The sequence below is a fragment of the Pristiophorus japonicus genome, chromosome 8 (genome assembly GCF_044704955.1).
Source record: "Pristiophorus japonicus isolate sPriJap1 chromosome 8, sPriJap1.hap1, whole genome shotgun sequence".
Lineage (NCBI taxonomy): Eukaryota > Metazoa > Chordata > Chondrichthyes > Pristiophoridae > Pristiophorus > Pristiophorus japonicus.
In genome coordinates this window covers 14,546,268-14,690,446 of record NC_091984.1, presented here as the reverse complement: position 1 = coordinate 14,690,446, position 144,179 = coordinate 14,546,268, and positions in this window count along the sequence as shown.

The window sequence follows — 144,179 nt, the reverse complement described above, 5'->3', positions numbered from 1 at the left end:
CTTTCTTTCATTTGTTTTCAAAAGAGTACAGTATTAGTAGTTGTAACAATATCTGATGTCTGGCAGGTGATGGGCATATTAGAGACCAGATTTCTTAATCTATACTAGCAGATCTGCCATGGTGTTGCTCATGGTGAGTTGAAGGATATGCTTTTCATAATAATGGTGTTATCAGCAGAGGGTGATAGGCAAAATGCTATAGAAACATAGAAACATAGAAAATAGATGCAGGAGCAGGACATTCGGCCCTTCGAGCCTGCACCGCCATTCAATATGATCATGGCTGATCATGCAACTTCAGTACCCCACTCCTGCCTTCTCTCCATACCCCCTGATCCCTTTAGGCGTAAGGGCCACATCTAATTCCCTTTTGAATAAATCCAACGAACTGGACTCAACAACTTTCTGTGGTAGAGAATTCCATAGGTTCACAATTCTCTGGGTGAAAAAGTTTCTCCTCATCTCGGTCCTATATGGCTTACCCCTTATCCTTAGACTGTGACCCCTGGTTCTGGACTTACCTAACATCGGGAACATTCTTCCTGCATCTAACCTGTCCAATCCCATCAGAATTTTATATGCTTCTATGATATCCCCGCTCATCCTTCTAAATTTTAGTGAATATAAGCCTAGTCGATCCAGTCTTTCTTCATATGTCCGTCCTGCCATCCCGGGAATCAGTCTGGTGAACCTTCACTGCACAACCTCAATAGCAAGAATGTCCTTCTTCAGTTTAGGAGACCAAAACTGCACACAATACACAAGGTGTGGTCTCACCAAGGCCCTGTACAACTACAGTAAGACTTCCCTGCTCCTATACTCAAATCCCTCTCGCTATGAAGGCCAACATGCCATTTGCTTTCTTAACTGCCTGCTGTACTTGCATGGCTACTATCAATGACTGATGTACCATAACACCCAGGTCTCTTTGCACCTCCCCTTTTACTAATCTGTCATCATTCAGATAATAATCTGCCTTCCTGTTTTTGCCACCAAAGTGGATAACCTCACACTTATCCACATTATACTGCATCTGCCCACTCACCTAACCTGTCCAAGTCACCTGAACCCTCTTAGCATCCTCCTCACAGCTCACAGTGCCACTCAACTTAGTGTCATCTGCAAACTTGAAGATATTACATTCAATTCCTTCGTCTAAATCATTAATATATATTGTAAAGAGCTGGGGCCCCAGCACTGAACCTTGCGGTACCCCACTAGTCACTGCCTGCCATTCTGAAAAAGACCCGTTTATTCCCACTCTTTGCTTCCTGTCTGCCAACCAGTTCTCAATCCATGTCAATACATTACCCCCAATCCCATGTGCCTTAATTTTGCACACTAATCTCTTGTGTGGGACCTTGTCAAAAGCCTTTTGAATGTCCAAATACACTATATCCACTGGTTCTCCCTTATCCACTCTACTAGTTACATCCTCAAAAAATTCTAGAAGATTTGTCAAGCATGATTTCCCTTTCATAAATCCATGCTGACTTGGACCGATCCTGTCACTGCTTTCCAAATGCGCTGCTATTACATCTTTAATAATTGATTCGAGCATTTTCCCCACTACCGATGTCAGGCTAACCGGTCTATAATTCCCTGTTTTCTCTCTCTCTCCTTTTTTAAAAGGTGGGGTTACATTAGCTACCCTCCAATCCATAGGAACTAATCCAGAGTCCATGGAATGTTGGAAAATGACCACCAATGCACCTACTATTTCTAGGGCCACTTCCTTAAGTACTCTGGGATGCAGACTATCAGCCCCTGGGAATTTATCGGCCTTCAATCCCATCAATTTCCCTAACTCCATTGCCTGACAAATAAGGATTTCCCTCAGTTCCTCTTTTTCGCTAGACCCTCAGTCCCCTAGTATTTTCAGGAGGTTATTTGTGTCTTCCTTAGTGAAGACAGAACCAAGGTATTTGTTTAATTTGTCTGCCATTTCCTTGTTCCCCATTATGAATTCACCTGATTCTGACTGCAAAGGACTTACATTAGTCTTCACTAATCTTTTTCTTCACATATCTACAGAAGCTTTTGCAGTCAGTTTTTATGTTACCTGCAAGCTTACACTCATACTCTATTTTCCCCTTCCTCTGTAAACCCTTAGTGCTCCTCTGCTGAATTCTAAATTTCTCCCAGTCCTTAGGTTTGCTGCTTTTGAAGATATGGCAGTTTGGCCAGAGATGCCCTGCACGTTATCGGTGAAGCCACTCTCACAGCAGAACAAATGTGCAGTGTACCTGCCCTATTAGCGTTCTGCCCCAGTAACACAACTAACTTACACTGGCTTCTTTTATCCAAACGTGCTCAATCCTAAATATACTCAGAGTAGGAGATTATATCGCTAGAGCGACATGCACAAAAGAATTGAAGTGGCCAAGTGTGAAAGCTCCTGACTATCTGTCTATTGGGAGGAATTTTAATCTAAACCTCAAGTCGACAAACTTACAAGATGGGGTGCAACTATGTTTTTACATCCCTGCCCGTTTTTATTCTCTTTTGAAGTCAATGCGGAGTAATGTTGGGCGGGGTCTAAAACCAGTGCAGTTCCTGCTCCCGTGGGTTTCCCACCTGGCCAGTTAGATTAAAATAACCCATATTACATTATGCATACAATTCCTTGATATGACAATCCCTGGATCTCAGTAGCTCTCCCTGGATCTCAGTAGCTCAGGGTCAATCATGTTCCACGCAGTGTTTGATCACTTCTATTTGGATCTACCTTTGATGTACTTGGTATTGTTCCTCACCACATATTTCTCCATTTAAAAAAAAATTGACACCACATTAATTCTGAGCACAAGATAGGTTTGGATGAAGAAGGCCCTTTCAACAATTCAACATCGTCCTTCCAGAATATCAACCCAACTGCCTTCCCATACAGCATTTAATTCTTTCTTCATTGAGTCCAGTATTTGGGTTCAGTCTTGCTTGATTTCAGCTGTTTAGTGCATGTGTAAAGACATTCTTTGAGGCCTCTGCCAAAACCTACCCTTTACAACATTGCTTTAGTGCAGAGTCCAATCCACATACCTGCTACGCCAAACTAGGAAAATTAACCAGTGCACAGAAACTCACGGGCAATCAACCCACAGATTTCCAAGATACACTATTGGGGAGGGCTTCCGACCACAAGCACCTCATCAGCAAATTACCCCTATTTCTCCTCTTCTCTCGAATGAAAACAAGTTCAGTAAATTCTGGAATCATCCTCGTCACTATTCGCTGAATACTCTCCAATGTATCAGATGGAGGGAGCACAGAGAACATTTGGTCGAAAATTCCGATCTCGCCGGGTCTGTACGAAGTGCACACGGACGCGGTGTGACTTGGCAAAATCGGTTTTCGGGACGTGATGCGCATACACCAAAAAACAGCTTTTCCGATCTGCCAAGAGACCCTCCACATCCCCGGGAGAAGGACATTCATGCAGGAGATATTGGGCTCTTTGCCCAACTCATGCCCAGCGAATGTCCTTCAAACTCTTACGCCTGGTAAAAGCAGGCGCATAGGTTACCTTTACCAGCGTAACACTTTTAAAGCATATCAAAATTAAATTTAAACACTCATTTTTATATTAAAAACCCTGTCCATTAAGGTAAGTTTTTAACACTATTAAAACATTTAAAAAAATTTTTTTAAACATTTAATTACATTTAATTTCAATTAATTTTAAATATGTGAGGTGTTTTATTTATTTATTATGCTGTGTTTCAGTGTTTTAGGGAGTTTTCTCATTGATTGTAATGGAAGTCTGTACAAATAGAGCTCCCATTTTTATCAATGAAAATACTGCATAGTGATTGGTGCTCTCGGCCCATTTGACTCCAACTTATATGTACGTACCTACGTACCTACGTATGTACCTAAAAGGCATCATTCCATACACTGCGCAGCAAATCTAGGCCTCCGACCGGAATCTCTATGTTCCTCCGGGATCACCAGGTACTCTCGTAGATTTTTTTCGGGCCGGAGGCATTCGTACGAAGGAAGCCTCCAACCACAATTTTCCCACCATTATCAATGTCCTTTTAAAGTGTAAGGGTAGCCAAACTTTCACACGCCTCTCCAAATGTGACTTTGTTAATGATGCTTAAAATAACTCGTGAAGTGTCCTTGAGCTGCATTGCAGTACATGAGTAGCCTTGCTGATAGTGCTTCTATGTGGATATTGGGATTTTCAGCAGGCAGTAATCCCATCCAAGGTCTTTTTGGTTTCCGCCTTTCATCTCTTCATTGTGTTTGTGTTGCTACGGAGCTGGCTATGGTCACAGGTTCCACCGAGTTAACTAAATTTGATCTGCTCATCATGTAAAGTGTTTCATTGTGTATAACTTTATATCTATCTACATTATAATCCATCTTCCACTCCAGAATCCATCTGCTTAACTGGTCCAGATTTCTTTTGAAGTCCCTTTTAGACTTGTCAGTTGTCCATTTAGTTTGGCGCCATCAACAAACCTGTCCATCCCACTAAAGCCTTTTACATTGTACATAATCTTACCTGTTATATCACTAAAGCAACAACAACAACAACCTGTATTTATATAGCATGTTTAATGTAGTGAAACGTCACAAGGCGCTTCATAGAAGTATTATCAGATTAAAAATTTGACACCGAGCCACATAAGGAGAAATTAGGACAGGTAACCAAAAGCTTGGTCAAAGAGGTAGGTTTTGAGGAGCGACTTAAAGAAGGAAAGAGAGGTAGAGAGGCGGAGGGGCTTAGGGAGGGAATTCCAGAGCTTGGGGCCTAGACAGCTGAAGACATGGTCACCAATGGTTGAGCGATTATAATCAGGGATGCTCAAGAGGGCAGAATTAGAGGAGCGCAGACTTCTCGGTGTTTTGGGGCTGGAGGAGATTACAGAGATAGGGAGTGGTGAGACGATGGAGATATTTGAAAATAAGGATAAGGATTTTGAAATCGAGGCATTGCTTAACCAGGAGCCACTGTAGATCAGCGAGCACAGGGGTGATGGGCGAGTGGGACTTGGTGCGAGTTAGGGCATGGGCAGTTGAGTTTTGGATCACCTCTAGGTTAAGTAGGGTAGAATGTGGGAGGCCAGCCAGGAGTGCATTGGAATAATCAAGTCTAGAGGTAACAGAGGCATGGATGAGGGCTTCAGCAGTGGAGGAGCTGAAGGGCGGAGACGGGCGATGTTGTGCAGCTGGAAATAGATGGTCTTAGTTATGCTGTGGCTATGTGGTTGAAAGCTTATTTCAGGATCAAATATGACATCAAGTTTGGGAACAGTATGGTTCAGCCTCACAGAAGTTGGGGAGAGGGATGGAGTCAGTGGCAAGAGAACAGAGTTTGTGGCGGGGACCGAAAACAATGGCTTCGGTCTTCCCAATATTTAATTACAGATAATTTCTGCTCATCCGGAACTGGATGTCGGACAAGCAGTCTGACAATTTAGAGACTGTGGAGGGATCGAGAGAAGTGGTGGTAAGGTTGAGCTGGGTGTCATCAGTGTATATGTGCAAACTGATGCTGTGTTTTCAGATGATGTCGCCAAGGGGCAACATGTAGATGAGAAATAGGAGGGGGCCAAGGATAGATCCTTGGGGGACACCAGAGGTAACGATGCGGGGACAGGAAGAAAAGCCGTTGCAGGTGATCTCTGGCTACGATTAGATAGATAAGAATGAAACCAGGCGAGTGCAGTTCCACCCAGCTGGACAACAATGGAGAGGCGTTGGAGAAGGACAGAGTGGTCAACCATGTCAAAGGCTGCGGACAAGTCAAGAAGGATGAGGAGGGATAGTTTTCCTTCGCCATGGTCACCAAGGGTCACATTTGTGACTTTGAGAGCTGTTTCCTTACAATAATAAAGAGAGAGAAGATAGATTATGAAAGCAAACTAGCACGAAATATAAAAACAGGTAGTAAGAATATCTACATGTACATAACAAGGAAAAGATTAACTAATGTAAATGTTGGTCCCTGAGAGGATGAGACTGGGGAATTAATAATGGGGAACACAGAAATGGCAGAGACTTTGAACAAATAATTTGTATCAGTCTTCATGGTGGAAGACACTAAAAACATCCCAATAATGGATAATCAAGGGAAAGAGGAACTTAAAACAATCACTATCACTGAAGAAGTAGTACTCGGTAAAATAATGGGACTAAAGGTCGACAAGTCCCCTGGACTTGATGGCTTGCATCTTAGCATCTTAAAAGAAATGGCTGCAGGTATAGTGGATGCATTGGTTGTAATCGACTAAAATTCCCTGGACTCTGGGGAGGTCCCAGCGGACGGGAAAACCGCAAATGTAACGCCCTTATTTAAAAAAGGAGGCAGACAGAAAGCAGGAAACTATAGACCAGTTAGCCTAACATCTATGATTGGGAAAATGCTGGAGTCCATTATTAAGGAAGCAGTAGTAGGACATTTGGAAAAGCATGAATTAAGCAAGCAGAGTCAACATGGTTTTATGAAAGGGAAATCATGTTTGACAAATTAGCATGGATAGAGGATTGGCTAACTAACAGAAAACAGAGAGTCGGGATAAATGGGTAATTTTCCAATTGGCAAACAGTGACTAGTGGGGTGCCGCAGGGATCGGTGCTGGGTCCTCAACTATTTACAATGGCTTGGATGAAGGGACCGAGTATAAAGTAGCCAAGTTTGCTGATGATACAAAGATGGGTGGGAGAGCAAATTATGAGGAGGACACAAGAAATCTGTAAAGGGATGTAGTGAGTGGACAAAAATTTGTCAGATGGAGTATAATGTGGGTAATGTGAGGTTATTCTCTTTGGCAGAAAAAATAGAAAAGCAAATTATAATTTAAATGGAGAAAAGTTGTAAAGTGCTGTAGTACTGAGGGACCTGGGGGTTCTTGTGCATGAAACACAAAAAGTTAGTAAACAGGTATAGCAAGTAATCAGGAAGGCAAATGGAATGTTGGCCTTTATTACAAGGGGGAGAGAGTATAAAAGCAGAGAAGTCCTGCTACAACTATACAGGGTATTGGTGAGGCCACACCTAGAGTACTGCATACAGTTTTGGTCTCCATATTTAAGGAAGGATATACTTGCATTGGACGCTGTTCAGAGAAGGTTCACTGGGTTGATTCCGGAGATGAGGGGGTTGACTTATGAAAATAGGTTGAGTAGGTTGGGCCTATACTCATTGGAGTTCAGAAGAATGAGAGGTGATCTTATCGAAACATATAAGATAATGAGTGGGCTCGAAAAGGTGGATGCAGAGAGGATATTTCCACTCATAGGGGAAACTAAAACTAGGGGACATAGTCTCTGAATAAGGGGCTGCCCATTTAAAACTGAGATGAGGAGGAATTTCTTCTCTCAGAGGATTATAAATCAATGGAATTCTCTGCCCCAGAGATCTGTGGAGGCTGGCTGGGTCATTGAATATATTTAAGACAGAGATAGACACATAGAGGGTTATAAGGAGTGGGCAGGGAAGTGGAGCTGAATCCATAATCAGATCAGCCATGATCTTATTAAATGGCGGAGCAGGTTCAAGGGACCAAATGGCCTACTCCTGTTCCTATTTCTTATGTTCTTATGTTCTTATGTTTCGGTGGTGTGGCAGACCCGGAAACTGGATTGGAGAAATTCAAACATGGAATTGCTGGAAAGATGGGCACGGATTTGGGAGGCTACAACACATTCAAGGACATTGGAGAGGAAAGGGAGGTTGGAGATGGGGCGCTGGTTGGCAAGGACGGATCGGTCGAGGGTTGGTATCTTGAGGAGAGAGAACCGTTAAGAATGCCAGCTAACATGGGAGCCAGAAAAGGAAGTTGGGTGGTCAGCAGTTTGGTGGGAATAGGGTCAAGGGAGCAGGAAGTGGATGTCATGGACAGGTTGAGCTCAGACATGTCATGAGGGGTGATCGGAGAGAAACTGGAGAAAGATGTGAGGTCAGGGCTAAGGCAGGGGGGGATCCTTAGAGTTTGGCCCAATTGGTTAGGAGAAGGAAGGGAAGAGACAGAGGTAGCCAAATGGATGGTCTCAATTTTAGAGACAATGAACCCCATGAGATCCTCACACTTATTGTTGGAGGTGAGGGTGGAGACCGGGGAGAGGAGCTTAAAAAAATGGTTAGCAGTGGAGAATAGAAGCCGGGGTTTATCTTTGCATTCCAGAATGATTCTGGAAGAGTAAGCGATTTTAGTAGACGAGTGCAGGACCTGATAATGCTTTATGTGGACCAGTCAGATCTGGCGTTGAATGGCTGAACCAGTTGTCCACCATATCCATTTAAATCTGCATCCCTTGGACTTGAGGGAGCGATAATTAGGGCTGGACCAGGGCAAATGGCCAGGGTGTGAGAGAGTAATTGTTTTAACAGGGATTAAGGCATCAAAGGTGTGATGAAGGTGTGATTGAGCAGATCCAGAGCTGCAGAAATATCATGGTGAATGGAGGGCCAAAGACTGGACAGTTGGGAATTCATCAGTGCAGTTGTAAGAGAGTTGGGAGAGTGTTTTTTTCCAGGGGCGGACACAGCAGGAGGTAGGGTTGCGGATTGAGGCGGAGGGGGGAGGGAGTGCGGGGGCGGCGAGGTGAAGGGGGATGTGGGTGGAGAACAATACGAGGAAGTGGTCAGAGATGGCCTTAGCTGCAATTGACACAATGGGAGTAGCGAGGCCATGAGAGGTGGCAAGGTCGAGGGGGTGGCTGTGAATATGGGTTGGTGAGTTCACATGAGGGAGAGATTAAGGGAGGACAGGAGGCTAGTGAACTCAGAGGAGAAAGAGCATGATGAATTGAGGTGGAGGTTATAATCACCGAGGATGAGAAGTTGTTTGGTGCAGAAGTAGTGGGAGCAAAATGGTGAAGAAATATCGGTAATAACAATTTTATGGTACATGGGTGGGTGGTAGAGAAGGAGAATTTTAAATGAGAGGTGAGAGGGGTGGAATAAGGTGAGATGTTCAAAAGAGGAGAAGGTGGCGGAGGAATAGGGGGACAGACCAAGGTGTGATTTGGTGATGAGAGCCACACCACCACCACGGAGGTCTGAGCGGAGCAAGTGGTGGCAGGTATAGCCAGACAATGAGGCTCCATTTAAGGGTAAGGTGTCATCACCCCTCAGCCAGGTTTCCATCAGGGTCATGATGTCGATGCCATCATCCACAATAAGCTCATGGATGGGAAGGGCCTTGTTCGCAAGCGAACGGACGTTCTGGAGGGAGATGCGGAGAGGGTCGGTGATGGCTGCCCCACTGCCAGCGTCCACAGGGTCAATGCTGGTGGAGGGGAGGGGGGGGGTGAGTAAACTAGTTTTTAATCCAGTTAGCTAATTTTCTGCTCATTCCACAATATTTAGATTTGCTATAAGGCATAAATATATATACATAGAGAGAGAGAGACTTGTATAGGACTTCTTCATGTGGCTTTTGCAAATCCAGCACAATTATACCACATAAATTGTCCTTGACAACCAAATTTGTTACCTGTTTGAAGAGTTCTAGTAGATTTGTGAGGCATTGCTTCTCAATCCATTCTCTGTCATATCCCTCCTTTTACTTGTTAAATCATCGTTGATAGCATTCCCCTATTTACTAATGCAATCCATATGATTTATTAATAGTAATGAGTTAAATGGCAGATACTTGACTGTGTTTTATCCCAGTTCCATGGTGTTATCCTTAAATAATACATTTCAGGGTTAATGGAGACAGATGGATTCTACTTGTGTCCGAATTAATGGCAGCATCCATTATTCACCAGAATTGCTCACCTTTGAGTTCAGTATGTGGTCGTTCACTGCCTGAAAGTTAGAAATGCATCCTGTGGACTAACAATATGTCACTTGCATTCGTAACAAATGACTACTTAAACACTAAACCTCTTAATATATACGTTTAAGTGCTGTCACTATTGAGAAATTGTATTAACTATAACCTGAAATGAAAGCATTATTACTAACATCTCTGTGCATTAGACAGACACTAATGTTCACCAATATTGTCTTGGACCTCGTCCAGACCAGATGCATTTTTGATGGTACCCCATTATAAAAGATTTGTTTCATTTCCAGTATATGTTCAGCTTATCTCCTGTGTTGCGAAATGGAAATGTTGTTGAGCTGTTTAACATCCATAGACCTTCCTTCCTGGTATATTTTATTCTGACCTCATATTAGGCAAGAAAATAAAATACGTTGTATGGTATGAATATCAAATGCGTTGAGTGAATTAAATAAAATTATTCTGGCAGGTGTTTCAATAAAGGCATTAATCCAGTGATTAACGGTCACCCCTCTTTAAAAGAACTCACACACAGGCATCTTCCGCTCCGTTAACATAAAGTTCGGGACCTGGAATGTCAGGACATCTCCAACAGCGACTGACCGGAACGCCGCACCGCCATAGTTGCCCGGGAACTTAGAGGCTTTGACATCGACATCACCGCCCTAAGCAAGACCCGGTGGGCAGGGGAAGGCCAGCTCAAGGAACAAGATGGAGATTACATTTTTTTCTGGAAAGGGAAACCAGAGGAAGAACGCCACCTTCACGGAGTCAGCTTCGCCATCAAAAATGAGCTGGTCGGCCACCTCAAAGACTCCCTCTGCTGGGTTAACAAATGCCTCATGACTCTTCGACTCACCCTATCCCGGAACCATGTGCCATAGGCATCAGTGCGTACGCCCCAACACTCAATGCAACGGATGAGACCAAAGATGGTTTTTATTCCAACCTCAAAATCCCTGTCCCGCGTCCCTGCGGGCAACAAACTGATCCTCCTAGGTGACTTCAACGCACGGGTCGGCAAGAACACAGCCCTCTGGGGAGGTGTGATTGGCAGAGAGGGGGTAGGGAAAGCCAACTCCATTGGTATCCTACTCCTGACAAAATGTCTAGAACATGAACTTCTCATCACCAACACCTTGTTCCACCAGAGAGACAAATGCAAGGCATCGTGGCAATACCCTCGCTCCAAACACTGGCACCTGCTCGACTATGTCATCATCTGAGCCAGGGATCGCAAGGATGTGCGCATCACCCACACCATGACTGGAGCTGATGACTGCTGGACGGACCACCGCCTAATCCGATCCATCATTGACATTAACATAGCCCCAAAGTGGAGGGGGCAGCAGAAGCAGTGCTGCCAAAAAGTCAATGCCGGGACACTTAAAGACCCAGCTAAGAGAACCCTATACAGCCAGCATCTCACAGCTAACCTGGCGTGCCTTGATGACCCTGAGACGCAGAATGTCCACAGCGCTTGGTCTGCCCTCCAGGCCTCCATAACCAGTGCTTGCGAAGAGACACTTGGTCACTCAACCAGAAAACACCGGGACTGGTTTGATGAGAATGATCAGGAGATCCAAGAACTAATAGATCGCAAGCGCAGAGCATTTCTGAGCCTCAAGCAACAACCCAACTCAAGAGCTGCAAAGCAGCATTACAGGCGGCTCAAGGCTGAGGTCCAACAAAAAACCCTGGACCTAAAGAACAGATGGTGGATGGAGAAAGCACAGGAGATACAACAACTGGCTGACAAACATGATGAGCGAGGATTCTTCATCGCAATCAAGGCCACCTACGGTCCAAACTCCCAAGGCCCCTCCCACTGCTGGCCAAGAACGGGGAAACACTCATCAAGTCACGTGGGCAGTCAGGGCCCACTGGAAGGAGCACTTTGAAGATCTCCTCAATCGAGACTCTGCCTTTGACTTGAGTGTTCTCAACTCCATCCCGCAGCATGCAACCCGCCACCACCTCAGTGAAACCCCAACGTTGCACAAGGTAGGAAAAGCCATAAAACAGCTCAAGAACAACAAGGCTACGGGTGTGGATGGAATCCCTGATGAGGCACTAAAGTATGGTGGAGAGGCACTGTTGGCGCGGATACATGATCTCATCTCTGTCATCTGGAGGGAGGAGAACATGCCGGGAGATCTCAGAGATGCAGTGATCGTGACCACCTTTTAAAAAAAGGGGACAAGTCCGACTGCGGCAATGACAGAGAAATCTCCCTGCTATCAGCCACTGGGAAAGTTGTCGCTCGAGTCTTCCTCAACCATCTTCTCCCTGTGGCCAAGGAGCTCCGCCCGGAGTCACAGTGCGGATGTCATTCCCTACAGGGCACAACAGACATGATCTTTGCAGCGCGACAGCTGCAGGAAAAATACATGGCCTTCTTCGACCTTACAAAGGCCTTTGACCCTATCAACCGCGAGGGTCCATGGAGCGTCCTCCTCCGTTTCGGATGTCCCCAAAAATTCAGCAACATCCTTCGCCTTCTCCACGATAACATGAAGGCCATGATCCTTACCAACGGATCCATTACAGACCCAATCCACGACTGGACCGTGGTCAAACAGGGCTGAATCATCGCTCCAACGCTCTTCTCGATCTTCCTCGCTGCCATGTTCCACCTCACACGCAACAAGCTTCCTGCTGGAGTGGAGCTAAACTACAAAACCAGTGGGAAGCTGTTCAACCTTCGCCGCCTCCAGCCCAGGTCCAAGAGCACCCCAACCTCTGTCGTCGAGCTACAGTATGCGGACGACGCCTGCGTCTGTGCACACTGAATCTGAACTCCAGGATATAATCGACGTATTTACTGAGGCGTACAAAAGCATGGGCCTTACGCTAAAGATCCGTAAGACAAAGGTCCTCCACCAACCTGTCCTCGCCGCACAGCACTGCTCCCCAGTCATCAAGATCCACGGTGCGACCCTGGACAACGTGGACCATTTCCCATACCTCAGAGCCTCCTTTCAGCAACAGCAGACTTTAACAATGAGATACAACACCGCCTCTAGTGCGCCAGTGCAGCCTTCGGCCGCCTGAGGAAAAGAGTGTTTGAAGACCAGGCCCTCAAAACTGCCACCGAGCTCATGGTCTACAGGGCTGTAGTAATACCCACCCTCCTGTATGGCTCAGAGGCATGGACCTTGTACAGTAGACACCTCAAGTCGCTGGAGAAATAACATCAACGATGCCTCCGCAAGATCCTACAAATCGTCTGGGAGGACAGACGCACCAACACTAGCGTCCTCGACCAGGCCAACATCCCCAGCATTGAAGCACTGACCACACTTGATCAGCTCCGCTGGGCAGTCCACATTGTCCGCATGCCAGACACAAGACTCCCAAAGCAAGCGCTCTACTCAGAACTCCTCCATGGCAAACGAGCCAAGGGTGGACAGAGGAAATGGTACAAGGACACCCTCAAAGCCTCCATGATAAAGTGCGGCATCCCCATCGACACCTGGGAATCCCTGGCCAAAGACCGCCCTGAGTGGAGGAAGTGCATCCGGGAGGGCATTGAGCGCCTTGAGTATCATCGCCGGATGCATGCAAAAGACAAGCGCAGGCAGCGGAAAGAGCATGCGGCAAACCAGTCCCACCCACCCTTACCCTCAACAACTGTCTGTCCCACCTGTAACAGAGACTGTGGCTCTCGTATTGGACTGTTCAGCCACCTAAGGATTCATTCTAAGACTGGAAGCAAGTCTTCATCGATTCTGAGGGACTGCCTATGATGATGATAATCCAGTGAAAATAAACATTTTCGAATCTTGGTTAACGGCATCATCTCAACCACTGGAGCATTGAAATTCAGATTAAAAGTTAGAATCAGAGCTAGGCCGTCCAGGGTGATGTCAAGAAGCACTACCTCATGCAAAGGATAGTAGAAAAAAGGAACACACTCCCTCAAACTTGTTAAGGCCAGGGGTAAATTGGAAATTTCAAAACGGAGATCGATAGATTTTTGTGAGCTATGAGTATTAAGGGATTATGGAACCAAGGAGGGTGAATGGAGTTAAGATACAGGTCAGACATGATCTAATTGAATGGCAGAACAGGCTCGAGGGTCTGAATGCCCTACTCCTGTTCCTAGCAATGTAAATTAAAGCCTAAGCTGATAGGCCAGTGTGGCACTCCAATATTGAAGACCCCCATCCCTCAGGCCATGTCTGTATTTTCCAATTGTTCAGGTAGACATTAAAAGATATGCAAAGAACAGCAAGGAGTTCTCCTAATATCTTGTCAAGCATTGCTCCCTCAACCAATACCATCGACAATCAGATGAAGTGGTCAGTCATCTCTTTTTGTGGTTTTGTGGGATCTCGCTGTGTGAAAAATGGTTATTGCATTTGCTCATAAAAACAACAGTCACTGCAATGTGTGTGAAGTACTTCGGGAAACTTTTGGGATGTGAGAAGGTGTTAATGGAAATGTAATATACCAGTATAATAAAATAACATACAGGAAAAGAGCTGTCCCATACAGTTGTGTTGCCTTATGCGTTATGATAGAGACACATTCTACCCAGCCGGAGCCATACTGTAATCTGGGAGAGGTGAAAAAACAAATAAAAACCCAAGCCTACTAGACTCTGGATCAGTTCCTATGGATTGGAGGGTAGCCAATGTAACCCCACTTTTTAAACAAGGAGGGAGAGAGAAAACAGGGAATTATAGACCGGTCAGCCTGACATCGGTAGTGGGTAAAATGATGGAATCAATTATTAAGGATGCCATAGCAGTGCATTTGGAAAGAGATGACATGATAGGTTCAAGTCAGCACGGATTTGTGAAAGGGAAATCATGCTTGACAAATCTTCTGGAATTTTTTGAAAATGTTTCCAGTAGAGTGGACAAGGGAGAACCAGTTGATGTGGTGTATTTGGACTTTTAGAAGGCTTTCGACAAGGTCCCACATAAGAGATTAATGTGCAAAGCTAAAGCACATGGGATTGGGGGTAATGTATTGACGTGGATTGAGAACTGGTTGGCAGACAGGAAGCAAAGAGTAGGAGTAAATGGGTACATTTCAGAATGACAGGCAGTGACTAGTGGGGTACCACAAGGTTCTGTGCTGGAGCCCCAGCTGTTTACATTGTACATTAATGATTTAGACGAGGGGATTAAATGTAGTATCTCCAAATTTGTGGATGACACTAAGTTGGGTGGCAGTGTGAGCTGCGAGGAGGATGCTATGAGGCTGCAGAGTGACTTGGATAGGTTAGGTGAGTGGACAAATGCATGGCAGATGAAGTATAATGTGGATAAATGTGAGGTTATCCACTTCGGTGGTAAAAACAGAGAGACAGACTATTATCTGAATGGTGACAGATTAGGAAAAGGGAAGGTGCAACGAGACCTGGGTGTCATGGTACATCAGTCATTGAAGGTTGGCATGCAGGTACAGCAGGCGGTTAAGAAAGCAAATGGCATGTTGGCCTTCATAGCGAGGGGATTTGAGTACAGGGGCAGGGAGGTGTTACTACAGTTGTACAGGGCCTTGGTGAGGCCACACCTGGAGTATTGTGTGTAGTTTTGGTCTCCTAACTTGAGGAAGGACATTCTTGCTATTGAGGGAGTGCAGCGAAGGTTCACCAGACTGATTCCCGGGATGGCGGGACTGACATATCAAGAAAGACTGGATCAACTGGACTTGTATTCACTGGAGTTCAGAAGAATGAGAGGGGATCTCATAGAAACGTTTAAAATTCTGACGGGTTCAGACAGGTTCGATGCAGGAAGAATGTTCCCAATGTTGGGGAAGTCCAGAACCAGGGGTCACAGTCTAAGGATAAGGGGTAAGCCATTTAGGACCGAGATGAGGAGAAACTTCTTCACCCAGAGTGGTGAACCTGTGGAATTCTCTACCACAGAAAGTTGTTGAGGCCAATTCACTAAATATATTCAAAAAGGAGTTAGATGTCGTCCTTACTACTAGGGGGATCAAGGGGTATGGTGAGAAAGCAGGAATGGGGTACTAAAGTTGCATGTTCAGCCATGAACTCATTGAATGGCGATTCAGGCTCGAACGGCCGAATGGCCTACTCCTGCACCTATTTTTCTATGTTTTCTATATTTTCTAAAAGAAATATCTGGAAAATTCCTCTCAGTCCACTTTAGGCAATTGAAATTGCGTCCTCTAATAGGTTGGTTTCCTTCTTCCTAGAATCTACTGTCTTTTCAATTCCAAACTCGATGTCACCTAATGACTGCTATTTGATTTAGCGCTCCCTCCTTCTTGCTGTTATATTTCACATCCCTCCAACCAGGTTGCTGAAAACACCAAAAAACCTGTTGCTCAGAGATTCACAATGCAGCCTGGTTTTTCTTTCTGCATGAATCCCATTCTTGAATCAACACCGCGATTGATACAAGAATCAGATCTCTTGTAGAAGTTTAAAAGAAAAGAAACAAGTAACATTTATATTTTATGCCCTTGGAATGTCTCAAAGCGCTCCATCCATTGAATTATATTCTTAGAATCATAGAAATTTACAGCACAGAAGGAGGCCATTCGACCCATTGTGCCCACGCCGGCCAACAAATAGCTATCAAGCCTTATCCCGCTTTCCAGCTCTTGATCTGTAGTCTCGTAGGTTTCGGCACTTCAAGTGCACATCCAATTACTTTTTCAATGTTATGAAGGTTTCTGCCTCAACCACCATTTCCGGCAGTGAGTTCCAGACTCCCACTACACTCTGGATGAAAAATATTCTCCTCAAATCCCATCTAAACCTCACACCACTTACTTTAAATCCATGCCCCTTGGTTATTCACCCCTCTTCTAAGGGGAATCGGTCCTTCCTATTCACTCTATCTAGGCCCCTCATAATTTTATACACCTTAATTAAGTCTCCCTTCAGCCTTCTCTGTTCCAAAGAAAACAAACCCAGCCTATCCAATCCTTCCTCAAAACTAAATTGTCCAGGCCAGCCAACATTCTCGGAAATCTGCTCTGTACCCTCTCTAGTGCAATCACATCTTTCCTGTAATGTGGTGGCCAGAACAGCATGCAGTACTCTAGCTGCGGCCTACCTTGTGTTTTATACAGTTAAAGCATAACCTCCCTGCTCTTATATTCTATGCCTTGGCGAATAAAGGCAAGTATCCCGTATGCCTTCTTAACCAACTTATCTACCTGTCCTGCTACCTTCAGGGATCTGTGGACATGCACTCCAAGCTCCCTCTGTTCCTCTACACTTTTCAGTGTCCTACCATTTATTGTGTATTTGTTTCCTTTGTTAGGTCTTCCCAAATGCATTACCTAACACTTCTCCAGATTGAATTCGATTTGGCACTGTTCTGCCAACCTGACCAGTGCATTGATATCTTCCTGCAGTCTGCAGCTTTCTTCTTCATTATCAACCACATGGACCATTTTTGTATCATCTGCAAACTTCTTAATCATGCCCCCTACATTCAAGTCTAAATCATTGATATATACCACAAAAAGCAAGGGACCTAGTACTGAGCCCTGCAGAACCCGACTTGTAACAGGCTTCCAGTCGCAAAAACACTCATCAACCATTACCCTTTGCTTCCTGCTTCTCAGCCAATTTTGGCTCCAACTTACCACTTTGTCCTGGATCCCATGGGCTTTTATTTTCATGACCAGTCTGCCATGTGGGACCTTATCAGAAGCCTTGCTAAAATCCATATGGACTACATCAAATGCAATAACCAAATCGACCCTCCTTGTTATCTCTTCAAAAAATTGAATCACGTTAGTCAGACACGATCCGTTAATAAATCCATGCTGAATGCTGACTCTCCTTGATTAATCTGTGCCTTTCTAAATGAAGATTTATTCTGCCCCTCAGAATTGTTTCCAATCATTTTCCCACCACCGAGTTTAGGCTGACTGGCCTATAATTACTCGGTCTATCCCTTCCTACCTTTTTAAACAATGGCACAACAGTAGCAGTCCTGCAGTCCTCCGGCACCACATTTGTAGCCAGAGAGGTTTGGAAAATGATGGTCAAAGCCACATAGCTATTTCACACTCCTCCTCCCTGATTGCAATGCCTGCAAAGTTCCTCTCTTTTGTGAAAACAGACGCAAAGTATTCATGAAGAACCATACCAATGTCTTCCGCCTCTACATATAGGTTACCTTTATGGTCTCGAATAGGCCCTACTCTTTCTTTAGTTATCCTCTTGCTCTTAATGTATTTTGGGTTTTTTCTTGATTTTAATTGCCAATACTTTTTCATGCTTTGCTTTCCTAATTTTTGTTTAAATTTCACCCCTGCACTTTCGATACTCTTCTAGGGTTTCTGCAGTATTGAGCCCTTGGTATCAGTCATAACCTTCCCTTTTTTTTCTTTAGCCTATCCTCTCCTTCATCTATATTCTGAGTACAGTCTCACATATCATCCTCTTCCTTTGGGCTAATTAAGAGCATAAGAACATAAGAAATAGGAGCTGGAGCAGGCCAAATGGCCATTCGAGCCTGCTCTGCCATTCAACGTGTTCATGGCTGATCTTCTACCTCAACTCCACCTTCCCGCACTATCGCCATATCCCTTAATTCCCATAGTTCCCCAAAATTTATCGAACACTGTCCTGAATATACTCAACGACTGAGCATCCACAGCCCTCTGGAATAGAGAATTCCAAAGATTCACCACCCTCTGCGTGAAGTAATTTCTCCTCATCTCAGTCCTAAATGGGCAACCCCTTATTCTGTGACCCAGTGTGCTAGATTCCCACGCCAGGGGAAACATTTTCCCAGCACTATCCCTATTAAGCCCCTTAAGAATGTTAGATGTTTCAATTAGATCACCTTACATTATTTTAAACTCTAGGGAATATAGGCCCAGTCTACTCAATCTCTCCTGATAGGGCAATCCCCTCATCACAGGAAGCTGTCTAGTGAACCTTCATTGCAGTCCCGCTAAGGCAAATAGGTCTTTCCTTAGGTAAGAAGATCAGAACTGTACATAATACTCCAAGTGCAGTCTCACCCATGCCCTGTGTACCTGCGCCCTGACTGGGGGACGGTAACCTGCGGGGGCCGAGACTTCCTGTGCCCGATGCAGAAGTCCCATCGCGGCTGCTAAAGTGGGCTTACCACCCCCAAAGAAAGTGGAGCGCAGTCTCGCGCACTCCACATCCTTTTGGGGCAGGATCAGTGGTGCTAACAGGGCGAGTAATGCAGCGCTATGCGGATGGCTCGCGTGGCGCTGACATGGTTCAACCTCCCCCCTCCACTTCGCTTAAAGGGAGGTGGGGGCACTGCCTACGCTGCAAAGCCTCTGATGGCCTCCACTAGACACCAGGGCAGCGTTGTACTGGGACTGCAGCCTGGCACCCAAAACAGAGTGCTGGTCTGCGCGCTGGCAGCTTGGAACAGGTGAAAATACAGGCTAGTGAGCCGGCCCGAGAGTCGGCAAAAAAAAAGTAAGATGGCGGCGCAGGCCGCTGGTGACCTTCCTTTTAACTTCCGCCCTGCGAGCGGATTTCCCCTGCAGGGCGGTAAAGGGACAGTGCGCGGTGCTGAGGGATCACCGTGTATGACGGTGACGTCATCGCCGGTTGTGTGGCTGCCCGGAGCGTTACCCTCGGCCATGGCACTGGCGTGGCATTGCCACCGCAAGCTCCTGGGCAATTTCCCGGGATCCGGTAGTGCCCTCTAGTGGTGAACACTTTATTGCACCTGTTACCGCCCCCCAGAGGCACTAAAAGGCCTCTGAAAAGGGGGCAATTTCGGACCCCTTTACTCCTATAATCTAATCCCTTTGTAACAAAAGCTAGCATACCATTTGCTTTCCTAATTGCTTGCTGTACCTGCATGTTAACTTTCTCTGATACATGTATAAGGACACCCAGTTCCTTCTTAATGCTACATTTCCCACTCTCTCCACATTCAAAAAATATTCTTGTTTTTCCGACCAAAGTGGATAACTTCACTCTTCCCCACATTGTATTCCATTTGCCATGTTCTTGCCCACTCAGGCAACCTGTCTATAACTCTCTGCAACCTCTTTTTTTAAAAATTTGTTCATGGGATATGGGCGTCACTGACAAGGCCGGCATTTATTGCGCATCTTTAATATGTCTTCGAGAAGGTGGTGGTGAGCCGCCTTCTTGAACCGCTGCAGTCCGTGTGGTAAAGATACTCCCACAGGGAGTTCCTGTATTTTGACCCAGTGACGATGAAGGAACAGCGATATACTTCCAAGTCAGGATGATGTCTGGAGGGGAACGTGGAGGTGGTGGTGTTCCCATGCAGCTGCTGCACTTGTCCTTCTACGTGGTAGAGGTCGAGGGTTTGGGAGGTGCTGCCGAAGAAGCCGTGGTGAGCTGCTGCAGTGCATCTTGTAGATGATACACACTGCAGCCACGGTACGCAGGTGGTGGAGGGAATAAATGTTGAAGGTGGTGGATGGTGTGCCAATCAAGTGGGCTGCTTTGTCCTGGATGGTGTCGAGCTTCTTGAGTGTTGTTGGAGCTGCACTCATCAGACAAGTGGAGAGTATTCCTTCACACTCCTGATTTGTGCCTTGCAGATGGTAGAAAGGCTTTGGGGAGTTAGGAGGTGAGACACTTGGTGCAGAATACCCAGCCTCTGACCCGCACTTGGAGCCACAGTATTTATGTGGCTGGTGCAGTTAAGTTTCTGGTCAATGGTGACCCCCTAGGATGTTGATGGTGGGGGATTCGGTGATGATATTGCCGTTGAATGTCGAGGGGCAGTGATTAGATTCTTGCTTGTTGGAGAAGGTTATTGCCTGGCACTTGTGTGGCACAAATGTTACTTGCCACTTATCAGCCCAAGCCTGAATATCGTCCAGGTCTTGCTGCATGCGGGCATGGACTGCTCCATTATCTGAGGAGTTACAAATGGCACTGAACACTGTGTAGTCACCAGTGAACATCCCCACTTCTGACCTTATGATGGAGGGAAGGTCATTGATGAAGCAGAAGGTTGGACCTAGGACACTGCCCTGAGGAACTCCTGCAGTGATGTCCTGGGACTGGGATGAATGACCTCCAACCACCACAACCATCTTCCTTTGTGCTAGTGGAGAGTTTTCCCCCTGATTCCCATTGACTTCAATTTTACTACAGCTCCATGATGCCACACTCAGTCAAATAATGCCTTGTTGTCAAGAACAGTCACTCTCACCTCATCTCTGGAATTCAGTTCTTTTGTCCATGCTTGAACCAAAGCTGTAATGAGGTCTGGAGCTGAGTGGTCCTGGCGGAACCCAAACTGGGCATCAGTGAGCGGGATATTGGTGAGTAAGTGCCGCTTGATAGCACTGTCAACGACACATTCCATCAATTTGCTGATGATTGAGAGTAGGCTGATGGGGCATTAATTGGCATGATTGGATTTGTTCTGCTTTTGAGAACAGGACATACCTGGGCAGTTTTCCACATTGTCAGATAGATGCATTCTCGGCCCTTGCTACTCTCAGTGCTTCTTCCAATACTCCTCCAAATATGGAGGAGTACTGATTCATCAGCTAAGGATGGGCAGTAGATTGTAATCCGCAGGAGGTTTATTTGTCCATGCTTGACCTGAAGGCATGAGACTTCATGGGGTCTGGAGTCAATGATGAGACCCAGGGCCACTCCTTCCCGACTGTGTACCACTGTGCCATCACCCCTGATGGGTCTGTCCTGCCGGTGGGACACCAGAGATGGCGATGGAGGAGTTTGGGACATTTGCGCCCTCCTCACAGTTTACTTTCCCACCTAATTTTGTATTATCAGCAATCTTGTATATGTTACACTCAGTCACTTCATCTAAGTCATTAATATAGATTGTGAATAACTGAGGCCCAAGCACTGATCCTTGCAGTACCCCACTAGTTACAGCCTGCCAACCCGAAAAGGTCCCGGTTATTCCTATACTTAGTTTTCTGTCCATTACCCACTCCTTAATCCATGCTAATATATTACCCCCAATCCCATGAATCCTAATTTTGTGTAATAACCTCTTGTGTGGCACCTTATCAAATGCTTTTTGAAAATCCCAAATACTCTACATTCACTGGTTCCTCTTTATCCATCCTGCCAGTAACATCTCCAAAAAACTCTAATGGGTTTGTCAAACACGATTTCCATTTCATAAAACCATGTTGACTCTGTCTAATCATGTTACGATTATCTAAGTGCCCTGTTACCACATCCCTAATAATAGATTCTAGCATTTTGCCTACTACTGATGTCAGGCGAACTGGCCTATAGTTCTCCGTTTTTCTCTTCCTCCTTTCTTAAATAGCGGGGTTATGTTTGCTACCTTCCAATCCTTGGGGACTGTTCTAGAATCTGGGGAATTCTGGAAGATTAAAACCAGAGCATCCATTGTCATTGCAGCTACTTCTTTTGAAACCCTAAGAGGCAGGTCATCAGGTCTAGGGAACTTGTTGCCACTTAGTCCCGTTAATTTCTCTCGGACTACGTCTTTACTTATACTGATTTCTTTCAGTTCTTCATTCTCTCTAGACCGTTGGTTCCCCATTATTTCTGGAATGTTTTTTGTGTCTTCTACCATGAAGACAGATACAAAGTATTTGTTTAATGTCTTTGACACTTCCTTATTGCCCATTATAATTTCTCCTGTCTCTGCCTCTAATAGGCCCACGTTTACTTTCACTAATCTCTTCCTAATTATGTACCTATACAATCTATTTTTATGTATTTTGCTAATTGACTTTCATATTCTTTTTTCTCTTTCCTTATCAATGTCTTAGTCCTCCTTTGCTGAATTCTAAAATCCTCCCAATCCTCAGGCTTACTACTCGTTTTAGCAACATTATAAGCCTCTTCCTTTGACTTAATACTATCTTTAATTTCTCTTGTTAGCCACAGTTGTCACTTTTCCTGTGGGTTCTTTGTGCCTTAAAGGAATGTATGTTTGTTGTAAATTATGTATTAATTCTTTAAATGCTAGCCATTGCTTCTCTACTGTCATACATTTTAATGTAGTTTCCCAATCAACTCGCATCTCATATCCACATAGTTTGCTTTGTTTAGATTTAAGACCCTAGTTTCGGACTTGACTAAATCATTTTCAAACTCAATATAAAATTCTCTCATATTATGGTCACTCGTCCCTGAAGGCTCCTTTATTACAAGATTATTAATTAACCCTTTTCTCATTGCACGATACTAGATCTAAAATAACCTGTTCCCTAATTGATTCCTCAACCTACTGACCAAGAAATCTATCTTGCACACATTCCATGAACTCATCCACCACTGCAAATTTGGTTTGCCCAGTCTATATGTAGATTAAAGTCCCCCTTGATTACAGTTTTAACTTTGTTACATGTGCCTCTAATTTCCTGATTTATACTCTGTCCGACATTACATCTACTGTTTGGGGCCGAAAAGCAGCTCCCACCAATGTTTTCTGCCCCTTGCTGTTTCTTAGCTCCAACCAAACTGACTCTACTTCTTGACTTTCTGAGCTAAGATCCTTTCTCTCTTCTGTCTTTATTCCATCCTTTATTATCAGGGCTACCACTCTTCCTTTTCCATTTTGCCTATCTCTTCTAAAAGTTAAGTATCCTGGAATATTTAGTTCCCAACCTTGGTCACTTTGCAACCACATCTCCGTAATGGCTATTGGATCAAAACTATTAATTTCTATCTGCGCTATTAATTCATCTATTTCATTGCAAATGTTTTGTGCATTTTTCACTGATGTCACCTTAGTCATTGGTGCCTTATTACCTTTGTTACTCTCTCTCTCTCTCTCCCTTCCTGACCCACTTTCTTATTTTTACCCAAAAGTTTGCTCTGCTCTAGAGCCTTGACATTTCCCTTGCTGCTTTTAAATTTACTCTTTCCTGAATCCTCCCACCCGCCCCCTTCATTAGTTTAAAGCCTTGTCTACTGTCCTAGTTATTCGATTCGCCAGGACACCAGTTCTAGCCCAGTTCAAGTGGAGCCTGTCCCAATGGAACAGCTCCCTCTTTCCCCAGTACTGGTGTCATTGCCCCATGAAGCAAAAACCCTGCCTCCCACACCACTCTTTGAGCCATGCATTCAACCTTCTAATCTGCTTGTCCCTACACCAATTGGCATGTGGTTCAGGTAACAATACAGAGATTATTACTTTTGAGGTTCTGCTTTATAATTTGGACCTCAACTCCTCAAATTCTCTCAGCATCACCTCATTCCTGGTTCCACCTATGTCGCTGGTTCCTCTGTGGGCCACGGCAACTGGATCCTCCCCTTCCCAGCTGCGAGGAGATGTCCTTAACCCTGGCAACAGGCAGGCAACACAGCCTTTGAAGTCCCGGTCATGGCTGCAGAGAACAGTATCTATCCCTCTGACTATAATAATATAATAACTTTTATTTATATAGCACCTTTAACATAATAAAACGTCCCAAGACGCTTCACAACAATTTTACAACGTGTTTGATATTGACCATTGAAGGAAAGAGAAAAAAAGCGTGAGAAGGCTCGGGTTTATATCTATATATATGTCAGCTTGCTTATCCATTCTGCAGCCTTTTACCTAACCAACATAAGCAAAGAGAACCTCATACCTGTTGGTTAAGAACAAATACCAAGGCTCTTCCAGAACTGCACCAGGGGTCAATTACCTGCCTGAGTTGCTGTCACACCCTCATGTCCCTGACCACTAACCACAACTGCAGCACTACCTAACCAAAGGGTGTGACTACATTCTGGATCAAAGTGGCCAGGTAACCCTCCCCCTCCCTGATGCCCCGCAAAGTCTGCAGCTCGGACTCCAGCTCAACAACTTTGAGCTGAAGTTCCTCAAGACCCAGGCACTTACTGCAAACGTTGTTGTCGGGGATCACAATTCTCTCCATAAACTCCCACATGCTGCAGTTGAGGCAAAGCACCTGCATGTCATCACTATATGACCTTGTTCTATTTAATTAAATTTGTATTTAACTAAATTAGTTTACAGTTTAGTTTCTTGACTACTTACTTGATCTAGATTAAGCTAAGGGGAATGAAATTAATTATCTATCTGTAACAAAAAGCTCTACAAGTAGTTTAGGCAAAAAGCAACAACTCCTTCCCCGCTTCTCCGTGTTGCCATTCTTTCCAAATTCCCAAATAAAACACTCGGTTTAAGTGCACTCCATTTAATCCTGCTCTGTGCAGACTATTCATCATCATCAAAATCGAGGAAGACTTGCTTCCACTTTAAAAGTGAGTTCTCAGATGACTGTACAGTCCGATAAGGGAATTATAGTGTCTGTCACAGGTGGGACAGACAGTCGTTGAAGGAAAGGGTAGGTGGGGAGTCTGGTTTGCCGCATGCTCCTTTTGCTGTCTGCGCTTGGTTTCTATATGCTCTCAGCGGTGAGACTCGAGGTGCTCAGCGCCCCCCCCAGATGCTCTTACTCCACTTAGGGTGGTCCTTGGGCCAGGGATTCCCAGGTGTCGGTGAGGATGATGCACTTTATCAAGGAGGCTTTGAGGGTGTCCTTGAAACGTTCCCTCGACCCACCTGGGGCTCGCTTGCCGTGTAGGAACGTTCCAAGTAGAGCTCTTGCTTTGGGAGTCTCGTGTCGGGCATGCTGACGATGTGGCCCGCCCAACGGAGCTGGTCGTTACAACTCTGGCCACTCCCTTTCCCCATAATGACCTCAATTTTGCTAAGACTCCTTGGTGGATGAGATCCTGCTCTTTGAGGGGCGGGGGGTGAGGGGAGGGGAGGGTGACAGGGCAGTGAGGAGGGGAGGGGGAGAGGTGGAATGGTGTTGGAGGAATTATTTTGCCAGCAGCCTCTACCAAACGTTCATCAGGGTTCTGTGAATATAGGTTTCCCATTTTCCTTCTTATCACAAAGGTGAATGAATGCTGCATTATTTAAATTCATGCCATCGGGATCTTGGTAGATATGAGATTGGGAACACAATTGAAAGATCACAGTTTGCAATTTTAATACAATGATATTAAAATGACCAAGTCAAATATGCTTATATGAACGATTAATTCAGGATGCCAAGCCCCAATAGCAAAAATTAAGTGTCATGTAAAACCATCATTTACAACTATAGTTTTCTTCTTCAATGTCTTCTCTAATAAAGAACTGTCTCTTGCTTATCTTAACCCTGCTGTGTTTAAAACCTGTAAGTCTGCCTATGTTTTTCATGGTTGAACTTAAGTATTCACGCAGAACTGTTTGACAAAGATTCCACAGTGCCGGAAAGATGCTAGACTTCTCTCTATCTCATTAGCAAGGATAAATACATAGCACGATAGATAGATAGAGCTTCCTTTTAACTCAGCATGACTTGAATGATCAGTGATTTTACTCAAAGCTGTTTCATTTAGTTTCCCTAACATCCTACTTATTTTTTCACCCACTTCAAACATTAATGGATTGGAATCCTACTGTGTGGCATTAGTAACAAACGCATTAACATGAATATCTGATTTACGTGGGGATTAGTTTAAAAAAAACTAGAGATCTTGGGTGAGTAAGAAGAAGTCTTATTGGGGATTAAGAAGATTCTATAGAGTTCTTTGGCGGATCCATGTTTGAGGAAGTCTGTGGAAGGAGTGGGCTTGATAGACCAAATGGCAATTTTGTGATATCAAACTTCCCAGTGTCCTTCTGGTAGCCCTTTTGCCCACTCTTTTAATAAAGGGATAGATCCCATTTATATTAGTGGACTGAGGAATTGTATATGTGTTGTTGCACAGCTAGATTTTAACCCTTAAGTGACACCAACATCTTAAATATTTATGGGGGCAGATTTTGTCTTTTTACTGCCCTGTGTGCAATCATAAAAAGTGGGTTTGCAGGTTGAAAATAAAACATCTGTACCCCTTGTCCACGAACCATTGCTTTTCCAGCTGGCCTGATTTTCGAGGGAGACGTTAATTCCGATGGCCAAACCTCCCGCCTCATGAATGAATTCAAAGTGTGGTCAACTGATGTAATTATGACACTGATACCATGTTCCAATCTTGTCAGCTGACTAACACCACTTCTTGCTTTCACCATGGGCGGTACAAGTCCTGAAGCAACCATTTTGACCGCTTATAGTGTCAGCCTTAGCTCAGTGGGTAGCACTCTTGTCTCTGAGTCATAAGGTCATGGGTTCAAGTCCCACTCCAGAGACTTGCGTACATAATTCAGGCTGACACTCAAGTGCAGTACTGATGAAGTGCTGCACTGTCAGGGGTAGCATCTTTCGCATGAGATATTAAACCAAGGTCCCGTCTGCCCTCTCCGGTAGATGTAAAAGAGTTCTCCCTCATGTCCTAGCCAATATCTATCCCTCAACTAACATCACTAAAACATATGATCTGGTCATTATCACATTAATGTTTGTGGGATCTTGCTTGTACAAGTTGGCTGCTGGGTTTCTTTACGTCACAACAGTGACTACACTCCAAAAGTACTTCATTGGCTGTAACGTGATTTGGGATGTCCTGAGGTTGTGAAAGGCGCTATAGAAATGCAAGTCTTTCTTTTTCATATATAATCTATAATTTTATTTTAAATATATTTTTAGAAATAAGTAGAACTACAAGATATTGTGCATATATAATTTGATGCTTCTGCTGATTATCTGTGCGGTGCAGCTATCAAAATTAGAACGTGGATAAGACCTCAATTGGGAGACAAGTTAAGGATTACCTTGGGCACTAATTTCAGTGTCCTTAAATCAGCCGAAGACAAGAGAGAAGTGATAAGAATAATTAGGATGAGAATAATGGCCAATTGGAAACACATTATTGAAGGGCCACATTCATAGTTATTGTGAAATCTGAATACATATTAAGACACATGCAAAGAAGAACATAATGGGCCAGATTTTCTGGTGCATATGACCGCGTATGAGGCCGTAGGTGCCTGGCAAGTTCCAGGTTTACTCATGGGCTGCCCTTGCGGGAAAACCCAGAATTTGCGAACTGTCCAGAATCATCTGGACAGATCCTCTGCCTTCCCGGGAAATGGACACGCGCTGGCGGAGAGTTGGGCTATTTGCCTGATGATTGCCCAGCGAATGCTCATGAAACTCTTACCCTTGGTTAAAAACTGGCATAAGGACGTTTTATTTATTACCAGAGTCGGGGTGAAAATGAATATTAAACTAAAATTTAAAAAAAATCATTTTAACATTCAAAAACCTGGAAAATTAGTTTGAAACTTTTTGTCCCCTTAAAAAATGTTTACATTTCTTTTTCAAAAAATTAAATTTTTGTTTTAAATGTTTAATGAAATGGTATTTTAATTAATTTTAAATATGTAGGGGGAGAATGGCCCTCACCCCGATTGGGGACGGTAACCTTCCGGGGCCAGGACTATTACCCGGCACGGAAGTCCCGCTCCCGATGGGGAATTGGGCCTGCGCGCCCCTCAAAGGAAGCTTCCTTGGCGGGGCGGTCCCAGGGCAGGAGCGTAGCGCCAAGCACTACAATGCTTCTCCCCTTCCATTGAAGGGGAGGGCCGCTGCACACTAAGCAGGACCTTTAGTGACCAGCCACTGGGCCATCAGGGACGTGATTGACCGAGCCAGCTGCCCGTCAGCCAAAACGGCGTGGCGGGCTGCATGATGGCATCCCGGTTGATGCGAGGGCCGCCATTGTCGGGCGGACGCAAGATTCGGCTGACAAAATAAAATGGCGGCCCGGGGTGCTACAGGCCTCCCCTTTAAGGGGCGCCGCGGCGGCAGATGTCTACCAGCTTTCGCGGCCCTTGAAGCTGCAGTGGACATCGACACACACCAGCCTCGCAGGCCACGGGACAATTTCTATCGCGGAGTGCGAAGGGGTTGGCGTGGGGCGATAAGGAGCCAGCGCGCATGGCGATGACATCATCGTCGGGCAAGCGCCAGGCCGGGGCATTAATTTCGTTGCGTGGCGTTACGGGGACAGCGTCCCTCCCCAAACCTCCGGGGGCGTTAATGCGGCTATAAAAAAGGACAATTTCAGCCCCGTAATTTTTTTATTTCAGTGTAGTGTTCATGTATTTTTTGGGTGACTTCTATTATGTTTATAATAGAAGCATAAGCATAACGGGTATTCCCTTGCTGATTGATTGGGCCGGCCCACGTGATCCCAGGGGCATTTGCGAATCACCTGCCCCCTGCGATATGTGGGGCTCTCTGCAAGTCTACTCGAAGAGCCCCAGGAGCACGAGCCGGGTGCGTGCATTTGTAACATCGTTCTTGTTGCCACTGTAATCCAAGTGACTGCACTTTGAAAAAATCCATTGAATGTGGAGCACATTAGGACATCATGAGTATATGAAGGGCGCTACATAGATTCAAGGGGGGGGTGGTGGGGCAAAATTACCCTGCACCCTGTTTGGAGGCAGTAACCTTCCGGGGCCGGGACACTTATCGGCCGATCCTGACGTTCCTCCCACGGTGCGGAAATCGGCCCTTCCGCCCCTCAACAGAGGCGGAGCGCTATTGGAGGAAGCAGAACGCACCTCCCCTTCAATTAAAGGGGAAGGCCGATGCACGCCACTGGCCCACCAGGGACGCCCCCGACCGGGCCAACAGCACGGCACCCAAAACGGAGTGCCGGGTTGCAGAATGGTGGCCCAGTCGAGGCGAGGGCCGCCATTGTCAGGCCGACAGAAGAGTCAGGCCGACAGAAAAATATGGTGACCCATGGCGTATACGGACTTCCCCTTTAAGGGATGCCCCTGCGGGTGGATGTCCGGCAGGCGAAGCTGGTGGTGATGTAGGCTGTCGCCGCCCGCGGGGCGCAAAGGGGGTTGGCGTGGGGCCGGCACGCACGCCGATGATGTTATCACCTTGCGTGCACCAGCCCAGAGCGCAAATCGCGGCGCGCTCTGCTAACGGCACAACGCCCCTAAGCCTCCGGGGTAATTTCCCTGGAGACGCTATCGAAGCCTCCTCCCTCCCCCCCCCCGCAATCGATAACCTGGTTGCACTCCGTTAGCGCCCCCAAAGGCACTAATGGGGCTATAAAAAAGTTAAATTTCCCCCCCCACCAATTTCTTTCCTTTCTATTGTGTTAAAATGAGATGAGAAGCAGTAAGGATCCTTTGGCTGATCAAGTTCATTCTATCCACTGGCAGTAAAGATTCACTGCTCAATTATAACAATCGCTGGAAAATGTGACCTAAATGTCATTAGCATTATGGGCCTAATATTCTTCAAGAGAAAACTATGTTTTTTTTCTCTCCAAAATGAACAAACTGCTAGTGAAATTGCCGTTTTCAAATGGGCGATTTGCAAGAATGTAATTTTGCAAGCGCCAATCAAAAAATTAACAATGAGTCAGAATCTATCTACATAACAATTTGTTAGTGCTTCTCAAGCTGCTAATGAGCCGCTTAAATAGTGAAACTGTCGAAAATTTCAATAGTCCAGCTGTGGAGTGTACAATTATTGGGGGGAAATGCCTGAATACCAACAGAGATGGCAATTTAGCAACAATGCCCTACCAGTGATGGTAAGCACAATAATGGAGCATCTGAAAAGACATTTCTGGAGGGGCGGGACAGCTCCCTTACAGGAAAGACGGCAGGAAGGATAACAATATGTCGCAGTCTGGGTCAACACTGTCTCCATCATTCACAGGACCTGGCAGGAGATTCCCAGAGGAAGGAGCACGACTTAGAGAGTACAAAAGATTAAGTCATGCAAATTACTGTAAAGCAGCAATATGGACAGAGAGCAAAGTCGGAGATATAGGGGGTAAATAAAATGATTACTAACACAGAACAGAAGCAAATATAGCTGCATTTTTCAAATGACAACTGAAGCAGAAAGTTTGTCCACACCAAGGACCACAAGTAAATGAATAACCAGAGAAAACATTTTTGGTGATGCTGATTGAGGGAGGAATTTTGATTAAGACATTAAGAGAATTCCTGATGCTTAAAGGGGATGCATGAACAGAGAGACCTCGGGATGCTTGTGCACAAACCATTGAACAGGTTAACAAAACATTTAATAAAGCATATGGGACCCTGGGCTTTAAAAATAGAGGCATCGAGTACTAAAGCCAGGAAGGTAAGCTAAACGTTTATAAACCACAAGGTCGTCCCCAGCTGGATTACTGTGTCCAATTCTGGGCACCACACTTTAGGAAGGACATGAAGGCTTTGGAGAGGGTGCAGAGAAATTTACTAGAATGGTTCCAAAGGGAATAGTTTTGTGGATAGACTGGAGAAGCTGGGGGTTGCTCTCCTTAGAGCAGGGAAGGTTAAAAGGAGATTTGATGTAGGTGTTTAAAATCATGAAGGGTTTACATAGGGTAAATAAAAAGAAACTGGGTCCGAAATTGCCCGTTTTTATAGCCCCATAAGCACCTCTGGGGGACGCTAATGGGGCTCAATGAGGTATCGCCCGGGGGAAGTAATCGATAGCGCCTCCGTGGAAATTGCCCCGGAGGTTTGGGGGGCATCGTGACGTTAGCACCACACCCTGCGATATGCGCCCCAGGCAGGCAAGGATGTGCGCCGACCCCTCACCGCCCGCTCCGACCCCTTTGCGCCCGCGGGGAAAGTTGCCCAGCGGGTCGCGAAACTGGCAGATATCAGTCACCGGGGCTCCCCTTAAAGGGGAGGCCATTTGCGTCATGGGCCGCAATATTTTTCTGTCAGGCTGACAATGGTGGCCCTCGCCTCGACTGGGCCACCAACCTGCAGCCCGGCACTCCGTATTTGGTGCCAGGCAGCTGACCTGGTCGAGGGTGTCCCTGGTGGCCTCTAAAGGGACTGCAGAGCATGTAGTGGCCCTCCCCTTTAATTGCGTCATGCTGAATCACCGCCCCGGACATTTTTCAGAGTTAAAGACATGCATTCCAGTAACTTACCTCTACTTTGCGGCAAGCGATAAATTTTCATATCATTCGAATGATGGACCCCAAATGGGGCGAGGGGCAATTTTGCCCCCACCGTTTCCAATGGCTGATGGGTTGATAACCAGAAGGTACAGATTCAAGGAGATTGGCAAAGAGAACTAGATGGGACATGAGGAAAACTCTTTTTATGCAATGAGTGGTTAGGATTTGGAATGCACTGCTTCATAGAGTAGTGGATACAGAGTCAATAGTAGGGATTAGGATAAATACTTCAAGGAGAAAAAATTGCAGGGATGTGGAACTAACTGCACTGCTCTTTGAAGGAGCCGTCACAGACGCAATGGGCTTACTGGCTTCCTTCTGTACTGTATCATTCTAAGATTCTATGATTCTTCAACGCTATTGGACAAAAGAGCAGGGACATTTTCCCAGTGCCCTGAAGGCAACATTTATCCTTCATCCAACACCAACAAAAATAGCTTATCTGGTCCTTCATCTCATTGTTCTTTTTGGAACGTGCTGTGCGCAAGTTGGCTGCCATCTTTGTCTACTTTACAACAGTGAGTTTAGTGCAAAAGTACTTCATTGGCTGTGAAACACTTTGGGACGTCCCCAGGCTCCAAACGCTATTGGAATAGTGCGATGAGACTTTTTGTATTGAGTTGGCAGATGGGGCCTCAGTTTAATGCCTCATCAGAAATATCAAACTTGTAACAATGTAGCACTCCTGTAGTTTATTATTACTGGTCTGAACTGTCGGCCTAGATTATGCATATACACAGCCTATGTATTAATCACATATTCTGTGATTCATACTAAATATAATAACGTATTCATAGATACTGTGCATAAATGATCCAGAATGCACTGTCGGAAAGGCCAGTTGAAGCAAATTCTATATTAACTTTCAAAAGAGAATTAGATTCATAAGAGGAAAAAAAATCAGGGCCATGGAGAAAGAGCAAGGCAGTGGAACTAATTGTAAGCTCACTCAAAGAGCAGGCACAGGTGCAATGGCCTGAATGGCCTCCTCTGTTGTATGATTCTATGATTAGTGCATGTGATTATCATATATTGAAAGGATGAATGTGCTTTTGAGTCCCAAAGTCTTCATAATCCAACCCTCACAGGCCAAGCAATCATTCCTGAGACCTCTTATGTGTCTTTATTTAACGATTTATCCAGTGTGAATTTTATGAGCCTGGAGCGGGAATTACTGCCTCTTTGGGGAAGAAATCCTAAGGTGAAGTACATGGAAATGAATGGAAACAACAATTTAAACTTTATTTGTGGCTACAAGGCTCCCTCGGTCCATCAAGGCAAAGCCTCTTGACAGCGGTCCACTTCTTCAACCAGTGCAGCTCTCTTGACAGAGCGTGGACAATCCTGTCGAATATCCGCCACACCTTGTTTTTATTATTTTCTCAGCACGTGGGCAAAACCTGGCCTGGCCACATTTGCTGTCCATCCCTAGTTGTTCTGAGAAGGTGGAGGTGGGCCATCTCCTTGACCCGCTGCGGTCTTTGTGGTGATGGTGTTCCCACAATGGTGTTAGGGATTCCAGGATATTGCCCAGTGATGATGAAAGGGACAGTGACAACAAAAGAGAGACTGTGACAGTAACCCCCCCATCCCCTCCACACTGCCTTGGAAGCAACTGAACCCACAGTGACGACAAGTAGTGAAGATGGCTGACAATGGTGATAAACCCTCAAGATTCACTGGAGGTTCGAGTAGAGAATCTTCTGTAGCCCTTGCTGCTCTACAGTTGGCTAAGCAGTCCTCAGTGCCACTCCTTCAACTAATCGAGCATTTAGTAGCATGGCATGGTGCTGGGGGTGAGGATTGCTTCACTATTAAGTGCTCCAGAGATTGCCGATGCCTTCTTCCAGGGTTGCTGCATTGCAATTGTGGCAGCCACGTACATTTGCACAACTTAATAACTATCGTGAAAGGCTGAACAGGCTAGGGCTAGTTTCTCTGGAAATGAGAAGGCTGAGGGGTGACCTGATCAAGGTTGTTAAAATCATGAAGGGGTTTGATAGGGTAGGTGTAGAGCAGGGGTTTCAGTTATTGAGGAGTGACAAAATAGAGGCCAAAAACATAAGATAGTGACTAATAAATCCAATATGAAATTCAGGAGGAAGTTCTTTAACCAGAGAGTGGTAAGAATGTGGAACTCGCTACCACAAGGAGCAGTTGAGGCGAATAACACAGATGCATTTAAGGGCAAGCTAGATAAGTACATGAGGGAGAAAGGAATAGACGAATATGTTGATAGAGTGAGATGAAGAGAGGTGGGAGGAGGCTCATATGGAGCATAAACACCGATGTGGACCTGTTTCTATGCTGAATATTCTGTATAATTCCATGTAATAAATTCACTTTAATATATCTTGAAACTTGTCATTGTGCATAAACTAAAATGTCGGTTGTCCATAAACAAATCCAGAGTGACCTGCTCCTGTGATGGCCTCCTTTGATTCTTGGGAAACGCTGGTGACTTAAAAGTTGAGGGAATCGATGATGGGGCGACTTTCCACTGATGATCGCCGAGCTATGACGCAAATAGGCAGGCTGTCGCCCATTTTAGCTTAAAAGTGAAAAGTTGGGCTGGAACATCGCCCACTGATCATCGGCCCAACTTTCGGCACACATGAATCTGCTATTGCCAAGATGATCGCCCACCGCAACTTTCGTCACATCGCCCACACGTCGCCGGGCTGATCGCTCGCCGAGAAGATTGCTGGAGAAAAGTTGCTTCCGACTGGCACTACTCGGCAGAACTCGACACTACGGACGCCATTGTGAATGTCGGAGAAACTGAAAGAGGCTGCTTCAACTTGGAGAATTAATTTGTGAGTGATTTTAGCAACCTTATTGACTCTTGGCAATCATCTAGTTACATTTAAGTGTTGAAGACAAATTTAGGGCAGTAAGATCCATTTATAGTGATGCGGTCTGTAATTTCTCTACCAGTATTGGTCACTAATCACATGCTGCAGACTGAAGATGGGAGAAGGTACATTGAAGAGCATGATGTGCCCAATAAAAGAGATGGCAGACTGCTGCTGCGGAGGAGGAGACCTTGCACCTGTCGCACTTACAGGGAAAAGCAATCATACCTGAACTTATCCGATAACATGTGCCTTAGGAGGCTGCGCTTCGGAAAGGAGTTCATCGCTGAGATATGCCAGCTCATCAAGAGAGATCTGCAGCCTACCAGCACCATCAGGACCACACTGCCCGTTGAGGTAAAGGTTACTGCAGCACTTCCCTTCTATGCATCGAGCTCCTTTCAGGCCTCGGCTGGCGACATTTGCGGTATCCCTCAGCATGCCATTTCACAGGTGACTGAAGCCCTTTACACTAGCAGGATGGACTTTATAAACTTCCCTATGGCCAGGGGAGGCACAGACCGAGAGCGCTTTGGGTTTCTCGAGAATAGCAAACTTCCCCAAGGTGCAGGGAGCAATAGACTGTAAGCACATCATCCTGAAAGCACCTTTACAGGATGCGGAGGTGTTTCGTAACCGAAAGGGATTCCACTCCCTGAATGTGCAGCTCATTGTCGACCACAACCAAATAATCATGGCAGTAAATGCTAATTTTCCACATTTTGTGTGAGAACACTGTCTCTGACCTGTTTAACAGTCAGCCACAAGGTCACAGTTGGATGCTGGGGGATAAAGGATATAGCCTTGCTAGCAGGCTCATGAACCCCCTGCGTAATCCCCAAATGGAAGTTGAGAAGCACTACAATGAAAGCAATATAGCTACATGCAATATTGTCGGAAGACAATTGGAGTGCTTGAAGCAGCGTTTCAGATGCCCCGACCACTCAGGAGGCAACTTACAATACCACCTTGACCAGGTTGCTGAGTTTATTGTGATGTGGTGCATGTTGCATAACCTAGCTATAAGGAGAGGACAACAATTGCCAGATGGGACTGCTGGTCCACCTCAGGAGAGAGGGGAAGAGGAGGAGGATGATAACCTCGGGGAGGACAATCAGCCTGGCGATGAACCCATGACCCCATGCCCCCCCCCGCCCCCCCGCCCCCCCACCCCTGCAAGACTGGAAAAGCCCCGTGGGAATTACGCAGCCAGGAAAACTCTTGCATCAGCAGCTCATAAATGAACGCTGTGGGTGAACTTACATTGATAGTTACAGTTACAGTTATGGAAAGACAACAGTTGCAGTTGCGTTATGTTTCATGCTTGCCTGGCCTGGCCATTGTTTTCCAACAATCTTTACCTTACCTTACGTTATTAGAAGACACTGCACAACAATTGTAAAATTCAATAAAATATTTTAATAATTTAATAATTTAACAATTTATTTACTAAAAAAATAACAACCCCCCCCCCACTCCCAACAGTCGCTCAACAATAAATATAAAATACAAAAACACCCTCCCACCACCTCCAACAGTCAATAAATTTTTATTAACAACACCACCAATAACAACAATAACACCTTTCCCTACCTGCTGCCCCTCCAGATCCTTTAAACACGCCCCCCCCACCCCCTGACCATGTCCTAGCCCCCCGTTGCAATCCCTGAGTAAAGGGACCAGGACTTGAAGCAGGGGACCTCAAGGCCTGATGCTGTGGAGGGAGGGGGGAGGGGCGGATGATGGTGGCAGCATCCTCTCAGGGGGTGGAGGAGAAGAGGACGTTTCAGAAGCAACGACTTCCGAGCCAGAAGGAAGTTCTTCCTCCTGACTTGCATCTGTGCTGGCGGTTGGTGGGACGACACCTTGGGGTGCCGTGCCGTCTCCCGACAGTATCGCGTGCCGCAAAGGCATGGACGGCGGCGGTCGGGTGGCCCATTGCCACAATCATGCGCTCCGTATCCGCCGATACGCGAGCGGACACTGTGGCAATGTTCCCGCTCAACCCGCCAAACGCCTGGAGGAGCTCCCGACTGAGGTCGACACTCTCCCTGCATAGCGCAACCATGTCCTCGTTTGGACTTGCCCAGCACAGCGCCTGCCGACCTCGCTGTGTCAATGTCCGTGAGGTCGGTGTGGACACTACTCGATGCCTTGGAGCACCTGCTGCAAGACGCTTGGGCCAGCTACTTCTGTCAAAGATGACAAAATGGCCGCAGGTACAACACTCACCGGGATCCACATCCTTGGTGTGCATTTCCATTATCTCCTCCTCCTCTGATTTGGTGTGGTCTCCTCCACCCGTGGTTGTTATCACCTGTAAAGCGACAGGTGCGGCCTCCCTGTGCGCCTGTTGAGTTGGGCGACCTGCAAAACACAATTGAGCTTACTGAGTTTATTAGAACAGAAGGGCACACGCGATTCTTGCGCTGGGCTGGCATATGCAGGAGGAGCAGCATTACTACAATAAATGTGACCGAGAGACATTACATATTAATACATCATATGGTAGTGCATAAGGTATCTATGTGGAATTCACTGCCCCAGAGAGCTGCGAGAGGCTGGGTCAGTGACTATATTTGAGGCGGAGATAGACAGATTTCTGAATGGTAAGGGAGTGAAGGTTTACGGTGAGCGGGCAGGGAAGTGGAGCTGAGCCCGACATCAGATCAGCCATGATCTTATTAAATGGCGGAGCAAGCTCGAGGGGTCAGATGGCCTGCTCCTGCTCCTATTTCTTACGTTCTTATGTTGTTAACCTGAGAGTAGCACAGAAGCTGCATGCATAACATGACATCATTCATATATTATAATGAAATGCCCTTACATTACTTTGAATTTACACATTACTCACGTGATGCAAGGGAGGGAGCTGTACCACCACGGTTGGCCAAGCGACTGTGGGTTCCCACCAGTGCCACAACACATTCCTCCAAGTCCGTTAGAGTTATGAGCTGAGCAGGGCCTCCTCCAGTGCGCCTCTGCTCGGATTGATTCTTAGATATCTTCCTCTGCAAACGTGACAAGAACATGGCATAAGCTAATTGACTCGGTCCTATCATGGAAAGACAATAATTTCCTACATTATATACTAATATGGTTTGTATCCACAATTGATGCATGGTTATAACTAAGATTGTGTTTAGGATCTAATACTTGACACAAATATCTCGACTACAATCTCCATGAGGGCGCTGGGGGGGGGGGGGGGGGGGGGGGCGGGGGGTAATCAGGACCGCTGGTGAGCTCGGCAATGACAGGAGCTGATGTCCAAAAGTGTCTCAGTGCAGACAGTGAGCCAGGGCAGCTCTCCCCCAGTCCAGGCTGGCTCACTGTGTGAGTGACAACAGCCGGAGAGACTCTCACAGTCTGGGTAAAGGTGACCGGATCCCTCAGTGCTCAGTCGTGCCCCATCCATCAACGTAACCCAAAAGGAGACGGTGCCCAAATTAGACTTAAAAAGGGCGCCAGTTCCAAGCCCTGTCCAGATCTTAGCAGGGAATCTATGCAAGAATAACCAGCTTAATTTCAATCCAGGAGATTTACATATTCTGTGGATCATTACATTTAACATCTATTTAATACTTCCTCTTGCAGAAGCAACCAGGCTGTTCCAGCGCTTGCGGCACTGGTCCGACTCCCTCGCCTCGTGGCACGCCAATGAGACCACATCAGCGATCTCACCCCAAATCTTCCGGTAGGCCCGGGGTGGAGGTTTCCCACACGCACCCCATTTTAATTGGGCCCACCGCGAGTGCACCTCCTGAACGAGGGCCTCGTTGGCCTTGCCGGAGAAGGGTTTGGCTCTCCTCCTCCCCTCCACATCCTGGCCACTCTCTGTGGACTCCTCGTGCTGATACATTTTTGTACTTTTGTTTTTTTTTATCTCTCTGTAACTGATTTTGATTTGACTGCTTTCTCTCTCTCTCTCGCTCTCTCTTCCCCTCCCTTTGCCTTCTGCACATGCCCAGATGATCCCTGACCTCCCGAATCACGGGAAACCTTCTTTGCAAAAAAAAAATAAGCGCATGAGCAAAATGGTCGTTGCTAGGGACGCCTTGCCTACCACATCGCTGAGACCCATTTCGCATCGCTGAGCTATCTCCCCCCCCCCCACCCCCCAACACCCCTCAAAAAAGCCGAAAGTAGCGATCAGAAAAATGGGCGATCTTCCAGCCATCCTGAAAGCTGAAACATCGCTAAAGCTGGAACATCACCCATTTTTGGGGGCGATAGCCACCTAAGTGGAAAGTCTAGCCCGTTATCTTCAGTGCCAGAAAACTCCTCTAAATGATTCATTTCTTTAGCTGTTGTGGTGATACTTGAGAAATTTATTCTTTGTTAAATAGCCCCAGGTCTGACCTGGAGCAAAATACTAACTGGTAATAAAAATCTGCAGGCATGTAATGCTGTATGAGTTGTTCATTAGTAGATTTTTATCAAGTTAAATTGATCTTTATTTTCACCTTTTCTTAAGCGGTAGGAACATTTTTAGTGGAGCTAAAGTTAGCTAAGCTTTCGATCGATGCTTTTTCCTAATGTCTATCTTTTCACTGAGATCATGCACATCTCAGGAGTATGTCACTCTGGTTTACTGGATAACTGACACTTTGTTTTATGCACAATGACAAGTATCAAGATATATTAACGTGAATTTATTATGCAGAATTATATAGAATTTACAACACAAAAACAGGACCATTCTGGTGTTTATGCTCAGCTCAAGCCTCCTCACACCCTTCTTCATCTAACCCTATCAACATGAGATTACTGAAGCCAGAAATGTAAGGCCTCAATCTGTTATCTTCTGAATGATTGTCGGTATAAAATTGACCAATACTTGGGAAGTGTCACCCAGTTATTAGCCTAAATCTTTCTGATCTGCATAATCTAGCGCCAGTAATTTTAAAATGTTGCATTGTTATTGCAGCATTTAAAATAATGCCAAATGGAACATTTAAATCCGAACTCTGTGATGCTCCTTTATTTAACTAGATATGATAATTCGACTCCCTCGCAGTTTCAGATTAATTAATGCTCCCAAGGTACTGAGAAGCAGAGAGGTCTCCCTGGGTCCTGAACAGTATTCCACCCCCAACCAATGCCAGTAAAAATAAAGCAATCAGTGATGCAACTCATTGATGTTTTGGGGATCTTGCCGTACACAAAATGGCTGCCGCATTCGCCTACAAAGCAACATTGGCTGCACTTCAAAAGTAATTCACTGTATGTCACGATGCATTTTCAGGACTTACCCTCTTCCTCGCGTGCGGGCCCAGCTTGTGCTGTACTGATTGCTTTTCTCCATGTACGACTCATCACAGCAGCTACCCTCTGTTCCAAGGGTGTCAGTGGATGCAGATTGGGCGTGCCTCCTCCTGTTCGAGTTGCTTCCCTTTTGTTGTGGGCCAATTTCTTCTGCAAAGAGTAAAATATAACTTTTTACAGAGTGCGTCTTTCTTCAGGGTGGGACATACAGATAGTCACGTTACAATTACGATGACATTAAAAAATGAAAACTTTACTTGCACAAACTACTTGACCAAGGTCGTGCCATTTCTTTTTACACTAGCTTCCAGATCTCCTGGTATGCAGCACTGCGCAGTAATCTTCTGCAACTTGGTTCCAGTGTTTCTTCAATTCTTTAGGTGGCACTTTTATGCGACCTCTGTTGCTGGTATCTAGCTCCTGCCATCTCTGCTCAATGACGTTGACTAATATCTCCACTTCCTTATGCAAGAAATTCTTTGTTCTTGGTTGTTCCATTGCAGTATTGAATTGACACTCTTATTTTTCAAAACACACAGTCCTTATTTTGCATGCACCTATGCAGCACTTGTTCTGGAAGTTTAGCAACGAAAAGCAGCACTCACTGATTTCAGCAGGTGATTTCTTCAACAGTGCTACTAAAAGCACTCCTTCAGACACGAAAAAAACAAAAAAATTCAATCCCAAGCCTTTCCAGAGGTCCACGAGACAAATCAGCACTTTTCTTTAAGTTCCTTTAAAAATGGCCGAGTGCCAATGTTTATGGGCTACTGCGCATGCGCGTGCGCTCCAATGTGCACGCGCAGGGCTGCCGGCACGACGTTCTCTCATTTGACTTAGCCCCGCCCCCCCCTGGACTTGCAGAGTCGCCGCGACTCTGTGGCTCTGCCCCCCCGCTGCTGTCTGCGCGCCGCGCCCAGAGACCAGCAAGGAGTCCGAGAATTACGAGGTACATTTTTGGCGCGCTTTTAGGCACGAAAAATGGGCGTCCATGTCAGGGCTGCACCATTCTAGCTGCGGCCCAAAACTTGACCCCTTTATGTGGATAATGCATCTTTGGCTTTGGCCTGGCAGATTTGCCTCAGATCTCTAAACCGAGAATGGTGAAAGTGAATCTGGCCCAATAGTTCCGAAGACATCAAAATGAAAGATGTCTCCTCTTATTTAACTTATAAATGACAGCAAATGCAAATAATGGTAAAGTATAAGCTGCAACGGCACCACTGAAGAATTAAGCACTGAATGTGATTAATTGTTCACTGCATAACCACTTACTCAACTGAAAAGAACTGCTCATTATTGAACACGCAGTTCAGGAAGAGGGTATTGCACAGTAATTTTTTTTTTATGTTCGTTCATGGGATGTGGGCATTACTGGCAAGGCCAGCATTTATTGCCCATTGCCATCGAAGGCGATGGTGAGCTGCCGCCTTGAAACGCAGAGGGCAGTTAAAATTCAACCATATTGCTGTGAGTCTGGAGTCACATATAGTCCAGATCAGGTAAGGACGGCAGATTTCTCTCCCTAAAGGACATGAGCGAAGCAACAATCCGGTAGTTTCATGGGTCACCATTTCTGATATTAGCTTTTTAGTCCAGATTTATTAACTGAATTTTAAGTTCCCTTGATTTGAACTCACGTCTCTGGATCATTCGTGCAGGCCTCTGGATTACTAGTCCAGCAACATAACCACTACGCTGCTGTACCCCATAAATGTAACAAGGTGACAAAGAATGAACGGTGGACAACTGATGTCTCCCCTGCTCACCTTCAGGGTGAAGGATCACCAACGTATGCTCGCCCATTTAGAGTGTCAGCCATGAATCAGTGGGTAGTACTCTCGCCTCTGAGTCAGAAGGTTGTGGGCTGAAGTCAAACTCCAGAGACTTAAAGCACAAAATCTAGTCTGCCCTGAGGGAATGACGCACTGTTGGGGGTGAATCTTTTGGTGAGATGTTAAACCGAGGCCCTATCTGCTCTCTCAAGTAGACGTAAAAGAGCCCATGGCACTATTTCGAAGAGAAGCAGGGGCGTTAACCCCAGTGTCCTAGCCAATAGTTATCCCTCAACCAACCCCTAAAAAAAATCATATTGCTGTTTGTGAGAGCCTGCTGTGTGCAAATTGCCTGCCAGGTTCCCCAGATAACAACAGTGGGACTACAGTGCAAAAGTACTTCATTGAGTGTAAAGTGCTTTGGGGCGTCCTGAGGTCACGAAAAGGTGCTATATAAATGCAAGTCTGTCTTTTCTTTTTATTGTCCGGGTGCCCCTCAGTGTATCGTGCAGAATACTGGCCTTTCACCTCAGCCAGAAAAGGAACAAGGAGCTTAATATCAAAACAAGAACTAATGCAAATAGATTGCCGGGCAGAGCACAAACTTGCCCGCTAATAACCAAACTCCCTTCCACGTGCAATCAACGTGGACAAAACTGGAAGGTCAGATGCAGAACAAAATAGAGGAACGTCAGTATTAAAAAAAAATCCCGACTGTGCAGCCGAGGGATTGCACTGGGCAAAGAGAAAGAGTGAACGTCTCCAAAGAGACCTCCTTACCCGAGAATTCAGGCTCCTGTGCGTGAAGGTGGAGATCCCCTAGGCTGTGAGACCATCCGTTACTTCAAGTCCCACGCCCCAAGGGTGTGCATCCCACAGGACCCGGACTGCCTGAAACTGCATCCCTTCTGGATTTGGTTTTCTTAAAATAGACACTGCAGTGTGTTCTCTGCAACCCTAAACTCAGTCACTGTACTGCAGCTCCTTGCTGTAGACCATATCCCTGGATCTGAGCAAGCCACGCTAATCAATTGCAGGAGCTGATTCAGTCGAAGGCTGCTTGAGACTACACCTCAGTTGCTGCAGCGAGAGCGAACACCCTCCATTCATCAGCACCTTAAGAGATTACACCTTGCAACAGCTCTGAATGAATCACTCGAAGTGGAAGTTCAACAAAATAACAGCAAGCCCTGGAACATGAACACGGATCTGCACCATTAGCACATCAAATAATTGGTCAGCTCAATTAATCAATGGCGCCAAGAAGATAGCAGATAAAAAGGGAAACTGTTTTGAGTGCTACAAATCAGATATAAGAAAAGAAAGATTTGCATTGATATAGCGCCCGTCATGACCTCAGGACGTCCTAAAGTGCTTTCAAGTCAATTAAGTACTCGCATCGCTAACCTTTTCCATTTCTGATGAAAGGTCGTCGACCTGAAACATTAACTCTGTTTTTCTCTCCACAGATGCTGCCTGACCTGCTGAGTATTTCCAGTATTTTTTTTTCCCAATTAAGTGCTTTTTTTGGTGCAAATTGGATGCTGTGGTTCTTATATTATAATAGTGACTGCACTTCAAAAGTACTTCATTGGCTGTAAAGCGCTTTGGGACATCTTCGGTTGTGAAAGTCGCTATATAAATGCATGTTCTTTGTATCTTTTTGTACAGAAAAATGGAAATTTACATTACAGGAAAATTACTGAACGCTCACTTTGAGCATCTGCCATTATTTCATTCACCACAGAATTGTAACTTCCTGATAGCGTAGCATCTTATTTTATTCGGTGCATTATCCTCGAAGAGATTATTGGCACATTCCTTTTGAGTCTTACGCGCTCAGAACTAATTTTCTGGTAATATAGAAAGTGTACTTGGAATTAATTTGCTGTCAGATCAGTGGTGTTCGAGTGCATATTTTATGATTGTGCATTAGCTGTATTTGTCTAAAGTTGTGACATGATTGAGTTATTCTCCGAGGGAAGCATATTAATAATTAAACTCTGTCCAATGCACTGCATTAAGAATGACAGCATAATTGTGCATTTTCATGGGCTGTTTCAGAAGGCAGAAGATGAGAATGCCCTGCCACCATTTAAATGTCAATTTCAACTTTCCTCCTGAAATTAAAACACTGCTGTCGAATAAGTGTTTATATCAAATTTCAATATCATCTCATTGCTTGTCTGCTTTGAACATGGATTAAATTCAAATGGCTTGTTCCATTTTTTCCTAGCGCAGAATTAACTGTCATCTTGGACTTTGCCATGGCTACATCATACCACCAACAGTCTCCGAACGTCTGCTATTTAAATGATAACATGTACCTTCTTCACCTCCTGACTTCATTTAACCAATCCTCGACACATCAACTTCCTGAGCTCTATGTTACTTTAAATCCATGTTGACCTGTCCTGCACCACATTCACCCCACGTCTTCATCGACCTCCCGACCCCAGTGCATCAAGCTTATATTTTTCGTTCTCATATCCAATATGTCCTTGATCCCATTTGGCCCCTGTTTTTTTGGCCCTATATCCCAGCATGCACACTACGCTTCCAACCCTGGTCAACTGTGTGTTCCGCTCGCTCTCCCAATTGCTTCTCCCAACTTTGGTCAATTTAGTGCCCCCCTCCCTCCCCATCTGCTCTCCCTCGTATGGTCAATCAGATATCTTATCCATACCACCCCACCCCCCCACCCCCACCCCATCTGCTCTCCCTATTATGGTCAATTAGGAGTCCTTCTCCCCCTCCCCATATCTTTTCTTCCCCCCCCCCCCACCTTATTGACCATATTAGGAAGAGCAGATGGGATGGGGGCGGGAGGGATGGCGGGGTGAAGGGGGGGGGTGGTGGTGGAGGGAAGGGGGGTGGTGGAGGGAAGGGGGGGTGGTGGAGGGAGGGTGGTGGGGTGGGGTATAGTGAGGGAGGGAGGGAGGGGGTGGGGAGTGGTGGAGGGAGGGAGGGGGTGGGGGGGTGGAGGGAGGGAGGGAGGGGGTGGAGGGAGGGAGGGGGTGGGGGGGTTGTGGAGGGAGGAGGGGGTGGTGGAGGGAAGGTGGTTGGGGGTGGTGGTGGAGGGGGGTGGGGGGTGGAGGGAGGAGGGGGTGGTGGAGGGAAGGTGGTTGGGGGTGGTGGTGGAGGGGGGTGGGGGGTGGAGGGGGGGTGGGGGGGTGGTGGAGAGAGGGGGGTGGGGGGGTGGTGGATGGAGGGAGGGTGGTGGAGGGAGGGGTGTGCGGGGGAGGGGAGGCTGGCGGGAAGGTGCGGGGGAGTGGGGGTTGCGTGGGAGAAAGACACCTCGTTGACCATACTAGGGAGAGCAGTTATGGGGGAGGGGGTTGCAGGGGGAAGTCACCTAATTGCACATACTATGGAGAACAGATGGGGGGGGATCTGCTCCCCATAGAATGGTCAATGAGGTGCATTATTTTAGGAGTAATTACTTAAAGAGACCATCTGACTCCTAATAAGATATTGATTCCAGTTTTGTTGGTTTATGTTTCAGGTTATAACTGTTCAAGAAAAGCAGCAGGTAAGAGATCTACGATGTATTTGTGAACAGAAAACCAGGGCCTGACCTCAAACACTTCTGCACAATTAACTTGATTACATCACATAGCAACAGTGACCCAAAATATGCTCAGGGATTGAGGCTAACTGACGACATTGGTGATGTTATTGAGGAAGATGTTGAGGGTGTGGGGGAGGGTGCAAGAAATGATGGCATGACCTGGTTACATTGGGACCCCTATCCCATTTGTGCTGCACTGGGGTTTCTTGGGAGAGGCAGGGATGAGGCGGGCCTTCTTTCGACCTCGTTCTACCTGACGTCATGGGGGGACAAGTCCCGTCTCTGATACCCGCAACAGGCTGTATGCCTGCAGGAAGCGGGAGTGGGGCACAGCAGTTCCTGAAAGGCCGAGTAGTCAGTGGCAAAGCAAATGGCTGCTGGAAGGAACGTGGACTTCCTGCAGTTGCCGAGCGAAAAGCAGCTGCTCAAACGCTCAAAATGTTGAGAATTTGTTTCCCTGAGTCGGACTTGAGAAAATGGGGAGAGATGTAAAACGGGCCGCTGATGCACGATCGCCTGTTTTACACTGTGTCAAAGTGGCCCCCTATGTAACAAGGGTAATACAGTAATAGTAATCATGGTGGACTTTATTCTACATAGGGGGCTCAATTTTCCCCAAAGCATTTTTTTGGCGTACTTGAAGACTTACGGCCAATTTTTGGGGGCCCAAGTACGCCAAAAAAAAGTATTCTAAGTTTCCCTGTTGGATTTCTTCATTTTGGTGTGTCCTAACCTGACCTTTAGTTTTGGGGGTGGAGCCTTGATCTGCGCCAAAAAGATCAGGCTGCCATGATAACTAGGGACACAATGTGAGCTAAGGCTGCAAAGTGAAGCATACAGCCAGCTCCAAACACTTTAAAAGAATTGAGAAACATCCCTAAATGGCCAGAAGTGGTTTAAGGTGGCTGGTTACGCCCCTTTAGGTGAAAAAAAACAGACTTAAAAAAATTGTAACTAACCGAGTTACACTGGTGCAAATTGATTGGGGAAACTTGGTTTTTCAACTTAGGCCAAAAAGAGCAGCCTGCTCAAAAAAAACAGCGCAAATCACTGGGGAAAATTGAGCCCATAGACTGGGCAAACCAAATTTGCAGTAATAGTGTAGAGTTCAAATTCATGGAATGTACACAAGATGGTTTTCTAGATCAGTAGGTTGAGGAACCAACTAGGGAACAGGCTATTTTAGATCTAGTATTGTGCAATGAGAAAAGGGTTAATTAATAACCTTGCAGTAAAGGGGCCTTTAGGGAAGAGTGACCATAATATGATAGAATTTTATATTGAGTTTGAACCTGATTTAGTTAAATCCTAAACTAAGGTCTTAAATCTGAACAAAGCAAACTATGTAGGTGTTGGGGCGAGTTGGCTAAGGTAGATTGGGAAGCTACATTAAAAGGTATGATGATAGACAAGCAATGGATAGCATTTAAAGAAGTAATACATAATTTACAACAAACGTTCATTCCTTTAAAGCACAAAATCCCCAGAGAAAAAGTGGTCCAACCGTTGCTAACAAGAGAAGTTAAAGATAGTATTAGATCAAAGGAAGAGGCTTATAATGTTTCCAAAAAGAACAGTAAGCCTGAGGAATAGGAGGATTTTAGAATTCAGTAAAGAAGGACCAAGAAATTGATAAAGAAAGGAAAAATAGAATAGGAGAGTAAACTAGTGAGAGACATAAAACAGACAGTAAAAATTTCTATAGATATGTAAAAAGGAAAAGATTAGCAATAAATTTGGGTCCCTTACAGGCTGAGACACGAGAAACTATAATGGGGAATATCGAAATGACAGAGAAATTAAACAAATACTTTGTGTCTGTCTTCACGGAAGAATACGCAACAGACCTCCCGGGCAGAGTGGAGAACCAAGGCTCTAGCGAGAATGAGGAACTGAAAGAAATTAGTATAGGTAAAAAAAATAGTACTGGAGAAATTAATGGGACTGAAAGCCGATTAATCCGTTGGATTGATGGCCTACAATCTAAGGTTTTGAAAGAGGTGGCTATATAGATAGTGGATGCATTGGTTGCCATCTTTCAAAATTCCATAGTATCTAAAACAGTTCCCACAGATTGGAAGGCAGCTAATGTAACCGCACTATTTAAGAAAGGAGGGAGAGAGAAAACGGGGAACTACAGACCAGTTAGCCTGACATCAGTAGTAGGGAAAATGCTAGAATCTATTATTAAGGACATGGTAAGAGGGCGCTTAGAAAATAATAATAGGATTGGGCAAAGTCAATATGGATTTACGAAAGGGAAATCATGTTTGAAAACTTGTTAGAGATTTTTGTGGTTGTAAATAGCAGAATCGATAAGGGGGAACCAATGGATGTGGTGGATTTGGATATTCAGAAAGCATTCAATAAGGTTGAACAAAATTAGGGCTCATGGGATTGGGGGTAATATACTAGCATGGATTGGTTAATGGACAGAAAACAGAGAGCAGGAATAAACAAGTCATTTTCAGTTGGCAGGCTGTAACTAGTGGGGTGCCGCAAGGATCGGTGCTTGGGCCTCAGCTATTCATAATCTATATCAATAATTTGGAGGAGGAGACCAAATGTAATATATCCAAGTTTGCTCATGTTACAAAGCTAGGGGGGAATGTACGTTGTGAGGAGGTTGCAAAGAAGCTTCAAGGGGAAATAGACAGGTTAAGTGAGTGGGCAAGAACAGGGCAAATGGAATATAACATGGAGAAATGTGAAGTTATCCACTTTAGTAGGAAAAATAGAAAAGCAGAGTAATTTTTAAACTGTGAGAGATTGGTTTTTGAGTGTGTCCTTGTACACGAATCACTGAAAGTTAACATGCGGGTACAGCAAGCAATTAAGAAAGCAAATGGTATGTTTGCCTTTATTACAAGAGGATTTGAGTATAAGAGTAAAGACATCTTACTGCAATCATATAGGGTCCTGGTGAGACCGCGCCTGAAGTATTATGTAGTTTTGGTCTCCTTACCTGAGGAAGGATATACTTGCCATAGAGGCAGTGCAACGAAGGTTCACCAAACTGATTCCTGGGATGGGGGAATTGTCCTATGATGAGAGATTGAGTAGACTAGGCCTATGTTCCTTAGAGTTTAGAAGAATGAGAGGTGTTCTCATTGAAATATACAAAATTCCTACAGGTTTTGACAGGGTAGATGCAGGGAGGATGTTTCCTCTGGCTGGGCAGCCGATAACCAGGGATCACAGTCTTAGACTGAGATGAGGAGAAACTTCTTCACTCAAGAGGGTGGTGAATCTCTACCCAGATGGCTGTGGACGCTCAGTCTTTGAGTATATTCACGACAGAGATTGATAGATTTTTAGATATTAAGGGAATCAAGGGATATGGGGACAATTCAGGGAAGTGGAGTTGAGGTAGAAGATCAGCCATGATCTTATTGAATGGCGGAGCAGGCATGAGGGGCCGAATGGCAAAATCCTGCTCTTAATTCTTATGTTCTTCTGTCTCTTAATGTCCCAGACATTTTAAGTTTGTACAGCCAGTGGAAGAAGGGGTGAGAGGCCATGTGTGGGTGTGGGAGAGGCCATGTGTGGGTGGGGGTGTGGGAGAGGCCATGTGTGGGTGTGGGTGTGGGTGTGGGAGAGGCCATGTGTGGGTGTGGGAGAGGCCATGTGTGGGTGGGGGTGTGGGAGAGGCCATGTGTGGGTGTGGGAGAGGCCATGTGTGGGTGGGGGTGTGGGAGAGGCCAGGTGTGGGTGTGGGAGAGGCCATGTGTGGGTGAGGGTGTAGGAGAGGCCAGGTGTGGGTGTGGGAGAGGCCATGTGTGGGTGGGGGTGTGGGAGAGGCCATGTGTGGGTGTGGGAGAGGCCATGTGTGGGTGTGGGAGAGGCCATGTGTGGGTGGGGGTGTGGGAGAGGCCAGGTGTGGGTGGGGGTGTGGGAGAGGCCAGGTATGGGTGTGGGAGAGGCCATGTGTGGGTGAGGGTGTGGGAGAGGCCAGCTTTGGGTGTGGGAGAGGCCATGTGTGGGTGTGGGAGAGGCCATGTGTGGGTGGGGGTGTAGGAGAGACCATGTGTGGGTGAGGTTGTAGGAGAGACCATGTGTGGGTGAGGGTGTGGGAGAGGCCAGGTGTGCGTGTGGGAGAGGCCATGTGTGGGTGTGGGTGTGGGAGAGGCCAAGTGTGGGAGTGGGTGTGGGAGAGGCCACGTGTGGATGTGGGTGTGGGAGAGGCCATGTGTGGGTGTGGGTGTGGGAGAGGCCATGTGTGGGTGAGGGTGTGGGAGTGGGTGTGGAAGAGGCCATGTGTGGGAGTGGGTGTGGGAGAGGCCATTTGTGGGTGGAGGTGTGGGAGAGGCCATGTGTGGGAGTGGTTGTGGGAGAGGCCATGTGTGGGAGTGGGTGTGGGAGAGGCTATGTGTGGGTGTGGGAGAGGCCATGTGTGGGTGTGGGAGAGGCCATGTGTGGGTGGGGGTGTAGGAGAGACCATGTGTGGGTGAGGGTGTGGGAGAGGCCATGTGTTGGTATGGGTGTGGGAGAGGCCATGTATGGGAGTGGGAGAGGCCATGTGTGGGTGGGGGTGTGGGAGAGGCCATGTGTGGGAGTGGGTGTGGGAGAGGCCATTTGTGGGTGGAGGTGTGGGAGAGACCATGTGTGGGTGGGGATGTGGGAGAGGCCATGTGTGGGTGGGGGTGTAGGAGAGACCATGTGTGGGTGGGGGTGTGGGAGAGGCCAAGTGTAGGTGAGGGTGTGGGTGAGGGTGTGGGAGAGGCCATGTGTGGGTGTGGGTGTGGGAGAGGCCATGTGTGGGAGTGGTTGTGGGAGAGGCCATGTGTGGGAGTGGGTGTGGGAGAGGCCATGTGTGGGTGTGGGAGAGGCCATGTGTGGGTGGGGGTGTAGGAGAGACCATGTGTGGGTGAGGGTGTGGGAGAGGCCATATGTTGGTGTGGGTGTGGGAGAGGCCATGTGTGGGAGTGGGAGAGGCCATGTGTGGGTGAGGGTGTGGGAGAGGCCATGTGTGGGAGTGGGTGTGGGAGAGGCCATTTGTGGGTGGAGGTGTGGGAGAGACCATGTGTGGGTGGGGATGTGGGAGAGGCCATGTGTGGGTGGGGGTGTAGGAGAGACCATGTGTGGGTGGGGGTGTGGGAGAGGCCAAGTGTAGGTGAGGGTGTGGGTGAGGGTGTGGGAGAGGCCATGTGTGGGTGTGGGTGTGGGAGAGGCCAGGTGTGGGGGGAAGCGATGGGGACCGTCATTGACAAAGACATGTCAAGGAGCTCTTATCTCTGTTTATTACTGGTGAGTTTTATCAAGGTACACTTTGCTGACTTTATCCCTGGGAGATGGTAAGTTTTATTAAATATAGTCCTTCAGAAGATGGCATTAATCATGCGGCCTCGGCGTCTAATTTATAAGGGTGTAAAAGAGAAAAACATTAATATACAATATTCTCTCACACTTGTCAAGATGCCAGTTGTGAGTATGTTTCCTCCTTGCATCAATTGGCAATTCCAGAGACAAATTAAATGTGGAGACATCCTTCTCCTTAGCACTACATGCAAAGACATACCGTTCTACTCACTCCAACAATATGATTCAACCCACTGCCTCTGAATAACACACCTTATTGCACCATTATGTCATTTCCAATTCCCAGCCCATCTATCCTTATGGCCTATCTTAGCAAGATCAGCCAATTAGCGCTGAATTATAGGCAGTTCTGTGCTGTGGATCGGGTCTACTGGGAAGTGAATCGAGTTTGTTGCAACTAATTTCACTTAGGGCCTTTAACTGCAATTGGAGGCACAAAATCTTTTTTATACCTCCTTAGATTCCAGTCGTGACATGAAGGTGTCCTCATTTCTCCAGCCACCTACTCTACTCCAAGAGTAAAATATGGTTTTATCTGAGGGGAAAGTTTTGCAAGGCTCTGCTAGCTTTGATGCCGTCAATTGTTGCCATTTTATCCAAGGGAGAAAAATAGATCCTTCTTCTTACTACAAGTGACCTAAACCAATTACAGTGTGCAAATTAAGAAACAGGGGTCGTGGAGAAAACACAGCACGTTCATCCACTGTGCAATTCCTCAGGGTTAAACATTCAAATGGTGCAGAGCTTTGTATGGTGGAAGTAAATATGAGAGTTTACACACAGTTTGTGACATGCATAATTTTCCAACTATTAAATTCAGTGGACTGAAAATCATGCCCGCTAACTGCTGCGCCCGAGTTTCCAATATATGTGAGCTATCGTGCGAAGCCCTGCGTGCTCATTGATCTCATAGTGTTTCAGTACGATGCAGCATTTATCCACGCATATCTTTCCAATCTGTCCTCTACTGAGCGGCAAAGAGGTTCCAAGGCCCCGATGAAGACACTCGCTGCTCATTCATCGAAGAGCAGCTTAACAATGGCCTGGAATGTGGCATCAGTCGATGCTTAGAGCGAGGCCATTCAGGAGTGAAAATCAGTAAGCACAAAGGACAGTGCAAATCTGGGACTCTCTCTTCCAAAAAAAATGTGGCTGACATTGATAGATTTTTGCTAGGTAAGGATATCAAGGGATATGGAGCAAAGGCAGATAAATGGAGTTGAGGTACAGATCAGTCATGATCTCATTGAATGGCAATTGATGCTAGATCAATTGTTAATTTTATATCAGAGATTGATAGCTTTTTCTTAACCAAAGGTATTAGGGATATGGGCCAAAGGCGGGTATATGGAGTTAGATCGCAGATCAGCCATGATGTAATTGAATGGTGGAACAGGCTCGAGAGGTTGAATGGCCTACGCCTGTTCCTATGTAGCAATCTCCAAGAGCTGAATCACTTCCTCCAAACTCACTAATGTTCCTATATCCTCCCAACCCCATTTTCTTTTGAAAGATTCCAGATCAGGGCCTCCCCCGATGGCTTCAGCAAGTTTATCTGGTGAGTAGCTGAGCTATCCAGTACACAAAGTCCCAGGTTCAATCCCTGCTCTGTGCTGGGCAGCGATTGGAGGAGACGATTTGATGCCGATGATTGCCTGCAGTTGACACCGGCTGTATTCCGAATGTTAGAAAGGCGGCCAAAAATAGGCAGTCAGAAATCTGTGAGGCAGATATTGCGGTCTCCGTGAGGACCTCCTCCATCGTAATCCATCAGAAAGGCCCAACAACTTCCGAGTTTCAGCATGTGCTTTCGCATGCCCTAAACCCCGGAACTTGCGATGTGTCAAGGTACACCTTAACAGACCATATGAATCGACTGTAAAATCATTATCACTGGCCAGCAATTGCCCCAAAACTCTTATGGCTGGTAAAAGCAGGCGTGGTGCCTGCTTTCATCAGTGTATGGGTATATAAGCCTTAAATTAAACAATTAAAAATAAAAAAAATGGTACACATAAACTCATTTAAAGTGTCATTTAAAGTGTATGAAAATACTGGCCCCGGATTAAGACAATTAAAATTATTTATCAAAAAAGTATTTGGTGCAATGAAGGGACTCATGACTAAAATTGGAAATCAGTACATTTAGATTTATTAGAATTGTGTGAATTGCTTAATTATTTGGGGATTCCATTGCATGTAATTAGGGGATTCCCTTCAAAAATGGCTGCAATGGAATCCTCCTTTGATGATTGGCGGACTGGGCCCACATGATCCCAGGGATGCTTTCGAACCGCCTGCGTCCCTGGGACCCATGGGCCCAAGAACACAACTCTTAACAGCCTGCAGGCCTGACGGTAAATTCGTAAATGTTTTACGGGTCAGAGGCGTACTCCGGAGGTACTCCGCCCACCGCAATCCCTAGCTCATTATCTTGTTTATAATATAGAAACATAGAAACATAGAAACATAGAAAATAGGTGCAGGAGTAGGCCATTCAGCCCTTCTAGCCTGCACCACCATTCAATGAGTTCATGGCTGAACATGCAACTTCAGTACCCCATTCCTGCTTTCTCGCATACCCCTTGATCCCCCTAGTAGTAAGGATTTCATCTAACTCCCTTTTGAATATATTTAGTGAATTGGCCTCAACTGCTTTCTGCAGTAGAGAATTCCACAGGTTCACCACTCTCTGGGTGAAGAAGTTTCTCCTCATCTCCGTCCTACATGGCTTATCCCTTATCCTTAGACTGTGACCCCTGGTTCTGGACTTCCCCAACATTGGGAACATTCTTCCTGCATCTAACCTGTCTAAACCCGTCAGAATTTTAAACGTTTCGATGAGGTCCCCTCTCATTCTTCTGAACCCCAGTGAATACAAGCCCAGTTGATCCAGTCTTTCTCGATAGGTCAGTCCCACCATCCCGGGAATCAGTCTGGTGAATCTTCGCTGCAATCCCTCAATAGCAAGAATGTCCTTCCTCAAGTTAGGAGACCAAAACTGTACACAATACTCCAGGTGTGGCCTCACCAAGGCCCTGTACAATCTTGCGTAGCATGTGTACTTCCAATCCACAAATCTTACTTCCCATTGTCACGACTGTCGGGCGCATATTGGTGTCATTCCCATTCAGTTTTGTGATTGTCAGCTGTCACATTGTCGTTGCAGGCTCTGCCCACCAGGTGACACTGTGGAGTGAGTTTCTGAAGACTGTCTCCCATATCTATTGCCATCTTGATGACATTCATCAACCGGCTGTGTGAGCAAGATCAAGGGTGATTTACTAGTGTTTAAAAAATAACTCCAGAGATACAGAATGAATTGAATTCCCATCATCGCCAAATAGACCCAAAAAAGCAAAGTTTAAAGTGCTTCAACAGAGCAATTCTGCAACCCCCACCCGTGCTCCCAACAAGGCAATCGCTCTCTGTGAGTGACAGTCGGAGATGGGGCTATGTTATTGTAGCTTGGACTCTCTGACCTGTGTCCCTGTGAGCGCAGCTTCCCACTCGGGGTGCAGAATGTATCTCGATCCTTCCAAGTGCGTGAATGTGACCTGAGAAATCAGAGTTCTGCTCCAGCGTCTATCTTACAGAACATGTGGGACATAGAAACACCACAATATAGTACCCGGGTCAGTCGAAGCGCTCCAAAGTGCAGAGTAAAGATCGCAGCTGCACTCTTCTGAGCATACTGCCGCACTCTGAAACACTTTAAAGTGGCAGTTTGATTATTACATAATCTGATCAATCAGTGCGCATCAACTATTTGACTGGACATCTCAAATCCAACAGGTTATTGTGCTTCAGTGCTTTCTTCCATTCTGCACAATGTCACCCCTCTGCTGTTTTTTTTACCATGACGAGGCATGTTGGTGCATGAGCACTGGAATCCTTTACATTTTGGACAACCAGGAATGAACTTTGACCTCTCCCATCCGCCCGCCCACCTCCCTGCCAGAAACCGAGCGGGTGGGCCAGTTAAAATGCCCCTTGTGACTTACCCGCTCCGATCTCTATATTAACCTGTTCTTTTTAAAAGGCAAGAGGGGGCGCCTGTAGGAGGGCAGCACGGTCCGTCTTTAAATCTGTAGATCGGGCTCCAACGATGTCATCAGGGCCCGACCGCAACCTTAACCTAAGGCCCGCATGGGCGAAGCAGCCCTGGCTTCCTCGCTAGGCCAAGCCTGTCGGGAACAGACACCTGAGCCAGAAGTGGCTCAGAAAGGAAAATTCATCTTAATTTCATTTAGTTTCCCTGTGGGCCACCAGGGCAGGAGTGTTCTACTGAGCCCCAGAAGGAGGCGCTGGGGCCTTCCTCTTCCCCGGGGCTTTCACCCCATCTCCTGACCATGATACCTAATAAGGCCCCTTGCTCAACCACTTACTTTAGTGCTGAGGACCGTTCCTTTGTGTCGCCATGTCCTGAAATCACGCTCCCACCCCCCAGGTTCGGGCATGGGACTGACGCCAATCATAAAGGTGAGACCAGAGAGTTAAAATCTTCCAGGCCTCCTACTGTAAAGGGGCCTGTCGATTTCTTGTCTAACCTGGCCACACGAATCCCAATCTCCATTAGAATCGCGCCTAACCCCCTCCCAATTGTTAGCATCAAGTACAGCCAGGCCAGCTACTACCCAGGTTAGGTGCAGAGTCAAGCTCCCTCTACTCCGACCCAAACAGGTACCTCAACACCTAAAAACAACAACTTGTTTTTATATCACACTCTTAAGGTAGTACAAACATCCCAAAATGCTTCACATGAGTGTCATTAAACAAAATTAGACACCGAACCACAGCAAGAGATATTAGGACAGGTGACCAAAAGGTAGGTCAAAGAGGTAGGTTTTAAAGGAGGAGAGAGCGGTAGAGAGACAGCGAAGTTTAGGGAGAGAATTCCAGAGTTTAGAGCCTTGGCAGCTGAAGGCATGGTTGCCAATGGTGGAGCGATTAAAATCAGGAATGTGCAAGAGGCCAGAATTAGAGGAGCACGGAGACCTTGGAGGATCGTAGAGAGCTAAGGAGGGGGGAGGCCATGGTGGGATTTCAAAACAAGGACGAGAATTTTAAAATTGAGGTGTTGTTGGAGTAGGAGTCAATGTAGGTCAGAGAGCATAGGGGTGAAGGGTGAACGGGATTTGTTGCAACTAAGCTTATGGGTAGCTGGATTTTGGATGAGCTCAAGTTTGTGGTGGGTGCAAGGTTGGAAGTTGGCCAGGAGAGCATTGGATTATAGGAGTCTAGAGGTAACAAAGACAAGGTTGAAGGTTGCAGCAGCAGATGAGCTGAATCAGGCGACGTTCCGGAGATGCAAGAAGGCGGTTCTGGTGATGGAGAAGATATGGGGTCATAAGCTCATCTCAGGGTCAAATAGGACGCCATGGTTGCAAACTGTCTGATTCCGCCTCAGACAGCGGCTTACTATAAGGATGGAGTCCGAAGTTTACCTCAGAAGGTTAGCCCCCCTGTTGCACCAGCGTGGTATGTTTCCATTTCCCACATCAGCCGTCCTGTGGCCTTTCGAAGTGCGCTATTTTAGTGGTGATCGGTGTCAAATTAGAGCCCTATGGGCCTGCGGGAATCGAACCGAGATGGCCCAAACTCATTTGAATCACTTTGGACCCTTAAAGCCCACAGATCCTATTGGTCTGGGCTGGATCCAAGCCCAGAGGTGAAAGGTCAGCATATAACTCACTAAACCACCCAGACCCTCTGACCTAGTCCCTATTATATTACTATGCAAAGGAAGCCTCATCTGCCAATTGCCATCCCATGGGCTCCTTTGACGTTAAGTAAAACGTTGAGACGATAAATCCATTTATCAATTTGAGCATCAGGGAGTGCGAGTGAAAGCAGTAATTGGCTTCACAACCTGATCCATAATGTCCCCGGGTTAATAGATATCACAGACAAGTGATGCAGCAATTGGAGACCAGTTCTATTTCTCTAATAAAGAAGCGGATGAAATTATTAGTTTAAAAGGCTCGTCAAGACTGTAGTAATGTGAGAAAAAGTATGTTTCTTGCCATAGGGTGACAGTTTTATGCATAAAAACTTTACAGAACATTGCCCTCCTGCTGAGAAGATAAATTAGCCCTGATTTATTCCGATGCCTATTATCAGCCCCACTATTAGTCTTTGTGCCTCTTTTTAATTTGTGAATTGTAGTCCTCTTGCTATCCCTCTAGCCAGCCTGTTACTTGGTTACGATGCCATTTAACAAGGTTGTAACTGTTCAGCATAAAACAAGTATCCCTTTTAAAAGACTAGCTATAAATGGATCTATAAAGTGATTATGGATGTGATTATAGTATTACATTACTGGGCATTTTGGTTTCAGGTTAGATGAAAGGCATTCTTAAACGTTAACTCTGCTCTTCCCCTTGATCTTAGATTAGAAGCTCAAAGGCAAGATTCTTCTCTTGATGACGCACCTTGCCATTTGTTTCAGCGCCTAACAAACGTTTTTGGAAGTTATTTATTGCTTCTTGGCAGCGAGCGTGCTTTTTGATTCAGCTTCGTTTTTACAATCGGGGAGAGCTAAAAAGGCAAACTACAATTGCCAAGAGTGCTGAGCGGGTCTGAAAAGAGTAGAAGACCGATTGGATGTTCTCTGTGTGGTCCATTTAGCAGGGTTGTAATTACAGGATCTTCGTACAAAACACAGACCTATTGCTTTCTGACACTAATGCTTTGAGCAGACACCCTTCATTAGAACTCTGATGAAGGGTTTATACCTGAGATGTTAATCTGTCTTTTCTCTTCTCCGATGCTGACGTAGCCTGCTGTGTATTTCCAGCAGGTTTCCGTCTTTATTTCACTCATCAGACATAGTTACTTCATGAGTGATGGTTCCTAATGAGGGCTGAGGTAATTGCTCTCTACAAACAAGAATATAGGCAGGAAGGAGGGAAGACTCCAACAGGTTGCCAAGGCGCAAAGTCATGCAAAACAGAACAGAAGGAAGCAATGAATGAGACACGTGGCTGAACATGGTGGGGCCAGGTTTTACTGCAGCAGGTCATCTTGCGCCCAGCCCCATTAGTTAGAGTAGTTCGTGTACGTTTAGGTTTTCAAACATTTTAGCTACGAAGTTGCTGGAAGCGTGAGCTGGTAACGACATAGCAAGGGCAAGAGGTCATCTAGGACCTTGGTGAACAACAGGACAAACAATGGCTCTCCTGAACCAATTAGACTTAAGGAAGAATTGGATAGATACTTGTGGGAGTGGGCAATGGGGGTGGGGGCGCTATTGGGCAGAACACTGCAGCGAGGACGTAAAATGGCGATAACCGCTCAGCCGCCTGCACACACAGCGCTCAATTTTCCTTTCCATATAAAGTTCCAGCGAAGGCAACCAGATAGGCTGCAATCTTTTCTGTTGTATCTATATTCTATATATCCGATGTAAGGTTTCTCCTTTGAGTGAGACACACAGGTCAAGGCTAATGACCAAAAGCAAAATACTGCGGGTGCTGGAACCTGGAATAAGAACAGAAAATGCTGGAAATCTCAGCAGGTCAGGCAGCATCTGTGGAGAGGAAGTAGAGTTAATGTTTCAGATTGATGACCCTTCATCAGAACTGACAGGACTCACCAAGGTTGGAAAGTGTAAGCGAGAAGGAAAGGATGAATTAGGAAGAAGTGATCAGATAATGATAAGTTTGGAATTTAAAAGCCTGGCAACTACAAAGGGTGCAGAGGAGCTTTGCTAGAATAGTACCACGGATGAGGGCCTTAAATCATGTGGAGAGACTAGAGAAGCTGGGATTGGTTCTGCTTAGACTTTCAACATTAGTCCCACACCTTACCTTCCCTCCGTTACTGACCATCACAGCATCCTCTTGGCCATGATGATGAAATAAAAGCCACCACAAAGCTAACTTTCCAAACCAACTTTATCCATATATGCATCCAATATTACATCAAAAAATCAACTAATCCCCCTTGTGCATTCACTTAGAGAGTGTCTTGCCTCTGCCTTTGGCTATCCTAGTGACGTCACGCAGTGCTACCCCAGGGGCTGCAGCATGGCTGGTGGAAGGCTGCTGACTTTCAGTGGGGGACACGACAAATGGCCTTGCAGGATGCCTCGAGGAGCAGGTGTTTAGGAGTGTGAAACAGAGTGACGGTGTGTCTTCTTCAGTCTCCTCTCCCTCTTCTTGGTCAACCACTGGCTGGGCAGGCTAGATTTCAAGGGTGTCTGAGTTGAGGAAGGCACAAGGGTTAGTATTGTGGTGAGGGGAGGGGGAAGGCAAGATGTGCATGCTTATACCATGTGCAGCTTGTAACTCAAAGCATATTGTGAGATGAGGCGGAAGTGGGATGTGAGAAGGTGGCTAACATATGAGGATACTGGCAGCTTGTACTCTTTCAGCCCCGCCGCTAGCCAAGTGCGCAGCCATGTCCCTGCCAACAATGGCCGGCACCATCGCCTCCAAGGGGTTGAGGTGAAGTTAGGAATGAGAGATATACCTCGTGTTTGGCAGTGATTGTTGGTAGGTGAGTGATTGGGGGAGTGGGGTCGTACAATGAGCAGTGTGTGAGGCTAGTGGTGCAGTTGGTAGGAGACAACTTTTGAAGATAATTTCACTGACCTTGACCACTGGTCTGAGATCATGAAACTTTTTTGGGCACTGGAGCCAGGTCTTGGGGCGACACTGCTGGCCTCGGTGATCTGGTCCCATATCCTTTTTTCTGGAAGGTCTCTCTTCCATTGTGGACCCCCTGCACAAAGCTGGAGAACCGCGCCTGAGACAGCGGGTGCATTTTCCCTGACCTGTTGAGCCAGTTGTGTTGGGGCTGAAGCAATTTTAGAATTTTTTTAATGTTAAGAGGGCAGTTCAGCTTGAAGAGCTTCAGACTGCCTAGTGCTGAAGGACTTTTTTTTCTGCGCAAAAAAAAGAAAGATAGATTTGCATTTACATAGTGCCTTTCATGACCACCTGATGTCCCAAAGTGCTTTACAGCCAATGAAGTACTTTTTGAAGTGTAGTCATTGTTGTAATGTAGGAAACATGGCAGACAATTTGCGCACAGCAAGCTACTACAAACAGCAATGCGATAATGAGCAGATAATCTGTTTAAGCGATGTTGGCTGAGGGATAAATATTGGCCAGGACACTGGGGATAACTCCCCTGTTCCTCTTCAAAATAGTGCCATGGGATCTTTTACGTCCACCTGAGAGAGCAGATAGGGCCTTGGTTTAACATCTCATCCATAAGACAGCACTTCTGATAGTGCAGCACTCCCTCAGCACTGCACTGTCAGCCTAGATTTTTGTGCTCAAGTCCCTGGAGTTGGACTTGAACCCACAACCTTCTGACCCAGAGGCAAGGGTGCTACCCACTGAGCCATAACTGACACTGCCAAAGGCACTTCAGATTTAAGAGCTGGAGATTGCCTTGAAAAGGAGCAGGCTCGTCGAAGTAAAGCCAGCCTCGCCCCAGCGACATGAGCTTCAGCCCCCTGCCGAGTGCACGGCCTGTCAGCAGCGCATTCATCACCGGGCTGTGCTTCTCCAATCATGTTCATTAGCAGGCAGCACCAAGATAACATGCTGCCTGAGCGTTCTGAATGGGCGCGGGTATGTCTCGCGCCTGCTTTTTGTCGCCATCGAATTTCATCCCCTTATGATTCTAAGTTCAGAGAATCTCATCCACACCCGAACCTCAACGCCCAACCCGCACATTATCCAGCAGAAGTCGCTGGAACGGAGATCAGAAGTCGCAATACTGGCGGATTGGTTTGCCCTCCATCGCTCCGGTGCATGTGGGCCAGCTGGAGATCCCCTGCTGCCAGCCTGGCTGTGATCAGCTACCCCAGCACCAAACCTGGGGCCTTCTGCGCTTATCTCAGTTGCAATTGAGCCATCTGGTGTGAGCTTAGAAATACATTTTAAATACATTTCTAAAAATGCACTGAACCTCCTGTTCACAGTCTTGAGTAAAACTCATTTTTAGTTCCACAACGCTGAGAACTGCTGACATAATACGAATAGAATCTGGCTGCCAAGTGATATATTTTTCCCTCCGAGATAATGCATAACAGATCTTCATCTGCAGGATTCTCTGAATCAACTCAGGACAGTTTTATTTATTTGTATTTTTGATGCAGGAATCTTATATAGCCCTCAAAGGACTTAAGGGGGGGTTACCTCATCTGTGCATTGAAAAGCTGTGTTCTGTTAATTTTTCTCAAGTATTTGACAAGGATATAGTGCTGTGTCAGTCTGATAAATGGACAATAAATCATTCCAGAATACTGAAGGCTTATGTCATGGAATATAGAAGAACTCAATACTCAAGGATTAGTTTTTCTCGGTGGGGGCGGTTTGGCTTAATTTGATGCAGTCAGTTTGGTAGTAGCAGGCCCACCTCTCCGTCACAAAAGGTTCTGGGTTCAAGCGTAATTAAGGCTTACACTTTCCTGCAGCACTGGGATGGTGTTGCGTTAAAGGTGCTGTGAATTTGGGCGAGATGTTGTGTTCATGGTCATGTCACGTTCTGGTGCTTCACTTACGATTTTATGAAGAAGAGCAGATCCTTGTGGTACCCCAATCAACATTCCTCCTTCATCCAATGCTTTCATAGAATCATGGATCAGCTCTTTGAAAAAACTCTCTAATTAGTGCCACTCCCCACTGCTCTTTCCCCATAGCCCTGCAATTTTCCCCTTTTCAGGTATATATCCGATTCCCTTCTGAAAGTTACTATTGAATCTGCTTCCAACACCCTTTCAGATAGCGTATTCCAGATTATAACAATTTGCAGTGTTATTTTTTTTCCCCTCATCCTCCCTCTTGTTCATTTACCATTTATCTTAAATCTGTGTCATCTGGTTACTGACCGTCCTGCCAGTGGAAACGGTTTCTCTCTATCTACTCCCAGCAAAACCCCTCACAATTTTGAACACCTGTGTTAAATATTCCCCTGCTGGTCCTGAATACAATAACAGATTAAATGGTCATTCATCACATTGCTTATTGCGGGATGTTGCTATATTCAAAATGGCTGCCAGTGTTTTCCTACGTGTCGATAGTCAATGACATTTATTGGGTGTGAAGCATTTTGAGACACTTTTGATAGACATCAATTCCAATGAAAATGCAAGTCTTTTTATTTATTTGAATTGCTTCCTCTACTCCATTGGCCATCACCTTAGCACTGCCATACCTCACGTAATCATGTCTGAACCCAGTGAGCGTTGGAGGCTATTTGGCATCACAGCTGAGCCCAACCCTACAAACACACGAATACAAAAATGATGAGTCACAAAAGACCAGCTGGCCCATCAAGCCTGCCCCGCACTCACGATGTCTGGAGCATCAAGACAAGTCACTTCCTATCCCAACCCTCACCCACTGCCATCTAACGTCCTGAGAGAGGCGACAAGAGAGAGAAACCCTGGGCCAATAAGTCAAAAGTGTTCTGTAAAATTCCTCTCCAACCCTCCTCAAGTGATCGCAACCAGTCCAGGAGTTCACAGTGTTTTATCTGTAAAAATTGTTTTGGCACTTTCTCCTGTACTTATATAATTTGACAACTTACGCTATAATGCAATCTCTGTCCGAGTCAGGAACCGGTCCAGCTCTCTCTTACATAGAACTACATTGAATGTACAGCACAGAAACAGGCCATTCAGCCCAACAGGTCCATGCTGGTGTTTATGTTCCACACGAGCTTCCTCCCACCATATTTTATCTCACGTTATCAACATATATCCTTCTATTCTTTTCTCCTTCATGTGATTATCTAGCTTCCCTTTAAAAGAATCTGTACTGTTCAACTCAATCACTCCAAGTAGTAGCGAGTTCCACATTCTAACCCCTCTCAGAGTGAAGAAGTTTTTCCTGAATTCCTTATTGGATTTATTAGTGACTTTCATATCTTAATGGTCCCTAATTCTGGATTCCCCACAAGTGGAAATATCTTCTTTATGTCTACCCTATCGAACCCTTTCGTAACGACCTCTATCAGGTCATCTCTCAGCCTTCTCTTTTCCAGAGAAAAGAGCCCCAGCCTGTTCAGTCATCCCTCATAGTTGTACCCTCTCAGTTCTGGTATCATCCCTGTAAATCATTTTTGCACTTTCTCCTGTACTTCTTTATTTTGACAACTTGAAAACCCTGAAACCACTCCTCTGGTATAATTACAGAAATTAGGCTGGCCCATTTGTCAGATTACAGTGTGCAGCCATACTTTGAGTTGGCGGGTAACCTTGATGTTATGTCAGTCATTCAGGTCACGGTATCCGTGAGTCGTCCATCAACAGCTAGGGGATGAATGCAATAAGATGTACATTCAGGATTTCAAATACCTCAAGGTTTTCAAAAAAGCTCCCCAATGCATATTGCAAAGGTTTTGTGTCTGAAAAGCCCAAATTGGTGACAGATCTTGTATTTAAAAAAAACATTGTCTTTTTTTTGTCAGCTCTCCAGAGGGTTTTTCGAGTGATTCTGTTCCAGTTCTATCTCCCTCTCCACTGTGTGCGATTATTTTAAATCGTTTCTGTTGTACAAATTGCAGTCACACACCAAATTGTCTCATATGACTGTTTTGACCTCTTGCGAGCAAGAGACAGATAGGCTGGCATTTCATTGAATTTTGAGGGATCATTAAGGGAGACTTTAGTAACTATCAAAGCTGCTTGTTTTTTTTTTCTTGGTACTGTACATAACATACGTTTCAAACCCTATTGAGAGTTTGAGCTGCAATCTTCAGCACAATCTTAATCTCCAAACCACCACCCAAGCAAATACATGAAATGTTTGGGGTATCGGATAATGATTTCCTCATTGGAAAACACCTCCTTCTTAGTTAAATGGTTAGTGCCATTTGACCGTTATGAGCTCAATTCGTACAGTTAAAAAGTTTGAGGTTTCTTCCCTGCTGAACTGAGAATATACTTACCGAGAAACTCATTTTAATATCCATTCTCTTCATTCACAACAGCATGCTCTCAGGGTGACTAAAGGGCCCCATGTAGCATATGTAGCAGACCGTGAAAGTTTCAGAGAATATGTGGATCGGCTAGAAAAGTTTTAAACCACAAATAATATTATCACAGTCCCCAATGATGAAAACAATAACCAGGTGGTATTAGAACGAAAAAGGACTATTTTCTTAACTGAAGCAGAGCCCGAGGTGTATGAAACGCTGATAAATTTGCTTGTGCCTGACAAGCTAAAGGACACAACTCTGAAGCAGATTGCACTACAGCCCCGTGCCCTTAGAAATTGCTGAAAATTATCGTTTCGTATTACAAAATCAGAAGGCCAAAGAAAATATCAGTGAGTACATTGTAGCAGTAACAAAGCTTCCTATTCACTGTAATTTCTGAAAGTTTCAGGACCGAGCATTGCGTGACCGCTTTGTTTGTGGGATGAAAAATTATGCGAACAGAAGAAAGTTACTGACAACGCCCAACTTGACTTTGGATTCGGCTTGTCAGACAGCTATGTCAATGAGCATGGCCAACCAATATTCCCGAGAATTTCATACTAATTTCAGTCATCAGACAACCGAGGTGAATCGCCGACAGGTTCAAAGTAAAAGGCGGTTGGGCCCCAAAGTCTCAGAAACTGGAAATGCTAACAGAGCATTGAAGTCCTGCTATCGGTGCCTGGGACAACACATTGCTCAAAGTTGTCCATATGTGAAGGCAGAGTGTTTCTTCTGCAGGAAAACTGGGAATCTTGCAAAGGCATGCCGACTGAAGGGTAAACCAGCTTTCAAAGCTATGAGTAGAAATCCCCAGAGACTACATAGCATGGAAGAAATACAACAGGACGAGTAGATGTTAGAGCTAAACATCATCAGGAGCACGAGGTTAACGGACAGTGATTCGAAAAGTATCATAATCCACATAGATGTTGCAGGAATCAAGATACCCTCGGAATCGACACTGGTGCATCCGTGAGTGTAGTACCGGAGTCGCTATACCTCGACAAATTGTGTGATTTCCCACTGGAGAAATACAAGATAGAGCTGCGAGGCTACTAAGGAGAGAACATTCCTGTGGTAGGTCGTATCACAGTACTGGAGAAATATAAGGAACAATTTCAGTGCTTGCCTCTAATAGTAGCGACAGGAGACAAGCCTGCCGTACTAGGAAGAAATTGGTTGGGATCACTGAAGCTGGATTGGAGTAAGATTTTTCATGTTGAAACAAGATTTGCGTCAAAGGATGATGTCATCAAGAATTATCCGAAGGTGTTCTGTGAAACACACAGTCCAATCCAAGGCTTCAAGGTGAGTGTCAGGGTACAGAAGAACGCTAGATCGGTTTACTGCAAGCAACGTTCTGTACCATATGCATTCAAGGAGAAAGTTGAGCAAGAAATCAAAAGACTAGAGAACATTATTTCTAAGATAGATCGATGTAATTGGGCTGCACCCATTGTTGTTGTACCTAAGTCCGATGGTAAGGTAAGATTGTGTGGTGATTATAAAGTAACCGTAAACCAGATTCTAGAGGGTAATGTTCCCAATACATTGCAAAATGTAGAAGATTTGTTCACAACACTGACAGGTGGTCAGATCTTAAAGTTTGATCTTACGATTGCCTACTTACAGCTTGAACTAGATGAGGAGTCCAAGTCATGCTTGACTATAAATACTCATCTAGGCCTTTCTCAATTTAATAGGCTACCATTTGGAGTGTATTCCATCCCTGCCATATTCCAAGGGGTGATGAACCAGATTTTGCAAGGTATTGAAGGGATAGTATATTATTTAGATTATATACTAATTTCAGCACCAAATAGGCAAATTCATAATAACATATTGAATGAAGTCCTCAAACAGTTAGAGAAGCACAGAGTACGAGTGTCTGCTCGCAAGTGTGAGTTATTTCAAAACTCAGTGGAGTACTTAGGGTACAGAGTAGACAAAAATGGTTTACAGCCAACCAAGGGAAAGTTGGATGCAATTCTTGGAAATCCACTCCCAAGAATGTCACTGAGCTTCAATCATTTTGGGGCCTTTTGAACTATTATGGGAAGTTCCTACTAAATTTGGCTACAGTATTACTATTAAAAAAACAGGTCCATTGGAAGTGGTCAGAAGACTGCGATACAGCATTTAAGGAGTGTAAAAGCAAATTGGCATAGAGCATCATGTTAGTTTACTATGATGTATCTAAGGAGACCAAGCTAGCATGTGATGCCTCTCCGTATGGAGTTGGGGCAGTGAACTCTCATATATTATGTAGTGGGGAGGAGAGACCAATTGCTTTTGCTTCAAGCACTCTCAGTGCCAGTGAGTGTAATATGTGCAAATCGAAAGGAAGCTTTGGCAATAACTTTTGGGGTCAAGAAGTTCCACCAATACTTGTATGGTCATAAATTTACTCACGTTATGGACCATAAGCCCCTGACAGCAATCCTCCATCCAAAGTCCCCAGTTCCAAAATTAGCTGCAGCCCGAATGCAGCGATGGGCTTTGATTTTGTCAGCATAACCATATGATATTGAATACAGACGATCAGCTGATCACAGTTATGCTGATGCTATGTCTAGATTGCCTTCCCCATCACAAGTTACACCCGATAGGGAAGAAGTGTTCTATTTTTCATACATTGATGAACTGCCACTTACAGCTGAAGAGATTGGTAGAGCAACAAAACGTGACCCAGTTATGTCAAAGGTGTATGATTATATTGCAAATGGATGGCCAAACCAGGTAACAGACAAAGATATTCATCCATTTCTCATTCGTAGGAATGAATTATCAGTCGATAAAGGTTGTATCATGTGGGGTGCAAGAATGGTTATACCAAATAAATTCAGGTCCAAATTATTGGGAGACTTCCATGACCAGCCCCTGGGAATGTGTTTGACCAAGAGTTTTGCACGCAGTTATTTATGGTGGCCATGTCTTGATAAAGATATAGAGTACATCGTCAGTCAGTGTACGACATGTCAATCAATAAGCAAACAACCACCATCAGTACCATTACATCTCAGGGTGTGGCAAAGGCTACATATCGATTTTGCTGAGCAAGAAGGACAACAATTGTTCATTGTGATTGATAGCCATTCAAAGTGGGCCGAGGTGTATCCAATGTGGAAAATAACAAGTAGTAAAACATTAGACATTTTCGAAGATTATTTTCTTCATTTGGCCTCCCAGAAGAAATGTTTCGGATAATGGATCACAATTTCATTCAGAAGAATTTACACAGTTCACGAGCAAAAATGGTATGAAACATACGAAGGTTCCATCGTACCACCCTGCTTCGAATGGTGCAGCAGAGCGCACTGTACAAATTGTAAAACGTGCCCTCATCAAACAAATGTTGGATTCAAATCCAAAGAAATTACAGTTGTCATTGGACCACAAATTGGCTAATTTTCTAATTATATATCGTAATACTCCTCACACAACTACTGGTAGAACACCAGCAGAGTTGTTTCTCAAACGGCAGCCACGAACCAGATTCTCGTTGTTCAAACCAAACTTGGCACAGTCCGTAGAAGAGACACAATTAAGACAGATAGAAAATTATGATAGAGGTGGAGTAAAAGAAAAAAGTGTGAAATTAAATCAGAAGGTGAGAGTGAAGAACCATCACCATAAATGGTTAAAGTGATTACAAGGAAGAGTGGTGAAGATATGTGGTCCTCGCACATATTTGGTCAAGATGTTTGATCATAGACAGGTTAGGTTTGTTCACATTGATCATATTTTACCTACAGACATGGAAGTAGTTGAAGGTTGGAATGATTCAATTTTTTCTGACTCATCAGATAGTTTTTGATACACCAGTAGCATATCCTACATCCAATTCACTGGAAACAAATCCAAGAGAAAGTCAGAATTTAAGTCTGAGTCGAGTCAGGCAGACAATCAGTCTGAAGTTAAAGAGAGTTCAATTGGAAATTAAAGGCATCCCTTGGAGGAAAACTTTCCTCAGGATCAGCCTCGAATGAGTTTAAATTCGACACCATGGTTGGAAGGTTCTGTTCGAGAGCGATGGTGTTCTCTTCAAGACAGAAAACAAGTGGTTAAGCTTAATTTGTAAATATGGCAAAATAAGCCCAAATCTTTTGTTATGTATGGTGATTGTTTGTTATAATGACTTCTTCATTAAGGAGGGAGAAGTGTAATGTCGGTATCTACACTGTGGACTCTTAGGGCACTACAGCCAGTGCTGGTTATAATAAAGAGACCAGTTCACCTGACGAGGAGATTTCTGGAAGCTTCTGCCATCTTAAAGGCTGTGTGTACTGTGTGCTCTCTGGAAATATCATGCCTCCCTAACCTCCCCACCTCTCTAACTTCCTTTAATATGCTTGTTAAAGCCTTACTCCTTTGACCAAGCTTTTGTCGCTTGTCCTAATATCAAATGTTGTCAGAAAACACTCCTGTGAATCAACTTGGGACATTTTACGACTTTAAAGGCGATGTTTGTTGTTGTTGTTGTTGCAATGGAGCACCATCCTGGATTATGTGCTGAAGTCATAAATTGGGACTCGAAACCATTCAGAGTAAGACTGAAACAATAGACAAGTGAGACAATTTTGCTCATATGACTTGAAAAGATCAGACGTGTTGCTTTATAGCTGCACCACCCTGAACTTGTCTGGTCCTGAAAATATAAGACTCAGCTGCGGACCATGGATTTACTGTACTGATGTTTAATTTTTGAACACCTTTTGAAGTCCAGGCTGTATACTCATTAAGGATGACCAGTTGCCTTATTGGTCATTCCACTTGTACATCGACACCGACCATGACGGTTTATGCTGGTATTAGTGTATGTATATAAGTTGTGCCAATTTGTGGACTTATATTGTCCACATTGGACTTCAGTTTTATGATATGTGCAGATAGTTTAGTGCAGTTTCTTTCTGCTTCTCTGCATAGCCTGGAGAGACTGGAGTTGCTGTTCTAAGTGTGTTTAAAATGAACTGGGCAGAACCTGCCACTGTAGTGGATTTGTTTGTGTAGTAGTTGTTAAAAATTCATTCCTGAGATGTGGGGATCGCTGGCAAGGCCAGCATTTATTACCCATCCCTAATTGCCCTTGAGAAGGTGATGGTGAGCCAACCTCTTCAACCGCTGCAGTTTGAGTGGTGAAGGTACTCCCACAGTGTTGTTAGGGAGGGAGTTCCAGGATTTTGACCCAGCGACGATGAAGGAACGCCGATATATTTCCACGTCAGGATGGTGTGTAACTTGGAGGGGAACTTGCAGGTGGTGGTGCTCCCATGCACCTGCTGCCCTTGTCCTTCTAGGTGGTATAGGTCGCGTGTTTGAGAGGTGCTGCCGAAGAAGCCTTGGCGAGTCGCTGCAGTGCATCTTGTAGGTGGTACGCACTGCAGCCACAGTGCGCCGGTGGTGGAGGGAGTGAATGTTTAAGAAGCTGAATGTTTAAGAAGGTGGATGGGGTGCCAATCAAATGGGCTGCTTTGTCCTGGATGGTGTTGAACTTCTCCAGTGTTGTGTTATTAAACTAGTAACTCAGAGGTTGAGTTCAATACTTATTAGGACCAGGTATGACATTTTTGTTCACCAAATCTAGCCATTTGTGGGATGACATAGAAACATAGAAACATTGAAAATAGGTGCAGGAGTAGGCCATTCGGCCCTTCGAGCCTGCACCACCATTCAATAAGATCATGGCTGATCATTCCCTCAGTACCCCTTTCCTGCTTTCTCTCCATACCCCTTGATCCCTTTAGCCGTAAGGGCCACATCTAACTCCCTCTTGAATATATCCATATGATCATGTTGTGAAAAGGCAACTAGTTCACAAATGTTCTTTACTGACGGAAACCTGTCTCCAATCCCACACCACATGAGAAACTCTTCATGTCATCTCACCAATAGCCTGCTCACCGATGCCCAGTTTGGGTTCGCCAGAACCACTCAACTCCAGACCTCGTTACAGACTTGGTCCAAACATGGACAAAAGAGCTGAATTCCAGAGCGGAGGTGAGAGTGACTGCCCTAGCCATTGAGGCAGTATTTGTCCGAGTGTGGCATCAAGGAGCCCCAGTAAAATTGAAGTCAATGGGAATCAGAGGGAAAACTCTCCACTGGCTAAAGTCGTACCTAACTCAAAGGAAGATAGTTGTGGTCGTAGGAGGTTAATCATCAGAGCCCCAGAACATTGTGCATGATTTCCTTAGGGCAGAGTTCTCGGCCCAACCATCTTCAGTTGCTTCCAGAGTGACCTTCCCTCCATCACAAGGTCAGAAGTGGGGATGTTCACTGATGATTGCACAATGTTCAATTCTATTCGCAACTCCTCAGATAATGAAGCATTCCATGCCCGCATACAGCAAGACCTGGTGACATTCAGGCTTGGGCTGACAAGTGGCAGGTAACATTTGCGCCACACAAATGACATGCAATGACCATCTCCAACAAGTGAGAGTTTAACCACCACCCCTTTATATTCAACGGCTATCACCGAATCCCCCACCATCCACATCCTCGGAGTCACCATTGACCAGAAAATTAACTTGAGCAGCCACAGAAGTACCATGGCAACAAGAGCATGGTCAGAGGCTGGGTATTCTGTGATGAGTGTCTCACCTCCTAACTCCCCAAAGCCTTTCTGCCATCTACAAGGCACAAGTCAGGAGTGTGATGGAACACTCTCCAGTTGCCTGAATGAGTGCAGCTCCAACAACACTCAAGAAGCTCGACACCATCCAGGACAAAGCAGCTCACTTGATTGGTACCCCATCCACCACCTTAAACATTCACTCCCTCCACAACCAGCGCACCATGGCTGCAGTGTGTACCATTTACAAGATGCACTGTAGCAACTCGCCAAGGCTTCTTCAGCAGCACCTTCCAAACCCGCGACCTCTTCCACCTAGAAGGACAAGGGCAGCAGATGCATAGGAACAACATCACCTGTAAGTTCCCCACCAAGTTACAAACCATCCTGACGTGGAAATATATAATTTCTTCATCGTCACTGGGTCAAAATCCTGGAACTCCCTCTCTAACTGCACTATAGGAGTACCTTCACCACAAGGACTGCAGCGGTTCAAGAAGGTGGCTCACCACCATCTTCTCGGGGGCAATTAGGGATGGGCAATAAATGCTTGCCTTACCAGTGACACCCACATCAGGGAATGAATAAAAATAATGTAGTCCTTGTTGTAATGTAGGAAACCCAGCAGCGAATTTGTGCATAGCAAGATTCCATAAACAGCAATATTAAAATGGCCGTATAATCTGCTTTAGTGATTTTAGTTGAGAGATAAAAATTGGCCAGGGCATTGAGGATAACTCCCCTGCTCTTCTTCAAAATAGTGCCATGGGATCTTTTACGTCCACCTGAGAGGGCAGACGGGGCCTCGGTTTAATGTCTCATCTGAAAGACAGCACCTCTGACCGTACAGCACTCCCTCAGCACTGCACTGGAGTGTCAGCTTAGAACCCACAACCTTCTGACTCAGAGGTGAGGGTGTTACCAACTGACTGGCGGTGAGCAAAACTGCACACGACTCTGCAAATGGGCGGAATCACTGTATGCAAGGCTGAAACTTCTGCTCTGCACGTCTGGCGTTACATGCGAAGATTCTGTTCTGCATTATTTTACACACAACGCTGATTTCTGCAATAAGACACCTACCAGACCTCTTTCGGGTATTGCATCCTGAAGTTCACTGCCACTGCCTGCCCCCACACTCTCCCTGAGCAGCCGGGGCTGCACTCGCATTGCCTTCTCTGAGAATAAATTAATTGTAAACTGATATGTCCTTACTATAGAGTATAAAGGCACATGAGGCCCATACTTGAGAGAAGGTCACTCTGTGACCAGTTACCTTTATTACCAAGACCTCAAGTGATGAAGGTGGATGGAGCTTCCTCTTTTATACCTCAGAGTCCAGGTTAGGAGTGTCTCCCACAAGTTCGCCCTTTGTGGTCAATGTTCTCAAGGTGTACAACTTAGGTCAGCTTATACATGGGTTACAATGCTGGTTGAATACATGACATCACCTCCCCCCCCAAAGTCTTATTGGGATCACAGGCTAAGTCACTCTGGTGGTTTACGCTCCCTTGTAGAGCGCCTGAGTTGGGGCTCTGGTTGTTGGGCGCTGGCTTGAGTGTCTGCTGTTTGCGATGCCTCAGGCCTGTCCAGACTGCCCACAGTGACTGGGCTTTCCTCCACTTGGTTCCAGTGTTCGGTCACCTGTGGTGGAATAAACTCTATGTCATGTTCTTCCTCTGCTTCTTCTATGGGGTTGCTGAACCTCCTTTTAGTTTGATCCACGTGTTTGCGGCAGATTTGTCCATTGATAAGTTTAACTACCAAAACCCTATTCCCCTCTTTGGCAATCACAGTGCCTGCAAGCCATTTGGGCCCTGCAGTGTAATTAAGGACAAAAACAGGGTCATTGACATCAATACATCGCGCCCTCGCATTCCTGTCATGGTAGTCACATTGTGACTGATGCCTGCTGTCAACAATTTCTTTCATAGTCGGGTGGAAAAGGGATAACCTGGTTTTGAGCGTCCTTTTCATTAGCAGCTCTGCGGGTGGAACCCCTGTTCAGGATCTATTGGCCAACAGGAGGCGTGATAAATGGCTTTCTAGGGAACACCCTTGGATTCTGAGCATCCCCGGTTTTATTATCTGCACTGCTCGTTCCGCCTGGCCGTTTGAGGCCGGCTTGAACGGTGCCGTTCTGACATGGTTGATTACATTGCCTGCCATTAAGTCCTGGAGTTTGGTGCTTGTGAAGCACGGGCCATTGTCACTGACCAAAACAACCATGGGCGGTGAACATTGCCCGTAGACTTTCTACTGTGGCAGAGGATATGCTTGAATTTAAAATGGCACACTCAATCCATTTGGAGTAGGCGTCCAGTACAACCAAAAACATTTTTCCCATAAAAGGACCTGCGTAGTCCACATGGATGCGTGACCATGGCTTGGCGGGTCAGGACTAGCGGCTAAGAGGGGCTTCCCTGGGTGCGTTGCCCAGCTGAGCACACGTGTTGCACCTGCGAACACAAAGTTCCAAGTCTGCATCTATCCCTGGCCACCAAACGTGTGACCTGGCAATTGCCTTCATCATGACAATGCCCGGGTGCTCATTGTGAAGTTCTCTGATAAACAGCTCTCTGCCCATCAGAGGCATGACTACTCGGTTTCCCCACAGTCGGCAATCGGCCTGAATCGAGAGTTCATCCCTGCGCCTATGAAACAATTTAAATTCCTCAGGGCATGCCCCTTACGTGGCTGCCCAGTCCCCATTCAGGACACATGTCTTAACTAAAGACAGTAGCGGGTCTTTATTTGTCCAGACTTTAATCTGACGGGCGGTCATAGGTGAGCCTTCGCTTTCGAAAGCTTCAACAGCCATGACCATCTCAGCATCATGCTCAGTTGCCCCCTCAGTGGTGGCTAGTGGGAGCCTGCTGAGTGCATCGGCGCAGTTTTCAGTGCCTGGTCTGTGCCGAATTGTGTAGTCATAGGCGACTAACGTGAGTGCCCACCTCTGTATGCGGGCCGATGCATTCGCATTTATGGTCTTGTTGTGAGCTAAAAGGGACGTTAGGGGTTTGTGATCTGTCTCCAGCTCAAATTTCCTGCCAAACAGGTACTGGTGCATTTTTTTTACTGCATATACACAGGCTAGCGCTTCCTTTTCTACCATCCCATAGCCCCTTTCTGCCTGGGACAGACTTCTGGAGGCATAAGCTACCGGCTGTAACTGACCATTGGCATTCACATGCTGCAACACACACCCGACCCCATAGGACGCGCATCGCACGTTAAAACAAATTTCTTACACGGGTCATATAACATTAACAGTTTGTTGGAGTATAACAAATTGCGTGCTCTATTAAAAGCCCTTTCCTGGCTGTCCCCCCAGACCCATTCGCGACCTTTGCATAGGAGCACATGTAGCGGCTCTAATAGCGTGCTCAATTTGGGAAGAAAGTTACCAAAATAGTTCAGAAGCCCAAGGAACGAACGCAGCCCCGTCGTGTTACGGGGTCTGGGTGCTCGCTGGATTGCTTCCATTTTGGATGCAGTAGGTCTGATCCCGTCTGCTGCTGCCCTCCTCCCCAGGAATTCTACCTCTGGAGCTAAGAAGACGCACTTCGCCTTTTTCAGTCGCAGCCCTACCGGGTCCAGTCTGCGTAGCACCTCCTCCAGGTTGTGGAGGTGTTCTTCAGTATCGCGACCCGTGATGAGGATGTTGCCTTGAAAAACCACCGTCCTTGGAATCGACTTGAGGAGGCTTTCCATATTTCGCTGAAAGATCACGGCGGCTGAACGAATCCCGAATGGACACCTGTTATACTCAAACCCCTTGTGTGTCGTGATGGTGGTCAGCTTCTTAGACTCACTCGCCAGCTCTTGGGTCATGTAAGCTGAGGTCAGCTCCAATTTTGATAAAAGTTTGCCACCGGATAGCGTCGCAAAAAGGTCCTCCGCTCTCGGTAGCAGGTACTGGTCTTGGAGTGACACCCGATTGATGGTGGCCTTGCAATCGCCACATATCCTGACCGACCCATCCGCCTTGAGCACCGGCACAATCAGGCTCGCCCAGTCACTGAAGTTGACTGGCGAGATGATGCCTTCCCTCAGCAGGCGGTCCAATTCGCATTCTATCTTTTCCCACATCACATACGGCACCGCTCTGGCCTTGTGGTGTACTGACCTGGCGTCCAGGTTTATGTGAATCACTAACTTGGCCCCCATGAAAGTGCCGATGCCGGGTTGAAATAATGAGTCAAATTTGTCCAGGATCTGTGAGCATGATACTCGCTCCACAGAAGAAATTGCATTGACATCGCCCCATTTCCAGTTCATGACAGCAAGCCAACTCCTCCCCAGTAGTGCGGGACCGTCCCCCGGGACAATCCAGAGTGGCAACCTGTTCTCCGAATCTTTGTGGGTCACGACTACCGTGGCGCTGCCTCGCACCAGAATGATCTCCTTTGTATATGTCCGTAGCTGTGCGTCAATCGGCAATAATTTTGACCTCCTGGCCTTGGACGCCCATAACCTTTCGAACTGTTTGTTACTCATCAGGGACTGGCTGGCCCCCGTGTCTAGCTCCATTGATACTGGGATGCCATTGAGGAGCACTTTCATCATTATCGGTGGCGTCCTGGTATATGAACTGTATATATGCTCCACATGAACTCGCTGAACTTCAGCTTCCAGTGATTTCCCCCAGTATTCATTCCTCCTCATACGTCAACCTGGCTGCTGGCTTCCTGCACATATGCGCCAAGTGACCGCTGACGTTGCAGTTTCTGCAGGTATATTGCTGATACCTGCAAGCTCTGGCTGGGTGTTTGCCTCCACACTTTCAGCATGAGCTGGAGCCCATTGTTGGAAACAAAAGGTCCATTACCAGTCAATCGTCTCTGACTGTCTCCGTAACTGTCCATAAGTGCACCATTAATAGATGCTGATGGCCCCATTACTGGCCGCATTTTCCATTGCGATGGCATGAATCGCCGTTCAGCTAGCCATTGTCTCTTTTGAATTCCCCCTTTGGGTTCGACTACATTCTGGGGCATGTCCGATTGCCCCTGTCTGCCTAGAGAACTGTGTGCCGCATTAACAATGTTGACTCCCTGGTCGTTTGCCGCATTTGAGCCAAGACTTTTGTCATACATCATTCTGGTCTCTTCCTCCCCTGAGATAAATGTCTGGGCTATCAGAGCCGCCGCTTCCAAGGTCAAGTCTTTGGTCCCAATCAGTTTCCTGAAAACCCCAGCGTGCCCGATGCCCTCAATAAAAAAGTCTCGCAGCATCTCTGCTCTGCATGCATCTGGGAACTTACATAGGCTCGCCAGTCGCCGGAGATCTGCCACAAAGTCTGGAACGCTTTGCTCTTCTCGCCGCCGGTGCATGTAAAACCGGTGTCTCGCCATGTGCATGCTGCTCACCGGTTTAAGGTGTTCCCCGATCAGCTTACTGAGCTTTTTGAACGACTTGTCCACTGGCTTCTCTGGCGCTAGAAGGTCCTTCATCAGGGAGTACGTTCTGGATCCACAAACTGTCAGGAGATGAGCCCTGCGTTTGTCGGCCGAATCCTGTCCCAACCATTCCTTAGTGACAAAACTTTGCTGTCGTCTCTCAGTAAAGTCGTCCCAATCATCACCAACACAGTACCTCTCTTCTGTGCTACTAGTGGCCATGCCTGCGTGGTTTAAATCCCAGTTTCTCATCGCTAATGATATCCTTACTATACAGTATAAATGCACATGAGGCCCATACTTGAGAGAAGGTCACTCTGTGACCAGTTACTTTTATTACCAAGGCCTCAAGTGATGAAGGTGGGCTGCGCTTCCCCTTTTATACCTCAGAGTCCAGGTTAGGAGTGTCTCCCACAAGTTCACCCCTTGTGGTCAATGTTCTCAAGGTGTACAACTTAGGTCAGCTTATACATGGGTTACAATGATAGTTGAATACATGACATAAACTGTCTCTTCATCATTCATTATCCTGAAGTTCATTAAATCTCTGACACTGTTTCAGAGTTTACATTCCATGTCATATTCACCACTGAAATACAGGCATAATAAGCTAATCTGCAGTTTCTAGGTGATGTAAATTTTAAATAAACCTCCTTCCCCCCCACCACAACTGCCCACCCTTGGAGAAATGTAGGTTTTAGTGGTTAATTACTATGCAAATTAGGACATCGGGGCCTTTGCTTGTCATTGTTGGAACAAAAGTTGGGTTGTGGGCAGTGTTGGAGGTGTAGAATTTGATCTGACAGTGTGGGGTACATTGGAAATATAGGATTTGACCATTCAGCCCTTCGAGTCTGCTCCACTATTCAATTAGATCTTTGCTGATCTGTTCCTCAATTCTATTTTACCCACCTTTGTTTCATATTCCTTGATACCCTTACCTATTAATAATTTATCTGTCTCAATCTTGAAAACTCCAATTGACCCCCAGTTTCCACAGCCTTTTGTGGTAGCAATTTCGGGACGTTTATTAAAGAAATAAAGGACGGTATCCAATTAAAAACAAGGCATACAAAGTGGCCAAAACTAGTGGGAGGACAGAAGACTAGGAAGCTTTTAAAAGCCAGCAAAGAACGGCTAAAAAAATGATTAGGAAAAGGAAGATAAACAATTAAAGTAAACTAGCGCAAAATATAAAAACAGATAGCAAGAATTACTACAGGTATATAAAAAGGAAAAGGGTGGCTAAAGTAAATGTTGGTCCCTTAGAGGTGGGGAATTAGTAATGGGGAACATGGAGATGGCAGAAACTCTAAACAAATATTTTGTATCAGTCTTTACAGTAGAGGACACTAACAATATTCCATCAGTAGATAGTCTAGGGGCTACAGCAGGGGAGGAACAATCACAATCATTAAGAGGTGGTACTCAGTAAGATAATGGGACTAATGGCAGATTAAACCCCTGGACCTGATGGCTTGCATCCTAGGGTCTTTAGAGAAGCAGCAGCAGGGATTGTGGGTGCATTGGTTGTAATTTACCAAAATTCCCTGGATTCTGGGCAGGTTCCAGCAGATTGGAAAAATGCAAATGTAACGCCCCTATTTAAAAAAGGAGGCAGACAAAAAGCAGGGAACTGTAGACTAGTTAGCTTAACATCTGTGCTTGGGAAAATGTTGGAGACCATTATTAAAGAAGCAGTTGCAGAACATTTGGAAAAGCAAAATTCGGTCAGGCAGAGTCAGCATGGATTTATGAAGAGGAAGTCATGTTTGACAAATTTGCTGGAGTTCTTTGAGGATGTAACGAACAGGATGGATAAAGGGGAACCAGTGGATGTGATGTATTTGGACTTTCAGAAGGCATTTGACAAGATGCCACATAAAAGGTTACTGCACAAGATAAAAGTTCATGGGGTTGGGGGTAATATATTAGCATGGATAGAGGATTAGCTAACTAACAAAGAACAAAGAACAGAGAGTCAGGGTAAATGGTTCATTCTCTGGTTGACAACCAGTAACTAGTGGGGTGCCGCAGGGATCAGTGCTGGGACCCCAACTATTTACAATCTATATTAACGACTTGGAAGAAGGGACTGAGTGTAACGTAGCCAAGTTTGCTGACAATACAAAGATGGGAGGAAAAGTAATGTGTAAGGAGGACACAAAAAATCTGCAAAAGGACATGGACAGGCTAAGTGAATGGGCAAAAATTTGGCAAATGGAGTATCATGTTGGAACATGTGAGGTCATGCACTTTGGCAGAAAAAAATCAAAGAGCAAGTTATTTAAATCGAGAAAGTTTTCAAAGTTCCGCAGTACAGCGGGACCTGGGGTACTTGTGAAGAAACATAAAAGGAGAGTATGCAGAATAAATTTAAGACAGAAATAGACAGTTTCTCAAACGATAAGGGGTTATGGGGAGCTGCCGGGGAAGTGGAGCTGAGTGCATGATCAGATCAGCCATGATCTTATTGAATGGCGGAGCAGGCTCGAGGGGCCATATGGCCTTCTCCTGTTCCTATTTCTTATGTTCTTATGTAGTACCCTTTGCGTGACAAAGTGTTTCCTGATTTTGCTCTTTATTTGTCGAACCTGCTGTTGTGCAGTTATGAGAACTCCATTGAACAGGAACTGACAAACATTAAAGGTGAACAAATGAACTTAACTAGTTAGAAGTAACAATCAATGGAGTGGAGGCACAAAACATTACATTCATTCAAGGCACAGTTGGATTTTGTGATGGTGGTTTGGGGAGGTTGGATCTTGGTGGGAAAATGGGCTAAGATGTGCCAAAGGCCTCCTCATCACATGTATCTTGTGAATGCGAAGCGTTATTGAGTTTATATATCAATAGTGTGCTCAATATTGTACCAATCACTGCCACACTGGTGTATTTGAATACTGCGTTCAGTTCTGAGGTCTGCACCTCAGGAAGGATATACAGGCCCTGGAGGGGGTGCAGCGCAGATTTACCAGAGCGATACCAAGGATTTGAGGGGTAAATTATGGGGGTAGGCTGCATAAACTTGGATTGTATTCCCTTGAGTTCGAAAGATTGAGGTTTTTAAAAAGATTAAAAGGATTCGATGAGGTAGATACAGAAAAGCCATCCCACTGATGAGGGAATCAAGAACAAGGGGGCATAATCTTAAAATTAGAACTGGGCCATTTTAGGGGGGAAATCAGGAGGCACTTTTTCACTGTAGAAATTGTAGAACTCTCTTCCCCCAAAAGGCGATGGATTCTGAGGGTCAATTGGAGCTTTCAAGATTGAGATTGATAGATTTTTATTCACTAAGGATATCAAGGGATATGGAGCAAAGATGGATAAATGGAGTTGAGATGCAGATCAGCCATGATCTAATTGAATGGCGGAGCAGACTGAATTGCTTACTTTTATTCCTATGACGCAGAGCTGCAGAGATTTGGCTCTGAGTCAGACCTATCTCTATCTCTAGCAACCACGCATTGCAACCAAACAAATCTTCTAAGTGCACATCAACTTTGAAGAGAAGCAAAAGCTGATCATATCTTGATGGAAGCTTGGAGCTCAGAAACAGTCCTGCTTCTAGAGCAGTGAAGAGGCAAATTCAGCAAGGCTGAGCTCCATTCGATAGGGACATGAGTCAGAGCGAGGGTTGTAACACAGGAGCCCTGATTCTTTCATCCATGTTCACTGCTGGAGAGGGTCATCATGGTCATCAATGCCTCACTGAACTCGCTTGAAAATGCAGTGAGATTAAGCTGCAGTTATAGCTATTCCATCATGAGTATATTGGAAAATTATGGACAATTGCCCTTAATCTTTTGCTTATTTTGTGTAGACAAATGACTGAATATAAGAACAGAAGAAATAAGAGCAGGAGTAGACCCTACAGCCCCTCGAGCCTGCTCCACCATTCAATAAGATCAAGGCTGATCTGATTTTGGCCCTCAATGCCACTTTCCTGCCTGTTCCCCATAACCCTTGATATGTATTATCTCTTTCTCTTCTAACTGATTTTAAAACAATGTGACAATCATTTCTACATTTATCACAGTGACACAAAGGCAGCCCGAGCTCCACTCCTCCCAGATCACACTGGTGCTTCCCGCTCGCCTTCTCCTCTCCCCTTCCTCCCCTGCCCCCCCACCCACCCCCGTAGTTCACAGAAACATTTTTTCTTTTCCTCTTCCCACAAGTTCACACCGGCACTCTTCTCCCCTTCTCCCCCAGTTCATGCCCCACCCAAATTCCAGTCACCTTCTTTCTTTCCATTGCAGTCAAGAGAGAAATCAGATAGGAGCCAGGAAGGTATGGCCATGGAGGGGCGAGGCGAGAAAGGGCTGGGGCCAGGAAGGCGCCGAGCCAGGGGTAGAGCCATGAAAGGGTGGGGAGAGGATGGGCTGGGGCCAGGAAGGGGTCTAGTCAGGAAAGGGCAGAGCCACAAAGGGGTGGGGCCAGGGTGGGTGGAGCCACAAAGGGCTGGAGCCACGAAGGGGTGGGGCCAGGGTGGGTGGAGCCATGATTGAATGAGCCACAAAGGGGTGGGGTCAGGATTCGCAGGGCCAGGAGATTGTGGGACCGAAGGGGTGGGGCCAGGATGGGTGGAGCTAGAAAGGGATGAGACCAGAAAGAGGTGGAACCGGGAAGAGGTGGAACCAGTGCGGGGTGGGACAGGAGGGAGGTGGAGCTAGATGAAAACGGTGGTGCTCGGAGGGGAGGGGCCAGGAGGTGGTGGGGTCAGGAGCATCACAACTATGTTGCCTTGTTTCTTGAGGCAATGTGTGTGTGTGGAGAAGCAAATCCTTTCGGTCCAAAACATGGCTTCATAAAACACAAACAGCTGTCATGCATGCAGAACCCTCATTCGTCCTTGCACATAATCCCATATTGAACACACCACTTCTCTTGTTTGAGCTAAGTGTACAATCGCAAGCAAGGTCCAAGTGGATCAACACTAAACAACAGAAATAACTATTGATTCTCATCGAAAAGCACATTGCAGACTATAAATAGACAACTCTATGGACTAAATGTGGCTGATGTCTCCTGAGGAGATGGTGGCGAAGAGTGGCCCCGTTTCAGCAAGTGATATGATGAGCAAAACTAGTGTTTAATCCTCTAGATATTGTTGTGCAGAGGGAAAGATCTTTTATGAACTTGGGCCGGTATCTGACTTGAAAGGAACATTTACTGTGTCACTTGGGTGAGAATTCTCCCCCTTACCGCTGCATAAGGAATATACAGCTTGCCAGACGGGAAGTTATTTGGTGCTATGTAACATTGTTGCTTAGAATCTGTCTTCCACACAGTTTCTCGCCTGATGTGAGTGTTGGTTTACTTGCAAAATAAAGTACACAGTGATTCACAATTAGACATTAAACCTATTAGGCTATAATTAAAACTCTGGCTTCGTTCCCAACACTAAAGAGTAATGTGGGGAGAGGAAATTGAGACTGAACAGCTCGCTCTCCAGTTCTCATTCCACTGAGAATTGAATAGCTCGGCAGAACTCAGCTGCTTGTATACACAGAAATATTATTTTTCATCTCATAATAAATTCATCATAAGCTTGTTTTGTGCGCATTTAAAATGGACTAAATAATCACATTTTACTCTGCGCTTTAATTAAATGAACGGAGGTTGTAAACTGATTTATTAATCTTGTGACAGAAATTGCCGATCATTGCCCCTGAATTGTCTTCATATTTTTTATATTTAATACATATCCCAAAAATGACGGGCAGGAAAAGACCAGCTGGTCCATCACGCCTGTCCCACACTCGCGATGCCTGGAGAGTTATGACTAGACACTTCCTACCCTTTCAGCAACCATGTAATCTCCTGTGCGAGGCAATAAAAGAAACAGAAAATGAAACCCAGAGCCAAAATGGGGAATTAAAATTTGGAAAATCCCTCTCCTATACCCACAGGCCAGCGTAACCAGTTCAGGAGATCACATTGACCCTGCGTACGCTAACTGTTGAACTATATATTGATACGTCCTTACTATACAGTATAAATGCACACGAGGCCCATTCTTGAGAGAAGGTCAGGCTGTGACCTGTCCTTTATTCCTTAGCACTCAAATGATGAAGATGGATGGAGCTTCCCCTTTTATACCTGAAGGTCCAGGTTAGGAGTGTCTCCCACCTAGTGGTCATTGTTCTCACAGTGTACAACTTAGGTCAGATTATACATGGGTTACAATGCTGATTGAATACATGACATCACCTCCCCCCCAAAGTCTTATTGGGATCACAGGTTGAGTCTCTCTGGTGGTTTACGCTCTCTTGTAGAGCGCCTGAGTTGGAGCTCCGGTTGTTGGGCGCTGGCCTGAGTGTCTGCTGTTTGCGGTGCCTCAGGCCTATCCAGACTGCCCACAGTGACTGGGCTCTCCTCCACTTGGTTCCGGTGTTCGGTCACCTGTGGTGGAGTGAACTCTACATCGTGTTCTTCCTCTGCTTCTTCTATGGGGTTGCTGAACCTCCTTTTTGTTTGATCCACATGTTTGCGACAGATTTGTCTATTGGTAAGTTTAACTACCAGAATCAGATTTCCCTCTTTGGCAATCACAGTGCCTGCGAGCCATTTGGGCCCTGCAGCGTAGTTGAGGACAAAAACAGGATCATTTATATCAATACATCGTGCCCTCGCATTCCTGTCATGGTAGTCATATTGTGGCTGGCGCCTGCTCTCGACAATTTCTTTCATGGTAGGGTGTATAAGGGATAGCCGGGTTTTGAGCGCCCTTTTCATTAGCAGCTCTGCGGGTGGAACCCCTGTGAGCGAGTGTGGTCGGGATCTATAGGCCAACAGGAGGCGTGATAAGCGCATTTGTATCGAACCCCCTTGGATTCTGAGCATCCCCTGTTTGATTATCTGCACTGCTCGTTCTGCCTGGCCGTTTGAGGCTTGCTTGAACGATGCAGTTCTAACATGGTTAATTCCATTGCCTGCCATGAAGTCCTGAAATTCAGTGCTTATGAAGCACGGGCCATTGTCGCTGACCAAGACATCCGGTAGACCATGGGCGGCGAACATTGCCCGTAGACTTTCTACCGTGGCTGAGGATGTGCTTGAATTTAAAATGTCACACTCGATCCATTTGGAGTCGGCGTCTACTACAACCAAAAACATTTTTCCCATGAAAGGACCTGCGTAGTCCACATGGATGCGTGACCATGGCTTGGCGGGCCATGGCCAGGGGCTAAGGGAGGCTTCCCTGGGCGCATTGCCCAGCTGGGCACACATGTTGCACCTGCGAACACAAAGTTCCAGATCTGCATCTATCCCTGGCCACCAAACGTGTGACCTGGCAATTGCCTTCATCGTGACAATGACCGGGTGCCCATTGTGGAGTTCTCTGATGAACACCTCTCTGCCCATCTGGGGCATGACTACGCGGTTTCCCCACAGTAGGCAATCAGCCTGAATCGAGAGTTCATCTCTGCGCCTGTGAAATGGTTTAAATTCCTCAGGGCATGCCCTGTACGTGGCTGCCCAGTCCCCATTCAGGACACATTTCTTGACTAGAGACAATAGCGGGTCTCTATTTGTCCAGACTTTAATCTGACGGGCTGTCACAGATGAGCCTTCGCTTCCGAAAGCTTCAACAGCCATGACCATCTCAGCAGCATGCTTCGTAGCCCCCTCAGTGGTGGCTAGTGGGAGCCTGCTGAGTGCATCGGCGCAGTTTTCACTGCCCGGTCTGTGCCGAATTGTGTAGTCATAGGCAGCTAACGTAAGTGCCCACCTCTGTATGCGGGCCGATGCGTTTGCATTTATGGCCTTGTTGTCGGCCAAAAGGGACGTTAGGGATTTGTGATCTGTCTCCAGCTCAAATTTCCTGCCAAACAGGTACTGATGCATTTTCTTTACCGCATATACACATGCGAGCGCCTCCTTTTCTACCATCCCGTAGCTCCTTTCTGCCTGGGACAGACTCCTGGAGGCATAAGCTACCGGCTGTAACTGACACTTGACATTGACATGCTGCAACACACTCCCGACACCATAGGACGATGCATCGCTCATTAACATAAGTTTCTTACATGGATCATAGAGTGTTAACAGAGTGTTGGAACATAACAAATTGTGTGCTCTATTAAAAGCCCTTTCCTGGCTGTCCCCCCAAACCCATTTGCGACGTTTGCGTAGGAGCACGAATTGCGGCTCTAGCAGCATGCTCAATTTGGGAAGAAAGTTAGCAAAATAGTTCAGGAGCCCCAGGAACGAACGCAGCTCCATCGTGTTACGGGGTCTGGGTGCTCTCTGGATCGCCTCCGTCTTGGACGCAGTAGGGCTGATCCCGTCTGTTGCTACCCTCATCCCCAGGAATTCTACCTCTGGAGCTAGGAAAACGCACTTCGCCTTTTTCAGTCGCAGCTCTACCCGGTCCAGTCTGCGTAGCACCTCCTCCAGGTTGTGGAGGTGTTCTTCAGTATCATAACCTGTGATGAGGATATCATCCTGAAAAACCACCGTCCCTGGAATCGACTTGAGGAGGCTTTCCATATTTCATTGGAAGATCACTGCGGCCGAGCGAATCCCGAACGGACATCTGTTGTACTCAAACAACCTCTTGTGTGTCGTGATGGTGGTCAGCTTCTTTGACTCACTCGCCAGCTCCTGGGTCATGTAAGCTGAGGTCAGGTCCAATTTTGAAAAAAGTTTGCCACAGGATAGTGTCGCAAAGAGGTCCTCCGCTCTCGGTAGCGGGTACTGGTCTTGGAGTGACACCCGATTGATGGTGGCCTTGTAATCGCCACATATCCTGACTGACCCATCCGCCTTGAGCACCGGCACGATCGGGCTCGCCCAGTCACTGAATTCGACTGGCGAGATGATGCCTTCCCTCAGCAGGCGGTCCAATTCGCCTTCTATCTTTTCCCGCATCATGTGCGGCACCGCTCTGGCCTTGTGGTGTACTGGCCTGGCGTCGGTTTATGTGAATCACTACCTTGGCCCCCATGAAAGTGCCGATGCCGGGTTGAAATAATGAGTCAAATTTGTCCAGGATCTGTGAGCATGATACTCGCTCCACAGAAGAAATTGCATTGACATCGCCTCATTTCCAGTTCATGACAGCAAGCCAACTCCTCCACAGTAGTGCGGGACCGTCCCCTGGGACAATCCAGAGTGGCAACCTGTTCTCCGAATCTTTGTGGGTCATGACTACCATGGCGCTGCCTAGCACCGGAATGATCTGCTTTGTATAAGTCCGTAACTGTGCGTCAATCGCCGATAATTTTGGCCACCTGGCCTTGGACGCCCACAATTTTTCGAACTGTTTGATAACCATCAGGGACTGGCTGGCCCCCGTGTCTAGCTCCATTGATACTGGGATGCCATTGAGGAGCACTTTCATTATTATCGGTGGCGTCCTGGTGTATGAACTGTATACGTGCTCCACATGAACTCGCTGAACTTCAGCTTCCAGCGATTTCCACCAGCGTTCATTTCTGCAAGTATTTTGCTCATCTCTGCAAACTCCGGCTGAGTGTGTGCCTCCACGCCTCCAACATGAGCTGCTGTTGGAAACAAAAGGTCCCTTGCCAGTCGATCGCCCCTGACTGCCCCTGTGACTGTCCTTGAGTGTGCCATTAACAGGTGTTGATGGCCCCATTACTGGCCGCATTGTCCCTTGCAATGGCGTGAATCGCCGTTCAGCTTGCCATTGTCTCTGTCGAACTCCCCCTCTGGGTTCGACTACATGTTGGGGCATGCCCGACTGCCCTTGTCTGCCTGGAGAACTGTGTGCTGCTTTAACAATGTTGAATCTCTATCCCAACCATTCCTTAACACAGTACCTCTCATCTGTTCTGCTAGTGGCTATGCTCGCATGGTTTAAATCCCAGTTTCTCGTCGCCATTGATACGTCCTTACGATACAGTATAAATGCACACGAGGCCCATGCTTGAGAGAAGGTCAGTCTGTGACTTGTCCTTTATTCCTTAGCACTCAAGTGATGAAGGTGGGTGGAGCTTCCCCTTTTATACCTGAAGGTCCAGGTTAGGAGTGTCTCCCATCTCGTGGTCATTGTTCTCACAGTGTACAACTTAGGTCAGATTATATATGGGTTACAATGCTGGTTGAATACATGACATATATCTTCCACCTCTGCTCCAGCCAAGAAGTGTCCCAGCTGCTAAGGAAAGATATACTTGCCATTGAATGGCGGTGCAGGCTAGAAGGGCTGAATGGCCTGCTCCTGCACCTATTTTCTATGTTTCTATGCAACAAATGTTCACCAGACTGAATCCTGGGATGGAGGCTTGTCCTATGAGAAGAGATTGAGTAGACTGGGCCTATATTAGAGCTTAGAAGAATGAGATGTGATCTCATTGAAGCAAAGAACATTCTTACAGACCTTGACAGGGTAGATGCAGGGAGGATGTTTCCTCTGGCTGGTGTAAGATTATGCAATCCCCACCACCTGGGCTCAAAGGCATACTTCTTTTTCGCATAATTTGGAATCATTACTGAGTCACCCACCTCATATTCAAAGGGACGTACTTCCTTGTCAAAGTACCTTTTAAGTTGTCTTCTTGACTTCCACAATTTGGTGGCCACAAATCGATCGGTGTGATCTACCACTTGTTCCAGCCACTTGGAACCACATGTTTTCATTGTCAGGGGTCTCATCCCTGTTAGTGTTAGCTGGCCTGGTGTTCTCATGAGCCTCCCCATCATGGCCTGATATGGGGAGACCCCTGTTGTTCTATGAGGTGTGGACCTCTCTGCCATTAATCACATTGGCAGCATGTTAGCCCATTGAGTGGGGTAGTCTGCGCACAATTTTTTTTTAACATTAACTTGAGGGTCCTGTTCCCCCTTTCGACTCCTCCGGATGACTGGGGGTGGTGAGCAATATGTAATTTGTGTTTTATCCCCAACATTTCCTGCAGGTGAGTAAAAATGTTACCGGTAAAGTGTGAACCTTGATCGCTGTCCACTTGTACTGGTACTCCCCACCTACAAAACACATGATTCAATAGTGTTTTGGCTGCAGTGATTGTGGTGTTGGAGCGGCAGGGGAATGCTTCGATCCATTTAGTGAATTGATCCACTACCACTAGGACATGCTGAAAATTGCCTTGCGTCTGTGGAAGTGACTCAATGAAGTTTATCTGGAGGTGAGTCCATGGCCCTTGAGGTGGGGGTGTGCTTTGAAGCAAGGCTCGGTTAGTGCACGCGGGAGGATTGTGTTGCAGGCACGGTAGGCATTGTGCCACGTATTGGTTGATTGTTTCCCTCATGGAAGACCACCAAGCTGTGGATGCTACCTTATTGAAGGTTACCAGGGCCGAATAGTGCCCTGCTGTGAGGTGGCAGTGAAGGAGGGAGAGCAGTTCCTGACCCGCCTCTGGTGGAACACACACCACCGGGCAGGCGTTTGGCTTTCTTTTGAACATCAGCAACTACTCATCTGAGTCAGGGGCAGTGGCTAGTCTGGTACTGGGAGCCCAGGCTGTTGGTTGAGGAAGGGGTCTGCCTTCCTCGAGCCAGGCCCTTACAACATATAGCCAGTATTGCTGCTGCAGGGATTTTAAATCCAGGTGACCTTTTGGGGAGGCCTTGCTGACAGCATTACAGGGCTCCACAACTATATCCTCAATCTCCCCATCAATCACAGCATCCTTGGCTGCTCTGTCTGCTCTGGAATTTCCCTCACTATGTGGACCCCTTTCTATGGGCTGCTACCTTTCCTATGAAGCAAGGCTGGGATCGCTGTTTAAGGTATGACCAGAGCAGGCGTAACCAGGGCCCATGGACCAGGGCCTTACCGTCTATCGTACAATAGTCATTTTTGTGGTATAGGGGCAAGGAGAGTATGATGTTTATAGCATAGGCACTATCGGACTAAATATTCACGGGTCTATCTGAGGTTTCCTTCACAGCAGTTAGAAGTGCGGCGATCTCTGCATATTGTGAAGACTGTCTGTTGCACCTTCGCTGGATGGTTCTTTCTGGCAATACCACAGCATACCCGGTGTGGGGGGATCCCTCAATGTGATAGGAGGACATCTGGGGCACCCTGTATGGGCTCTTTCTGCACAGGATGGGTCTCAAAGTTAATCAGGGGTAGCGGACATTCATGCAGGTCCCCCTCATAGATCAGAAATTGTGGCAGCAATGTGGTGGGTTTGGAAATGGTACCAATGTCTCTTTCCATAAACTCCAATGTCTATTTGCTGAGGCGCTGTGAGGAAACTAGCGAATCTCCAGGTTTCATCAGTTGTTCCAGAGGTGTGTGTCTGCTGTGCAGGATTGTAGCCTGTAACCCAGTAATAAAAGGTAAAGTGATGTACAGACCAGAAGATGGCCAGTAGGTGGCGCTCGCATGCGGGAAACATCTTTTCTGCCCCCTGCAGGATTTGAGATGCATATGCAATGGGCTGTGGTCGATCAGCTCGCGTTTGGCACAGAACTGCAGTGAGGCTTTATTCTGTGGCCCCGACCTCCAAATGGAAGGGCCGCGTGGGATCAGGAGGGATCAGACATGCGGCCTGTATCACTGCAGCTTTTAATTTAGCCATGGATTGCGTGTGGGCAACAGTCCATGCTGGGCGTATGTCATCACCCTGCAGTTTTATTAAATCATACAGGGGCTTTGCACACTCTGAAAAGCCTGGGATAAAGCTCCTTTGGTACCCCACCAAACCCAAGAATGATCGTAGGGCTGTTTTGGAAGTGGGTAATGGCAGTCGCTCTATTATCTCCACCTTGTGAGAGTCGGGGGGGTGATCCCTCTGGAGAAAGAGACACTCCTCGAAAGGTTACCCGTTCTTTTACTAATTGAGCCTGGTGGGGATTCACCTTTAGTCCTGCCTGAGCCAACAATGTCAACAGTTCGTGCAAAGGGGACAGATGCTGTCGGTTGCCAGGAGTAGGTCGTCTACGTACTACCGCAAGACAGGTAGGGCGGGAAAAGTCTTTTAAAATTGCAGCCATTCTTTTGTGGAATATCATGGGGACATTGTGGAACCCCTGAGGCAGGCATGTCCAGGCGTAGCTCTGGTCCTCAAATGTGAATGCAAATTTGTACTGGTCTTCCCTCTTAACAGGGATACTCCAGAATCCATTGGCGATGTCGAGGGTCGAGAAGTACTTGGAACCAACAGGAATTTGAGATAATATGGTGGGAGTTTCTCTTACTACTGGTGAGCAGGCTGGTGTTACAGCATTTAACTTTCTGTAGTCAGTCACCAGCTGCTATCAGGCTTTTTAACCGGCCATGTGTGTGTATTGGTCTTGAAAGTGCCGGTCCCAAGAATGCCCTGCTCGACTAGGGATTTTATGGTGTCTCGGATGTAAGGGTGACTCTCCCTTGGGATGGGGTACTGTTTAGTGAATGAGTGGGGGAGTCCCTCAATAAATTCCTCGCCTGCCATTTTTCTACAGTCATGCTTGCATGTGGCAAACACCGCTAGGTGTTCCTGAATTAGTTTTGCCACAGCTTCATTTTCGTTCCCCGGAGGGTCATACTCAGATGGCTTTTTAATAGCAAAAACCGAGTGAGCATCTGAAATTTCTATCACTCCTGCCTTATCTCTCAATCCCATCCAAACACAGTTCTAAATATAATCTATCACCACGCCATACTGATCCAACACATCAGTCCCTAAAATTCCCCTTCCGTCGGGGGTGGTCATCAGCAGCGGAGCTGGGACCTTACAGGTGAGGCCTCCCAACAGAAGTTCAGTGGCCTTCCATGTATACGCGGTGGTTGTATCACCGTTAAAACCTTTAAGGGTCATATAACCCTTGCCCGCCGCTGTGTGGCGTTCAGGGTATGGGGTAATGGCTGAGCCTGTATCGATAAGCATAATCTGCTGCCTGCCCCCTTTTAAGACAACAAGGACTACTGGTCTCCCACTACCATCACGTCGGAACCCCACTTCCGATCAATCTTTGGGGGCCGAACCCGGTCATAGGGTGGATCCTTGAAGGGGTCTCTCTAATGAGTGTGCATCAGCGATGCATCCTCCCCGTGGCAACTTAGGTTTGTATGAGGATGATCAACTGATCCAATCGTTGATCTGTCCCAGAGGGCTTAGATTGGTTCCTCGGGAGGTATCTATGCTGATACGTCCTTACTACACAGTATAAATGCACACGAGGCCCATGCTTGAGAGAAGGTCAGTCTGTGACCTGTCCTTTATTCCTTAGCACTCAAGTGATGAAGGTGGGTGGAGCTTCCCCTTTTATACCTGAAGGTCCAGGTTTGGAGTGTCTCCCATCTCGTGGTCAGTGTTCTCACGGTGTACAACTTAGGTCAGTTTATACATGGGTTACAATGCTGGTTGAATACATGACATATGCGATGCATCATGGTTCGGTGCTGGTCTGGGTCTGCTGCAGTCTTTTGCTAGGTGGCCTGCCTTCATACAGTTAAAGCACTGTCCCTTAAAGGGGTAGTTTTGAGATCCCTCCACCATCGACACTGGTTTATTTGCAGTGGGTGGTGACTTCCCCTTTAACTGGTCTTTTACCACCTCTCAGGCTATTTGAGCGTTGGTCCCTATATCTGTCCACTGATTGGTGGGCCTCATGGCTATGCCCAGGATAGTTTTAACTAAAGGGTGGAGTTGGGTCAGGAACTTTGATTTAAATTGTTCCTGATTCTTTCCTACTGTAGCATTTGCGGGTGCCTGGTTCTGCGTACATTGATAGATATCAACGATTACTGAAGGCTCTAGGGGTCTTTTCTGGGCGTTGCTTGGTCTGATTAAGCAGAGCCACTAAGTTCAAGTTTCGGATCCCTAAATGGTTTAGGATCTTGGTCATGGGTGCATTGGCCGCTGTGCCAGGCTGGAGGACTGCTTCTGGCAGATTATCTTTTAGGGAAGTGGAACAGGCCAAGAGGAGGACTCGTGTTAAGTCTCTCTCTTCCAACTCGGGGTGACCCCTCCTGAAATTTGCCCACCTCCTATTAACTTCCAATGGGTCATCCCCATCATTAACGGGCCCTAACTTGTGGCTACAGGCCATGGCGTCAGCACCAGATATGGACCATGAGTCGATATGATTACTGGCGATGTGATCATGTGCATTATGTCGTGAAGAAGTGGTTACTACGGCTATGATTGGCTCTCGTGTCTCTAAGGTATCCCATCCTACACCACCATTCTGGGGACTATACTGACTGCCTTCCTCTTCCAAATCTGTCTCCCCCTTGTCTCCTTCTGCTGTCTCTGTTATGGCTCCCCGTGTTACTGCGGATACAAGGGCCTGCTGCTCCCCTAACTTACTTTTTAGCCTCACTATTTCTAGTTTGCACTGGGAGTGGTCCGCCTCCCTATGTGGCTTCTTAATTACTTCCCTTAATGCCCCCGCAAGCATCTTCTATCTCTTGCCGGAGCCTCAAGTTTTTCAATTTATATTTTTTTAAGCTCTAATTTGTTTTCATTTGCTTCAATGGCTGCTGTGGCATTCAAATTGTTGTAGCAATGAAGCTACCTGTTCAGCCCCTCTTTCTAATTGTCTAATACTGTTGTTTAATTGACCAATTTCTTGTCTTAATGCTGTAATTCTCCTATTAACTGCTTCACAAGTTGGAGGCCTTTTTCCTTTTGCTGTTTTATATATTCAATCTCTCTTTTAGTTGAATCTCTTTTAATTGCAATTCTTTAAAATCTTATATCACTTTGGCCTCCTGCCTCATTAATTCCTCATCTCTTCAGGCACAATAAAATGCCCTGAATGCCACAAGACTATTTGCCCGTTTTGGCCTTAGCTCTCCTTTATCTACTTTGTCCTGGATAAGTGCCACCAACTCCCCAAAGGACGCATGTTGACCCTTGCAGAGCTACCGTGTCTGAGCCTTTAATTCCTCTATGTCGTGCATCGGGAACTTTTTAAGACAACTTCTCCTGATAAACTAGCTCAACATTCCTTTTTATTGTTGGCTTTCTGTTCATGACCGATCCCTTCATCCTGTCTCTTTTGAATATAATTACCGGTGGGTCCCCACTTAAACAGTTACAACTATCGAGACAACTGCTCCCAAGACGCAACTTCTTCCGATCAGTTTAATCATTTATAAGTTATGCTTCGTAACTTCGGTTAGAATCGCAACTCCCAAAATTTCCAATTGTTCAAAAGAATCATCAAAAAGCTGTCTCGCCAGATGCCCGCATTCTCCACCAATTTGTTAGATTTCTAAATCTCTGGCATTAAATTGACAGTGAGACCGATTCTTTTAAAACAATTCAGAAGAGCTTATTAAACACACACTCACATGCACATTTATCAGCAGTCGTCAGTCACCCTACGGATCTACTTAGTTACAACAGATACAAAGTTACAATAATGATTTATGAAACGGTCTACGTCACTTTCCTCTGGCTGGCTGAGCACACAGCTTGTTGTTTCGGCTGGTCTTCAGCAGGAGGTCTGCGTGTGCTCAGGAGAGAAGGAGAAGAGAGAGAAAAACCTTTGGCTTGAGTTCTCATACCTCTCAAAGCCATTGTTCCTCAGAAAGCCCCAGGATTGGATCTCGGTTCCAGGGAAGTTCCTTATTGGCTCTCCTCACCCATGTGTCTGTCTGGAGGCATTCCTTGATTAGGTTAATGGCTTTCCAATTAACACAATACACAAACACCATGCTGGGAGTCTGTGAGCTTCCATTTTGAATCTTTCAAAACTGTCTTTTTGTATAATCACATTTTTTAAACATTTATACATACACAGAATCAATTTTATTACTGAACACTTTTATTCTTACACTGGGGAGTCTAGAACCAGGGGTCACAGTCTCAGAATAAGAGCTTGGTCATTTAGGACTGAGATGAAGAAAAACTCCTTCACTCAGAGGGTGGTGAATCTTTGGAATTCTCTACCCCAGAGGGCTGTGGAGGCTCAGTCACTGAATATATTCAAGACAGAGATCGATAGATTGTTTGAATATTAAGGAAATCAAGGGATATGGGGATAGTGCAGGAAAGTTGCGGTCGAATATCTGCCATGATCTTATTGAATGGTGAAGCAGGCTCGTGGGGCCGAATTGCCGACTCCTGCTCCTAATTCTGTAAGGAGTGGTCTCAATGAGGGGGTCAGGTTCCCTTCTGACCAACTTGAACAGTTCGAATCGCTCCCACTCCCTTGGGTTCTAGATTCTGGATTTATTTGGGGGATGTGACAAAGTGCAAAGGAGACTGGTTTGATGCAGGAGAACTTTGATTTTATAACAGTCAAGAAATTACAAACTTACAATTACTCTAATAAGAAAGTACAATTTCAAACTTATTAAAGAACAATACCTTACACACTCACAGGGGGTTACAATAACTTATAATGACTCTAATAGAGAACAATACATTACATTCAAAGGGGGTTACAGTAGAATTACACCTCCCACCTCCCAATACCTAATCCTAGCTAGGTTAGACTCCAGGGCAGGCAGGGACTATGCTTTCCAATCCTTTTGACAGTTAACGGTAGATCGCGGTTTCACGGTTCGCTGGATGCGGTACGGTCTGCTTGCCGTACCCCGAACATCAGAGAAGACTTCTTGCTGCGCAATCTTCAGTTGGGTTGAGTCCGCTAATGCGATAAGGCGCGTTTTGGATCTGTGGGGTAAGTACCCGTTTTCTTTGGTCAGTAATAGGTTTGTACAGTCTTTTAGGTAATGTTTTACCCGTTGGTGGGTCAGGATTAGATTGTAGAGTGGAAACTTATCGATTCTTCGGTTTTTTCCCGTTGGAGTTTTGTTTCGAGTTTGGTTGGTCGTGGTGGTTTTCCGTTGGTACCACGTTGGTTGTGGTAGGTTGCTGCCACAATGGTGATGTTCTTCCTTCCTTCAGGACGTCAGAACTTCGAGGCTGGAGAAGTTAGTTTACAACTGTCACGTTGGTTTCTCTCCTTGTCTTGATGGCATACTCGCAGTATAGCACCTGGTGTAGTATGGCATACCCTCTGTTGAAACAGGGGGTCAGTTATACAGTATGAGTGGTTCTAATCTTGGTGCCAAATCAGTTCAGAATTCTTTGTTCAAATTTGGCGGGCTTGACTCTTTGTAATATTTTGGCGGGCTCGTTAAAAGTTGATATGTTTTGGGTGGGTTGATGTTCGAAAACTGTTTCCTGATGGAAATATTAGTTTGGTAATTGCAATGTCCTTTTGTGCTGAGTTTTTCACATACAGGCTGGATTGGGCCTCTTTGTGATGTATATGCTGAAATGGTTTTCCAGTTTCAAGTTGATGGTTAGCTATCTCTGGGTCATTTGTAATGTTAATGTCTCTTGTGGAGAAGGCTTCTCGAATACCCATTACTCCAGACAGGTTACTTTAGTCCTCACACCCAGGTAGTCTCACTAATCAGGTTGTCTCCTGTCAGTCCCTTTAGGCCCGCCCACAGCCTTGAATTTGTCTTGTAAAAGTTCAAAATCCTATTAAAGTTCGTAGTTTCTTCCATAAGTACTTTAGGGTTCCAAACTTTTTGGTAGATAGTCCCAGATTAAATTTCCTTTCGAATGAGCCCAAACACAGGGGGAGGTTCTTGTGAATTTTGTACCCTTCAGTTCTTATGTTCTTACATTCTCCCTTTTGAAGACCGTTTAATGTCTATGTGGGTGCATGTTTCTCACATAAATTAGAGATAAACAACATTTCTCTTCAGAAATGTTCTTTCCCCATCTCTCCTGAAGGCATTGATTATGGTTGGGTTTGGAGATCTAAAGGCAGCAGATGTCTTCACACAGATACAGCAGCAAGGATAAGGCGGGGAGCCTATAAAACTCAAAAGCCACAAATGACTGCAATAAAATGTGTGCCAAACCGTCTAGCAACTTTCCCCAACTGCAGCTGAGAATCCCTTTAATGGGCACTGAAAACAGCCATCTTCTGACATGCATCGCCCATGGCTGGTGGGTGGGAGCTGGAACAGGTGGAAAATAAGTGTCAGTTATTTGACCATGGAGGGCCACCATAGCTGAGCCTGAGTATAATGTGGGAAAGTGTGAGAAGAAAAAATAAAAAAGCAAATTATTAATTAAATGGAGAAAAATTACAAAATGCTGAAGTATTGAGGGACCTAGGGGTCCTTGTGCATGAAGCACAAAAGGTTAGTATGCAGGTACAGCAAGTGATCAGGAAGGCAAATGGAATGTTGGCTTTTATTGCAAGGGGGATGGACTATAAAAGCAGAGAAGTCCTGCTACAACTGTACAGGGTAATTGGTGAGGCCACATGTAGAGTACTGCGTGCAGTTTTGGTCTCCATATTTAAGGAGGGATATACTTGCATTGGAGGCTGTTCAGAGAAGGTTCACTCGGTTGATTCCTGAGATGAAGTGGTTGACTTATGAAGAAAGGTTGAGCAAGTTGGGCCTGTACTCTTTGGAGTTCAGAAGAATGAGAGGAGATGTTATTGAGACATATAAGATAATGAGTGAGCTCGACAAGGTGAATGCAGAGAGGATGTTTCCCCTCATGGGGGAATCTAGAACTACTCGGCATAGTTTTAGAATAAGGGGCAGCCTTTTTAAAACTGAGATGAGGAGGAATTTATTCTCTCAGTGGGTTGTAAATCTGTGGAATTCTCTGCCCAGAGAGCTGTGGAGGCTGTGTCATTGAATATATTTAAGGCAGAGATAGACAGATTTTTGAATGATAAGGAAGTAAAGGATTATGGGATGTGGAGCTGAGCCCAAGATCAGATCAGTCATGATCTTATTGAATGGTGGAGCAGGATCGAGGGGTCAAATGGTCTACTCCTGCTCCTATTTCTTATGTTCTTATGACCTCCAAACTTATGTATTTTTCAGCAAATGAAGGATTGGGAAATTGCGACTTAAGTTCTCCTCCAAAGGGAGCATCTCACACTTTCACTGCAGCTAGCAGAGAGGGCCAACACAAGCAAACAACATCCTAGTTGAGCCTTCAGTGGATAATTACAAAGCGATAGAATCAACAGGGTCGGGAGCTGCTGTATAATTCTAAAATGGCTGCCTGGTTACCAGATGCATTGGATGTCCTTGTCAAGAAAGAAAGAAAGACTTGCATTTATTTAGCGCCTTTCATGACCATCAGATGTCCCAAAGCGCTTTACAGCCAATGAAGTCATTTTTGGAAATGTAGTCACTGTTGTAATGTAGAAAACACTGCAGCCAATTTGCACACAGCAAGCTCCCATCAACAGCAATGTGTTAGTGACCAGATAATCTCTTTTTAGTAGCTTTGTTTGAGGAATAAATATTTACCAGGATACAGGGGATAATTCCCCTGCTCGTCTGCATAATAGCGCCATGTGATCTCTTGCAACCACCTGGCAGAGCAGATGGGGCTCGGTTTAATGTCTTTTATAATCTACTTCCACCATCCTTTTGGGAAGTGCATTCCAGACCATAACCACTCGCTCCGTAAAAAAAAAATTCTCATCCCTTCCACCCCCATCCCCACCCCCACTTTGGTTTATTCGCCAATTATCTTACATTTGTGTTTTCTGGTTGCCGGTGGAAACACTGTGCCATATCTACTCTTATCAAAATGCCACATAACTTTGAACACCTCTGTTAAATCTCCCGTTTACCTACTCTCCTCTGCAGAGAGCAATCCCAGCTTCTCCAGTTCTCGACATGACGGACGTCCCTCATCCCTGCTACCATTCGAGTAAATCGGCTCTGTGCCCTCTCCAGGGCCTTGACAGCCTTGCTAAAGTGTGGTGCCCAGATGTAGGTGCTCTGAACAATCCGGGTGCTGCTGTGTGATTTAAAACAAAAGTCAGAGTAACTTTATATTCTTTTTTCACCAACTTTGTTAGCTTCCTGCTCTATACGGCTGAGCTTTTTACTCCCTGGATCAACAGGAGACCCTTTGGCTGTTCATCAAAAACGCACTCACATTGTAAAGCAGAACATTTTATTACGGTCTTGTTTAGCTTAACTTCAGAAAATCAATTTCCATACTAAGAGCCAGTTATTTTAAGTAATGGTGCAAACAAGTTAACATTTTTGTGGTTAAAAATAATTGGTGCTCAGCGGCCCTTGTGTGAATTACAAGCGAATTAATTGAATGTGAACGTTTCTTGCTCCACATAATGTTTGCTTCTCTGTGTACAATTTAAAGACTTTGTAAAGTTAATTTGTTTTGCTTTTGGCATCACCTTCATTAAAATAAAATCATTATTTATCCACTTTGTTGTTGGGCATGTATGTCGAAGATTTGAGGGCATCAATTACACCTCGGGCTGGGGGATTTTTCTCACTGGAGTTCCTGGTGAATGGCAGGAACCTTGATATCACGAGTCGGAAATTCGTGGGCTGGCATTGCGGAATGGTGGGGCTCCTGCCAGGAGCACTGAAGCGGAAAATCGTGGCCCGGGTGTCGCATTCCAAAGTGCCCACAGTGTAAGGAAAAGGTGAAAGAAAGGCCATCATATTGCATTAAGATTAATTGCAGGTTATTTGTAGGTGAGGAGAGTTTAGAGATTGACCTGGAGACTGGACATTTACAAGCTCTTGTTTCTCTCCAAACCTCCTTCCCCAGCAGCAATTGCACTCTAAATGAGCTCAAGCATTGCTTAGTAGCCTGAAAGATACAGCGCAACTGTAAACAACAAAAACTTGCATTTATATAGCGCCTTTAATATAGTAAACCTTCCCAAGACTCTTCACCGTAACGTTATCAAATCAAATTTGACACCGAGCCACATAAGGGGATATTAGGACAGGTGAGCACAAGATTGGTCAAGGAGTTAGGATTTAAGGAGCATCTTAAGCGAGGAGAGAGAGGTGGAAAGGCACAGTGAGGGAATTCTAGAGCTTAGGGCCTAGGCAGCTGACGACACGGCCGCCATTGGTGGAAATTGGGGATGAGCAAGAGGACAGAATTGGAAGAATGGAGAGTTCTCCATAAGAATAATACATTGTGTCTTGCATGGCGTAACATTCTTGTGTTAAACTTCATGTTGTAATAGAGCACCCCTTAGTGGACGACTGCTCCACCTAGTGGACTACAGTGGTACTGCAACTACTGATGTAAATATAATAAAGGGTCATGTGGCAAAGTCACATTATGACAGTTTGTGTTAAGAGCCATCCTGCGCGTAGTGTGCTTTTTAGTGATTTCACAAGAAAATAACGCACAAATCATCTGACTTTCGTGAGTAACGCAACAGGAAATCTGTCAGTTTTTTTAACATGACAAATTTAAGCCTGCACTTATCCTGCATCTAGCAGTCTCAGGCAAATATCCATGGAATGTAGTGTACTTTGGGCAGACCGGAGTTATACTGACTCCTACATACTACAGCACTGAGGTCAGCCATGGGGGAGATTCGATTGCTTGTTCCACAAGTTCAAAGCTCTGCTGTAGGTAAATAATTTTTAATGCCTCATAACAAATGTTTAAATGTTACCAAGGAGTCCAGTGGATGACCTCTTTAAAATGTGGCTTTTGTGCCAGATGAAAGCTCTGCTGAAACTGTTTTCCTGGCAGAAGGGCTATTACACAGTTTGGTTTTTGTGTGCTCTGGAGTCCGGTCCTGATCTGTAATGTGACGCCATCTCTTTTGTGACAGTATCCACGCAAAATAGCTTCACATCAATATCACATTATGGCACATAAAATCGGTATGGTAAACTAGTGGTTATGGTGGTGGACTAGAACTAGTGAGTTCAATCCTAACCGTGGCAAGTTGTGACATTTATTTGTGGTAATCTGTAGGCAATCATTGAAGAAAATAACTATCGAAGTTGCTGGATTGTCATAAAAATTGAACTAATGTCCTTCAGGAAGGGAACCTGGTCTGGCCTACATGTGATTCCAGTTCAAAACCATGTGGTTGACTCTTAATATCCCAAAGTAACCAACGACGGCCAACTACTACTGCCTTGTCCTGTCGCCCACATCCCTAGGACAAATATGCAAAAAAAGCCTAACTGTAGCCTCAGACTTGTTGGCAATGCTCACAAATAATGTGCCAGATTATGTTCAATAATTATGAGCTGTGATGAGTGGATGGTCCTTCTTCATATTCAGTGAAGGCTGCCAGGTAGTGGTGCTATGACTTCACTGATACTCACAATGATGGATAAGCTGATGTGTAAAATGGCAGAGCAAGATAGGTAGGCCTTCCCATAGATTGCCAAACCAAAAACTTCCACCAGAGTATGACCTTCCTCAGCGCTGAGGCTTATCCTACTCTTTCCTCTCCTTCCTTTACTTATAAGAACATAAGAAATAGGAGCAGGAGTAGGCCATACGGCCCCTCAAGCCTGCTCCGCCATTTAATATGATTTTGGCTGATCCGAATACGGACTCAGGTCCACTTTCCTGCCTGCTCCCCATAACCCCTTATTCCCTTATCGGTTAAGAAACTGTCTATCTCTGTCTTAAATTTGTTCAATATCCCAGCTTCCACAGCTTTCTGAGACAGCGAATTCCACAGATTTACAACCCTCTGAGAAAAGACATTTCTCCTTATCTCAGTTTTAAATGGGCGGCCCCTTATTCTAAGACCATGCCCTCTAATTCTAGTCTCCCCCATCAATAGAAACATTCTCTCTGCATCCACCTTGTCAAGCCCCCTCATAATCTTATACATTTCGATAAGATCACCTCTCAGGCTTCTGAATTCCAATGAGTAGAGGCCCAACCTACTCAGCCTTTCCTCATAAGTCAGCCCCCTCATCTCTGGAATCAACCTAGTGAACCTTCTCTGAACTGCCTCCAAAGCAAGTATATCATTTCGTAAATATGGAAACCAAAACTGCACGCAGTATTCTAGGTGTGGCCTTACCAATACCCCGTATAACTGTAGCAAGACTTCCCTGCTTTTATACTCCATCCCCTTTGCAATAAAGGCCAAGATACCATTGACCTTCCTGATCACTTGCTGTACCTGCATCCGAACCTTTAGTGTTTCATGCACAAGTACCCCCCGGGTCCCGTTGTACTGCAGCACTTTGCAATCTTTTGCCATTTAAATAATAACTAGTTCTTTGATTTTTTTTCTGCCAAAATGCATGACCTCACACTTTCCAACATTATACTCCATCTGCCAAATTTTTGCTCACTCACTTAGCCTGTCTATGTCCTTTTTTTGTGTCCTCCTCACACATTGCTTTTCCTCCCATCTTTGTATCGTCAGCAAACTTGGCTACATTACACTCAGTCCCTTCTTCCAAGTCGTTACATTAATATAGATTGTAAATAGGTGGGGTCCCAGCATTGATCCCTGCAGCACCCCACTAGTTACTGATTGCCAACCCGAGAATGAACCTGTTGTGTATGCATGCCTGTTTACTGTGTGATGTCTGTAACACTGTTATGCAACACTGAATGTACCCTTACACTGTACACAACTTACCTGTACACCAGAGGGTGCTGCTGCTGGAGAGCTAAGGGTTACCTACACACTGCAGGTAACCCAGTATAAAAAGGAATGCACAGCTTGTTATCCTCACTCAGGAGCTGCAAATAAAGGACTGCAGGTCTACACAGTTTAAGTATCATATCCTGCCTCGTGGAGACATTACTAAAGGTGCCTACATACACTACAACTGGCGACGGGAATACGAGGTCACGAACTACACGCTCAACATGTCTAACCTCAGCAACTTTCAGCAATTTATGGAGGGGGAAGATTGGGATGCTTTTGTGGAAAGATTGGAACACTTCTTTATAGCCAACGACCTGGACAGGGACACACTGGCCACACTACCGAACAAACGCAGGGCCATCCTGCTTAGCAGTTGTGGGCCCACCATCTGCAGTCCCGTCAGGGACTTACTAGCCCCGGAGAAGACAACCACCAAGAGCTATGAGCAACTTGTAACAATCATACAGGAACAATTAAAACCGAAAGAAAGCATCCTCACAGCCAGGCACCGGTTCTACACTTACCGGCGACCTGAGGGCCAAGAAATTGCCAAGTCTGCTGCACACGTAAGAAGACTAGCTGTACCGTGTAATTTTGGTGACCACCTTAATGAAGCACTAAGGGACATATTTGTCATCGGAATCGGCCACAAAGGTCTCCTACACAAATTGCTCTCGGCTGACATCACGGTCACCCTGCAGAAAGCAATTCAAGTGAGCCAGGCCTACATGGTTTCGGCCAGCGACTCCAGGCGAATACTGACCCAGGACTCCAAACCGGCGAGCGCAGTGCACCGCATGGATACTTCTAAAGGCAGAAATGCTGCCCCAAGTCCCACAACCCTGAGTCCGCCACAAGGGGCAAACCGGATGGCCCCGTGCTGGCGCTGTGGAGGAAAAAACAGGGCCCACCAGTGCCGCTACAAAGACTATACATGCAAAGGCTGCAAAGAGAAAGGGCACGTTCAGAGAATGTGCAGAAAAGGCTGTACTCACCACATCTCTAATGAGTTGGCTGATCACCGGGGCTCCGACACAGATGAAGAGGATGTTGCTCAAACCCTGGAAGAAGAGTATGGAATCTTTACCTGCTCCACCGGAAGTTCTCCGTGGATGTTGGAAGTGGACATCGAGGAGGTCCCAGTCTCCATGGTGACCGACACAGGGGCGAGCCAGTCTGCGATGAGCCAAATGACCTTTGAAAAAATTTGGATGAATCCTGCCACTCGACCAAAACTGTCTCCTGTCTAAGCAAAGCTGCTCACCTATACCAAAGGTAAAATCCAAATCGTTGGCAGTACAGACATCCAGGTCTCCCAAGGCGGCGTGTTGAACAAACTCCCCTTGTGGATTGTAGCCGACGATGGTCCCATGCTGCTGGGCAGGAATTGGTTAAACCGGAGGTTCCACTGTCCAGCTCGACTGCCCACAGCACCCCGGCAAAATCTCCGAGACCGAGGAGACAAACTCCACTTTCCGGGCCGGGGCAGCACTCCAAGAGGTGAACATTGACAAAAGAAATGTATTCCTAACATTCAGGATCAAACCTGTGGAAGAAAAGAGCACCACAGCCTACCTGCAGCATGACCAGAAAATGGCTGCAGCAGAACCTGTAATCAAAATGGCCTCCGCCATGCCACGAGTGAACATGGAGGAGCATCATGTGACATCGAGTAGCCAATCGGATTTGAAGGCTCCCTTAAAGGAGACCGGTACCAAAAAAATTTAAAGGGGAAGTTTCAACTATTTGAGTACACGGACTTTAAAGCTAAAAATGCAATTAAAGGGTGCAAGTATGAAAATGTATGCAATGTAACCATGAATTGTGATGCTGGTTTAACTAATGTGACTAATGAGATGAATGCAGGTGTCAGTAAGGTTAAGAACAAGTTTATTATGCTTAACAATAATGATAAAGTATGTGAAATGCCTAATGTAACCATGTCTGTTGAAACCAGGACACTCAAAAGTGATGCAAATGCTAGAATGTATAATGCAGTCTCCACTATGTGTGATCAGAGCCAAGGTGTCATGTATACCGGTAGGACACTGCCAAAGGGCATTGGGTCCTACAGGCACCATGCTGATGCCAATGGCTGATGCCAATGGAATCCCGCTGTGGGAGACCCCCAGGTACAGCAGGCTACCTGACAATGTAGCCTGGACCTTTGGAACAAATGTGATGCCTCTTGCAGGACACACTCGGCCAGTGGGAGCAGAACACTACAGGGACAGTGGTCAATGGGCAGCCCAGCCACCACCAATGGAAACCTGCACCAGATCAGCCCTACAACCCTGGTCACCAGGGCCAACACCAGGAGCATGAAGCCAATACCCTCCAGCTTCCCTGGCAAGCCCTGTGATGACCTGACCCTCATCCCAATTGGTGGACAAGGAGCCCACCAAATCTTGTGGCCCTGCCCACCACCCCACAACAACAGTGGACAAGGAGCTCACAACTACCCACATCACAGTGTATACACACCACCCACTGCTGTCATGGCTACCCCTCCGAGGGATCCCACAACAGTAACCCCCACTTGGTCTGTGTGTGAGAGAGGGGAAATGTATAAGGCCAGCCTCAAGCACAGGGGTCACACCTGGCAACCACACAACCCTCACCACAACATCCCATAGCCCACCACTGATCACCTCCCCTGGGCATGACAATAAGGATATGAAAAATGCTTAGGGGGGAAGTGTTGTTGTGTATGCATGCCTGTTTACTGTGTGATGTCTGTAACACTGTTATGCAACACGGAATGTACCCTTACACTGTACACACCTTGCCTGTACACCAGAGGGTGCTGCTGCTGGAGACCTAAGGGTTACCTGCATACTGCAGGTAACCCAGTATAAAAAGGAACACACAGCTTGTTGTCCTCACTCAGGAGCTGCAAATAAAGGACTGCAGGTCTACACAATTTAAGTATCATATCCTGCCTCGTGGAGTCATTACTAAAGGTGCCGACATACGCTACAGAACCATTTATCCTGACTCTCTGCTTTCTGTTCGTTAGTCAATCCTCTATCCATGATAATATATTACCCCCAATCCTGTGAACTTTTATCTTGTGCAGTAACCTTTTATGTGGCACCTTGACAAATGCCTTCTGGAAGTCCAAATACACCACATCCACTGGTTCCCCTTTATCCATCCTGTTCATTACATCCTCAAAGAATTCCAGCAAATTTGTCAAACATGACTTCCCCTTCATAAATCCATGCTGACTCTGCCTGACTGAGTTATGCTTTTCCAAATGCCCTGCTACTGCTTGTTTAATAATGGGCTCCAACTTGGCATTGATCTCAAGACATCATGGTCCTTGGAATGATAAAAACATACCAGCTCTCTTTATTGAGTGTCACCTCTTTCCACTCATGCATTCCAACATTATGGTTCTCAAGGTTCTCATTTAAAAGTGTCCTTGAATACCTTAAGAGCCGATATTGTCCTCCGTGGGACTGCTTCCCTTCCTTTCCAGCTTCCTAATCTGCTGTTTCAACCGTCAACTATGTCGTTGTAGACTTGAATATTCCAATGCACTCCTGGCTGGCCTCCCACCTTCCTCCCTCCATTAATTTAAGCTCATCCAAAACTCTGCTGCCCTTATCCTAACTTGCACCAAATCTCGTGATCGCTGATCTACATTGGCTCTGTTAAGCGACACCTCGATTTTAAAACTTTTATCCTCAAATTGCTCCATGGTCTCGCCCATCCCTACCTCTGTAATCTCCTCCAGCCCCACAGCCCTCCGAGATATAAGCACTCCTCCAATTCTGGCCTCTTGCAAATCCCTGATTGTAATCGCTCCACCATTGGTGGCCATGCCTTCAACTGTCTGGGCCCTCGGCTCTGGAATTCCCTCCCTAAATCTCTCCACCTCTCTCCCTCTCTACTTTAAGCTGCTCCTTAAAACCTACCTCTTTGACCAAGCTTTTGGACATCTGCCCTAATATCTCCTTATGTGCCTTGGTGTCAAATTTTGTTTGATAACGTTCCTGTGAAACATCTTGGGATGTTTCACGATGTTAAAAGCGCAATATAAATGCAAGTTGTTGTTGTTTTCAATTGAGAGCAGAGTACCTTCGGCGACAAATGCTCATTCCTGTGACATGCCCCGTCCATCTTAGCTGGATGAGTAATCATCAAGAAGTCAATTTGAGGACATTGTTCCCGGCTAAGCATGTTCCCCTGTCTTTGCTTTGCAGACTTTCTTCAACTACTAATAATTTAGCAGCTTGGAAGAGTAATTCTCATGACTGCAATATGCTATTCTCTCAAATAATTTATTGTCTGCCAAATTGGTTGTGAGCAGAGACTTAATTCACACTGACAGCAGATGTGTGCCCTGATTGCCAGATGAATGTTCTCAGTAATATGTTATTTTGGCTTCTTATGGTTGCCCCTCTGTCATAACCAGCTCTGCAAATTAGACTGTTGTTAGTTATTATTATTAACACAAATATTATCTGTGACCAGATGTAGCAGGCTCAGCACCTACTGTATAAAATAATTTTACTCAATCTCCTTGTTTTTAAGCAGCATTCAAAGTCAATCAGTTTAGAAGTATCAAATTAAACCCTTATTTTACATAGTGTTGGAAATATGCCGTTGCAACACAAATGACACGGTCTGTCTATTAAAGAGATGCCATCCGTTTAGTTGGCGAATGTTGAGTTTGAAATTGCACAGTGCAGTGTTAGTAATTAACGGCATTATAATTTTTAAAAAATTGGTTCTCGTGTTGTGGGCGTCGCTGGCAATGATGAGGAACTTAGAGGGCTACGGACCAAAAGCAGGGGGTGGGGACTAAGCACGATTTCTACTTCAATGAGCCGGCACAGGCACATTGAAGTAGCCTCTTTCTGTGCTGTACCTTTCGATGATTCTATGAAGACCGCATTTATTGTCCATCCCTAATTGCACTGAGAAAGTGGTGGTGGGCTTCCTTCTTGAACCACTTCAGTCCGGGTGGTGATAATGCTGTCATGGTGATGGAATTCTGTGTATCTGGCTTCTAATCCTGCTAAATTTCAGTCCTTGTCTTTGTAGCAACAATGAGAGTACTCGGCTGAAAATTCAAACACTTACAAGATTATCTCAACTGGAGTATTGTGTCTAATTCTGGGCACTGCACTGTGGGAAGGATGCGAAGGCCTTAGAGAGGGTGCAGAAAAGATTTACAAGAATGGTTCCCGGGATGAGGGACTTCAGTTACTTGGATCGACTGAAGAAGCTGGGGTTGTTCTCCTTAGAGCAGAGAAGTTTGAGAGGAGATTTGATAGAGGTGTTCAAAATCATGAGGGTGTCTAGACAGAGTCGATAAGAGAGAAACTTCCCATTGGCGGAATGATCGAGAACCAGATTTAAGGTGATTGGTAGAAGAATGAAAGGTGACATGAGGATAAACGTTTTTATACAGCAAGTGGTTAGGATCTGGAATGCACTGCCTGAAAGACTCAATCGTGGCTTTCAAAAGGGTACTGGATAAGTATTTGAAGGAAAAAAAAAAGCAGGAGCTACGAGGAAAGGGGAGTGGAGTGGGACTAGTTGAAGCGCTCTTGCAGAGAGCCAGCACAGGCTCGATGGGTTGAATGGCCTCCTTCTGTGCAGTAACCACTCTCTGATCAAAAGGTAAAGGAACGTACTCGCAGACAACACTCATGGTGATGCTTTGCTGTAGAAAATCACATATCACAGTTACTGAGCTCGGCTCTCACCAGCTCTCCATTCTGTCTCATCTTCGAACTTTGCTATATTTTTCTAACAACATTACTTCACACACTTTGCATCATCTCACACCAGTCTTCATCAAGAATTTCCAGGCTCTCTAAACATCTGTTATCCATGATCCCAGGGCTACTAGGTTAAGTTAGGTTAACGCTACAGATAAATTAGTCTCGAAGCAAGCATGAATTGTGAATAGGAACAGATCTAAGTATACTCAATGGGGTCAATTTTCCACATTGCCGATTTTTGGCACAGTTGTAGAGATACGTCCAATTTTTTTAGTGGCCGACTGCGCCAAAACAAAAGTTGCAAGTTTCGCCGGAATAAGTTTTGAATTTGGCACGGCGCAGATTGTCCTTAAGCTTTGTGGGTGGAGCTTCAGGTCTGCTCCAGAAGACAGAGGTTGCCAGGATAATGAGAGACACACTGAAGGGCTGAGGCTGGAAAGTGATACATATACCAGACACAAGCAATTGTAGAGCCCCAGTGCCGCTCCTATCCCGGGCCGAAAGGCTCCCCCCAATACCCACCAGTGCCGCTCCTATCCCATGCTGAATGGCCCCCCTCCCTCAGTGCTGGTGCCGCCCCAATCCAGAGCTTCTTTTGAAGCCGAGCTGCTGTGTCCAGTGCCTCGAGCCCGATGAGCAGAGGTTCGGTGGTGGGGTGGAACTTCAAATCACAATTTCCATTTACAACTTGAATAAATGTGGTTTCTCCTTTCCCTCTTCACGCAGTTGTGTATGAAAATTAATGTCTTTTTCCCTCCCTCCAAAACCTAACTCATCTCTGCGAAAACAATGCCGTCTTCTCTGCGCCGATTTACTGAAGTTCCCGTAAGGTTTCTCAGAGCTGTGTTTTTAAAAGCACCGTTTTAAACAAATTGTAGTTGGCGAAACTCGCTTAAATGGCCAAAGTGACACAGCCGACAGGTTCAGCCCCCCAGTGACGTCAAAATATCGGGAACTAAAAAAATCGGCCGTAAGTAGTTTAGGATGGCGCAGAAACTTTGGCGAAACTTGCAGATTTTAGTCTGCTCCAAAAAAAAAACAGCGGACGGCAAAAAAACGGCGCAGCATGGCAGCGAAAATTGAGTCCAATGTTTTCTTTAACCTTGAGATTGGGCTATTTGGGATCTCTGCGAAGACTGCCACTGTCAGCAAAGTGCTGCTGGCTTTTAGCCTTAGGCCTCAGTACAAAACTCACTTGCTCGACCTCATAACAAAGGCACTCTCACAATGCTGTTCGGATGGGAGTTCCATCTGGTTTTATTCCTGCTATTCTTTGCAATGGATTGATGCAACTGAAGTGCTTACTCGGCCACTTCAGAGGGCATTTACGAGTCATAAACATTGGCGTGGGACTGGACTCACACATAGACCAGACACAGTAAGGCCGACAGGTTTTCCTCCCCAAAGGATATTAATGATCCTGCTTGTTTTTTTACAACAATCCAATAACTTCATGCTCACTTTTAATGGTAGCAGCTTTTTAAAATTTCTTGATTTAAAAAAAAATTTTTAATTCTCAAACTGCCATTGTGGGAGTTAAGCTCTCAGTGCCCGAAATTTGGTTGCTGATGCCTGCTGATACGTGTTAAGTGGGCGTAAGGCGGTTCGGACTGTCGCTGGGTGCTGTTGACGCCTACCGCCAAGTTCGGTGGTCATGCCTCGTTTGGAACCATTCCCGGCTGCCGGGTGGTGCATGCTCCAGTCAAACTCCTCGAAAAATATCAACTTGCCCATTTACTCTTACAAATCCTCGAAAAATATCAATGTAAAATAAATTTTACATCTCGGGGCCCGTCGGCAGTGATGGAAATTCCAATAAAAATTGTTCAGAAAATGTTTTCAAAGTACTTACCTTTTTAATAACACAAAATGTTAAAAAGTCAGATGGGCTTGAAACTTTTTTGCTTAATCCTGGTGCTTTTGTTTTTTGCATGTTTTGTAAACTGTGGCACCGCATCTGCCCATGTCTTCATCTAGGGCTCCTTTATCATAGTTATTGCTGAATACACGACCAGCAGCTCGTGTAAGGGACACTGGCCCCTACTTTTTATTGAATATTTTGGATCAGCTAACCATTCCATAGATTTTGAGAATATCCTAATTCTAGAACTCTCGAATAGTTTGTTTTCCAATGTGAGCTGAGACTGTTTGACAGACAGTCGTTCCAGCCAATCGGTGCACACACACACTGAAAACACGTGACCTCCCCTTATCCGGAAATATCCCTCATTTGGAACAGGCCAGATCCCAAGGGTTCCAGATAAGGGAGGTTCAACCTGTACTGCAAACACTGACACTCATTGCACAGAGGAGCCAGGATGCACGCAGACTCTCCCATGACTCCCTCCAGATGCTTATAGAGTGAGTCAGAGCACGCAGGGAGGTCCTCTTCCCTTCCAATGGGCGGACGAGACCTCCCCAAGAGAACAAAACAGCCTGGTTGCACGATACACTGGGGGGGCACGAGCAGGGATGTCATCAGGAGGGCCTGGGTGCAGTGGAGCAAACCTTTCAATGATCTCATTAGATCAGGAAACGTTAGTACAAAGCCACGCTCACCTTCATCCTGCTGTGCCTCTCATCACATCCCCATCAATCTGCCCACCCTACCCTACTTCTGCACATCCTTACTCACAACAAATAACCTTGCACCTCCACCCATCCCTCTTTATCTACATTATCACATCCCCATCTCACTAGCCACCCCTCACACTCACCCCATTCCTCGTGCAATCATACCAACTAACAACACACAAGAGTAGGCACTTGGGTCGTTTCGCCAATGTTCTTTTAAAGTTTCTGTTAATGTGCTGTCAAACATTGAAACCTTTATTTTCAACACTTTGCATTTTTGGATAGATTTGTGTGCACCTTTGGAAGTGGCTGAGTGAGTTGCAGTGAATGGTAAGCCCATAACGGTAACCCCAGCAATGATGGTGAATGTGAAAGGAATGACTTAAATATTGTCGGGATGCTTTATGGAGCTGGTGTGGGGTGGTGCCAACCTGGCGCATCATGTGGCAGCCAGGGTGTACAGCATGAAGTGAAGTAAATCTGGCCATGTTGAGGCCATTCCTGGCCTCCCAGGCAGCAATGTGCTCAGGTGCTGATGTCCTGTGTCCTGTGTAGAATCAGGTGATTGTGGAGAAGGTTGATGTTGTTGGTGCTGCTGGTGTTCCTGGTGCGGCTGGTGTTGGGGCTGATCATGATCAGAATCTGAGGAGCAAGGTGAGACAGTATAAAGGGCACCCATTGTAAAGTCCTTAAACAATACCACAAATCCACATGAGGCACATTCTTTGGACAAGGTCACTCCGTGACCTGAACCTTTATTCACAGGACCAAGAAGTGATGACCCTGCGTGGGACCTCCCTTTATATACCTGGATGACCAGGTGAGGAGTGTCTCCCAGAAGTTCACCCCCTGTGGTCAAGGTGTGCATTTCTTACGTATATACAGTATTTCAGTGTTGTTACATAAAGGTTACATACATGACATCACCTCCCCCTCAACATTTTATTGGGATCATAGATTAAGTCTCTCGTGGAGCGCCGCAGTTGGGGCTCTGGTTGTTGAGCCTTGGTATGCGTGCCTGTCACCTATGGTGATTCCGGCCTGTCCGGGCTGACCGCAGGGACTGTGCATGCTGCTGAATGTTCTTGTTGCTCGTTCACTGGCGGTGGTGTGAATACTATCTCATAATCTTCCTCAGATTCCTCAGTGTCCATGCTGAATCTTTTTTTTACTTGGTCTAGATGCTTGCGGCATATCTGCCCGTTGTTAGGTTTAACCACTATGACCCTATTCCCCTCTTTGTCTATTACAGTACCCTCAAGCCATTTGGGCCCCAAAGTGTGATTGAAAACAAATACGGGGTCATCAATTTCTACATATCTCCCCCTTGAATTTTGGTCATGGTACTCATTTTGGGACTGGCGCTTGCCCTCAACAATGTCGGACAGGACTGGATGAATGAGGGACAGCCGAGTTTTGAGTGTTCGTTTCATGAATAGCTCTGCGGGCGGGACCCCCGTGAGTGAGTGCGGTCTGGACCTATAGGCCAGCAGGAGGCATGATAGGCGGCATTGAAGGGAGGGTCCTTGAATCCGGAGCATGCCTTGCTTTATGATTTGGACCGCACGTTCCGCCTGGCCATTGGAGGCCGGCTTGAACGGTGCTGTCCTGACATGGTTAATGCCATTACCCGACATGAACTCCCAGAATTCATAGCTTGTGAAACGTGGGCCATTATCGCTAACAAGGATGTCCGGAAAGCCGTGGGTCGCAACGCGCGCAGACTCTCCACGATGGTGGATGTCGTGCACGAATTCAAAATGATGCACTCGATCCATTTCGAGTAAGCATCAACCACAATGAGAAACATTTTCCCATGAACGGGCCCACGTAGTCTACGTGAATATGTGACCATGGCATGGTGGGCCAGGGCCACGGGCTGAGCAGAACCTCCATGGGGGCATTACCTAGCTGGGCACACGTCCTGCACCTGCGAACACAGTGTTCCAGATCTGAATCAATTCCCGGCCACCACACATGTGACCGGGCAATGGCCTTCATCAGCACGATGCCTGGGTGCTCGCTGTGGAGTTCGTTGATGAAAGCTTCCCTTCTGGGGCATGAGTACCCGGCTGCCCCATAGTAGGCAGTCGGCTTGGATGGAGAGCTCATCCATCTGTCTGTGAAACAGTCTGACCTCCTCAGGGCATGCTCCGTGTGCGGGCGCCCAATCCTCAGTCAAGACACATTTCTTAATCAAGGATAGGAGGGGATCTCTGTTGGCCCAGATTTTGATCTGACGAGCTGTGATGGGGGAGCCTGTTGTGTCAAAGGCATCGACAGCCATGACCATCGCAGCGCTTTGCTCCACTGCCCCCTCAGTGGTGGCCAGTGGGAGTCTGCTGAGCACGTCAGCGCAGTTTTTGGTGCCTGGCCGGTGCTGGAAGGTGTGGTCATATGCAGCAAGCGTGAGAGCCCATCGCTGTATGCGAGCTGACGCATTGGCATTGACAGCCTTGCTGTCTGACAGCAGGGATGTTAACGACTTGAGGTCCGTTTCTAATTCGAACCTTGTGTCAAAAAGGTACTGATGCATCTTTTTCACCCCATAGACACATGCGAGTGCTTCCTTCTCAACCATCCATATCCCCGTTCAGCTTGAGAGAGCGACCTGGAGGCATAAGCCACAGGTTGTAGTTGGCCCTCAGCATTACCCTGCTGCAACACGCACCCAACCCCATAGGACGATGCATCACATGTCAGAACCAATTTCTTACGGGGGTCATACAGGATCAACAACTTATTTGAACAAAGTAGGTTCCGCGCCCGATTGAAAGCCCGTTCCTGACAATCCCCCCAAAACCAATTGCAACCCTTACGTAGGAGCATGTGTAGCAGCTCCAACAATGTGCTTAAGTTCGGCAGAAAGTTCCCAAAATAGTTCAAGAGTCCCAGAAATGAACGTAACTCCGATGTGTTGCAGGGCCAGGGCGCTCGTCGAATCGCCTCCGTTTTGGATTCGGTGGGCCGAATCCCGTCTGCAGCAACCCTCCTGCCCAGAAACTCGAACTCGGGAGCCAAAAACACACACTTAGACTTCTTGAGTCGCAGGCCTGACCGGTCCAGTCGGCGTAGCACCTCCTCCAGGTTGTGGAGGTGTTCCTCGGTGTCACGACTGGTGATGAGGATGTCATCCTGAAATACGATCGTTCCGGGACTGGATATGAGCAGGCTTTCCATGTTTCTTTGAAAAATCGCGGCCGCTGACCGAATGCCAAACGGACACCTGTTATAAACAAACAGTTCCTTGTGCATAGTGATGGTGGTCAGTAGTTTAGATTCGTCGGCCAGTTCTTGGGTCATGTAGGCTGAAGTGAGGTCCAACTTGGTGAACAGCTTGCCGCCTGCCAGCGTGGCAAAAAGGTCCTCCGCTGTTGGGAGCGGGTATTGGTCTTGTAGGGACACCCGGTTGATAGTGGCCTTGTAGTCGCCACAGATCCTGACCGAGCCACCCGCTTTTAGGACAGGAATGATGGGACTCGCCCAGTCGCTGAATTCAACGGGCGCGATGATGCCCTCTCTCAGCAACCGGTCCAAATCACTCTCAATTTTCTCCCGCATCACAAATGGCACAGCTCTGGCTTTGTGGTGCACTGGTCAGGCGTCCAGGGTGATGCGTATCACTACTTTGGTACCTTTGAACATCCCAACGCCAGATTGAAATAGTGACTCAAATTGCTGTAGGATCTGTGAGCATGAACTTCGCTCCACAGATGACATGGCGTGCACATCCCAGCATTTCCAGTTCATCTCAGCTAACCAGCTCCTCCTCAACAGTGCAGGACCATTGCCTGGGACAATCCAGAGCAGCAGCCGGTTCACTGATCCATTGTGTGTGACCGCCAACATTGCACTGCCTAGTACTGGGATGATTTCTTTGGTGTACGTCCATAATTGCGTCTCAATGCGTTCTAGTTTGGGTCTGCTGGCTTTGAGTGGCCACAGCTTTTCGAATTGTTGAACACTCATGAGTGACTGGCTGGCCCCCGTGTCCAGCTCCATGCATACAGGGATGCCGTTTAATAGGACTTTCATCATCATAGGTGGCATTTTGGTATATGAGCTGTGAATGTTTGCCATATGAACCCGCTGAACTTCAGTGTCCATTGATTTGCCCCAAGCGTCATCCTGCCTCGCAGACCCCTCATCTGGTTCATCTGCCTCGTATATTAGCCTGGCTAAATGGCCACTGAGGTTACAATTTCTGCAGACGACCTGTTGAAACCTGCAAGTCCTGGCAGCATGTCTGCCCCCACACCTCCAGCATGAACTGAGATTCCCATTGTTGTGAACAACAGAGCTGTTACAAGGCATTCCTCGCTGATTGTTCCTTTGACTGCTCTGGAGCACCCTGTTAGTGGGTGTCAATGGTCCCATCCCGGGCCGCATTGTCCACTGGGGGGGGTGTAAATGTCTGTTCAGCCTGCCATTTTCTCTGTTGGAGACTTACTCTTGAGTCTATTGCTGCCTGGGGTGTGTCAAACTGCTCTTGCCTGCCTGCGGGGCTCTGTGTCACCTTTATGATATTGACTCCCTGAATTGCGCACATATATTATCTTGGTTGCCTCCTTCCCCGCCATAAAAGTCTGAGCCATCAACGCCGCTGCTTCCAAGGTCAAGTCCTTGGTCTCAATTAGCTTTCTGAAAATCCCAGCATGACCGATGCCCTCAATAAAGAAATCCCTTGGCATCTCCCCGCTGCAGGCGTCTGTGAAGTTACAGAGACTGGCCAAGCGCCGGAGGTCTGCAACGAAATCCGGTATGCTCTGTCCTTTCCGACGTCGGTGGGTATAGAATCTATACGGGCCATGTGTACGCTGCTCGCCGGTTTGAGGTGCTCACTGATTAGTTTGCTGAGCTCTTCAAAGGTTTTGTCCGCCGGCTTCTCGGGTGCTAGCAGGTCTTTCATGAGCGTGTAAGCCTTAGGTCCACAGCTGGTCAGTAGATGAGCCTTCGCTTGTCGGCCGCTGCATCTCCCAGCCAATTCTTTGTGACAAAACTCTGCTGGAGCCTCTCAATGAAATCATCCCAGTCCTCACCAACACAGTACCGTTCATCTGTGCTACCGGTGGCCATTCTCGTGGGTCGTTGATTCCCGTTTCTCGTCGCCAATGTAAAGTCCATACACAATACCACAAATCCACACGAGGCACATTCTATGGACAAGGTCACTCCATTACCTGAACCTTTATTCACAGGACCAAGAAGTAATGACCCTGTGTGGGATCGCCCTTTATATACCTGGTGAGGAGTGTCTCCCACAAGTTCACCCCCTGTGGTCATGGACTGAGAAAAGTGATGATCTGTCAGCTGGGAGCTTTTACTGTACATTTGAAGCTGTCAAATAATCAGTTGGAGGAATGGCCACTGAACCCCCGCCTCAGGTTGACAGACCTGGTCCTTGAACAGCATGGACTCTGTCGGCGAGTAATTAAAGTTAAAAGGTAAGGTTAAAAGCATTATTAAGGTCTGTCAACAACCCAATCATTGGTTTAATTGGGTCACCCACCTCTGCAGTCAAGTCGGAGATCTCACATGAGCCTGTGGGAAAGATGGGTTGACAGCGGGGTCCCGACCCTCCATCGATCCCACTCACTGACCCCATGAAAATTCTGGCCAGAGTTCATGCTTCAGATCTATGACCTTTCATCAGTACTGGATGACTAGTTCAGCAACATAACCACTGCACTACTGTCAGCTGTAGCTCACGTCAGTTGGATAGCACCCTCACATCTGAGTCAGAAGATTATGGGTTCCAGTCCCAGTCCAGAGACTTAAGCACAAAAATCTAGGCTGACACTCCAGTGCAGTAGTGAGGGAGCCCTGCAGTGGCAGAGGTGCCGTGTTTCAGATGGGACATGAAACCCAAGGCCCCGTTTTCTCTCTCGGGTCCCATGGCCCTATTTGAAGAAGAGCAGCAGAGCTATCGTGGGTGTCCTGGCCAATATTTATCTCTCAGTCAACATCATTAGTCAGATAATCTGGTCATCATCACATTGCTGTTTGTGGGAGCTTGCTGTGCGCAAATTGGCGGCTGCGTTTCCTACATTACAACAGTGACTACATTCAAAAGTACTTCATTGGCTGTAAAGTGCTTTGGGATGACCTGCGGTTGTGGCAGGTGCTATATAAATGCAAGTCTTTCTTTCTTTTTACCTGTATACAGTTGTTTCCACAGAACTCGTTACTCCCTTGTTTTCTCTAGAGCTCTGTAGTCTCTCGACGCTCCTTCGTACGGTGCAGGACCAACTTCTTGTGTTGAAAACTCTTCGTCATATTCTAGTTTTGGTTTGACCCTATCAATGATATTGACCTCGGCCAAATGTTACTGCTACAATTTCACTTCAAATATTTTTTAAAACTTTGTCAGGGACTGACAAAATTCTTTTGACAAAATGCTAGGTCTTAACTGTGTGCAGGTCAAAGCAGCTCAAATTTGCTGATTTGATGTTGTGCAGTGTATTAAACAGATGGGCTGTCACTGGAAAAGCAGTCATGCCAATCTTCCTCGTCTCAACAATAACAACTCCTTACCTTTATAAAGCACATCTCACAGAACAAAATTGCCAAGGATCTTTACAAGGCTGAATGGTGGACAATGAGCTATTTGTTTTTATTATTCGTTCACAGGATATGGGAGTCGCTAGCAAGGCTGGCATATATTGCCCATCCGTAATTGCCCATGAGAAGGTTGGTGGTGAGCCGTCTTCCTTCTTGAACTGCTGCAGTCCATTACACTTCTTTGTAGCACTTTTGGTACGACTGAGTGGCTCACCAGGCCACTTCAGAGGACAAGTAATACTCAACCACATTGCTATGGCTCATGAGTCACATAAAGGCCAGACCAGGTAAGGGCGGAAGATTTCCTTCCCTAAAGGACATTAATGAAACCATTTGGGTTTTTACGACAATCCGATAGTTTCATGGTCACCATTACTGACACTAGTTTTTTTTATTCCAGATTTATTTAATTAACTGAATTTAAATTCCTCAGCTGCCATGGTGGGGATTCAAACTCACGTCTCTGGATTACTATGCTCCCATCCCTGTTAAAGGTATGGAGAAATGATTAGGGAAGGCTATGAAAGAAAGGTATCAGAGGTGAAAAGAATTGCAGAGCATCAAAGGCACTGGCCTGTATTTGGAGCTTTCAAAACAACATTGGAAGGGTCATGTGATCCTTCACACCTTTTCTGCCACCTAATTTGTTGTGCAAAATGTCAAAGAGGAGTGTTGACAGTGGAGAAAGAGACGACAAAATAAAAAGTTTTAGGAAGATAATTTCAAGAATTCTTCTTATTTATCCATGATAATTGTTATATATTTAACTCTTGGCAACCTGTATAACATCACCACCAGAGGGCATACCTGTTGGAGTCCCAAGGGATCCCAGCATCCCTTGGGAGCACTGTGTATAAGCAGGCCTCCCACGCTGTACCTGCACTCCGGAGTCTAATTAAAGGAGCTAAGGTCACACTTATTCATTGCATACAGTACTCAGTTTCATCCGTTATTATGAGTATGATAAATTGGCAATGGGGTAACGATCAACCGAGCGAAAATGCAAAGTACAGTTGGTATCCTGGAGAAGTTCTCAGAAGGGGACAATAGGGAAGCATTCATGAAGAGACTTGACCAATAATTCATGGGCTAACGAACTGGAGGGGGATGAGAACACTGCCAAATGAAGGGCGATCCTCTTTACCATCTGTGGGGCAACAATCTATGGCCTCATGAAGATTCTTCTAGCTCCGGTAAAACCAACAACCAAATCCTATGAAGAATTGTGTACGCTGATCCGGGAGCATCTAAATCCGAAGGAAAGTGTTTTGATGGCGAGGTATTGGTTCTGCACGTGTCAACGATCGGAGGGCCAGGAAGTGGTGAGCTACGTCGCCGAACTAAGGTGCTTTGCAGGACATTGCGAATTTGATGGATTCCTTGAACAAATGCTAAGAGACTTTTTGTGCTTGGCATTGGCCATTAAATAATCCTTCGCAAACTATTGATTGTTGAAACTCCAAATCTGAGCAAAGCCATACCAATAGCCCAGGTATTTATGTCCACCAGCGATAACACCAAACAAATTTCGCAGCATAACTAGGTTAAGGCTAGTACTGTGCACAAAGTAATGTCGTTTTCGAGCAGGAATATACATGGCAGAATGTATACGCCGGCTGCTGCATGACCTCAGATGACCCAGAGTCCGCCATCAATCGTTAATGCGAGGCAGTTAACACCCTGTTGGCGTTGGGGAGGTGATTATCGGGCCCATCAATGCCGCTTCAGGCACTATGCGTGCAACGGCTGCAGAACAATGGGACACCTCCAGCGAATGAGCAGACGAGCTGCAAACCCTGCAAACCACCATGTTGCAGAGGAAGATCGATCCATGGTGAGTCAGGAAATCAGGGATAATATTAAAGCCAAGGAAGTGGCATACAAATTGGCCAGAAATAGCAGCGAACCTGGGGACTGGGAGAAATTTAGAACTCAGCAGAGGAGGACAAAGGGTTTGATTAGGGCAGGGAAAATGGAGTACGAGAAGAAGCTTGCAGGGAACATTAAGGCGGATTGCAAAAGTTTCCATAGGTATGTAAAGAGAAAAAGGTTAGTAAAGACAAACGTAGGTCCCGTGCAGTCAGAATCAGGGGAAGTCATAACGGGGAACAAAGAAATGGCAGACCAATTGAACAAGTACTTTGGTTCAGTATTCACTAAGGAGGACACAAACAACCTTCCGGATATAAAAGGGGTCAGAGGGTCTAGTAGGGAGGAGGAACTGAGGGAAATCTTTATTAGTCGGGAAATTGTGTTGGGGAAATTGATGGGATTGAAGGCCGATAAATCCCCAGGGCCTGATGGACTGCATCCCAGAGTACTTAAGGAGGTGGCCTTGGAAATAGCGGATGCATTGACAGTCATTTTCCAACATTCCATTGACTCTGGATCAGTTCCTATTGAGTGGAGGGTAGCCAATGTAACCCCACTTTTTAAAAAAGGAGGGAGAGAGAAAACAGGGAATTATAGACCGGTCAGCCTGACCTCAGTAGTGGGTAAAATGATGGAATCAATTATTAAGGATGTCATAGCAGCGCATTTGGAAAATGGTGACATGATAGGTCCAAGTCAGCATGGATTTGTGAAGGGGAAATCATGTTTGACAAATCTTCTGGAATTTTTTGAGGATGTTTCCAGTAAAGTGGACAAAGGAGAACCAGTTGATGTGGTATATTTGGACTTTCAGAAGCCTTTCGACAAGGTCCCACACAAGAGATTAATGTGCAAAGTTAAAGCACATGGGATTGGGGGTAGTGTGCTGACGTGGATTGAGAACTGGTTGTCAGACAGGAAGCAAAGAGTAGGAGTAAATGGGGACTTTTCAGAATGGCAGGCAGTGACTAGTCGGGTACCGCAAGGTTCTGTGCTGGGGCCCCAGCTGTTTACATTGTACATTAATGATTTAGACGAGGGGATTAAATGTAGTATCTCCAAATTTGCGGATGACACTAAGTTGGGTGGCAGTGTGAGCTGCGAGGAGGATGCTATGAGGCTGCAGAATGACTTGGATAGGTTAGGTGAGTGGGCAAATGCATGGCAGATGAAGTATAATGTGGATAAATGTGAGGTTATCCACTTTGGTGGTAAAAAGAGAGAGACAGACTATTATCTGAATGGTGACAGATTAGGAAAAGGGAAGGTGCAACGAGACCTGGGTGTCATGGTACATCAGTCATTGAAGGTTGGCATGCAGGTACAGCAGGTGGTTAAGAAAGCAAATGGCATGTTGGCCTTCATAGCGAGGGGATTTGAGTACAGGGGCAGGGCGGTGTTGCTACAGTTGTACAGGGCCTTGGTGAGGCCACACCTGGAGTATTGTGTACAATTTTGGTCTCCTAACTTGAGGAAGGACATTCTTGCTATTGAGGGAGTGCAGCGAAGATTCACCAGACTGATTCCCGGGATGGTGGGACTGACCTATCAAGAAAGACTGGATCAACTGGGCTTGTATTCACTGGAGTTCAGAAGAATGAGAGGGGACCTCATAGAAACGTTTAAAATCCTGACGGGTTTAGACAGGTTAGATGCAGGAAGAATGTTCCCAATGTTGGGGAAGTCCAGAACCAGGGGTCACAGTCTAAGGATAAGGGGTAAGCCATTTAGGACCGAGATGAGGAGAGACTTCTTCACCCAGAGAGTGGTGAACCTGTGGAATTCTCTGCCACAGAAAGTGGTTGGGGCCAATTCACTAAATATATTCAAAAGGGAGTTAGATGAAGTCCTTACTACTCGGGGGATCAAGGGGTATGGCGAGAAAGCAGGAATGGGGTACTGAAGTTTCATGTTCAGCCATGAACTCATTGAATGGCAGTGCAGGCTAGAAGGGCTGAATGGCCTGCTCCTGCACCTATTTTCTATGTTTCTATGTTTCTATGAACTAGAGACTCGAACCGAGGAGGCAGAAGTGTACGGGGTGCACACCTTCACCATGAAATGTCCACCAATAATGTTAAATTTGAACTGAACGGAATTCCAATATCTGGACATGGCTGTGAGTCAGTCCATAATGAGCAAAAAGACCTTTGACAGGCTATGGTGCAACAAGGCACACAGGCCCAAGCTCAGCCTCATTCACACCAAGCTAAGAATTTACACCAAAGAGCTGATCCCTGTAATTGGCAGCACAGAAGTCAAAGTCTCCTATGATGGAGCAATGCATGAACTCCAGCTATAGATTGTGCCAGGGGATGGCCCCACACTGTTCGACAGAAGCTGGCTGGGAAAAATCCGCTGGAACTGGGACAACATCCGAGCGCTTTCGTCCGTTGACGATGCCTCATATGCCCAGGATCTGAGCAGATTTCCATTGTTGTTCGAGCCAGGCATTGGAAGTTTCTTGGGGGTGAAAGTGCAGATCCACTTGGTTCCCGGTACATGACCCATCCATCACAAAGCATGGCGGTACTGTATATGATGCGAGAGAAAGTGGAAATTGAGCTGGACAGATTGCAGCGAGAAGGCATCATCGTGCGGGTGGAATTCAACGAGTGGGCCAGTCCGATTGTTCTGGTACTCAAAGGTGACGGCACGGTCAGAATTTGTGGGGACTATAAAGTAACGATTAACCGTTTTTCGCTACAGGACGAGTACCCATGACCCAAGGCAGACGACCGATTTGCGACCCTGGCAGGAGGAAAGACGTTCACCAAGTTGGACCTGACCTCAGCCTACATGACGCAGGAGCTGGAGGAATATTCGAAAGGCCTCACCTGCATCAACATGCACAAAGGTCCGTTCATCTATAACAGATGCCCATTCGGGATTTGGTCGGCCGTGGCAATTTTCCAACTGAACATGGAGAGCCTGCTAAAGTTGGTTCCATGCACCATGGTTTTCCAGGACGACATACTGGTCACAAGTCGGGACACCATCGAACACTTGAAGAATCTGGAAGTGATTCTGAGTCGGCTAGATCACGTGGGACTCAGGTTGAAACGCTCGAAGTGTGTTTTCCTGGCACCAGAGGTCGAGTTCTTGGGAAGAAGAATCGCAGCAGATGGCATCAGACCCACCGACGCCAAGACGGAGGCCATCAAGAACGCGCCGAGATTACAGAATGTGACGGAGCTGCGGTCGTTCCGGGACTCCTCAACTATTTCGGTAATTTCCTACCCGGGATAAGCACCTTGCTAGAAACTCTACATGTGCTACTGCGCAAGGGAGATGACTGGATATGGGGGAATTCACAAGAGGCTGCCTTTGAGAAAGCCAGAAATCTGATATGTTCAAACAAACTGCTTGTTCTGTATAAATCCATGTAAACGATTAGTGCTAGCTTGCGATGCGTCGTCATACGGGGTCGGGTGTGTGTTACAACAGGCTAACGAATCGGTGATTTTGCAACCGGTCGCTTATGTGTCCAGGAGTCTGTCCAAGGCCAAAAGGGCCTACAGCATGATTGAAAAAGAAGCTCTGGCGTGTGTTTATGGGGTGAAAAAAATGCACCAGTATTTGTTTGGTCTCAAGTTTGAGCTAGAAACTGACCATAAGCCGCTCATATCGTTATTCTCAGAAAGCAAAGGGATTAACACCAATGCCTCTGCCCGCATCCAAAGATGGGCGCTCACGCTGTCGGATATAACTATGTAATCCATCGCAAACCGGGCACAGAGAACTGCGATGATGCTATCAGTCGGCTACCATTACTCACCACCGGGGTGGAAATGGCACAGCCTGCAGACTTGCTCATGGTGATGGATGCATTCGAAAATTAAAAGTCACCCATTACGGCCCGCCAGATCAGGACCTGGACCAGCCAGGATCCTTTACTGTCCCTGCTAAAAAACTGTGTCCTCCATGGGAGCTGGTTCAGCGTCCCAGTAGAAATGCAGGAAGAGATTAAGCCATTCCACAGGCGCAAAGACGAAATGTCTTTTGTGGATAATCGCGTGGTCTAGCCCAAGAAAGGCAGCGAAACATTCATACGCGACCTACACACACCCACCCAGGCATTTTAATGATGAAAGCCACAGCCAGATCCCATGTGTGGTGGCCCGGCATCGACTCAGATTTAGAGACATGCGTGCGCCAGTGCAACACTTGCTCTCAACTGAGCAATGCACCCAGAGAGGCACCGCTAAGTTTGTGGTCGTGGCCCTCCAAACCGTGGTCTAGGATCCACATTGACTATGCGGGCCTATTTCTAGGCAAAATGTTCTTGGTTGTTGTGGTTGCTTATTCAAAATGGATTGAATATGTAATAATGTCTGTAAGCACGTCCACCGCCACCATCAAAAGCCTACAAGCTATGTTTGCCACGCACAGCCTGCCTGATGTCCTAGTCAGCGACAATGGGCCGTGTTTCACCAGTGCTGAATTCAAAAAATTCATGACACGCAATGGGATCAAGCATGTCACATCTGCTCCATTCAAGCCCGCATCCAACGGCCAGGCAGAACGGGCAGTTCAGATCATCAAGCAAAGCTTGAAAGGCGTGTTGGAAGGCTCCCTGCAGACCCGACTGTCCCGAGTTCTGCTTTGCTACCGCACCAGACCCCACTCACTCACCGGAGTTCCCTAAGCTGAGCTGCTCATGAAAAGGGCGCTCAAAACAAGGCTCTCTCTTGAACACCCTGACCCCCATGATCACGTCGAGGGCAGGCGGCATCAACAAAGCATGTACCATGAACGCGCAAACATGTCTTGTGATATTGAGGTCAATGAACCTGTGTTTGTATTCAATTATGGACATGGTCCCAAATATAAGAACAACATAAGAACATAAGAATTAGGAACAGGAGTAGGCCATCTAGCCCCTCGAGCCTGCTCCGCTATTCAACAAGATCATGGCTGATCTGGCCATGGACTCAGCTCCACTTACCTGCCCGCTCCCCATAACCCTTTATTCCCTTATTGGTTAAAAATCTATCTATCTGTGATTTGAATGCATTTAATGAGCTAGCCTGAACTGCTTCCTTGGGCAGAGAATTCCACAGATTCACAACCCTCTGGGAGAAGAAATTCCTTCTCAACTCGGTTTTAAATTGGCTCCCCCATATTTTGAGGCTGTGCCCCCTAGTTCTAGTCTCCCCAACCAGTGGAAACAACCTCTCTGCCTCTATCTTGTCCATCCCTTTCATTATTTTAAATGTTTCGATAAGATCACCCCTCATCCTTCTGAACTCCAACAAGTAAAGACCCAGTCTACTCAATCTATTATCATAAGGTAACCCCCTCATCTCCGGAATCAGCCAAATGAGTCGTCTCTGTACCCCCTCCAAAGCTAGCAAATCCTTCCTTAAGTAAGGTGACCAAAACTCCATGCAGCCTCACCAATACCCTGTACAGTTGCAGCAGGACCTCCCTGCTTTTGTACTCCATCCCTCTCGCAATGAAGGCCAACATTCCATTCGCCTTCTTGATTATCTGCTGCACCTGCAAACTAACTTTTTGGGATTCATGCACAAGGACCCCCAGGTCCCTCTGCACTGCAGCATGTTGTAATTTCTCCCCAACAAATAATATTCCCTTTTACTGTTTCTTTTTCCAAGGTGGATGACCTCACACTTTCCAACATTGTATTCCATCTGCCAAACCTTAGCCCATTCGCTTAACCTATCGAAATCTCTTTGCAGCCTCTCTGTGTCCTCTACACAACCCGCTTTCCCACTAATCTTTGTGTCATCTGCAAATTTTGTTACATTACATTCTGTCCCCTCTTCCAGGTCATCTATGTATATTGTAAACAGGTGTGGTCCTAGCACCGATCCCTGTGGCACACCACTTACCACAAATTACCAACCCGAAAAGGACCCATTTATCCCGACTCTCTGCTTTCTGCTAGCCAGCCAATTCTCGATCCATGCTAATACATTTCCTCTGACTCCACGTACCTTTATCTTCTGCAGTAACCTTTTGTGTGGCACCTTATCGAATGCCTTTTGGAAATCTAAATACACCTCTATCCACCATGCTCGTTATAACCTCAAAGAATTCCAGTAAATTAGTTAAACATGATTTCCCCTTCATGAATCCATGTTGTGTCTGCTTGATTGCAGTATTCCTATCTAGATGTCCCGCTATTTCTTCCTTAATGATAGCTTCAAGCATTTTCCCCACTACAGAATGTATTTTTGTTGAGCACTATGAAAGAGCTCCTTAAAAGTCCTCCACTGTTCCTGAATTGTGCTACTGTTTAGTCTGTGTTTCCAGTCTACTTTCATCAACTCTGCCCTCATCCCACTGTAGTCCCCTTTGTTTAAGCATCGTACGCTTGTTTGAGACACCACTTCCTCACCCTCAATCTGTATTACAATTTCAACCATACTGTGATCACTGATTCCGAGAGGATCTTTTACTAGGAGATCGTTTATTTTTCCTGTCTCATTACACAGGACCAGATCTAAGATAGCTTGCTCCCTTCTAGGTTCTGTAACATACTGTACTAACTGGCCTATAGTTACCTGTCTTTTGTCTGCTCCCCTTTTTAAACAGAGGCGTTACATTAGCTGCTTTTCAATCCGCTTGTACCTCCCCAGAGTCCAGAGAATTTTGGTAGATTATAACGAATGCATCTGCTATAACTTCCGCCATCTCTTTTAATACCCTGGGATGCATTTCATCAGGACTTGGGGACTTGTCTACCTTGAGTCCCATTAGCCTGTACAGCACTTCCCTGCTAGTGATAGTGATTATCTCAAGGTCCTCCCTTCCCATATTCCCGTGACCAGCAATTTTTGGCATGGTTTTTGTGTCTTCCACTGTGAAGACAGAAGCAAAATAATTGTTTAAGGTCTCAGCCATTTCCACATTTCCCATTATGAAATCCCCCTTCTCATCTTCTAAGGGACCAATATTTACTTTAGTCACTCTTTTCCGTTTTATATATCGGTAAAAGCTTTTACTATCTGTTTTATGTTTTGCGCAAGTTTACTTGCGTAATCTATCTTTCCTTTCTTTATTGCTTTCTTAGTCATTCTTTGCTGTCGTTTAAAATGTTCCCAATCTTCTAGTTTCCCACTAACCTTGGGCCACCTTATATGCATTGGTTTTTAATTTGATACTCTCCCTTATTTCCTTGGTTATCCACGGCTGGTTATTCCTTCTCTTATCACCCTTCTTTTTCACTGGAATGTATTTTTGTTGAGCACTATGAAAGAGCTCCTTAAAAGTCCTCCACTGTTCCTGAATTGTGCTACCGTTTAGTCTGTGTTTCCAGTCTACTTTCATCAACTCTGCCCTCATCCCACTGTAGTCCCCTTTGTTTAAGCATTGTACGCTTGTTTGAGACACTACTTCCTCACCCTTAATCTGTATTACAAATTCAACCATACTGTGATCACTCATTCCGAGAGGATCTTTTACGAGGAGATCGTTTATTTTTCCTGTCTCATTACACAGGACCAGATCTAAGATAGCTTGCTCCCTTGTAGGTTCTGTAACATACTGTACTAAGAAACAATCCCGTATGCATTCTATGAATTCCTCCTCCAGTCTACCCCGTGCGATTTGAGTTGACCAATCGATATGTAGGTTAAAATCCCCCATGACTACTGCCGTTCCTTTTTCACATGCCTCCATTATTCCCTTGATTATTGTCTGCCCCACCGTGAAGTTATTATTTGGGGGCCTATAAACTATGCCCACCAGTGACTTTTTCCACTTACTATCTCTAATCTCCACCCACAATGATTCAACATTTTGATCATTCGAGCCAATATCATCTCTCACAACTGCCCTGATATCATCCTTTATTCACTGAGGTACCCCACCTCCTTTCCCTTCTTGTCTATCTTTCCGAATTGTCAAATACCCCTGTATGTTTAATTCCCAGTCTTGGCCACCCTGCAACCACATTTCTGTAATGGCCACCAAATCATACCCATTTGTAATGATTTGTGCCGTCAACTCATTTACTTTATTTCGAATGCTGCGTGCGTTTAGGTAGAGTGTTTTAATACTAGTTTTTAAACCATGATTTTTAGTTTTGACCCCTTCTGCAGCCCCTTTATATTCATACATATTGCCCCTTCCTATCACCTTGTGGTTTAGCCTTACCCCAGTGCTACTCTGCTCTGTTGCCTCCTGCCTTTTGCATTCTTTCTTGGGGTCCTATTCATCTGAGCTCTCTCCCACTCTAACTAGCTCAGAGCCCTCTCCTGAGTTCTGAATACTCCTTGCATTGAGGCACCGAGCTTTCATGCTTACCCTTTTATTACACTTTGACCCTTTAGAATTTTGCTGTACAATGGCCCTTTTTGTTTTTTGCCTTCGGTTTCTCTGCCCTCCACTTTTACTCATCTCCTTTCTGTCTTTTGCTTCTGTCTCCATTTTGTTTCCCGCTATCTCCCTGCATTTGTTCCCATCCCCCGGCCATATTAGTTTAACTTATCCCCAACAGCACTCGCAAACACTCCCCCTAGGACATTGGTTCCGGTCCTGCCCAGGTGCTTGCTGTCTTGCTGGCACGGTCATAGCCAAAGAAGGGAGTCGGGTGTTTCAAGTCAAATGGGCCAATGGACTAACATGCAGAAAGCAGTTGGACCAAATCAAATTGCAATTCACTAACAGCTATGAGCAACCCGAAGAGGACACCACCAACTTCGACCCTCCAACACACACACAAGTGGCAACCGACATCACGGTTGACCACGAAGCCAAACTCACCATCCCCAGCAGCCCGGCAAGGCCAGCTGCCCAGCATCCCAGTGAAGAACCAACCAACTCACCTACACCTGCATTTGTACTGAGACGATCGACAAGGGAGTGAAAAGCCCCAGATCGTCTCACCCTGTAAATAAGTGTACTATTGACTTTACGAGGGAGTAATGTTATGTATTTAACCCCTTGCAACCTGTATTACACTACCACCAGACGGCCTACCTGTTGGAGTCCCAAGGGATCCCAGCATCCCTTGGGAGCACTGTATATAAGCAGGCCTCCAATGCTGTACCTGCACTCTGGAGTCTTATTAATGGAGCTAAGGCCACACTTACTTATTGCATACAGTACTCAGTTTTATCCGTTATTATGAGCATAATAATAATTAGTTGCTCCTCAGACAGATAATGAGTTTAAAGGTCTTTCTTGTAAAGAAAGAAAGAACTTGCATTTGAATAGCACCGTTTGCATCCTCAGGACATCACAAAGCACTTTGCAGCCGATGAAGTACTTTTGAAGAGTAATTGTAATGTCGGGAAACACAGCAATCAATTTGCACACATGAAGGTCCCACAAACAGCTGTTTTAGTGATTTTGGTTGAGGAGTAAATATTAGCCAGGCCATAGGGATGAACTCTCCTGCTCTTCTTTGAATTAGTGCCATACAATCTTTCTGGTCCACCTGAGAGGTCAGACGGGGCCTCGGTTTACCGTTCCTTCCAAAAGACGGCACTCCCTCGGTACTGCACTGGAGTGTCAGCCTGTGTTATGTGGTCAGGTCTCTGGGGTGAGACTTGAGCCCATGACCTTCTGACTCAGAGGTGAGAGTGCTACCCACTGAACCATGGCTGACACAATTTGTAAATGGACGAGCATCCCTGGGGCACAACTTGGATACTTCCTTTTCCTCTTGCTGAAATGTCCTTTCTTCTTACTGGTTAGTTAGAACCTGCAGTTCCTTTTTCTGCGCGGGGCCATAGAAAGATTAATCAACTGCTGCACAATGATTGCTTCACCTCCTTTGAACTGCCAAAGGTTGCACGTAGCTTCCCCAGAGCAGTTATATCCTGACTACGCGCAGGGACATCAGTCTGTGTGCTCAGGAAACAAATCAGCCTAATCAGGAGAGCATTTGTTTTCTGAATTGAACATGGAATGTATTTAGTTCAGGCATCACACGTCTGAACAATTGGATTCCTGGACTTTATCAGAGCTTTGTTCGTGGATATCAGGAATCAATTGTTCAGATGTGCGATGCTTGAGCTAAATATCTCAATAGACTGAACGAGGAGGAGGTGCGAAAGGAGATTTGGCAGATAGAGTACTCAGTTTTTATGCATAATAGGCCCAAGCACAGGCAAATTAAAATTCTGCACTGCTGTTCCGTACTTATGTAGTGTTAAACTGTATTAACTAACAGCTGTCTGCAAATTACTGCACAGCTCCCCGATGGCTCAATGGCTATCCATAGCCATTCCTTATCCTGTTGTGGATCTGTTCCATGCTGGAAGCCATCAGCTACATAATTGGCAATGGAAATGTTCAACAAAGATGTGAACAAGGAGCACACATCCAAGGACGGTGTTCTGATCAAAAGCGTGCACATATCAGAAAAGCATAGAAGTTACAAGACGGGAACAAGCTATTCGGCCCAACCAACCTGTGTTGGCATTTTACCCTCCTTGCAACTGAAGAGTCCTAATCACGTTAACAAAGGAACATAGGAAAAAGAAGAGGCCATTCTGCCTCTCGCGCCTATTCCGCCATTCAGTTAGATCATGGCTAATCTGTTTCTTATCTCCATCTACCCACCTTGGCTCCGTAGCCCTTAATACCCTTGCCTACCAAAAATTTATCAACCTCAGTTTGAAAAGCTCCAATTGTCCCAGCATCCACAGACAATTAGGGGAGAGTTCCAGATTTCCACTGTCCTGTGTGTGAAGAAGTGCTTCCTGACATCACCCCTGAATGGCCTGGCTCTAATTTTAAGGTTATGGCCTCTTGTTCTGGACTCCGCCCCCACACCCCCCCCCCCGTCCAAACCTGAGGAAATTGTCTCTCTTATCTACCCTATCAAACCCATTTAACATTTTAAACACCTCGATCAGATCACCCCTCAATCTTCCATACTCAAGTGATTACAAGCCAAGTCTATGCCCAGAATGGAACACAGTTGCTCCAGATGGGGTCTGACCAAGTCTGTATACCAGGCACAACTTCCTCCTCTTTGTATCCCAGTCCTCGTGGGCTAAAAGCCTTTTTGTTTACTTTCTGACCGAATATGTCTTCCCCCCCCTCCCTCCCCCTCCTGTATATCATTCCTGACTTTAATCACTTGTCTGGTCAGTTTCACTTGTGTAAATAGAAATGATATTTCATGACTGTCTGTAACTTGGCTCTGCAAGTTTATTACATTTTAATGAAGTTTTGTAGAATACTTGTAAATGACAGGCAAGATTTACTTTTCAGAGTGACCCCAAAAAGTGACCAGAGAACGATTTGTGTGATGAGAGAAAGGATAGATCAAACAGTTTTCATAATTTTGTCGAACTTGAAATTATCCAGTGCGAATATTTTTGTGTGCGCACTTAATGCGTTCATACAAAATTCCTTCCCCTGCTATTTTGGCAGGTCAATGCCTTCTAGGCATCGAAATTTCATACAAATGTAATCGTAAACTAACATTTATCCAGTGTAATTTCAAGGCTACAGTGCTGTGTTACACTGACTGAGGAACAATTCACGGCATTCACACAGCTGCTGACATCCTGATTCCCTGGTCTGGCCATGGCTTAAAAGAGCGCAGAGATTTGGGCGTAGGTGTTATGTGCATAACTACAATACGCCCAAGTCACCTCCATTTTTCACTGCCATCTTTCAAATCCTCCGTCCGAACGAAACTACGCCCCCAAAACTGGCCATGTCCCCGACTCATTCCCCATAGCCGTTGAAGGTCAGGATAAAATAGCTGGACTTTTTCTTGTTCGAGTTGAATGTTAAGGGGAGGTCGTTAGGCACTCTCTTGCTGGAGATAGTAATTACCTGACATTTATGTGGCACAAATGTTACCTGCCACTTGTCAGCCCACGCCCTGATTCTATCTCGGTCTTGCTGTAGGCTGACACGGACTGCTTCATCACTGGAGGAGTTGTGAATGAAGCTAAACACTGTGGGCTCATCAGCGAAACAGTCCCACTCCTGACCTTATGATAGAGGGGAAGTCACTGAGGAAGCAGCTGAAGATGATTGGGTTGAGAACACTGCCATGAGGATCTCCTGCAGCATTATCCTGGGGCTGTGATGACCGGTCCAGACAGCACAAACCATTTTCCTTTGTGGCAGCTATAAGTCCGGCCACTGGAGCGTTCTCCCTTTTGATTTCAGTTTTGCGAGGGCTCCTTGGTGCCATATTCGGTTAAATGCTGCCTTGATGTCAGGGGCACTAAACTCACCTCTCCCGTGATATTTAGTGCTGGCATCCATGTCTGGATCAAGGATGTTATGAAGTCTGGGGCTGAGTGGTTGTGGCGGAACCCGAGCTGAGCATTGGTGAACATGTGTCACTCGATGGCAATTACTGGTGAGTCCTTCCATCACTTTACTGATGACAGGGAGGAGGCTGTTAGGGTGGTAAGTGGCCAGGTTTGATTTGTCTCGAGTGCAGAGCACACACATGGAATATCATAACCTCCTCTTTCCTGACAGTGATTGACCTGCTGTGCATTTCCACTTTTTGATTTCAAGTTTCCAGTATTTGCAAATTTCCCTTTTTATTTTAGAGTAAGGACATCTTTTGGAGTTTCTATAATAAAGGTTTCTATAATAAATGAACTTTCCAAACAAATGTGACAGATCTTGCAAAATTATCCCCTCAGAATACTTTGATGAAGAACACCTTGTAGAACTTTAAAACATTGCGCTCCATTCGAAATATACAGCCCTAGATATCAGCGTGTGATTTACGCATGATATGGTCATGAAGAATAGGATTCTTATCTTATTGGCCCACCTCCTTTTCCAAAGGTATGAGAAAAAGCCAAACAGTTTTCTTTCCAAAGCCCTTATTCTTTTAAGTTAGCAGTAGAAACATTGAAGAAATCTCCCCAGCTAGATTATGTTAATAGAAAGAACTTGCATTTATTGAGCACTTTTCACAACCTCAGGATGCCCCAATGAGCTTTACAGCCGATGAAGTATCCACTGTTGTAATGTCGGAAACACGGCAACCAATTTGGACACAGCAAGCTCCTACAAACAGCAATGTGATAATGACCAAGGAATCTATTTATATTGATGTTGATTGAGGAATAAATATTGGCCAGGACACGAGGAAGAACTCCTCTGCTCTTTGTCGAAATGGTTGCCATGGGATTTTTATGTCCACCTGAGAGGCTAGACAGGGCCGTGGTTTATTCCAAAGACGTCATCTCTGACAGTGCAGTACTCCCCGAGTACTGCAGTGAGGTATCAGTCTAGATATGAAGTACGTGATAAACTGAAACAATCAATGAGAAAAGACCATCGGACTCAGCATCTCAACTCCGAGCTGCAGGTTATTCCCAAATCATACAATCATTCAGCACAAAAGGAGGGCATTCAGCCCAGCGTGTCCATGCTATTCTTCAACTGGAACTATCCATCCACTGGGAAACCTACCGCTTTCAACAGGCCACTGGAAAGAAGGCACCACAGAGTTGGTTTTGCAAGTTCTGGCTGTCTGTGGGAGCCTTGACTGCCAGCCAAGCATATTGGGAACTGAAGCCTTATATGTCCCTGCACAGTGGCTGAATATTATCTTATCAAGTGGATTCCTCCACTCCGGTTGGGTATACTGGTTACAGTACTGTGCTAATGAGAAAGTAATTTTTTATATATGCGACTAGCCAATCTCCCATGGTGCTCTGCATGAGGAAATCGAGGGTTAGAGGGTGGCGAGTAATTGGATCAAGACACAAAGTCATCACTCGCTCTGTCCTTATCTTTATATATTTCTGTTACAAATTCCGAGGTCCACAAACAACCGATGTAAAACATGCTGTGCTGTAATTACATCCTTCCATCAGTGGTGGTGCTGATGCACTGCCAGTTGAGGGAGAGTACAATTCCAATGTGACAAGTTTACATAGATAGTTTCCATTATAAATATGGACATTGGGGGAAAAGTTGATAGGGGCTGTCTATAGATGTTGCTTTTTTTAATTATAGTTGGGCCAGATTTTGCTGTCAAAATAACAGTGAGGCTAATGGCGCTCGCCGTTATTTATGGGTAAACGGTACGGCAACTTCAGGTGAGGAGCAGATGCGCGGTTAAATGAAAATATACAAAAATTGCTCTCCGAGTTGTGCAGCTCCGCCCTTAGCGTGACGAAAACAGCATTTCACTGCCCGCCTCACCATTGACACACATTGAATGTCGTGAAGCTGCTGTATTTGCACAGTAGATATGAACTAAACCTGTCGCAGATATTTAGGTCTAATAATTAGTAGCCTTGTAGCCTTTTAAGTGTCAATGAATGCCAATCAACCTCTCTGGCGCCACAAATTAACTATTACAAGTGTGAAGTCATTCCTTCAGGTACTGAATTTTTGGGGGAGATTTTAAAAATGTCAAATTTTTTATTTTTTATTTTTTTTCTTACTTTTCCTTTCTGTCTCTTTTTCTCTCTCTCTCTTGTAATCCAATCTTTCTTTCCCTCACCTTATTACCCTTTCTGTTCCTGACTTGACATTGAATTTACCCACTTTACTTCATCCTTCTTCTCAGCCTTACTCTTGTGTTCATACTCGATTTGTTTGTTACAGCTCACAAGACAGGTATTAGGACCCTGCTGGAGCTATTCACAGTTGCTGTAAACATTCTGGTTCATGCTGGTTTTGGGACACCATTCTGAGAGCTGCTATAAAGGACACAGATAGTTCACACTTCTGCTGTTTCAGCTAATCTGTTATTTACGTACACAACACCTATCACTATTTATTTCCCAATTCTTAAATCTTCACAGGTCAGGGAGATGCCCTGTTGCTTTTCCTGTTCACTCAGGTCCCAGATGCACTGTTGCTCTCACTGCGCTGTTATCAGCTCACATTTTTAGCATCATTGTGGGAAATAAAAAGTTTTGAGCTGGAGGGTGCAGGGGCAAGTCCATCTAACGGCAGATAACATTAGATGGCCTGCTGCAGCAAAACCTGGGCCATTGTAGATATGACAGACCTCCCTACTGGACATACGAAGAATATAAGCAGATAACTGATCGTTTCTGCATGAATTTTTATGTCCATTCTTGGCGTAAAAGTTCAAAATGCAAATACAGAAATATATGACAGGATAACTAAAGCCTGCAGTGATTTTGCATTTAAAAAAAAAATTCTTTCCCCCTTGTGATGTTCGCCACTTCCGAAGGCCCTGATCATTGCTGGGGATATGGTCTGATGGACACCTCCAAACCTGTCGTACACCATCCAATTGGCCACACTTCTTTCGTGGCTGTAGACATTCACCAATGGAGTCCTCACAAAACTGCTTGTTATCAGAGGGGGTGGGGGCGATTCCTGGGTAACAAACTGAAGCAAGAACCCCCTGATTGATTGCCCCCCGCCGCCAAACCCCCTGCCCCCACACACACACCCTAACCCAGTTCGAAAATTGCAGCTCATTGTAACACTCTAACCAGCCACCATAAAATGAGATTAGCAAACTCAACAACAACAACTTATATTTATATAACATCTTTAATATATTAAAACTTTTAAAACATTAATATATTAAAACAAGGCATTTCACAAGAATATTAGAAGACAAAAAATGGACACCGAGCCAGATAAGAAATTAGGGCAGGCGACCAAAAGCTTGGTCAAAGAGGTGGGGTTTAAGGAGCATCTTAAAGGAGGAAAGAGAGGCGGAGAGGTTTAGGGAGGGAATTCCAGAACGTAGGGCTTTGGCAGCTGAAGGCACGACCACCAATGGTTGAGCGATTAAAATCAGGGATGGTCAAGAGGGCAGAATTTGAGGAGTACAGATATCTTGGGGGGCGGTTCTGGGGCTGGAGGAGATTACAGAGATAGGGAGGGGCTGGGGAATGAAAACAGAGACATTCTGGTCAGCCAAACACATTGGGGTTCATTTTGACTTTGGCCGATAGTGCAAAGCGGGCGATATCGACTCAGCCGATGATGGAAATGACCATCGAAACAGATGTGGAACGGGTGACTGATTCGATAGCAGCCATTTTACACTAACACCCGAGGTCAAAAGTAAACCATTTTCTTTTCCACCTGGGCCATGATAGAAAGTGGCTGCCATCATTTTTCTTTGTAAATAACAGCTGCAAATGTTCAGTTTGTGAAGGCAGAACTTGTATTTATTACTTTTAGCAAGGCTTCAAGTTCATTTTAAGTGCACTGATTATGTAACAATTTACTGACAATGCCTGTTATTTAATTTAAGTTGTCATAATTGACAGTAAGATCTGTATGTTTACACAGCGCCAGTGCATGTAGAATGCTACTGAGCTATGCTTGATGTACAGAGCAATAGAAGAAACACTAATAGGTGAAGGTATAAATTACTGCAAAATAGATGGAGGTGGGGGCAAACATTATTCAATATAAAAGTATTTAAACCTGAAATATTTCATCAAATTATAAGCATATGTGCTCAAATGTCTGCTGGAATTATATACCTGCTAACCTTTTAGTGATTAATTTTCAGTTAGTTTTAAAGGAATGTCTGCTGCAATATATGTGTGTGGAAGAGCAATGATGTGCATTAGCACAGAAGTATTTTTGAGAACAGGCAAAGAGGGCACAATGTCGATAAAGGCTACTTTTCTCTCAAAGTAATTGCCCTTTTTATAGAAATAATGATGACCTCAGCAAACATTTCTTTTGAATTTTTTTTAAACACCAATTTTTGTCACCAGAATGGAGAACATTGAATGAGCCACCCACTCTTCCTCACCATCTCCCTCAATTTTCTCTTTCTCTGAATCTCTGGAACCTCTTTATTCCATTTGTGTAAATATCCTTGCCTAACTTATTCCACAACAAACATTGGCATTTAGGTGACACAGTGCCTTTCGCATTAATTCCCTTCATACACCTAAACTTGTTCATTTTTAATTTTTCACCACAGTGGATAATTTCCAAGATGAATTTAGCCCATTCCCTACATGATTTCCAATGCTTCAGTTATATCACCTTGATGTCTTCCCTTTGACAAATGAAACAAACACAACTTCCTTAGCCTTTCCTCTCAACTTCAATTCCCGATGGCGGGAATCAGTCCTGTTATACTCACTCTTGTTAATAATATCGTTCCTGCGATTGGGTGACTGGAACTGCACAAAGTACTTCAGATGGGATCTGGCCAATACTTTGTACAGCAACCGGAAAACCTTTTAGGGTTTGAACATAGTGCAATCCAGAAATGTATTTTCCTTTTCAACAAAGAAAGAATTTAAATTGCACCTTTTGCATCCTCAGCACATCCCAAAATGTTTGCCAGCCAAAGAATTGCTTTGAATTGTTGTCACTGTTGTTTTGTTTGGCAAGTGTGGCAATCGATTTGGATATAAGAATATAAGAAATAGGAGCAGGAGTAGGCCATTTGGCCCCTCGAGCTTGCTCCGCCATTCAATAAGATCATGGCTGATCTGATCATGGACTCCGCTTCATTTCCCTACCTGCTCCCCATAACCCTTCACCCCCTTATCGTTCAAAAATCTCTATCTCCACCTTAAATATATTCAATGACCCAGTCTCCACAGTTCTCTGGGGCAGAGAATTCCACAGATTTACGACCCTCAGAGAAGAAATTCCTTCTCACCTCCGTTTTAAATGGGCGACCCCTTATTCATAAACTATGCCCCCTGGTTGTAGATATAGCAAAGATATAGGGATGAGATGAATGACTAGTTAATGTGGAGTGTTGAGTGTTTAATGGGTACAGTAGTGGAGTGGTTACAGTGCTGGATTAGCAGTCCAGAGATTGATAGATCAAATCCCAAGTTACAATGGCAAGTTGCTCAATTGAATTCACTAATTTGTGGACTGGCACCAGGATAAGGATTGTCATAAAAACCCAACTGGTTCACTTCTAATGTGCTTCAAGGATGGGAATCCGCACCTACACATGACTCCAGTCCCATACCACATGATGGACTCTGAATGCTCTCAGAGATGGCTGAGTAAATCACTGTCGTCGGGGCACCTCAGAATGGCAAGAAATGTAGTCTTGCCAGCAACACCCACTGCCCAAGAACAAATGAACAAAGAGAGCTGAATGTTGGCCAGGACACAAGGATAATTACCTGCTCACTTTAAAAAATTTATCCATCTGAACAACTCCAACAATGCAACACATCCTTAGTGCTGACTGATATGTCAGCCTGGATTATCACATCTAATTACATTTAATTTACAGCACATAAACAGGCAATTCAGCCCAACAGGTTCATGCCGGTGTTTATATTCCACACGAGCCTCCTCCCACCTCTCTTCATTGAACCCCATCAACAGATCTTTCTATTCCTTTCATCGTCATGTGCTAGATTTCCCTTAAATGCATCTATGCTATTCACCTCAACTACTCCTTGTGCTAGCGAGTTCCACATCTTAGCCACTCTCTGTGTAAGGAAGTTTCTCCTGAATTCACTATTAGATTGATTGGTGACCATCTTATATTTATCTGCCCTAGTTTTGATCTCCCCATAATTATGCACTCAATCTTGGAACCACAACCTTCCGACTCAAAGACAAGAGCATGAAAACTGACACTTCTGCTGCAGCTAAATAGTGTCAAGTGTTTCATAAATTTGAACACTGTAATCCCTAGATCTCTTTCCTGATCAGCAGACTGTACTATTGTTCCACTTGGCACATACTTCTTCTCTTAGTTTTCATACCTTTCCGAATTAGCTTACACCTTGCATCTGCCACCTACTGGCCCAGTTAGTTGGTGGCAAGTGTTGACGAATAAATATGAACTATGAACAATGACAGACAGGAAAAAATTCTTTCGAACATCCAGCCTGTCCCACACGATTGCGATACCTTTTGTATCACAATATGTACATACTCCACTCCACCCAATATCATGTGATCGCCTTGGAGAGGTGAAAAAAATACATAAAAACCCAGGCCAATCTGTAGGGAAAAATCTGGGAAATTCCTCTCTGAACTCCTTGGCAATCAAAGTTCATCTAGCTCTGGCCCTCATCATTCTAGGAAGTACCTAACTTTTACATGAAGTGATCTCTACTAATGCTTTTAGTTGGATTCTTTTGTACTACTATTGATCAGAATTTGCCATCAGGGACTTAATTGTGTCCTGCTAGCTGTTACAATATGGATGGGGAGATGATTGCTTCGAATCAATGATAATTTAAGGATATAGAGGAGCAAACTTGCAGGGAAATTAGAGAGAGGGGCAAGAACTATAGACTAGTGATAATGGGGGACTTCAAATATCCTAATGTAGACTGGGATAGTAATTGTGTAAAGGACAGAGAGAGGAAAGAATTTCTGAAGTGTCTTCAGGAGATCTTTCTTGATCAGTATATTTCCAGCCCAATAAGGAAGGAGGCATTGCTGGATCTGGTTCTGGAGACTGAGATAGGTCAAGTGGAGCAAGTGTCAGAAGGAGAACATTTAGGGAACAGTGATCATAAGGTTTAAACTAGCTATGGAAAAGAACAGCGAGCAATCTGGAGTAAAAATACATAGTTGGAGGAGGGCCAATTTCAGTGGGTTGAGAACGGATCTGGCCCGTGTAAATTGTAATCAAAGATTGGCAGGCAGAACTATAATTGAACAATGGGTTGCCTTTAAAGAGGGGATTGTTTGGGTACATTCCCACAAGGGGGAAAAGGTAGTCAGAGCCAAGTCAGAGCTCCCTGGATGACTTAAGACTGAGGCCTGGATTTGCGCCTCAGTCAGCAGAATTGGGCAGCTCGGCCCTGAGTGTGGGGCGGAGCGCTAAGGGAGGCGCACGCCTCCTGCTGGGGCGCTAGGCCGGCCGAACTTGTGGAAATCCCGAGCTAAACAGCCGTCCCTGGAGCGCACCGAGAGAGAGGCCTGGGGAGAAAAAAAATAATCTGGAAAATAAAAACACCAAAAACATTCCCAATACAAAGCCCACGCCACCACAACATAAATCGCAAACAAAATAAAATAAACAGCAATCACACTTACCTGAGATGGACATTACTGACAGGTGATCCCAGCGGGATGTGCTGCGGGGTGTACGGGTCAGGCGAGACCCAAATAGCGTGCCGATGTCACAACCGGGGTGCGTGGCAACACCGGCTCACCTCTTCCAGGTGGTAATGCCCTGCGCCCCACTGAAACCAGCCTGGAAAACCCCGGAGAGGTGCTGGAAGCTGACTACCGGTCCAGAAGAGCTCATCACCACCTTTGCTGCCCCTCCGTGGTGAAAACAGAGAAGACGAGCCCTGGAAAATCCAGCCCCTAAAGAGTAAGATGAAGCAGAAAAAGGGCACATAAGACAGATGTCAGATTTAGAATACAAGTGAGAATCAGACTTGTTGTGTCTGTAAATAAACAGACGAACTTAACCAGGAGTAAAGTAGCTTACCTGTGTCCTTTATAGCAACTCTCAAAATGGTGTCCCAAAACCAGCATGAACCAGTATGTGTACAGCAATGTGTGAATAGCTCCCGCTGGGTCCTAATGCCCATCTAGTGTCCTGCAACAAACAAATAGAGTAGGAACACAACATATTTCCCCCCTTCTGAAAACACAGTCTATGAACAGACAAAGTCCTTGGGAAAGCCAGGCTGTGTTCTGATACGCTGAGATCGGCGTGGAGCTTGCGGTGTTTGATCGAGGTTTTCGGTTGGGAAACAGAACGGTGCCTCTGTTCCATCCTGCTGGTCTGTTGGCCTGTGAGTTGGGATCAGTCTACGAGCATTCCATCGAGGTCCATCATTGAGCTCGTAGGTGTGAGGGCTGAACTTTTGCCCAACCTGTTTTGGAGGCAAAAGTGAAGATGTGAGCTTATGACTGCGGTTTGGGCGCTTAATTCTGACCCAATCTCCTTTGTTTAGATGGGGCTTTTGAGCGTGTTGCTTTGTGTCAGTGTATGACTTCGCTTTTCGTTGGCGTTCCGAAATCTGGGATGCGAATGTGGTTATCTTCGCGCTAGGTTTGACTGGGAATTTGAGAATGTCCAGTAGCCAGTGAAGATTCCGCCCAATCGTGAGTTCAGTGGGTGTCTTCCCTATTAGCGGTGCTTTGTCGAACGGTATATGCGGAGAATGGTTTGAACCACTTCATCAAATGTTTTGCCTGCTGCAAGGTTGGCTTTCAAACCCTCTTTGATGACGTGTTTAAATCGCTCAACACCTCCGTTGCTTTGAGGATTGTACCGAAGGAAAGCGATGCTCGATAGTATGACGAGTGAGGAATTTCACGAACTGGTCGGACACAAACTGTGGTCAATTGTCAGTGATTATGACCTCTGGGAGGCCCCACCTCATGAACATACACTGCAGAATAGTTGATGAGGTCACTGAAATTATTGTAGCGATTTCTGCCCATTTGGAATGCAGGTCATGTACTACAACAAGGAAACGCTGGTGCTGTGGAGCTGATTCAACTGGACTGAAGATATCCAACTAAAGTTGTTGCCATGGTTTTTGTGGCCATGGAATGGGCTTCATTGGCGCCGGTCGGGTGCTTGTGGCCTTTTCGCTCAGACTGCACGCTTCGCAGTGTGAGACAAATTGTGCCCAGATCCAGTTGTAGCGAGTAGCCTAGTTAGCGCTTGGTGATCCATACGGTGGGTAAATTTCCTGCCATAGAGGCAGATGTGTAGATGCAAGCGGGTGCTTCGCTTTCCCCTGTAGAGTATTTACATTCAAGTTAGTATGCAGATACAGCAAGTAATCTGTTTTTGTTATGTTGACACTGCCATATCAAGTACAAGCAGTAAATGGGGAGAGGTACCAGTAAATGGGGGATAGGGAGAGGCACCAGTAAATGGGGGATAGGGGAGGGGCACCAGTAAATGGGGCATAGGGGAACCAGCCCACACTGCGCACTAAGTCCGTGCAGCAGAGCAGGTCTCCAGTCGTCCTGGTTTAACCCCTGTCACCAAGATAAAGGCCGAGTGGTGGCTGATGTGCAACGGTCACCACACGTTAAAAAAAAAATCCATGCACAGGAATCTTCCACCCCCTCAATTGGAGTTCAGATCTGAAACATCGGGTCCTTCATTGAAACATTTGTGAACTTATGTGGAAGCAAGTCATCCTCTTTCGAGGGACCACTTATGATGATGATGATTTGCATTCTGCAGACAAGAGCGTGCCAGAGGCGAAGGTTACTGGGCGTTCCAGGCCGTCAATCCATTGCGAGAGCACAGCACCCATGGCGGTGCCTGATGCATCTGTGGTGATGTATGTACTGGCAAAGTGTGCGAGGATAGGAGGGGATGTGATTTTCTCCTTAAGCGTGGTGAATGCCTGAGCCTGGGAATCTGTCCATTCCCAAGGGACGTCCTTGTGCAGCAACTTGTGAAGTGGTTCGGCAATGTGCGCATAGTGCAGGACGAACTTCAGATAGAATTTGCATGTGCCGAGGAATGATGAAAGTTCTTTGATGTTGGTAACCTCCTGCATTCGCTGGATCGAGTCAATGGTGTCAAGCGTGCTGTGACTCTGTAGCCCAGAAAGTTTATTTCTCCAGCAGCGAATGTACACTTATCGGCATGAAGTGTAATGTTATGTGTAGCAAGTCTAGCCATAATTGCTTGAAGTCGCTGGTAATGTTCTTCCATTGTCCATCCATGGACGATGATATCGTCTGACAGATTGAGGGCTCCCTCTCTGCTTGCTAGCATAATAGTGACAATCTTCTGAAATGCACTTGGTGCAGAAGATAATCCATAGGGTATGCGTCGATACTGATACAGACCACCATGCGTCGTAAATGCCATGAACGGTTTGCTGTCCTCTGCTAGGGGTATTTGAGGGAACTGTGGCGCATGTCAAGTTTCATAAAAACTTTTGGGCCGTGGAATTCTGAAGACAGTTCTTCGATGGTAGGAAGAGGGTACTTGTCGGGGATGATGGCCTTGTTGACCTCTTTCAGGTCAATGCATAGGCGGATCTCCCCATTTTTACCTCAAGCAATCACTAAGTTCGAGATCCACGGTGAGGAGTCGATGCTCTCAATGATTCCCTGAGATTTGAGTCGCGTTAATTCTGCGGATACTTGGTCGCGACCGCGAATGGGAGACGGTGAAGTCGCTGCGTAACCGGTTTGACGGAAGGGTCAGGGCGGGGAAGATGGCAGAATTTTGTTGTCACTCCATACCCTGTGAAGATCGAGGGATACTACTTGTCAAAGTCCACTGTGTACACAGGTGTGCTGGTTGGGTCTAAACTTTGAACCCAAGTTTGTCAAAAAGGTCAACACCCATGAGGCTTCGTCCCTTCGTGAAATGAAAGGAAAAGTTCTCCAATGTTATGTCTGTTATATATGTAAACCTGTAAATACCTTGCTTAACCACCGGAGGGCTCATCCCCTGGAGTCCCAAGGGATCCCACAATCCCTTGGGAACACAGGTGCTTAAGGAAGCCTCACAGGCTAGAGAGGCAACCTGGAGACCTGCAATAAAAGACTAAGGTCACACTTTACTTTGAGCTCACAGTATCTGGTCAGGTTCTTTATTCATACACTACAACTAACGATGAGATACAGATGACGAACCCCACCACAACGATGCAGAGAACAGTTGGCATCCTGGAGAAATTTTCGGAGGGAGATGATTGGGAAATCTTTGTGGAGCGACTCGACCAATACTTCGTGGCCAACGAGCTGGAAGGAGAAGCGAACGCTGCCAAATGTAGGGCGATCCACCTCACTGTTTGTGGGGCACCAACATATGGCCTCATGAAAAATCTGCTTGCTCCAGCGAAACCCGCAGAGAAATCATATGATGATTTGTGCACACTGGTCCGCGAGCATCTTAACCCGAAGGAAATTGTTCTGATGGCGAGGTACCAGTTCTACATGTGCAAGAGGTCTGAAGGCCAGAAAGTGGCGAGCTATGTTGCTGAGCTAACATGCCTTGCAGGACATTGCGAATTTGAAGGGCTTTGGAGCACATGCTCAGGGACTTCTTTGTACTTGGCATTAGCCATGAAGTAATACTTCACAAACTTTTGACTGCAGAGACCCCAATCTTGAGTAAAGCCATAGCTTAGCCCAGGCGGTCATCGCCAGCAGTGACAATACCAAGCAATTCTCTCAGCACACGAGTGCTGCGACAAGTACTGTGAACAAAGTAATGTTGTTTTCGAATTGTAACGTACAGGGCAGGCCTCACATGCCTGCAGCTACACGTCCGCAGATGTCTCAGAGTCCACCATCAAGAGTGATGAATGCTAGGCCATTAACACCTTGTTGGCGCTGCAGGGGTACTCATCAATTCCATTCATGCCGTTTCAAAGGATACATTTGCAAGGGCTGGGGAACAATGGGACATCTCCAATGTATGTGCAGGTGAGCTGCAAACCCTGCTAATCCTGCAAACCATCATGTTGCAGAGGAGGACAGATCCAAGGTGGATCACGATGAACCAGAGCCTCAGACCAAGGAGGCAGAGGTATAAGGGATACAAACATTTACCACAAAGTGTCCCCCAATAATGCTGAAGGTTGAATTAAATGACGGCACTGGAGCTGCGGATGGACTCACTCTGGAGCATGCGCGATGCTGAGAATGTCATGAGTTGGTCACACCGCAGTAAGGGTTAGGACAGATAGCGACTGGGTGACCAAGAGACAAGGCAAGAGTAGGAAGGAAGTGCAGGAGTCCCCTGCGGTCATCTCCCTCCAAAACTGTTTTGGATACTGTTGGTGGAGAGGACTTACCAGGGGAAGGCAACAGCAGCCAGGTTCATGGGTGGCTCTGCTGCACAGAAGGGCGGGAAAAAGAATGGGAGAGCTATAGTGATAGGAGACTCTATTGTAAGGGGAATAGATAGGAGTTTCTGCGGCCGCAACCGAGACTCCAGGATGGTATGTTGCCTCCCTGGTGCAAGGGTCAAGGATGTCTCAGAGCAGCCACAGAGCATTCTGGAGAGGGAGGGTGAACAGCCAGTTGTCGTGGTACATGTAGGTACCAACGATATAGGTAAGAAGCGGGAAGAGGTCCTACAAGCTCAATTTAGGGAGCTAGGAGTTAAATTAAAAAGTAGGACCTCAAAGGTAGTAATCTCTGGATTGCTACCAGTGCCACGTGCTAATCAGAGTAGAGGGAGCAGGATAGTTAGGATAAATATGTGGCTTGAGCAGTGGTGCAAGAGGGAGGGATTCAAATTCCTAGGACATTGGAACCAGTTCTGGGGGAAGTGGGACTTGTACAAAAGGGATGGTCTGCACTTGGGCAGGACTGGAACTGATGTCCTGGGGGTAACATTTGCTAATGCAGTTCGGGAATGTTGAAACTAATATGGCAGGGGGATGGGAACCTATGCAGCAAGACAGGGTGAAGTAATATGGAGTCAGAAACAGATGGACGAAAGGAAAAAAGCAATAGTGGAAGGCCGAGTAAACAAAGGCAAGAAACAAAAAGCGTCACACTACATCATAATTCTAAAGGCTGTTAAAAAAACAAGCCTGAAGGCTTTGTGTCTTAATGCAAGGAGTATCCGTAATAAGATGGATGAATTAACTGTGCAAATAGATGTAAACAGATATGATGTGATTGGGATTACAGAGATGTGGCTCCAGGATGATCAGGGTTGGGAACTTAACATCCAAGGGTATTCAACATTCAGGAAGGATGGAATAAAAGTAAATTGAGGTGGGGTAGCATTGCTGGTTAAAGAGGAGATTAATGCAATAGATAGAAAGGACATTAGCTTGGATGATGTAGAATCTATATGGGTAGAGCTGCAGAACACGAAAGGGCAAAAAACATTAGTGTGAGTTGTGTACAGACCTCCAAACAGTAGTAGTGATGTTGGGGAGACATCAAATAGGAAATTAGGGGTGCATGCAATAAAGGTGCAGCAGTTATCATGGGTGACTTTAACATGCATATAGATTAGGCTAACCAAACTGGAAGCAATACGATGGAGGAGGATTTCCTGGAGTGCATAAGGGATGGTTTTCTAGACCAATATGTCGAGGAACCAACTAGGGGGGAGGCCATCTTAGACTGGGTGTTGTGTAATGAGAGAGGATTCATTAGCAATCTCATTGTGCGAGGCCCCTTGGGGAAGTGTGACCATAATATGGTGGAATTCTACATTAGGATGGAGAATGAAACAGTTAATTCAGAGACCATGGTCCAGAACTTAAAGATGGATAACTTTGAAGGTATGAGGCGTGAATTAGCTAGGATTGATTAGCGAATGATACTTAAGGGGTTGACTGTGGATGGGCAATGACAGACATTTAGAGACCGCATGGATGAACTACAACAATTGTACATCCCTGTCTGGCGTAAAAATAACAAAGGGAAGGTGGCTCAACCATGGCTATCAAGGGAAATCAGGGATAGTATTAAAGCCAAGGAAGTGGCATACAAATTGGCCAGAAATAGCAGCAAACCCGGGGACTGGGAGAAATTTAGGACTCAGCAGAGGAGGACAAAGGTTTAATTAGGGCAGGGAAAATAGAGTAAGAGAGGAAGCTTGCAGGGAACATTAAGACGGACTGCAAAAGCTTCTATAGATATGTAGAGAGAAAAAGGTTAGTAAAGACAAACGTAGGTTCCCTGCAGTCAGAATCAGGGGAAGTCATAACGGAGAACAAAGAAATGGCAGACCAATTGAACAAGTACTTTGGTTCGGTATTCACTAAGGAGGACACAAACAACCTTCCGGATATAAAAGGGGTCAGAGGATCTAGTAAGAAGGAACTGAGGGAAATCCTTATTAGTCGAGAAATTTTGTTGGGGAAATTGATGGAATTGAAGGCTGATAAATCCCCAGGGCCTAATGAACTGCATCCCAGAGTACTTAAGGAGGTGGCCTTGGAAATAGCGGATGCATTGATAGTCATTTTCCCACATTCCATAGAGTCTGGATCAGTTCCTATGGAGTGGAGGGTAGCCAATGTAACCCCACTTTTTAAAAAAGGAGGGAGAGAGAAAACAGGGAATTATAGACCGGTCAGCCTGACATCGGTAGTGGGTAAAATGATTGAATCAATTATTAAGGATGTCATAGCAGCGCATTTGGAAAGAGGTGACATGATAGGTCCAAGCCAGCATGTATTTGTGAAAGGGAAATCATGCTTGACAATCTTTTGGAATTTTTTCAGGATGTTTCCAGTCGAGTGGACAAAGGAGAACCAGTTGATGTGGTGTATTTGGACTTTCAGAAGGCTTTCGACAAGATCCCACACAAGAGATTAATGTGCAAAGTTAAAGCACATGAGATTGGGGGTAGTGTGCTGACGTGGATTGAGAACTGGTTGTCAGACAGGAAGCAAAGAGTAGGAGTAAATGGGGACTTTTCAGAATGGCAGGCAGTGACTAGTGGGGTACCGCAAGGTTCTGTGCTGGGGCCTCAGCTGTTTACATTGTACATTAATGATTTAGACGAAGGGATTAAATGTAGTATCTCCAAATTTGCGGATGACACTAAGTAGAGTGGCAGTGTGAGCTGCGAGGAGGATGCTATGAGGCTGCAGAATGACCTGGATAGATTAGGTGAGTGGGCAACTGCATGGCAGATGAAGTATAATGTGGATAAATGTGAGGTTATCCACTTTGGTGGTAAAAACAGAGAGACAGACTATTATCTGAATGGTGACAGATTAGGAAAAGGGGAGGTGCAAAGAGACCTGGGTGTCATGGTACATCAGTCATTGAAGGTTGGCATGCAGGTACAGCAGGCGATTAAGAAAGCAAATGGCATGTTGGCCTTCATAGCGAGGGGATTTGAGGACAGGGGCAGGGAGGTGTTGCTACAGTTGTACAGGGCATTGGTGAGGCCACACCTGGAGTATAATGTACAGTTTTGGTCTCCTAACTTAAGGAAGAACATTCTTGCCATTGAGGGAGTGCAGCGAAGGTTCACCAGACTGATTCCCGGGATGGCAGGACTGACATATCAAGAAAGACTGGATCAACTGGGCTTGTATTTACT